Source organism: Somniosus microcephalus, chromosome 1, assembly GCF_052327205.1.
Source record: "Somniosus microcephalus isolate GS21.2 chromosome 1, FLI_Smic_1.0, whole genome shotgun sequence".
Taxonomy (NCBI): Eukaryota; Metazoa; Chordata; class Chondrichthyes; order Squaliformes; family Somniosidae; genus Somniosus; species Somniosus microcephalus.
The window spans coordinates 154,668,731-154,812,909 of NC_140987.1; positions in this window are offsets into that span (position 1 = coordinate 154,668,731).

Genomic DNA, 144,179 nt, shown 5'->3' on the forward strand with positions numbered 1-144,179 from the left:
ATCTGTTCAGGCAGCCCATTCCTGGCGAATATGGTTCGTAAAACTGCGATAGTTTTTTCCGTGGTGGTTGAGGACATTTTTATTACCTCTGGCCACTTTGAATGTGCATCCACCGCAATTAAAAACATCGAGTCCATGAAGGGACCAGCAAAATCAATGTGCACCCTTTGCCATGGAGATGAGGGCCACTCCCATGGATGCAGAGGAGCTTGTGGTGGGGCGTTTTGGGCCTTCTGGCATCCTGCACAGCTCTTGGTCATCTCTTCGATTTCTCTATCGATTCCCGGCCACCACACAAACGCTCTGGCTAAGCTCTTCATTTTTACCCCACCCAGATGACCCTCATGAAGCTCATTGAGCACTCTATCCGTCAACTTAGGTGGAATTACTACTCTGGATCCACACATCAAGGTTCCTCTGCACACTGACAGCTGTTCTCTTCTTGGCGAAAATGCTGGCAGCAGTGGTTCGCGTGGCCATCCCTTCACCGTTAAATCATAGACCCGTGATAGTGTCGGGTCATTCCGTGTTTCCTTTTCTATGTTTGCATTCGTCACAGGGAGACATTCGACTATGGTCGAGTGGAATAACTCCATTGGATCCACTGCAAGGTCTTCTTCTTCCACCGTCGGCAAAGGTAGACGTGACAATCCATCAGCATTTCCATGCTGTTTAGTTCCCCTGTACTCGATGTCATATTGGTGTGCCCCTAGGAAAAGGGACCATCTCTGCAGCCGTTGTGCTGTCATTATCGGTACGCCCTTCTGAGGGCTGAAAATGGAGACAAGAGGTTGATGATCGGTTAGTAGAGTAAATTTTTGACCGTGCAGATAGTGATTGAACTTCTTCACCCCCCACACTAGGCTGAGGGCCTCTCTGTCAATCTGGGCGTAGTTACGCTCGGCAGAAGTTAACGAGCGTGACGCAAAAGCTATCGGCTTCTCCAAACCATCAAGGAATTTATGTGACAGTACCGCCCCAATGCCGTAGGGAGACGCATCACACGCCAGCCTGATTGGCAGTGCTGGGTTGTAGTGAGCCAATACTTCCTTTGAAGTGATTAAGTCCTTACTCTTCTGAAAAGCACGTTTACAATCATCGCTCCATTTCCATGCTACCCCCGTTCGTAGCAGGGCGTTCAGTGGATGCAGAATTGTCGACAAATTCGGCAAAAACTTATGATAGTAATTCACCAACCCGAGGAATGACCTCAGTTGTGACACATTTTCAGGCGCTGGGGCCTTAACAACTGCTTCAATTTTGTCAGGGGACTTATGTAACCCCTCTTCACAATATGATAGCTGTTTCTTAAAAAATTCGCACTTGGGGCGGTTGGCTCGCAGCCCATGTTCCCGTAGTCTAGTGAGCACCTGTTCTAGGTTGTTAAGGTGTTCACTGTCATCTTCACCTGTTACAAGGATGTCATCCAAGTAACACTGAGTCCCCGGAATCCCTTGCAGGACTTGTTCCATCGCTCTTTGCCATATCGCCGGAGCCGATGCTACTCCGAATACCAATTGATGATACTGGTAAAGACTTTGTGAGTGTTTATCGTGAGATACTTCCTAGAGGACTCTTCAACCTCCATCTGCAAATATGCTTGTGCTAGGTCAATTTTTGTAATACGCTTCCCTCCAGACAGTGAGGCGAAGATGTCTTCTATCCTTGGAAGAGGATATTGTACTGTGTGAAGGACAGGGTTCACCGTCACCTTGAAATCCCCACAGATGCAAATCTTCCTTGGCTCTCCGGACTTATTGCTTAACGTTTTCTTCATGACAGGAACGATGGGTGTCGCCCACTTGCTCCAGTCGACCTTAGACAACACGCCTGCCTTCTCCAGATTCTCCAGCTCTGCCTCGACGGCTGGACGAATTCCATATGCTACCGGTCTCACTTTGAAAAACTTGGGAACTGCATTCTCTTCTATTTTTAACGAGGCGGTTACGCCTTTAAGCGTGCACAGTTCTTGTTGAAATACCTCTTTGGCGTTAGCTAAGATTGTTGACAATCGTCCAGGAGTGACGTCTTCATCTTTTTTACCGTCCACCGTCATTGCATGAATGGAATGCCAATCTAAGTTTATCTTCCTGATCCATTCCCGTCCCAATAACGGTGGTCCACCATTTGGCAGTATGTAGAGATACAATTTCCGTATTTTCTTGCCATTATATTCGACAGGCACCCTTATTTTTCCTCTGGGGTATACTTTTTGCCCCGTATACGTCGTCAAGACGGTGGATGTCTCTCTCAAGGGTATGTGTGAAAATAGCCGCTCATAGTCTCATCGATTCATGACGGTTAGCACTGATCCTGTATCCAATTCCATTTTAACTTGGGACCCTGCTATCGTGAGGGTGACCCAAATGGTTCGGTGATCCTCTTTTGCGATTACATTGTGAAGTTTGAGACAGCTTAATCTCCTGTTCTTGGATTTACTATCGCTCATCTGGTCTTCGGAACTGCTGTCCGTCATCTTTTGTACTTTCTTGTACGCTTCCTTAGTAGCCTTTTTGTTGTCGCTGGTCTTCTTCCCAGACCTACAAACTCGTGCAATGTGTCCAATCTTCCCGCATTGTCTGCATATTTTGTCTTTGGACCAGCAGTCCTTCTGGTCATGGTTAGTTCTGCCGCAGCGATAACATTTTGCAAATCCCCGTGTCATTTCGTGGGTGCCGTATTCCTGTGGTTTTTGTTGAATTTCTGCAGCTCCCCTGGCTGCTGCTTCATACGATACTGCCACGCTGAAAGCCTTATCTAGCGTCAGATCTTTTTCTGCGAGTAACTTCTTCTGTGTTCCTTCACTCAGGAGTCCACAGACAAATTTGTCCCGTAGGGTACCTGCCAGTCCTGCTCCAAACTGGCAGTGCTTTGATTGCTTGCGTAGTTCCGTAAGATACTCAGCATTGCTCTCATCTTTGTGCTGAGTTCTCCTGTGGAATTTAAATCTTTCTGCTATCAACAGCGTTGCAGGGTTTAAGTGCTCCTGTAGAACAGCAACAATTTCGTTAAAACTCTTCGCCTTCGGTTTGGCTGGAGTAATCAGATCCCGCAATAGGCCGTACGTTCTAGTGCCCATTACGTTTAGCAATATTGATGCCTTTTTCCCCTCTGCTATTTCATTTGCCTCGAAATATACCTCGACTCGTTCCACATACGTGGTCCAGTCCTCTAATGTATGATCAAAAGCAGTGATACAGCCAGTCTTCGGCATCTTGCAAATCTAAAATGGCGCCTCCCGCGCTTTGCCTTCTTCTCCGATTTAACAAAATGGCGCCTCCCGCGCTTTTCCTTCTTCCCCGCTGTTGTTAGCGCTGCTTTCCACGGTTTCTTGCGCGTATTCTTTTTCTTTTATTATTTTCCCGTCGTGGAGCGGACCCTCTGGAACACTTCCCTCCCGCTTCTGAGGTCCGAACGCTGCCCAGCTTTCAAACACCGGCCGCGCCCTGTATGCTCCACCCTCTCTCTCTCTCCTTGCTTCCCGACTCGCTGCCCGGCCCCGTTGCAGCCCAGGAAGGATCAGAGCACTACCTGTCACCAGCCCGATTAGCTGGGAAACCACGGACCGAGGAACCCAGCCTGGCTCTGGACAGTCTCTCCTGCAAGTTTTGAAATCGATGATTGACGGTCGACGCCCGTTTCTCGAGTTTCAATGGCCTATTTTTTTTTTTTTCTTTCTTCTCGCTCCGACCTTCAACACGTCGTCGGAGCTGCTGCTGAGTTGCAGGTAAGTTCATTTCTAACTCGTCGCCAGTGTTAAGTCCGTGAATGATTGAGACACGGACTAGCAGGAGAGAAACAAACAAGTCTTTACTGGTGAAAGGCATAAACGAAACTAACCAACAGAGGCTCTCTAGCGCCTTTTATACAGGGGTGGTCACTGCCGGTACTGCAGTCTGAGACCAGTTATTCTTTTAAAGGTACATACACAACATTTTGGAATTCCCTCTGCCACTCCACCTCCCTCTCCTTTAACAACCTCCTCAATTCCCACCTCTTTCACTAAGCTTTTGGTCACTCCTATTTCTTCCTTTTTTCCTCACACATCTTTGAAGCACCATAGAAAGCCTTTTCTATGCTAAATGTTGATGATATTGTTGTTGATTTGCTAGTCATGTGCCTTTGTAATTCAAAGGTCAGCAGTGCCTATGACACAGGTATGCATATTTTATGGCTAGCTAGTGGAACAGCACTTTAGTGAAATATAAACAGAAAACGGAATCAGAGGTCGGGGGCGGGAGATCGGAGGCTGGGGCGGGAGATCGGAGACCTCGTAGGGGAGATCGGAAGGGTCGGGGGGTCCGATTGCAGGGGTTTGGCGATGCAGGTACACTGGATCCAGCAGGTAAGTGGAAAGGCACTTACCTCCTGGATCCTGCAGTCATCGCCTTCCTTTAGCTTCTGGGTACCCCGAGGCCTGGGAAACCTGGCTGTCCAGAGATAAATTTAAAATGGTGCTTCAAAATGAGGCATGCACCTGCATTATAATATTTAAAGTGCTAACCTGCTTCCCCAGTCCACCTCCGTTAAAACTGGAAGGGGACGGGTTGGGGGTCAGGATTCAGATTTCTAACTCTTTAACTCTCACCCAACCCAAACCCACCCATTTTTGGGGGTTAAAGCTCCCTCTATTAAGGGTATTTTCTTTAGGATAACAATTGTCCACTATTTGATAGTAAAGTTGGTGATGTGACAGCGTGATTATTTATGGACACATCCCTTTTTATATACTTTAATCTCCGAGACACTATGGGCCGTATTTTCCGACCCCCACGGGTGTGTACGAGGTGTGTCTGCACCCGTAGGGGCTGCACAAGTGCCGGTTTCAGGCATGCAAAGTGCATGCGCTGAAACCCGGCACTTGCGATCTGTCAAGAATTCGCTGGGCAGATCATCCGCCTGCCCGGGAAAAGTGCCTGTGCGAGTGGAGAGTTGCGCTTTTTGCACAACATCCGCCCGCTGAATGACTGTCAAATTCTTGCACCTGGTAAAAGCATAAAGCCTGCTTTTACCAGCTTAAGAGTTTTAAAAAATAGAAAAATGAAATTTGATAACTCATTTATAAATTAAAAATACTCTTCAAAAGGGTAAGTTTATTTTTAGCTCTGTAAAAATGTAAGGGTTGGGGGCTTCTTTAAACTGGTTTAAAGTAATTTTCCTGGTCTTGCAGCCTTTGCCTGCACTCAGACCAATTTCAATAAAACCAATTTTAAAACAGCGGTACCAAATCGCTACCCCTCCTTTAGTTCTGAGTGGAGGAACTTATAATTAATGATATTAAAACGGAACAAGTGGTTTGGATGAGAGAAAAAAATCAAGTTTTATTACCTAAGTAAACTACAATCAAAAGAATAAACTATATCACACGAACACGGTAATTACAGTAAAACTATATAACAGGGGGTTGCAGACGGCGAAAACGAGGGATACAATGGCTACAATGTTATTTAAACAATCTTAGCAATACCCTTAAATCACCACCCCTTAACTCCTGCTAGGTTGCCTTGTTGAGGAGTCAGAACACCCTGCTCACCTGTGATCCAGCGAAGTGAGAGAGCGAGATAGCTTCTCAGCAGCTATCTTTATACCTGGTCAGGTCCTGCTGTTCTGCCCTGCAAGGGCTGTGTGCAAAATTCCCTGCCCAAAGGGTCCAATACACAAGAGAAAGCTGTGATTGGCTAACTCAAAGTGGTTAGACTGGGTTAATGTGTCTTCCGGAGCTCCCTGGGCTGAAACAAATGAATGCAACAGCCCTATTGTCCAGTGCTGGGTGATTTAAAACCCATTCAATTCTTAAACGTTTCCCATTCAAGGTACAAAAGTCTTTTCTGCAGTTTAGATGTATCCACTCGATATACAAACAAATGCTAATAGCATTCAATTTCTTTGTAAACAAAGCATTGTCCTTTGTCTTCGGCCATGTGGTGACAGCCATTTTAATCCCTGGAAATTTAAAAGCACAACGCCCAGGGATTCTTTAATCAAAAAAATTGATCTTCAGAACTGTAAATTATTGCGAATTCTTACAAAAACATAATTAAATTTTTGTTTAAAATATTTATTTAAATGGCATTTTAATTCATTTTAAATATGTAATAAAAAAATATATTTAATGTGTTGATGTATTTTATAGGTGATCCCCATTCATACTTTTGACAGTTCCATACGTACAGAACTGTCAAAAGTATGAATGGGGAATTCCCTTCTTCCATTGGTTGGGCCAGCCCACGTGATCCCAGGAGCGCCTACGAACCTTGGGGCTCTGCCCGCACGGACCTGGAGAGACCCAGAATCGCAAGCCGCCATTCTTCCCGGGCCACCAAGTAAATTCGTAGACATTTTGCTGATCAGAGGCGTCCACCCTCAGGAAGCCTCCGATCGCAAATGTTGGCCCAATATGTTATTAAACACATCCAAGCAAGCACCTGAAACTAAACCATTTCAAAGAATGATTGCTATAATCCATAGGGTGCTATATATACACTTACCTTCAGGAAACTGTCACACATCACCTCTAACTTACTGTAACAGCTTTGGGTTTGTTGGCTCTACAGGCTTCAGTTTGATGAGTGGCCTCGATCACAAGTTGTCACCTTTCCAATAAGTTGTTCAATCAACAACGCATTACTTGTCCATTTAATATGTTCACTCTGAAGAGAGGCATGTAAATCATAAAAATGTATCCAGTGTGGTGTGATCAAAGTGATACTCTTCATCATCTTTCAGTAGTTACAAATCATTGAGTAATGTGCAGTTTGGAGCTGTGTGTCAAATCTGCATTATAATCTCAAGAACATGGGCAGATATAAATAGTAGGAAATTAATTGACCTCGGTCAGATTTTGGAGATTAAAAGCTTGCACCTCATCTCCTCAGGTTTGTTTCCTGTTGTGAGCAGGACATTTGGATTAATCAAGAATAAATGCCAGATGTGAATTACCTGCATTCTTCATCATAGCTCCTGACAGATGTTAGCTTTCTTATAATATGGCAGATTTCTCCACTGCACAGGAATTCCAAAATGAGCAACCAAGAAGGCAGCCCACCACTACCTTCTCAGGGCAACTAGGGATGGGCAATAAATGCCGGCCTTGCCAGCAACGCCTATATCCTGAGAATGAATAAAAAATAAAGAAATAAATAAAGAATGACATTCAGCTATATTTTCACAAGTGCCTTGATTGAAACTTCAGTGGTTTGGATTTGATTTGAGCTTAAGCACTGTGAGTGCCTTGGGCCTTGATTATTTCAGTACAAAATAAACCAAACATACTGAGGGCCATTTTCATCTCAATACCACCTCATTGTTAGGCATAAATGGGCAATAGTGACACACAAATTGGGGAAACAAATGCTGACATACCGCTGGAAGACCGCCCATCTCTGATTTTTGGGCAGACTTCGAATAAGGTGAACAGCATTCTCAATGGACACAGGTGAGGGCTTCATGAATGTATATGTAAATAAAAGGGAGTGCTGCACTGTCGATGATGCCGTCTTTTGAATGAGCCATTAAACTGAGGTCCCATCTGCCCTCTCATGAGGTAAAAGATTCCATGGCACTATATCAAAGAAGAGCAGGAGAATTCGTCCTGGTATCCTGGTCAATAGGACAAGCAACATGACAAAAAAAAACCAGATTATCTGGCCATTGTCTCATTGCAGTTTGTGAGACCTTGCTGTGTGTAAATTGGCCACCGCAATTCATACTTTACAACAGTGATCCACTTCAAAAGTGCTTCATTGCCTGTAAAGCGCTTTGGGATGTCCTGAAGTTGTGAAAGTCGCTATATAAATGCAAATCTTTCTTTCTTTCAGAGTGTTGATTTCATGCACCGGAGCACCACACAAATTGGTAGCTGACTTCTCCATCACACCTGACATGGTGCAGTAGTTGCCTGGCAGGCAGTCCAATGCATTTGATAATTGTTAGTATACATGTTTCTTTTGAAGGCCGGGCCACTAAATTATGCACCTTCAGCAGAGCTAGGCGGCGGCGGACCTGTGAGGAGTGAGGAGCAGTGGCGGTGTTAAAAGCAGCGGCCAGGCTCAGGTAGGCCTCAGAGCGGTGGCGGCGGTGGACCTGTGAGGAGAGAGGAGCAGCGGCGGTGTTAAAAGCAGCAGCGAGGCTCAGGTAGGCCTCAGAGTGGCGGCGGACCTGTGAGGAGCGAGGAGCAGTGGTGGTGTTAAAAGCAGCGGCGAGGCTCAGGTAGACCTCAGAGCGGTGGTGGTGGCGGCGGACCTGTGAGGAGCGAGGAGCAGCAGCGGTGTTAAAAGCAGCGGCAAGGCTCAGGTAGGCTTACCAATCTCTAATCTCCGAGCTCAGAGGGAGGGAGTGAAGTAAAAAGTAATCGAAGTGTGATGTCACCAGAAAGCCAGTAAGTGATGGGTTGGTGAGTATTTCTCTCTTTATAAAAATTAAACTCTGTGGTTTATAGTTTCTAAGCTCTCTGTGGTGTAGTGGGGACTGTTGGTAAACCAGGGCCCTTAAGTATATCATTTAACTGTAATGTAATTGGTGGAATTGATTTGATTTAATTTAAATTGAATTAATTAAAGGGTAGGTCATGGCAGGAGAGCTCGGTCCCGTGGTATGCTCCTCCTGTGCTATGTGGGAACTCAGGGACACTTCCTGTGTCCCTGATGACCATGTGCGCAGGAAGTGTATCCAGCTGCAGCTACTGGCAGACCACATTGCGGCACTGGAGCTGCAATTGGATACATACTGGATCATTTGCGATGCTGAGGACGTCGTGGATATCACGTTTGAGCAGTTGGTCACACCGCAGGTAAAAGTTGCACAGGCAGAAAGGGAATGGATGACCAACAGGCAGAGTAGTAGGCGCAGGCAGGTAGTGCAGGAGTCCCCTGTGGACATCCCCTTCTCAAACAGATATACCACTTTGAATACTGTTGAGGGGGATGGCTTATCAGGGGAAAGCAGCAGCATCCAACTTCCTGGCACCAGGGGTAATTCTGCTGCACAGGGCGGGAGGAAAAAGAGGGATAGAGCTATATTAATAGGGGATTCTATTGTAAGGGGAATAGATAGGTCTTTCTGCGGCCGCAAATGAGACTCCAGGATGGTGTGTTGCCTCCCTGGTGCAAGGGTCAAGGATGTCTCAGAGCGGCTGCAGAACATTTTGGAAGGGGAGGGTAGAAAGAGAAGAATATTTCAGATGAATACGTGGCTAGAGGAATGGTGCCAGGAGGAGGGATTCAAGTTCCTGGGACATTGGAACCGGTTCTGGGGGAGGTGGGACCAGTTCAAACCGGACGGTTTACACCTGGGCAGGGCTGGAACTGATGTCCTGGGGGAGTGTTTGCTAGTGCTCTGGGGGAAGGTTTAAACTAAGATGGCAATGGGTTGGGAACCTGAGCAAGGGGACAGAGGAAAGGGAAACAAGGAAAAAAGCAAAAGAAAGGAAGGAGAAAAACAAAAGTGGCAGTCAGAGAAATCAACGGTTTAAATCAAACATGGCCACAGTAAATAATAATTCTAATATGTCTAAGGGCGTTAAAAAAATAAGCCTGAAGGCTTTGTGTCTTAATACGAGGAGCATTCGTAATAAGGTGGATGAATTGGCTGTGCAAATAGAGGTAAACGAATATGATTTGGTTGGGATTACGGAAACGTGTCTCAAGGATGGCCAAGGCTGGGAACACAACATCCAGGGGTATTCGATATTCAGGAAGGATAGGCAAAAAGGAAAGGGAGGTGGGGTAGCATTACTGGTTAAAGAAGGGGTTAACAAAATTGTAAGGCAGGATATTAGCTCTGATGATGTGGAATCTGTATGGGTAGAATTGAGAAATACCAAGGGGCAGAAAACGTTAGTGCGAGTGGTATATAGACCTCCAAACAGTAAGGCAGAGGTTGGGGATCGCATTAAAAGGGAAATTAAAGAAGCGTGCAGTAAGGGCACAGCAGTCATCATGGGTGACTTTAATCTACATATAGATTGGGCTAACCAAATTAGTAACAATACCGTGGAGGAGGAATTCCTGGAGTGTTTACGGGATGGTTTCCTGGACCAATATGTCGAGGAACCAATCGGAGATCAGGCCATCTTAGACTGGGTATTATGTAACGAGAAAGGATTAATTAGCAATCTTGTTGTACGAGGCCCCTTGGGTCAGAGCGATCATAATATGATCGAATTCTTCATTAAGATGGAGAATGAAGTAGTTGACTCAGAGACTAGGGTCCTGAATTTAAATAAAGGAAACTACAATGGTCTGAGGTGCGAGTTTGGTAGGATTGATTGGGGAATGTCACTCAAAGGGTTGACGGTGGATAGGCAATGGCAAACATTCAAAGACCGCATGGATGAAATACAGAATTTGTTCATCCCAGTATGGCATAAAAATAAAACAAAAAAGGTGACTCAACCGTGGCTAACAAGGGAAACTAGGGATAGCATAAGATCCAAGGAGAGGACATATAAATTGGCCAGAAAAAGCAATAATCCTGAGGATTGGGAGCAAATTAGGATTCAACAAAGGAGGACAAAGGGATTAATTAAGAAGGGGAAAATAGAATATGAGAGTAAGCTTGCAGGAAACATAAAAACTGACTGTAAAAGCTTTTATAGATATGTGAAGAGAAAAAGATTGGTGAAGTCAAGTGTAGGTCCCTTGAAGTCAGATTCAGGGGAATTTATAATGGGGAACAAAGAAATGGCAGACCAACTAAATACATATTTTGGTTCTGCCTTCACAAAGGAGGACACAAATAACCTTCCAGAGATATCGGGGAACATAGGGTCTGATGAAAGGGAGGAACTGAAAGAAATCAGTATTTGTAGGGAAATGGTGTTAGGGAAATTGATGGGATTGAAGGCCGATAAATCCCCAAGGCCTGATAATCTACATCCTAGGGTACTTAAGGAAGTGGCCGTAGAAATAGTAAATGCATTGTTGATCATCTTCCAACATTCGCTGGAATCTGGAACAGTAACCATGGATTGGAGGGTAGCTAATGTTACCCCACTATTCAAAAAAGGTGGTAGAGAGAAAATGGGGAATTACAGACCGGTAAGCCAGACATCGGTAGTGGGGAAAATGCTAGAGTCCATTGTAAAAGATGTAATAGCAGAGCACTTGGAAAACAGTGACAGGATCGGACAAAGTCAACATGGATTCACAAAAGGTAAATCGTGCTTGACTAGTCTACTGGAATTTGTTGAGGATGTTACTGGTAAAATAGATAAGGGAGAACGATTGGATGTGGTGTATCTGGACTTTCAGAAGGCCTTCGATAAGGTCCCGCATAGGAGATCAGCATGTAATGTTAAGGCACATGGGATTGGGGGCAAGGTATTGACTTGGATAGAGAACTGATTGGCAGACAGAAAGCAAAGAGTTGGAAGAAACGGGTCTTTTTCCGAGTGGCAGGCAGTGACTAGTGGGGTGCCGCATGGATCGGCCCTTGGACTCCAGCTATTCACAATATATATTAATGATCTAGGCAAGGGAACTAGATGTAACAGCTCCAAATTTGCAGACGACACAAAGCTGGGTGGGCGTTTGTGCTGTGAGGAGGATGTCGAGAAACTCCAGGATGATTTGGACATGTTGGGTGATTGGGCAGAAACATGGCAGATGCAATATAACATAGATAAATGCGAGGTTATCCACTTTGCTGTCAAAAACAGGAAGGCAGATTATTATCTGAACGGCAATAGATTGAGAGAAGTGGAAGTGCAACGAGACCTGGGTGTCCTTGTGCACCAGTTGCTGAAGGTAAGCATGCAGGTGCAGCAAGCGGTTAAGAAGACAAATGGTATGTTGGCCTTCGTTGAGAGAGGGTTTGAGTACAGGAACAAGGATGTCTTGCTGGAGTTGTACAGGGCCTTGGTGAGACCACATCTTGAGTATTGTTCGCAGTTTTGGTCACCTTATCTGAGGAAGGATGTTCTTGCCATGGCGGGAGTTCAGCGAAGATTCACCAGGCTGATACCTGGGATGTCAGGAATGACGTATGAGGAGAGATTGGGTCGATTGGGCTTATACTTGCTGGAGTTTAGAAGAATGAGAGGGGATCTCATAGATACTTATAAAATTCTGACAGGACTGGACAGTCTAGATGCAGGAAGGATGGTCCTGATGGTCGGGGAGTCCAGAACCAGGGGTCACAGTCTAAGGTTACGGGGTAAGCCATTTAGGACAGAAATGAGGAGGAATTTCTTCACCCAGAGAGTGGTGAACCTGTGGTGTTCTGTACCACAGAAGGCAGTAGAGGCCTATTCATTAAATATATTCAAGAAGGAGTTGGATATATTTCTTAAGGCTAAAGGGATCAAGGGATATGGGGAGAAAGCAGGGACAGGGTACTGAATTTGGATGATTAGCCATGATCCCATTGAATGGCGGAGCAGGCTCGAGGGGCCAAATGGCCTACTCCTGCTCCTATCTTCTATGTTTCTATGTTTCTATGACCTGAGCATGCACTTCGGTAAGCCATTTCCTGGGCCATCCTGTCCAATTGCACCTGCTCCTGCTTACTTGTGCTATATGTATCACACTGTGTAGATTTCTCTAACTCACTATCTACAGTATGTGGGCTACTGATTTCTATGCTGGTGCTTGGTAAAGTAAGTGCTGGTGCATCTTCAGGAGGGTTAACCCCCTCCATCTGTGTGGCTCCAAGGCCTGAGTTGTCTGACGGACTTAATAAAAGGGCAGAGGGACAAGTGTTAGAAAGGATAACCAATAGTAGAGCAGTGGCAATGTAATGCAGCCTCAGGTTGTCATGCTGTGTGTGTATCTGCGAGGTAGGGAGTTAAGTGGAAGGAGAAAAGGAAGGGGAAGTGCCCAAAAACCATACTGTGTGAGCTTCCAGCATCGCCACCTCCAACATTGCATGCCCTCCCTATTCCAATGACATTCATGACTGCGCCCTTCATTGGAGTGAGTTTTACGAAGTGCCTTGAAAGGAGGATAGGGAGGTGAAAAAGTGGAGGGGTTTAGGGAGGAAATTCCAGAGTGTGAGTCCTAGATGTCTGATGGCATGGCCACCAATGGTGGGGTAAAGGGAGGGGATGTAAAAAAAGGCCACAGTCAGAAGAATAGCGATTTCTATGGGAGCGGCGTTGTAGGGCTGGAGGACTGGAAGTGTATTTACAGAGATAGGGAAGGGTAAGTCCATGAAGGGATTTAAACATGAGGATGAAAATTTCAAATTTAAATTATTAAGGGACTGGGAGTCACCAGGAGCCAATGCAGATCAGCGAGGACAGGGAAGATGGATGAGCTCGTCACGTTACTCCACACCAACACCCTCATATCCCCTCCATAATACTCCAACACTCCCAGCTGCTACCTCTAATGCCACACCCACAACCCTCCTCCCAATATTCCCAAGTCTCTAAAGCCACTTTTACTATTTCCACTCCTTATCAATCCCAAATAACTATTCCATTACTACAACTTTACCCTCCCAAAACTCCCAAATCACACAACCTCCACTATCCATTACTATTACATACCTCCTATCTACTCCTAACTACCTACCACCTGAATATCTTGCGCTACCTTCCTCTCTTCCTTAGCTTCTGAACAATGTAATACAAAAATTTAACACAAAACTTAATGTCATCTAAAATAACACATCATCTAAACTGCTGTGAGCAGAAGCATGGGATATTTACAAGTAATATATTAGAATTTGTGTGTATACCGTGCATCAAACTCTAAATGTGTCCTTTATTGTTTCTCACATAGAAACATAGAAATATAGAAGATAGGAGCAGGAGTAGGCCATTCAGCCCCTTGAGCCTGCTCCGCCATTCAATCAGATCATGGCTGATCGTCCAAATTTAGTACCCTGTTCCTGCCTTCTCTCCATATCCCTTGATCCCCCTAGCCTTAAGAAATATATCCAACTCCTTCTTGAATATATTTAATGAATTGGCCTCTACTGCCTTCTGTGGTAGAGAATTCCACAGGTTCACCACTCTCTGGGTGAAGAAATTCCTCCTCATCTCTGTCCAAAATGGCTTACCCCTTATCCTTAGACTGTGACCCCTGGTTCTGGACTCCCCGACCATCGGGAACATCCTTCCAGCATCTAGTCTGTCCAGTCCTGTTAGAATTTTATACGTTTCGATGAGATCCCCTCTCATTCTTCTAAACTCCAGCGAGTATAAGCCCAATCGACCCAATCTTTCCTCATACGTCATTCCTGCCATCCCAGGTATCAGCCTGGTGAATCTTCGCTGCACTCCCTCCATGGCAAGAACATCCTTCCTCAGATAAGGCGACCAAAACTGCACACAATACCCCAGATGTGGTCTCACCAAGGCCCTGTACAACTGCAGCAAGACATCCTTGTTCTTGTACTCAAACCCTCTCGCTACGAAGGCCAACATACCATTTGCCTTCTTAACCGCCTGCTGGTGTCAAGGTAGAAGCGTTCACGTCGCGGCCCTGTTTCAACCAATTCTACCACCACCACGCACAGCTTGCCTGAAGACGGAAGTAGTCGTCGATGTCAGAAACATGGGCCTTTTTCAAGACCGGCATTGACTGTTATATCTGCTAACGTTGAAGGGTTCTCTGTAGCTAAACAAAACATCCTCGCTACATTATGCAATGAGTTGGAGTGTGATGTCCTCTGCCTGCAGGAGACACATCGAGGAAGTGAGAACAACCGCCCAAAAATACCAGGAATGGTCCTGGCTATTGAAAGACCTCATCGACAATATGGCAGTGCTGTATTTGTTAGAGCTGGTTCAGTTGTAGAAGCCACTTCTAAAACAGAGGAGGACAACATTGAAATTCTAACCGTAGAGCTGAGCAAAGTAGTAGTGACCTCAGTGTACAAGCCACCTGGCACAGATTTCAGCTTCTCTAACCCTGTACCCAACCTGCACAATAAACCACAGATGATCATTGGAGACTTTAATAGCCACAGCACCCAATGGGGGTACAAGGAGACTAACAACGATGGAGAAGCAGTCGAAGAATGGATGGACGCTAACCAGCTTAGTCTCATCCATGATCCTAAATTGCCAGCCTCCTTCCACAGTGCCCGCTGGAAGTGTAGATATAATCCAGATCTTGCCATTGCCAGCAATGACATTGCTGGCCTCTGCAAGAAGCTTGTCACAGACCCAATACCACAGACACTACACCGTCCTATTGGCATCCAGGTAAATGCAGCAGTGTTACCAACCGTCGTACCTTTCAAAAGGCGCTTCAAATTCAAGAAGGCCGATTGGAACGGTTTTACATGAGCAAGGTTAAACGCATTAAACTACTACCTGAGCACTACAACCTCTTTGCAAAAGCTGTCCAAAAAAACAGCTAGAAGGAAGATCTCCCGAGGTTGCAGAGTACACTACATCCCTGGTCTCACCAAGGAAGATGTTGAACTCTACTGGGAGTATGTCTCAATGTTTGAATCTGACCCCTTCTCAGACGAAACAATATCTACCGGTGAGAGGGTGATGTTAAGTATCTCTCAAGAACGTCAAAACAACTGGAACACCTTGATAGAGACAACAGATCTTACAAAAAACAGCAAGAAGGCATGGTCTCTCATACGCAAACTTGGAGGTGATCCCAAGAAAGCTGCCCAACATCCAAATATGTCTGCTCACCAAGTTGCACACCAGTTGCTCCTAAATGGAAAAATCAACAAGAAACAACCAAGAGCACAACTAGATAGGAAGAAGTACAGTGATGACCCTGGCTTCACTGGACCATTCACCATGGAAGAGCTGGAAACTGGTATATCTAGTCTAAAACACGGGAAAGCAATTGGTCTTGACAACATAGCAACGGAGCAGATAAAACATTTTGGACAGCAAGCAAAGAAATGGCTCCTACAATTGTTCAACCACATTCTGGCAACACACAAGCTACCTAATATCTGGCAGAAGGCACATGTAATAGCACTATTAAAGCCTGGAAAAGATCCCTCAGATCCTAAGAGTTTTCGGCCAACATCACTGCTTTGCCACACCTATAAGCTGTTTGAATGCCTGATACTCAATAGGATAGCACCAACTGTAGATGAGAAGATCATTCCAGAGCAAGCAGGTCTCCGCCCTGGCAAAATCAACAACAAGCCAACTGCTCAACCTCACACAACACATCGAAGATGGTTTTGAGCAAGGGATGGTAACAGGTGCTGTTTTTGTAGACCTGTCAGCAGCATACGATACAGTGAACCATAGACGTCTCCTCTGCAAGATTCTAGAGATGACAAAAGAGATTCACTTAACAGAGCTGTTAGAAAGCATGCTTCAGAATCGCCGGTTCTATGTTGAACTAGGTGGGAAGCGCAGCAGGTGGCGTATTCAGAAGAATGGTCTTCCTCAGGGAAGCGTGCTTGCACCGCTGCTGTACAACATCTACACGAATGACCAACCTATAGACGGTGTTACACACCATTTTATATATGCTGATGACTTATGTGTCACTGCCCAAAGCACTGATTTTAACACCATGGAGAAAAGGCTTTCTGAGGCCTTGGAGAGACTAAAATCCTACTATGAAGAAAACCACCTTCGCGCAAACCCATCAAAGACGCAAGTTTGTGCATTCCACCTCAGAAACCGTGAAGCCAAACGCCAGCTGAAAGTAACCTGGTGTGGAGCAACACTGACATATTATGAGCACCCTATCTACTTAGGAGTCACCCTTGACCGATGCCTCACCTTCAAGAACCACATCGAGAAGACAAAGGCAAAACAACATCCTGAATAAGCTCACTAACACAAGATGGGGAGCAAGCCCGAAAACATTGCGAACCAGTGCACTTGCTCTTTGCTATTCCACTGCCGAATACGCCTGCCCTGCATGGGAAAGGCCTACTCATGCCAAGAAGATGGATGCCGTTCTGAATGCAAGCTGCCGATTTATCACAGGTTGCTTAAAACCAACAAACACCAACAGCCTATATATCCTGGCGGGTATCGCTCCCCCTGATATAAGAAGAACGGTAGCCAGCAAGAAAGAGCAACTCCATCAAACATCAGATGAGAGGCACCCTCTGCATTGTCACACACCTACACCCAGCCGCCTAAAGCCAAGGAAGAGCTTCATGAACAGTGTTGTTCCATTACAATCAACCTCATCTGAAGCCTGCATCGCCTTGTGGAAAGACCGGCTCGCCAGTCTTGAACAACCCCCAGCGATGGCAATTTTACCTGATGAAAGCCTTCCCCCAGGAGCTAATTGCAACTGGGCAACCTGGAAGTGCCTTAACAGACTTAGGAGCGATGTAGGTTGCTCAAAGGTGTCACTAAGCAAATGGGGATATTCAACCAGCCCGACAACTTGTGAATGTGGAACTGAGGCACAGACTATGCAACATCTCCTGCAATGCCCATCGTTAGAGGAACCCTACACTGTTGCAGGTCTTGTCGAATTGAACAACAAGGCGCAAAAATGTGTCCAGTTCTGGCTGGGCTATGTATAGACTGTCCGTGGACACGATAAGAAGAAGAAGAACCGCCTGCTGCACCTGCATGCTTACTTTCAGTGACTGGTGCACAAGGACACCCAGGTCTCGTTGCACTTCCCCTTCTCCCAATCTATTGCCATTCAGATAATAATCTGCCTTCCTGTTTTTGACACCAATGTGGATAACCTCGCATTTATCCATGTTATATTGCATCTGCCATGCTTCTGCCCAATCACCCAACCTGTCCAAATCATACTGGAGTTTCTCGGTATCCTCCTCACAGCACATACGCCCACCAAGCTTTATGTCGTCTGCATACATGGAGATATTACATCTAGTTCCCTCATCCAGTTCATTAATATATATTGTGAGTAGCTGGGGTTCAAGGACCGATCCCTGCGGTACCCCACTAGTCACTGCCTGCCACTCGGAAAAAGACCCGTTTATTCCAACTCTTTGCTTTCTGTCTGTCAACCAGTTCTCTATCCAAGTCAATACCTTGCCCCCAATTCCATGTGCCCTAATTTTGCACGCTAATCTCTTATGCGGGACCTTATCGAATGCCTTTTAAAAATCCAAATACACCACATCCACTGGTTCTCCCTTATCTATTTTACCAGTTACATCCTCAAAAAATTCCAGTAGATTAGTCAAGCACGATTTACCTTTTGTAAATCCATGTTGACTTTGTCCGATCCGGTCACTTTTTCCAAGTGCTCTGCTATTACATCCTTTTATAATGGACTCTAGCATTTCCCCCACTACCGATGTCAGGCTTACCGGTCTGTAATTCCCCGTTTTCTCTCTACCACCCTTTTTGAATAGTGGGGTAACATTAGCTACCCACCAATCCATGGGTACTGTTCCAGAGTCTATCGAATTTTGGAAGATGACCAGCAATGCATCTACTATTTCTAGGGCCACTTCCTTAAGTACCCTAGGATGTATATTATCAGGCCCTGGGGATTTATCAGTCCTCAATCCCATCAATTTCCCTAACACCATTTCCCTACAAATACAGATTTCTATCAGTTCCTCCCTGTCATTACAACCTATGTGCCCCGACATCTTTGGGAGGGTATTTGTGTCCTCCTTTGTGAAGACAGAACCAAAGTATGTATTTAATTGGTCGGCCATTTCTTTGTTCCGCATTATAAATTCCCCAGATTCTGACTGCAAGGGACCTACGCTTGACTTCACCAATCTTTTTCTCTTCACATATCTATAAAAGCTTTTACAGTCAGTTTTTATGTTCCCTGAAAGCTTACTCTCATACTCTATTTTACCCCTTTTAATTAATCCCTTTGTCCTCCTTTGTTGAATCCTAAACTGCTCCCAATCCTCAGGTTTACTGCTTTTTCTGGCCAATTTATATGTCCTCTCCTTGAATCTTATGCTATCCCTAATTTCCCTTGTTAGCCACGGTTGAGTCACCTTTTTTGTTTTATTTTTATGCCAAATTGGGATGAACAAATTTTGTAGTTCAGCCATGCGATCTCTGAATGTTTGCCATTGCCCATCCACCGTCAACCCTTTGAGTGTCATTCCCCAATCAATCCTACCCAACTCGCACCTCATACCATCGTAGTCTCCTTTATTTAAATTCAGGACCCTATTTTCCGAGTCATCTATTTCACTCTCCATCTTAATGAAGAATTCTATCATATTATGATCGCTCTGACACAAGGGGCCTCGCACAACAAGATTGCTAATTAATCCTTTCTCATTACATAATACTCAGTCTAAGATGGCCTGATCTCTGGTTGGTTCCTCGACATATTGGTCCAGGAAACCATCCCGTAGACACTCCAGGAATTCCTACTCCACAGTATTGTTACTAAGTTGGATAGCCCGATCTATATGTAGATTAAAGTCACCCATGATAACTGCTGTGCCCTTATTGCACGCTTCTCTAATTTCCCGTTTGATGCCATCCCCGACCTCCGCATTACTGTTTGGAGGTCTATATACCACTCCCACTAACGTTTTCTGCCCCTTGGTATTTTTCAGTTCTACCCATACAGATTCCACATCATCAGAGCTAATATCCTTCCTTTCAATTGCATTAATCCCCTCTTTAACTGAGGCTCTCACAAATTTCTACCAAATCCACTGTCACTGTGAGTAATTCCACTTAGACTCCAGTATATTTTCAATATGTTCAGTTTAATTCAATAAAGTGTGCCAATTTTTTTTTTAGAAAGAACTAAAATCTTTGTAGTGGTAGGGGATAGTATCGTTAGGGGGATAGATAGAGTTCTTTGCAGCCGAGAGCGAGAGTCCCGAAGGCTGTGTTGCCTGCCCGGTGCCAGGGTTAAGGACATCTCCTCTGGACTGGAGAGAAACTTGGAGTGGGAGGGGGAGGATCCAGTTGTCGTGGTCCATGTTGGTACCAACGACATAGATAGGACAAGGAAGGAGGTTCTGCTGAGGGAGTTTGAGCAGCTAGGGGCCAAATTAAAAAGCAGAACCACAAGGGTAATAATCTCTGGATTATTACCTGAGCCACGAGCGAATTTGGCTAGGACAAATAAAATTAGAGAGTTAAATGCGTGGCTCAAAGACTGGTGTGGGAGAAATGGGTTTTGCTTCCTGGGACACTGGCACCAGTACTGGGGCAGGAGGGAGCTGTTCCATTGGGACGGGCTTCACTTGGCCAGTGCTGGGACTAGAGTCCTGACGGATCATATAACTAGGGCTGTAGAGAGGGCTTTAAACTAACTAGTGGGGGGGAGATTCCTAGAGAGCAAATAATAAAAATGACAACAGAGAAGGTCATAGACTTAGGTAGCAGTGGGGAAATTGAAAACCAGAGTGTGTCAGGAAGGGGCAGAAGGTATGGAGTAAAAGGTAAAGTAATAAAAAGGGCAAAAGCAGAAACTAAGTGTCACAAAACATCTTTGAAAGTTCTCTATCTGAATGCACGTAGCATTCATAACAAAATAGACAAGTTAATGGCACAAATAACTACATATGGGTATGATCTTGTGGCCATTACAGAAACATGGCTGCAGGGTGACAATGCCTGGGAATTAAACATACCAGGTTATTTAATGATCAGGAAGGACAGGCAGGAAGGAAGGGGAGGTGGGGTGGCTATGTTAATAAAGGAAGGAATCACTATAATACAGAGAAATGATATTGGGTCAAAAGATCAGGATAATGAAACAGTTTGGGTGGAGATAAGTGTAGTGTATGTGCCTTTAAGAGCCCCAGGTGTGCTGTAATGCCAGTAATTGCCACTCGGGCTATATAAGCCTGTATATTGTGTATATCCATTAGAACCCCACCCAGACTTTGCTTAGTAAACACCTATGAACCAACTCCTGTCTTCAGTGTCTTTATCAACACACGGACACTACAGTGGCGACGGAGTGGAAACGGACTTACCTGCAATTCGGCAGCACCTCAAGGACATCGATTCCTCGGGCATCCAGAAGACTCAAGAAAGTGAGAGAAGCTGTGGTTTCACCAGCTGGCCAAGTTGGTGGCAGGTACTGCGCTAATCCTTCCTGGGCATCAGGCTGGGGCTCCAGCGGCTGGCTCTACAGCTGAGACAGGCAGCGAAATCGGAGGCAAGCAATAACGGACTGGAGGGAGCACTCGGGAGACGGCCAGCACGGCAAGCAGGTCAGCGTTCGGACCTGGAGAGAAAGTCCGGCGGGAACGAGTCTCCAACTGTAAATAATTTTTTTTTAAAAGAACGGAGACCGCGGGAAACAGCGTTGTCATCGGCAGCAGTGGCGGGAAAGCGTGGGAAGCACCATATCTTTGCTGCAGAAAAGAAAGAAAAGCGCGGGAAGCGCCATATCTTTTCTGAAATGCCTAAGTCTGGCAAAATTGATGCTTTTGATAGCAAAATAGAGGATTGGACCACATACGTGGAAAGAATAGAGGTATATTGCACTGCAAATGGAATAGAAGATGAAAAAAAGCTTCAGTACTGCTGAACCTAATGGGCGCAAAGGCATACGGGCTGTTATGAAATTTAATCAATTGTATGTACCTTTAAGAGCCCCAGGTGTGCTGTAATGCCAGTAATTGCCACTCGGGCTATATAAGCCTGTATATTGTGTATATCCGTTAGCACCCCACCCAGACTTTGCTCAGTAAACACCTATGAACCAACTCCTGTCTTCAGTGTCTTTATCAACACACGGACACTACAGTAAGGAATAATAAGGGGAAAAAAACACTAGTGGGCGTAGTCTATAGGCCTCCGAACAGTGGCAACTCTGTTGGATGGAGTATCAATCAGGAAATAGTTGAGGCTTGTAATAAGGGAACATCTATAATTATGGGGGATTTTAGCTATCATATTAATTGGACAAATCAAATTGGGCAGGGCTGCCTTGAGGATGAGTTCATTGAGTGTATTAGGGATGGGTTTCTTGAGCAGTATGTAACTGAACTGACCAGGGGGCAAGCAACCTTAGATCTGGTCCTGTGCAACGAGACAGGATTAATTAAAAATGTCCTAGTAAAGGATCCGCTTGGAATGAGTGACCATAACATGGTTGAATTCCATATTCAATTAGAGGGTGAGAAGGTTGGATCTCAAACAAGCATGCTAAGCTTGAATAAAGGAGACTATGAAGGTATGAGAGCGGAATTGAGTAGAGTGGATTGGGAAAATATATTAAAAGGTAAGACGATACATGATCAGTGGTGTACATTTAAGGAGTTATTTTACAACTTCCAAGAAATATATATTCCACTGAGAAGAAAAGGGTGTAAAAGAAAAGACAGCCATCCATGGCTAAGTAAAGAATTAAGGATAGTATTCGACTAAAAACAAGGCCATATAAGGTAGCCAAATCTAGTGGGAGGATAGAGGATTGGGAAAACTTTAAAAGACAGCAAAAAATAACAAAAAGATTGATTAAGAAAGGGAAGATAGATTATGAAAGTAAATTAGCAAAAAATATAAAAACAGATAGTAAGAGTTTTTATAGTTATATAAAAAGAAAAAGGGTGGCTAAAGTAAATGTTGGTCCCTTAGAGGATGAGACCGGGAAATTAATGGTGGGAAATATGGAGATGGCAAAAACACTGAATGAATATTTTGTATCAGTCTTTACAGTAGAAGACACTAAGAATATCCCAACACTGGACAAACAGGGGGCTAAAGGGGGGGAGGAGCTAAACATGATCAAAATCATTAAGGAAGTGGAGTCGGTAAAATAATGGGACTCAAGGCGGATAAATCACCTGGACCTGATGGCTTACATCCTAGGGTCTTGAGGGAAGTGGCGGTAGGGATTGTGGATGCATTGGTAATAATTTTCCAAAACTCCTTGGACTCGGCAAAGGTCCCGGCAGACTGGAAAACTGCTAATGTAACAACCTTATTTAAAAAGGGCAGTAGACAGAAGGCTGGAAACTATAGACCGGTTAGCCTAACATCTGTGGTAGGTAAAATTTTGGAGTCCATTATTAAGGAGACAGTAACAGGACATTTGGATAATCATAATTTAATAGGACAAAGTCAGCATGGTTTTATGAAGGGGAAGTCATGTTTGACAAATTTGCTGGAGTTCTTTGAGGAAGTAACATATAGGGTGGATAAAGGGGAACCAGTGGACGTATTGTATTTAGACTTCCAAAAGGCATTTGACAAGGTGCCACACAGAAGATTATTGCTTAAGATAAAAAATCATGGGATTGGGGGTAATATTCTGGCATGGATAGAGGATTGGCTCTCTAACAGAAGGCAGAGAGTTGGGATAAATGGTTCATTCTCAGACTGGCAATCAGTAACTAGTGGTGTTCCGCAGGGGTCAGTGCTGGGTCCCGAACTCTTTACAATCTATATTAACGATTTGGAGGAGGGGACCGAGTGTAACATATCAAAGTTTGCAGATGATACTAAGATGGGAGGGAAAGTAGTGAGTGAGGAGGACATAAAAAACCCGCAAGGGGACATAGACAGGCTAAGTAAGTGGGCAGAGATTTGGCAGATGGAATACAATACGGGAAAGTGTGAGGTTATGCACTTTGGCAGGAAAAATCATAGAGCAAGTTATTATCTTAATGGCAAGAAACTGGAAAGTACTGAAGTACAAAGGGATCTGGGGGTCCTGGTGCACGAAACTCAAAAGGTTAGTATGCAGGTGCAGCAAGTGATTAAGAAGGCCAATGGAATGTTGGCTTTCATTGCTAGGGGGATAGAATATAAAAATAGGGAGGTATTGCTTCAGCTGTACAAGGTATTGGTGAGACCGCACCTGGAATACTGCGTACATTTTTGGTGTCCATACTTAAGAAAGGACATACTTGCTCTTGAGTCAGTACAAAGAAGGTTCACTTGGTTAATCCCGGGGATGAGGGGATGGACATATGAGGAGAGGTTGAGTAGATTGGGACTCTACTCATTGGAGTTCAGAAGAATAAGAGGCGATCTTATTGAAACATATAAGATTGTGAAGGGGTTGGATCGGGTGGATGCGGGGAGGATGTTCCCGATGATGGGTGAAACTAGAACTAGGGGGCATAGTCTTAGAATAAGGGGCTGCTCTTTCAAAACTGAGATGAGGAGGAACTACTTCACTCAGAGGGTGGTAGGTCCATAGAATATGCTGCCCCAAAAAGCTGTAGAAGCTACATCATTACATAAATTTAAAACAGAAATAGAGAGTTTCCTGGAAGTAAAGGGAATTAAGGGTTACGGGGAGCGGGCAGGAATTTGGACATGAGTCTAGGTTCGGCTCGGTCATGGCCCTGTGGGTAGCGGAGCGGGCCCAGGGGCCGTGTAGCCTGATCCTGCTCCTATTTCGTGTGTCTAATTCTGTTAGATTCAGGAGATGGTTCTGTGATAGTAGATTGGCGGTTAGGATCAGATAAGCCATGATCTTATTGAATGGCGGAGCAGGCTCGAGGGGCCGATTGGCCTACTCCTGCTCCTATTTCTTATGTTCTTATGTTATTATGTAAGTTACACTTCAAATTATGTGTGCAATTATTGAGAAAAGTAGTATTTACATGTTTTATCAAAATGGGCACCAATTACCTTCTACCATATAATGATGACATTTAATGTTAGATGATCAGTTACAGTTGCTGAGTGAAATGGCCTTCTAGGAGAAATTATCCAAAATATAGAAATCTAATTTTTATTTACAACATATTTTTCCATTACACCAAAATATAATTTCAATTCCATTTTCAATGGAAATGAGAATCAAGAGAGATGTATAACAAGCGGCTGAATCAATATTGGCTATTTTACATTATCACCCAAAGTCAAAATTACTCAGTGTGTCTAGTCCAGGAGTATCAGGCAGCATGGCTGAGGACAGCAGCCCACCCCATGGTAAGTACAGGTCACATCAGTCCTATAAGAATCTCTCCATTCAGCTGTTCATCTGACGGCTCCAAAGGTGCCACTTCATCACAACTGCTCTGTCCTTGGCAATTTAAAAAAAAATGTTTTATTCGTTTATGGGATGTGGGCATCACTGGCAAGGCCAGCATTTATTGCCCATCCCTAGTTGCCCTTGAGAAGGTGGTGGTGAGCCACCTTCTTGAACCGCTGCAGTCTGTGTGGTTAAGGTACTCCCACAGTGTTGTTAGGTAGGGAGTTCCAGGATTTTGACTCAGCGACAATGAAGGATCGACGATATACTTCTAAGTCAGGATGGTGTGTGACTTGGAGGGGAACTTGGAGGTGATGGTGTTCCCATGTGTCTGCTGTCCTTGTCCTTCTAGGTGGAAGAGGTCGAGGGTTTGGGAGGTGCTGCCGAAGAAGCCTTGGTAAGTTGCTGCAGTGCATCTTGTAGATGGTACACACTGCAGCCACGGTACACTGGTGGTGGAGGGAGTGAATGTTTAAGGTGGTGGATGGGATGCCAATCAAGCGGGCTGCTTTGTCCTGGATGGTGTCGAGCTTCTTGAGTGTTGTTGGAGTTGCACTCATCCAGGCAAGTGGAGAGTATTCCATCACACTCCTTACTTGTGCCTTGTAGATGGTGGAAAGGCTTTGGGGAGTCAGGAGGTGAGACACTCGCCGCAGAATACCTAGCCTCTGACCTACTCTTGTTGCCACAGTATTTATGTGGCTGGTCCAATTCAGTTTCTGGTCAATGGTGACCCCCAGGATGTTGATGGTGGGGGATTAGCCCTGTTCCTGGGACTAGGGACAGGGTCAGTGGCAAGGCTTGGAAGCTAAGCAGAGCCAGGCCTGGTTAGTACCTGGAGGGGTGACCATCAGGGAAGACCAGGTGCAGAAGGTCACGGAAGGAGCCCCGAGGAGGGGCAGTTGGTGAGAAGGTCACGGAAGGAGCCCCGGGAGGGGCGGCTGGTGAGCAGGCCCGGGCGTTGGGCTGAAGATTGTCGGACAGGAGGAATGGTGGAAATGGAATGGCGGCGCGCACAGACGCAGCGGCTTTGCTTCTCCCAGGATGGTGCTATTTACGTTTAATGTTAATGTTATTTGTACTGGACTCATGGGAGCTTGCAAGATCACATTTCGTTGTTCATGTACTTGTGCAATGACAATAAAAGTTGAATTATTATTATTTGGCAATGGTAATGCCGTTGAATGTCATGGGGAGGTGGTTAGACTCTCGCTTGTTGGAGATAGTCATTGCCTGGTGACGTAATAAAACTCACTACGCACTTGGTTTGAGCATAAAGCAAGGCTTTAATCAACTTGTTTCAGAACATGGAGGTCTAGTTGTACTTCACTAATTCCTTGTCTTACAAAATGTCCCTGGCAAGCTGGGGCCGATGCCCGAGTATTTATACTCCTTGGACAGCACCACCAGCTGGCCATCCAGCATTATTTCACGAGTAGTTTCTTGATGAATGATGAGATTTATAACATTCTTCCTGCCTAAAAGATTTGTAAGTCCGACGACTTCCTCTTAGCGGATCAGGCGGACCACGAATAGCCGCAGTCTCTTAGATTTTTGTTTATGGCTAGAAGGCACATCTCCCCGGACCGTGTCTTGGTCCCTGGGCCGCTTGATCCGTACCGGTGGATCGACAGTGCCCGTGTTGCTCTGATCGACCCGAGGAAGGCTGGGGAGATCGTGACTCCGGTTGCAGGTCCCCACAGGTGCAGAACTGGCTTCATCCTGTTGGATAGCCGGGGATTGACCGGCGTGCCGGCCTCGGGTAGCCATCCCACGGGGAGCGCTCGGCTCCCTGAGTGGATCCAGTGGGGCAGCTGGCAGATCTCTCGATGCCCCAGGTAGGGCATCATCTTCGGGGGAGCGCAGAGTGTCAGCATCATCCCCATGGGTCGCTCTATCGGTTGGGCCCGTGGAACCGGCTGGACAGGGAGCCAGGTCCCGGAGCGAAACGGTGGACTCTCGGCCATCCGGGTACCGCACGTGTACGTACGTGGGGTTGATGTCCATGAGTTCTACCTCGTCGATGAGAGGATCGGTTTTAGATGATCGGACGAATCTTCGGAGCAGCACGGGGCCTGGAGCTGCCAATCATGATGGTAGAGACATCCCATGGGTGGAGCGACGCTAGAAGCTGAAGAATCGCTCGTGAGGTGTGACATTGGTAGATGTAGAAAGGAGCGACCTGATGGAATGCAATGCGTCAGGGAGCATAGTTTCCCACTGCTGGTCTGGTAGGTTGCGTGCCCTCAGCGCAAGATGAACAGCATTCCAAATGATAGCGTTGTATCTCTCAACCTGTCCGTTACCGGTGGGTTGGTACGGTGTCGTTTTACTTGTGGCGATTCCCTGTTGGGACAGATAACTTTTGAGTTCGCTTGACATGAAGGAGGGACCCCGATCAGAGTGAATGAAATTGGCCGTACTGCAAAGGGAAAAGACTTGATCAAGGCATTTGATCACTGTGGAAGTAAGCATATTGGGACAGGGGAAAGCAAAGGGAAAGCGTGAATATTCGTCCACCATAGTCATTAAGTAGGTGTTTCGCGTTGAGGAGGGCAATGGCCCTTTAAATTCAATACTGAGTCGCTGCATAGGCTGTATTCGTGTATGAGCACGCTATCCAATGGACGGAAGAATTGCGGTTTTAATTCCGCACAAATTCTACAGGAGGAGCACGTTCTTTTCACATCTTCTGTAGAAAATGGGAGATTTTTAGATCGCACAAAGTGCAACATTGGCTAACGCCAGGATGGCATAAGTCAGTATGAAGATCCGCCAGAGTCGAAGTTGACATAGAAGAGCAGAATGCCCGTGTGAGGGTATCTGGGGCCACATTCACTTTGCAGGGTCGATAATGTATGGTGTATCCAAAGGCGGCCAATTCCATCCTCCAGAGTTGTATTTTGTTATTCTTGATCATAGTGCGTTTCCGGTTATCCAGCATAAAGGCCACGGAGTGCTGATTGGTTATAAGTGTGAAATGGTGACGAGCGAGAAAATGACTCCATTTACGTACCGCTTCGATGATGGCCATAGCCTCCTTCTCGACAGGAGGATAATGGAGCTCGCTACCCTGCAAAGTTCTGGACAGAAATGCAACGGGTCGACCACCTTGATTCAAGGTAGCAGAGATTGTCACATCCGATGCATTGCATTCGACCACGAAAGGAAGATTTTCATCAATGGAATGAAGGCTTTTTCCAGTTGTCGCTTGAGGAGGTTGAAAGCTGAAATAGCTGTTGCCTCTAATGGAAATGACTTTGCGTGAAGCAGGGGCTGGATCTTGTCGGAGAAGTTGGGTATCCATTTTGCATAATAGGCGAACATGCCGAGTGCCCGACGAAGAGAGCCGAGATTCGTAGGGGGAGGGAGCTCCTGAAGCAGACAAAGTCGCTCCGGATCCGGTTTGATGACACCATTGCCCAACCAGTAGCCAAGGATGTTGACTGATGGTACTGATTTCACAGATTTGGACTCATTTAAGGTTAAGTTGCGACAACGGAGAACGTCAAAAAATTTCTGGAGGTTGGCATCATGCTCCTTCTGGTCATGGCCAGCAATGGTGATATTATCCAGGTATGGGAAAGTGTCCGTTAAATTCTCTTGTTTGACTAGGCTACCCATTGCCCGTTGAAAGACAGCCACCCCATTGGTGACCCCAAGTGGAAGACGACAAAACTGGTAAAGCCGACCATTGGCCTCAAAGGCCATATACATCTTGTCAGAGTCCTTTAACGGCACTTGATGACCTGCGCTCTTTAAATCAAAAGTTGAAAATACCTTGTAGTTGGCAAGGTTATTGACCATGTCATCGATGCGTGGTAGTGGGTAGGCATCCAGGTCGGTATACTGGTTAATAGTTTGCGAGTAATCGATGCAAAGACATTTCTTGTGTTGCTTCAGAGGATTTTTAACAACGACGACTTGAGCCCGCCAGGAAGATGAACATGGTTCAATGATACCGTCAGCTAGAAGGCGAGAGATTTCTGTCTCGATAAAGGATCGATCATCTTGGCTGAAACGTTGTGATTTAGTGACTATGGGCTTACATTGTGGGGAAAGTTTGGCAAACAAGGAGGGCTCGTCGAGCGAAGCCGCCGAAAGCACACAAAACAGTACTTTGGAAATAGTAAGCTCCGGCTTTGACCCTCCAAACTCGAAAGTGAGTCTTTTGTGTTGTTTCTGGAAATCCTGTCCCAGGAGCACATCACTGCATAGGTTCTTGAGCACCCCGAGCCGGGTGAAGAAATAAGTGTGGCCATTGAGAATAAGGTCGACAAGAAAAAAGCTGGAAGAATTGGTGGTCAGTGTCGTCAGAGCCATTGCAATTTCCCTGTCCGAGGGGTAAATATGCAGTTTTAACTTACTGACAGCCTGCTCACTAATGAAGCTGTCAGAGCTGCATGGGTCGATTAGTGCACTCAAAATGTGTCCATTTACCAAAACCTTCATGGCTGCATGGGACAGACTTTGGGGAAAAACAGCTGTGATGGGAGGGGAGGAAGGAAAGTTTTACCCTTGACAGCTGTACCCTTAGTAGTGGTTCTTGGGGGGGGAGCAGTTTTATAGATTGCAGCTGTAACCTTGGTAGTGGCTCTTGGGGGAGGAGCAGTTTTATAGATAGTAGCTGCAAAACTAACAAAAGCTCTCGACCGGTATACCTTAGAAATGTGGCCTTTCTTACTAACAGCAGCTCTTGACTGGCATACCTTAGAAATGTGACTTTTCTTGCTGCAATGATTGCAGGTCACGTTACGAGCAGGACAAAATTTCCTATAATGGAATGCACCTCCACAGAAGAAACACTTCCTTCCAGATTGCCAAGATGCCGCTAGGGCGGGGTCATCATCAGTGTAGGTTTCTAGGGTAGGGTTGTCATCAGCCGGGTTGGAATCATCATCTGTGAGGGCTTCCTCCCGAGGCCTATCGAAAGAGTCACTGAAAGTGATAGCTGCAGCCCGTGCACGTGGTGAAAGATAGGTGTCTGCATTCCTCTTTGCTAAGTCCAGAGAACATGCCTGGCCATAGGCAGCCTGTAACTTGAGGGTTTTATTCTCCAACAGACGCTGACGTATGAAGGGAGACACCATCCCAATAATAAAGGAATCACGAATTAACTCTTCCTGGTACTGCTCAGCTGTAACAGCTTTAAGATTACAATCCTTGCTGAGCCTGCGAAGTTTCTGAAGGAATTCATCAAGTGATTCCCTGGGTTGTGGTCGAGTTGTGACCAGTAGATGCTGAGCAAAAATTTCATTTGGGGACTTGACATATAGCTGCTGTAGTATTTGGATAGTGGCGTCATAGTCTACACAGTCTTCGATATATTCAAACACATGAGGGGATACATAATTAGCAAGTATCTCTAATTTATCAGGAACATTTTTACCACACACCCTGAGGAAGTTGCTGAAAGTGCAATACCAGTGCAGCTGTAAGTGAATTCGGGTCCAGGTCGAGACGGGCGGGTCGGAGTAGTTTCTCCATGATGGATCGATTACTTGTCTGAGTCCCCTTCTATGGTTTGAGTCGTAGCTGGCTGTTCCCGAAATCACCCAAAGCATGGTGTTCTGGACCAATGAACATTTTATGTGTGCAGATAGTACCCTCTGGTGTTGGTTATTGTGTTAACAGTTTGTATGCTGGAAAGGTCATCTGATCTTTCTTCCTGTGTGAGGTCATTTGACCTTTGTTCCTTTCTTCCTGTGAGAGGTCATTTGACCTTCCTACCTTTCTTCCTGTTGACCCCAGGAAGCAGTTTTGCTAGGAAGAACTTGACTTGAGTAATGGAGAATCTGCCATGAAAGGTTCCATTCACAATCCAATGTAATCTGATTTCATATGTTAGGCCAAGTGCAATATCTGTGAGTATCTTTGTTCCTTAGCATGGTGGCAACGTTGTCAGAGTAGCATTTTGATAATACTATGTTTATGAAGGGTTGGTGTTTGATGGTTATAGAGGTTAGTCCAAATGTTGGTTGGTTGTACAATTAGTCCGTTCTACTGTTGTAAATATGTTTATATCTAATGTAATATCGAATGTATAGTACTCAGTTTATGTACAAAACATACTTTGTCTTTGTTTACAGTTTCACAAATTTGTTCAAGTAAAGCTTCAAAACAGCAACCGGCTTCAGAAGAATTATTTTGAATGAGTGTTTAACTTGCTGGATAACTAGATAGGAACACGTCTAGCACGGCCAGTACAGTGAAAAGATATCAGTGAAAAGATATCAGTGAAAAGATAGCAATACGGCTAGCTGTGAAGAGCGGAGCAGGAGGAACCCAGAGTAAGCCTTAACCTCGTAGAGCACATCTACCTCACATCAACATGTCAGAAGATAATAACGAAAATGCTTTGCAGCAAGTAGAAGACCTTAAATGGGCAGACGAAACAGTAGAACGTGACAATTGGTCTATAAGCTCCAGTTACTACAGATCGCAAGTTGGTTCACGGTCATCGGGTGGTTCTAGAGTAAGCATAGCCATCGCCAAAGCACGGGCTAAGCTAGTAGCAGCTCAAGCCAGAGCTGCGCATACGGACAGTGAAATAGAAATAAAAGTAAGACAGGCCCGTCTCCAAGCTGAACCCCAAGCAGAACAGGCCCGGCTCCAAGCGGAACAGGCCCATCACCAAGTGGAACGCCAGGCTGAACAGGCCCGTCTCCAAGCCACATTAGACGCTCTGCAGCAACAAAAAGAGATAGATGCTGCATTAGCCGAGACACAAGTATTCGAGGCAATTTTGGAGGGAGCTGATCCTGAGACAGCTTACAAACCTTTAGTTCCCGTTCCGTGACAGAGTCCACGACAGCGCACCATAGATTACGTGAGCGACCATGCGGACATACAGTTTATAGGAGAAAGGGATGGAGGCCCGCACATCTCTACAGACGCAAGCACTTCGTATAACATGCCACAAGTTGCCAACCAAGGTCAAAGCAGACGGCGTGCCTCAAGCCGCAGAGTCTCCACCAGCAGAACGGAAGACATGGTGCAAAGGAATAGGACGCCGAATAGAGAAAGACAGAGGCAAATCCCCTCTCGGTTCCTTGAGACCCCCAACAGAGCCCCCAGCCAAGGCAACCCTGGCACAGGTCCCAGCACCTACGACCTCGCCAAATACCTTGCACGCACCCAGCTGGTGACTTCGGGGTTAATCAAGTTTGATGACAGGCCGGAGAATTATCGGGCTTGGAAGTCCTGCTTCCACGATGCCATATCGAGCTTAGACCTGTCGGCAGGAGAAGAGCTCGGCCTCCTTATCAAATGGCTCGGCCCAGAGTCCGCCGGACAGGCCTGCAGGATAAAAGTGGCCAATGTGGGACAGCTGCCAGAGCGGTTGAAGAAGGCTTGGGTGAGGCTGGAAGAAAGTTATGGCTCGCCCGAAGCCATTGAAAGGGCTCTCTTTGACAGGTTGGAGAACTTTCCGAAGTTGACGAGTAAGGAGCCCCAGAAGCTCCGCAACCTTGGAGATCTGCTGTCGGAACTCGAAGCCACAAAGCAGGACGGCTACCTACCTGGCCTATCGTACTTAGACACTTCCAGAGGGGTAAGTCCCATCATTGAGAAGCTTCCATTTAGCCTGCAGGAGAAGTGGATAACGTTTGGATCAAAGTTCAAGCTAAAGCACAACGTGGCGTTCCCACCATTCTCTGCGTTCGTTAAATTCATCCGTAAAGAAGCCAAAGCCAGGAACGACCCCAGCTTCAACTTCTTCTCCTCCCACCCAGTACTTGCCAGAAGAGACAAGTTTGACAGACATGGAAAGACACCAATATCTGTCCACAAAATGCAAGTGTCCTCAATTGAGCACACAAAGCTTCAGAAGAAACCTGAGGATATGAGCAAACAATGCCCTATCCACAACAAGCCCCATCCTTTAAAGAAGTGCAGAGGCTTCAGGGAGATGTCCCTGGAAGATTGGAAACAATATCTTAAAGAGAACTCTATATGTTTCAGGTGCTGCTCGTCCACGAGCCATCTCGCCAAGAACTGCAAGGTGGATGCAAAATGCATTGAATGTGAAAGTGATCGGCACGTTTCAGCACAACGCCCAGGCTCAGCTCCTTGGAAGTCAGAGACGCCTCCTCCCGCATCAGAGCACGGCGGGGAGAGAGAGGGAGCTGCTGGTACGGAGATTACATCCAGGTGCACCGAGGTGTGTGGAGAAGGAGTGAGCGCAAGAGCATGCTCCAAGATATGCCTCATTAATGTGTACCCTGTAGGACGTCGCACACTAGAGAACAAGCCATTTCAGGTGAGCACACTCAAGACTTCCATCTTGGAGAATGGTCGTCCAAGCTACCTTACCCCATGCAGTAGACAGGTCCGCGTGGTGTTTGACTCCAGTGCACCATATCAGGGCATCCCTCTCAACGACGTACTCCTCACAGGGCCCGATCTTAACAACAGCCTCTTGGGAGTGCTCATGAGATTCAGGAAAGTGCCCGTCGCCACCACTGCCGATATCCAGCACATGTTTCATTGCTTCGTGGTGAGAGAAGACCACAGAGACTTCCTCCGCTTCCTGTGGTATCGGGACAATAACCCTAATAGAGACATTGTGGACTACAGAATGCGTGTCCATGTCTTTGGGAATAGCCCATCCCCTGCTGTCGCCATATACGGACTAAGGAGGGCTGCCAAGGAAGAAGACAACAACTTTGGCAGTGATGTGAGAGGGTTCATCGAACGAGAGTTCTACGTCGACGACGCACTGAAGTCATTCTCGACCGAAGCAGAGGCCATCAGTACCCTCGGACGAACCCAGGAACTACTTGCACTATCCAACCTCAGGCTGCATAAGATAGCCTCTAACAGACCAGCAGTGATGGAGGCATTCCCCCCTGAAGATCGTGCTAAGGACGTCAAGGACCTAGACCTCTTCACTGATGACCTCCCCCTACAGCGCAGCTTAGGGGTGTCGTGGAACATAGCAACAGACACGTTCACGTTCCAAGTCCTAGACGCCAAGAAACCCTTCACACATAGAGGAGTGCTCTCTACAGTCAACAGCCTATATGACCCTCTCGGCTTCTTAGCCCCTGTCACCATACAAGGCAGGCTGCTCCTCAGGGAACTCTCCACATGCGCTGAAGAGTGGGATTCACCTCTCCCTTAAGAGATGGAAGCAGAGTGGGACAGATGGAGAGAATCACTCCAAGACTTACAGGAGATCCGAATACCTCGCTGCTATTCGTCTTTCTCTCCCTTAAATGCCCAATTCAAAGAGCTTTGTGTCTTTGCAGACGCATCCGCTAAGGCCATTGCAAGTGTGGCTTATCTGAACGTCACCACTCAAGAAGGACAAAGCAAAATCGGCTTCGTCTTTGATAGAGGCAAGTTGGTGCCCCAGCCAGACCTCACCATACCCAGGTTGGAACTGTGCGTAGCAGAACGCAACCTACCCCCTCACAGCAGTCTACGGAAGCTGCATCCTATCATCGACACCGACGGACCGTCTCCGAGGTGGTTCTTCTTTTGTCGCCAGAGGACTCCAGTGACAAGTAGAGTTCAGACTATGCGGAGTCGTTAACGACCCCAGACGGGGAGTGTTCTGGACCAATGAACATTTTATGTGTGCAGATAGCACCCTCTGGTGGTGGTTATTGTGTTAACAGTTTGTATGCTGGAAAGGTCATCTGATCTTTCTTCCTGTGAGAGGTCATTTGACCTCCCTACCTTTCTTCCTGTTGACCCCAGGAAGCAGTTTTGCTAGGAAGAACCTGACTTGAGTAATGGAGAATCTGCCATGAGAGGTTCCATTCACAATCCAATGCAATCTGATTTCATATGTTAGGCCAAGCGCAATATCTGTGAGTATCTTTGTTCCTTAGCATGGTGGCAACATTGTCAGAGTAGTATTTTGATAATACTATGTTTATGAAGGGTTGGCGTTTGATGGTTATAGAGGTTAGTCCAAATGTTGGTTGGTTGTACAATTAGTCCATTCTACTGTTGTAAATATGTTTATATCTTATGTAATATCGAATGTATAGTACTCAGTTTATGTACAAAACATACTTTGTCTTTGTTTACAGTTTCACAAATTTGTTCAAGTAAAGCTTCAAAACAGCAACCGGCTTCAGAAGAATTATTTTGAATGAGTGTTTAACTTGCTGGATAACTAGATAGGAACACGTCTAGCGCGGCCAGTACACGTGGAGTCGATATCAAGTTGATTAAATTGATGTAATAAAACTCACTACGCACTTGGTTTGAGCATAAAGTAAGGCTTTAATCAACTTGTTTCAGAACATGGATGTCTAGTTGTACTTCACTAGTTCCTTGTCTTACAAAATGTCCCTGGCAAGCTGGGGCCGACGACCGAGTATTTATACTCCTTGGACGGCACCACCAGCTGGCCATCCAGCATTATTTCACGAGTAGTTCCTTGATGAATGATGAGATTCATAACACCTGGCACTTGTGTGGCACGAATGTTACCTGCCACTTATCAGCCCAAGCCTGAACGTCGTCCAGGTCTTGTTGCATGCGGGCATGGACTGCTTCATTATCTGGGGAGTTGTGAATGGTGCTGAACACTGTGCAGTCATCAGTGAACATCCCCATTTCTGACCTTATGTTGGAGGGAAGGTCACTGATGAAGCAGCTGAGGATGGTTGGGCCGAGGACAGTGCTCTGAGGAACTCCTGCAGCAATGTCCTGGGGCTGTGATGATTGACCTTCAACCACTACAACCATCTTCCTTTGTGCTAGGTATGACTCCAGCCGGTGAAGCATTTTCCCCCCAATTCCCATTGACTTCGGTTTTATTAGGGCTCCTTGATGCCACACTCGGTCAAATGTTTCCTTGATGTCAAGGGCAGTCACTCTCACCTCACCTCTGGAATTCAGCTATTTTGTCCTTGTTTGGACCAAGGCTGTAGTGAGGTCGGGAGCCAATTGGTCTTGACGGAACCCAAGCTGGACATCAGTGATCAGGTTTTTGGTGAGTAAGTGCCACTTGATAGCACTGTCGATGACACCTTCCATCACTTTGCTGATGATTGAGAGTAGACTAATGGGGCGGGTTGGATTTGCCCTGCTTTTTGTGGACAGGACACACCTGGGCAGTTTTCCACATTGTCGGATAGATGCCAGTGTTGTAGCTGTACTGGAACAGCTTGGCTAGAGGCGCAGCTAGTTCTGGAGCACAAGTGACAGCAGTCCTCAATGTTTACGGCTTTGTATTCTTTTAAGCTGCCACAGGGCATCTGTGCAGCATTCGCCAGGAGGCTGTCAGGGCATGTATCATAAAGGTGACGGATGCCCTCTTTCATAGAGCAGCCAAATTCCTCCACTTGGGCATCACCCCTCAGGCAGCAGAAGTACAGAGCCAAGGGACTTCCACAGGATAGCTTGATTCCTCAGAGTGCAGTGTTCCATGATGACACATACATGACACTAAAGGCATCAACTGAGCAGCAGCTGACATGTGAATAGGCAGGGTTTCCATTGTGTGAACGTACAACTCATCTGTGATGCAAACCAGGCCATGCCCTTACTTGTCACTGCAATGTCTATCAGAGGGCAGATTCTGCAGAATGTCATCATTGACCAATCAGCTGCAGTGGCAGCACCTCAGCCTTATCTTCTTCTACTCACCCTACCAGATGACACCAAAACATATTTTGTTGGCCCAGCAGGACTTTGCCAAGATTCCTCACCTGTGTCCAATGAAGTCCAAACCTATTGAATGGTTTCTTTCCTGACTTTCTATAATGTTCATAAATAACAAATCATGAGGCAAGTACCGAGTGTATTTCAAAGAAAACATTTATTTTATTGCAAGATAAATGGGTGTGTATGAGGATAAGGCTGTCAGTTAAGGAGTGTGTGACAATTGTGATGGGAGACATGAAGTGAGAGATGTGGGGGTATCAGGATGATAGAGTGAAGGAAGGCATTTTGTGGTTGTGTAATGCAATTGGTGTGTGTTGGAGGAGTTGTAGACCCAGTGTGCAGTGTGAAGGGTTAGTAGCGTGTGTGTGTTGCTGTAAGAGGGTGAACAATGTAGTCATGCCCTGGGTGGAAAGGGAAAGTGTGCTAACGTGCTACTGTTACCTGCCCTTGTGAAGTCTTTTCACTTCTTTCTGCACTGTTGATCAGTCCTGGGTATGAGGAAGTTGCAAGTCATTGCCAATGCTAGCTCCTGGCAGGCAGCATGACGGATGTTGGTGTCCTGCTTTGTGAAAGAAAGACCCAGGCCTGTGAGGTTCCTGTTTTGTAGCTCTTGGAGGAGGGGTTGGAGTTCTTCATCAGAGAAACTGGAATGTAGTTCTGCCTGCAGCCCTGGCGTTGTGCCCTGTGGGCACAGCTGCCACGTAAGTGGGCATGATGATGCCAACCTGGACTGATGCTGTGGGTGAGGGATGCTGTCAAATGATTTGGTGTATATTACCAGTCAAACCACTTGTTGGCTGCTTACCTTGCAGCGTTCTACTGCTGCTGGGCGTATTTAGAGTGTGTTTATTGTATGACGGAGTTTTGCACAGAAGTTTTGTGTGTTTGTCAGTAACTTACACATTTTCAGTGCCATTTTCAGTGCCTATACTCAGGTTACACCAAAGCTGCACAAAGACTATTTAAATCAACTTAGCACAAGAAACATGCATGTAACTCCTGCTGGTGAATAGCATAACTTTTCAACCCAACTATGCTGCAACAATTGCATAACTGATATTGAGGAAATTTAGGGCCAAATAGCATAAAGGTAATAATAGAAATGACAAAGGCTGTACATTGACTTCAGGCTTTGAAGACTGAAAAATCAGGATATTTATGAAAATCAATGCTCAAAACTAGGTCAATAAGGGGATCTTAATAGGTCAGCAGGTCACCACCTCATTATGTAGATCGCCATGGAGCACATGTTGATACACATTTTATCCCCCACTTCCAGATTAGGTTCTTAGAAGGCCTCCATTGCTGGAAAAAATGACATAACCATGCCAAGGTAAAAGACTCCCTTGCAGCAGATGTCCAGCTGAACACTAAGGCTCGGAGTACGCCTACTACTGCTTCTGCAGAATGCTAAAAGTAGATTCAAACCTATAATTAGACCAATGAGGGAATGGATGCCTGACATAGATTCAAGCCACACTGCTGGAACACCAGAGAATATAGCTGCACCTGTTTATCCATGAGACTGCTCAGATTTATTAACTATAAAGCCACAAGGCTTTAAAAACCTCTTAAAAAGGATTTCCATTTCACTCCTACCAAAGAAAATGCCTGTAACAGATTTTTAAATAAATAATGCCTTAACTGTAATTCTAAATACAATTGGAACTACTTAAAAAAACTGTTTACAAAAATAAATTGTCATCAGAAGCCATATGCGATCTCTGTGCAAGGAATACATGATGTTGTACAAATCAGCTTACTCCCAAAGAGATAGAAGAATACTCACTGAAATACAGGTTGCGGCATCTGCAATCTTTTCTAAATAATGAAAAGCCTTACGCCTACCACAGTGTTGCACCTCTCAAATGCCGCAGACCTCAAGGACATCACACATCCATATGGCAAAACATTGTTGCAAAAGCAAAATACTGCAGATGCTGGAAATCTGAAGTAGAAACAGAAAATGCTGGAAATACTCAGCAGGTCAGGCAGCATCTGTGGAGAGAGAAATTGAGTTAATGTTTCAGGTCGATGACCTTTCGTCAGAACTGGAAAATGTTAAAGATGTAACAGATTTTAAGCTGGTGCAGAGGCAGGGAAAGGGGTGAGGGGAGGAAAGAACAAAAGGGAAGGTCTGTGATAGGGAGTGTAGGAATTAACACAGCGGGGTTGGGGTTATTGGCTCTGGCCAGTCAAAAGCCTCTGAGCTGCTCCAGGGACCCCCGTGCGGTTTCGAAGCACTCCCCTATTCCTGGTTCTGACCGCCGGACTTATTCGGTAGCGATGTAGACAGAAAACGTGACTCGTGGTTTGGGTGCAAAACAGACCAGCATTTATTGAAACAAAAAGAAAGAAACAACTTAAAAATAAACAATACAACACTCCTATGCTCAATACAGCACTTTTACTCAACACAGTACACTTAGTGTCCACTGGAGCGTTCTTTGCTCAGTGCAACACTCCTTTATTTAAATACAGCACTTTTAAATATAGAAACACCTTGCTCACTACAGCACCTTTGCTTAGTGGCTTTCACTTAAAAACAGCACTTTAATACAGAAACTTAGTGTCCACTGAAGCATTTCTCTGCTTAGTGCAACACCCTTTTTAATAGCACTTTTTAATATAGAAACACCTTGCTCACTACAACACCTTTGCTTAGTGGCTTTTACTTAAAAACAGCACTTTAATACAGCTACTCTCAGTGTTTACTACAGCCTTATCTGCTAGTGCAACACTGTTACTTTAATAGGGGAGGAGAGAACGGACACAACGAGGGAAAATCGACTAAAATCACAGTTCTAACAAAATTCCCACTTAATTCCCACCCCTATACATATTCTAAGTTGCCTTGTAATGGGCCAGAAAAATATATGCTCACCAATGAAAACCGCCTGCTCTGTGCCTTGTGATCTTTGATCTTCACTGCCCCGAAGTAAAAACACCCCAGTATTTTAAAAGTAAACTGCTGGTGTTCCACTCCTTTAGGCAGGCTCCCACGTTGTAGAGAGCATGGAGGTGAGGTCACAGAGAGAGAGAGAGAGAGAGAGAGAAAGAGAGAGAGAGAGGCGGCTTCTGAGAAGCTATCTTTTATACCCCATTCGGGGCCTGCCCAAATCCGGATGTATCTGGGCTAAACAAAAAGGGATCCAAACTGCCCCATTGTCTATAATGGGTTCGGATGAATTACCCATTCGTTTAAACTGGGTTTTTTTCAGTTTAAATGTGTCCTCATTGTGATGGGCTTTTGAATAAAGCTGCAGTTTAAATTTGTCCTCATTGTCTGTGATGGCATTGAATAAAGTTGCAGTTTAAATGTGTCCTTTGAATAAAGCTGCCGTGGTTTGAACTATTTCCTTGATTGCTTGAGTAAACAGAGTCATTGTCCTTGTGGTCAGACTGAAACTGTAGTAAATCCTTTGTGTACACAAAGTAGCAGTTTCTGTAAACACCTCAATTGTCTACTGCAGGGAGGGGAACTCCCCTTTGATTTGCAGATTGACTGCCCAATTGAACCTTTTCACAGACACATCGAAGCTGCCTTTTCAAGTCCTTTATCTTCTGCCATGCGGTCCGACAGCCATTTTGGTCCCTGGATTTTTAAAGGTATATCACCCAGGTATTCTTTAATCAAAATTAATCTTCAGAACTGTATGAAATCTCAAAATTATTGCGAAATCCCTACAGGTGGAAGGCAGAAGAGATTAAGTGACAAAATATATGATAGTACAAAACAAAAGGAGATGGTAATGGGACAAGTAAAGAAACAAAAGATGTGTCAAGAAGAGGTGTAAATGGGAATGGCAGAAATATCAATAACTGTCATTTGATAAAATAGGGGCAGAGGTTACGGTCTGAAATTGTTGAACTCGATGTTGAGTCCAGAAGGCTGTAAAGTGCCTAATCAAAAGATGAGGTGCTGTTCCTCAAACTTACATTGAGCTTCATTGGAACAGTGTAAGAGAACATAACATAAGAACATAAGAAATAGGAGCAGGAGTAGGCCAATCGGCCCCTCGAGCCTGCTCCACCATTCAATAAGATCATGACTGATCTGATCCTAACCTCAAATCTTCTAACCCTCTCCATCCACCCGAACCCATGTGATCTCCCGGGGGAGGCGTAAAACCAGATAAAAAACCCAATGGCCAATTTGGGAGGAAAAATCTGGGAAATTCCTCTCCGACCCATCTAGGCGATCAAAACTCGTCCAGGAGATCACTCTGTCCCTATATTTTCTACAGTACTTACCTTCTGTAAAGGCGATCTCCACCCAGCCAGGAACAGGAATAAAACCATCTCCTGAAATCTAACACAGAATTAGAACACAAGAAGTAGGAGCAGAACCAGGCTACACAGTCCCTGGGCCCACTCCACTCCCCACAGGGCCATGACCATTCCAAACCTAGACTCATGTCCAATTTCCTGCCCACTCCCCATAACCCTTAATTCCCTTTACTTCTAGGAAACTATCTATTTCTGTTTTAAATTTATTTAATGATGTAGCTTCCACAGCTTTCTGAGGCAGCAAATTCCACAAACCTACCACCCTCTGAGTGAAGAAGTTTCTCCTCATCTCAGTTTTGAAAGAGCGGCCCCTTATTCTAAGATTATGCCCCCTAGTTCTAGTTTCACCCATCATTGGGAACATCCTCACCGCATCCACCCGATCAAGCCCCTTCACAATCATATATGTTTCAATAAGATCACCTCTCATTCTTCTGAACTCCAATGAGTCGAGTCCCAATCTACTCAACCTCTCCTCATATGACCACCCCCTCATCCCCGGGATTAACCGAGTGAACCTTCTTTGTACTGACTCGAGAGCAAGTATGTCTTTTCTTAAGTATGGACACCAAAACTGTATGCAGTATTCCAGGTGCGGTCTCACCAATACCTTGTACAACTGCAGCAATACCTCCCTGTTTTTATATTCTATCCCCCTAGCAAGGCCGAGGACAGAGTGGTCAGAGTGGGAGTGGAGCGGAGAATTAAAGTGACAGGCGACCGAAAGCTCAGGGCCACACTTACGGACTGAACGGTGGTGTTCCGCAAAGCGGTGACCCAATCTGCGTTTAGTCTCCCCAATGTAGAGGTGACTGCATCGTGAGCAACGAATACAGTATACTAAATTGCAAGAAGTACAAGTGTTTCACCTAGAAGGAGTGTTTGGGGCCCTGGACAGTGGGAAGGGAGGAGGTAAAAGGGCAGGTGTTGCATCTCCTGCGCTTGCATGGGAAGGTGTCATGGGAAGGGGAGGGGTTGTTGGGGGTGATTGAGAAGTGGACCACGGTGTCTCAGAGAGAATGGTCCCTTTGGAATGCTGAATGGGGAGCGGAGGGGAAGATGTGTTTGGTGGTGGGATCACACTGGAGGTGGCGGAAATGGCGGAGGATGAGCCGTTGAATGTGGAGGCTGGTGGGGTGAAAGGTGAGGACAAGGGGAACCCTATCGTGGCAAAACATTGTGATTTGTTCAAATATCCACTACTTCACAATCTATTAAGTTAATCATGCTAATTGGCACAAATATCCAATTGACTAAATATGAACCTATTAAAAACCATTTCCAGTCATGATACAGGTGGGCAACATTATAATTAACAAGCACCAGCCATCACAAAACCAATCAATAAAATCTCTTTTTTTTTGCAAAACTGCCACTCTGTAGCCACAAGTAGTAAAACACTATCTAATTATAACACTCAAAGAATTTTCTTCAAGTCCTAGTACAGATGCGTAAAAATTAATTTATATTAAAATAAATTAATTGATTAAGAAGTTACATAACCCTTAAAAAAAACATTAAACATACTCATGAATTAACATAATTTGGTAGAAATGCTTCCAAGAAGTTTTCACTGGCACTGACCTGCCCCTCTCTCTGAGGTCTGGGGCCTGAGACCTGTTGTTTCTCACAGCTTCAACTGGGAGGGCTATACTTCCTGCTGACAAATTCTGTTTGTGATATAGAAATATATCATCAGAATTGTAGTTTTGAATCATCTCCTGTGGAATTACAATACCCAATATGAATAACAACTGTGAGGCATGAGTGGCAAAACCTCCTCCTAAAAATAAGAATATTTCATTTTGCCAGTGTTTTATACAGTTCAAGATGTCAACTAAAATTTCTAAGCTAAAGGCATTGTTCGGGATTATTTTTTTTTGTGGGGTCTGATATTTTCTGTGGAGCCAGAGGGCATGCTTTGATGTTAAGCTCAGATGTTGCAGTCAGTCACAGTTAGTCAATTATGGCAACCATGGTAAATGACCTCATGTTCAAAGCCTGAGTCACTGGAGACTCGGCAGTAGTAAAAACCTCTGTGGTGAGAATATATTTTATCATCATATAAAAAGTTTTGTAGAGAGAGTAAGGAAGATAAAACAAATAAATAAATGCACTTACATCCTAAGCAAATGGTTTAAATCCACGCTGGAAGATACAGCAAGAAGTATATATAACAGGTTATTCATAGTATTGTGGTGCGTCAGAGGTTATACTATTGCAAGTCTTGCCTATTGCATACACTTGCTGTCCACATTAACCTTATTTTCCTCTGTCATAATTTTATAACCATACTTTTTGTGTCAACGTTTCTAATGGAAAAGGCTATGACAACATCGACTGGTCATGCTGTAATTTTTGGCTTCCTGGCACTAGGTGGTGCTATTGTGCCATCACCCCCCACCCACCCCGCATCGTACCTCCCCGGTCCTCTGCCACTATTTTCTTTCTAATTTACAATGGGCCCAAAGTAGCAAACATTTTTAAAGGCCGCAAATCTTTTTATGAATTGATGCCTTTTTTAATCAATTGTTGCCTGCTTTTCCCTGCCCCCTGTAAGGCCCAAAAAACCCTGCTCTAGTCAGCCTACTGGCCAACTGGCTTTGTTTGCTACTTCACAGAAGGCCTGCTTCTCTCTATGGCAATCGACTGACTCTCCCCCTGCCAGAACCTAAATAGTCCTATTTTTTGTCCCATTCTCACTCATCCTATCCTTTCAGGTCTGGCCTATATGTGACTCCAGTCTCACACCAGCATGCTTAACTCTCAACTATTCCCTGAAGTAACCCAAAAATCCACTCCATTGTATCAAACAACTACCAGCAGTTCAAGAAGAAGGCCCACCACCACCTTTTCAGGGCAACTAGAGATAGGCAATAAATGCCAGCCTTGTCAGCCATGACCACATCCCAAGAATGAATTTGAAAAATAATGTTATCTTTTGTGTTATGACCCAGCATAGTGTCAGATGCTAGTCCATATACTGCCAGGATGGAGTGAAATAGTGTAGTAGGTTACAGCAGAGATATTTTAGCCTTTTTGTTTTTATGCTTTGGAGAATTATGTCAGAAATATATAGAGAGCCATTGATGTAAAGGAACAGGCAATTCTGGAATGGAACAAACTTGAGTCAAAATTGGATCTTCACAAATAAGCATAAAATGACCAGATTTTACTCACTTCAATCAGAGGTTGTGTGGAACTTATTCCTTTATATGAATCAAAAGTCTGAAATAATGAGTAATACGCTTCAAATTTCTTTATGTAAGCTGGTATGATGCAGAGATTTTCCGAGAACCTATGTCAGTAAGTTTTTCAGAACACTTACCTCATTGTTCATGTCAATTTGAAACAATCTTGTTAAACTGGGCAAGTATCCTTGAAACATTCAGCTGGGTCACTAACTATACATTTGTAGAACATAATTATATTATGTTGACAACTGTAACAAGCTGGACTAGTGCCAGTTCACAGTGTAGCCTATCTCTGCAGATCCTGTTTTTCCCAGGCCCTCTCTTCCTCTCCGTAATGAATTTTACATGCACTATGCCTTGCTAATGGGTTCTATTATTGCTTAATTGCTTTGTCCTTGGTGTCTATTCTTAAAATCTGTTATTCTAACTCTGATTTTATTATTTGCATCTTTGTTCCAGTTATTTGCTGGATCTGTCATAGAATCATAGAAATTGCACCACAGAAGGGGCTGTTTGGCCCATTGTACCTGGGCTGGTGTTAGGTCTTCAACTGGAGCCGTTTCTTGCCCATTTCCCAAGTAATGTTATGTTCTTCTTTTTGAAATGCCTATCCAATTCCATTTAAAATGATGGTAATTCTCTGCCTTAATTCCATATCCTAATAGCATTCTGTGTGAAAAAAATTCTAATTATCTACTTTGTTCTTCTAATGATATTTCGCAGGATGTGCCCCCCAGTAACCTATTCATCAGCCTACCTCACCAACACATTTGTTATTGTTAGACTACAACAGCACTTTCTGCTGCTCCCACTGCTACTGAGGTATTTTTGTCTGTATATTTAAAAATTGTCTCTTTATTCATTGCATCAGGAGTAACTGGGGACCACAAATATCATTACCAACACATTATTTGGCATGAGTTTCATTGAGGAATTTTTTTTACTTAATGCAAAAATAATCAGAAAGTGGCCCAGATACAATAATATATGGGCAGCTAGACTCCACTGCTTGAATCCTGCCCTGCAGTAAGATCCATCACCCTTGTCCTCAGTGACCTCAACAGGTCCCATCCCCAATACATTAAATCCTTATCCTCATTTACAAATCCATCCACGGTCTTGCCTCACCCCACCTCATCAACATCTTCCTTTTCTATGTCCTAGTCAATGCTCTACATCTTTTGGCCTCCTCCCTCTTTTCCACCATCAGTGGTACGGCTTTCTGCCACTTCAGCACCAGCTCTGGTATTTTCTTTCTTAACTCCTCTCTCTTGCTATTTCTCTACCCACTTATTCTCCTTGAAGCCAAGTTTATCGGCCATACCGACAGTCTTTTCCCTTAACTTTTCTTCTACCACTCAGCATCAGTTTCTTCTCTATGAACTGCCTTGAGGTGTTCACTATGTTATAGGCACTACATAAATGCAAATTGTTGTTGTTCAGGGAAGATTCAAGTCTCTATAAAATATTACCATCATCAGAGTTGTCAACATTGGGGAATGTAAGGAGTGAGACTGATACAGATCAGTAACCTATTTAAACACGTAAGTGTTTATTTTTAAGAGATATCAAAATAAGCCACATTTTTAAACCAAACTGACTGAGTGTCAGTCTAATATAATTGATGGGTTTGGTACTGAGGAACCATTTTGATTATTGTAAAGGACATTCTTGTGATAATGTATTAAACATTTTACGATAACTATAAGTATTACTATTGCACCACTATAGAAAGAGGAAAGAAAGAACTTGCATTTATATAGTACCTTTCATGACCTCAGGACATCCCAAATTGTTTTACAGCCAATGAAGTTTTTATGACGTGTAGTTACTGTTATAATGAAGGGAATTGCAGCAATCAATTTGCAAACAGCAAGGTTCCACACAATGAGATACTCTGTTTTAGTGTTGCTGATTGAGGGATAAATATTGGCCAGGACAGTTCCCCTGCTCTTCTTTGAATATTTACCTCCAGCTGAGAAGCAAAGCCCTATAGCCTTTTTGGTGAGATGCAATCTTCTTATACACATCTTCACGACAAGGTCCTCGTATGATCTGTGCTTCTATATATTGTATGGGGGGGGGCAGGAGGGGTAATATCAGGTGGCCTTCTTCAATGTTACCTAACTCTTCCTTTGCTCCATCCTATATTGCTCCTCTTCCTCCTCCATGATAATGGCATACAAGGGTATGCCATTAGGGAATGGTATACCTATTCCTGGGAAGTTATGACTATGGATTGGGGTGAAAATTTGCCATGGCTCTGAATCTATCAGAAACAGAGAGATGCAAGTCCAGGTCTGTGCAAGTAGAATTGCAAAAAAAATCCCTGAAAAAGTGGTTCCCAGCTGCAAAAATTGCGAATGATATTCTCCACACTCTTCAGGCTCTGCATTCCCGCCTGTCTCTGCTGATCCTGGCAGCAGCTGTCCCTTGTGATTCTCAGCCTAAGTTACCCTGAGTTCATTGTGAATATAAAAGGAGGAAACCTGGAGTTGCAGTGCCACTGACCCTCATTATTATACTATATGTGAATGAGAGTACTTAGAACTTGGCAGGTAGATTGCAGGAAGCACCAAGAAGTGAACTCGGGAGAGTGATTTTATGGTGGATAATGTGCAGAAGTGCCTTCTACCTAATTTTCTTGCTCCAAAATGAAGCACCAGAAATCTGCCAAAAATGGCGAGTAGCTTCACCCTGCTGATTTTTGACTTACTCTGTCATGATGAATCAGTGGCCCTGCCATTACCCACTGCATGGCAAAAATGTGCAATATGTTATAAAACAGCATATCCTCTGACAGATTGAGCAACCCATTGGCAGATCTGTGAGTGATAAAACGTTTTGTACTATTTGGAGATTTTGTGCCCAAGAGAACGCTGTGATGTTCCGTGACATAGGCCTGGTAAGGTGGGCAACTGGAATCTGGGGTTTCATTCATTGGAACTGGAGTCTGATGAGGCGCTGACGGACAGCCCATCCGGAACAGGGATTTGCTGCCTGCCTCTTCCCTTCCTCCTCCTCCTCCTCCTCCTCCACCACCACCTCCTCCTGAGGTGGCCATGGATCCCATGGTGGTAAGGACTGCGCCCTCATGATGGCCAAGTTATGAAGGATGCAACAAACCACCATGAAATGGGACACCAGCGTGTACTGAAGGACTCCTCCCGAGCGGTCAAGGCAGCGGAACCGTTGCTTCAGCACCCTGATGGTCTGCTTGGTGAGGTTCCCCGTGGCAGCATGGCTGCCATTGTATGATTGCTGGCCACAAGTGGTGGGTTTGCGGAGGGGAGTCATCAGCCAGGTGTAGAGCGGATAGCCCTTGTCTCGGAGCATCCACCCTCAGGATCAACGTGGTGGCTGGAAGATTGCTGGCACAGCGGACTGGCACAAGATGAAGGCACCATGACTGCTGCCAGGATATTGAGCATTCACCACCATGATGTACTGGGCGTGGTCGCACACCAACTGTACATTAAGTGAGTGGCAGCCTTTGCGGTTGCGGTACATCTCAGCATTGATATGCGGCACCCGCAAAGCCACCTGTGTGCAGTCGATGGGGAAGCCCGATAGCCATGCGTGCTCCTCCTGCTTCTCACTGTTCCGAATACACTACTCCTGCTTTAAGTACAGACAGGAGAAGTGCTCTCGGAAGACCCTAGGTGGGTAAAGCCTCCTGCTGAGAGCTTTCCTGCCCCTCCTCCTCCTCCTCCTCCTCCCTCTGCGAGCAGCTTGTCCTCTCCTTTGCTGCCTTTGCTCCATCTCCCTGTCATGCTGCGAGGACTGCAAGTAGAGACCCCATGACTGGGAGCATGTGGCCTGAGCAAAACCCTTCTCCACTTGCAGCAACACTCCCTGTGACCTCACCAACTTTAACTAACTTTAGAAAACTCCAAACAGTTCCACAAACTTACACAGAGCCAGTAGAAATCAAAAAGCGAGTTACCTGAAAGTCATTGTTGGTGGTGGGTCCCTCGTGCAGCTGAATGCACATTCAATCATGCATGCTTTGGAGAGGGTGTACAGTCGAGCGTTGACGTTCAAAATAGCATGTCGTGCATCAAATCCCATAAACACATTTAAAAAAAAATCAGCGTTGCACACTGATTGACTTCACGATCTGCCCTATTTGCATTCTTCTGCTGAACGCTGGCAATAGCCCCGCTACCGACCTGTCCAAAATGGCGATCACCACGACCCGTGCCGGAAGTGGCCGGAAGCGGCCGGAAGCGAGGCGTACACCACTTTTCTGCCGAAACCGGCCTTAAATGCTGATGCTAAGAGGGGAAATTGCGCAGTCACCTTGTCTTTAATCTTAAGGCCATAGTGAGCTGGCAAAGGTTTTGTGGTCTTTTTATGACAACAAATGTGTCCATATAACTGAGGTAGTACTGAGGTAGTAATTTTCTAGAAAGAGTGGCAAATTCCTTGTGTATTTTCATTGGCAGTTACTTATGTTTCATCTGAAAAGGTATACCAGCTTTGAGCAGTATTAGGACAAACCATGTGGTATTGTAAATCTGCACAATCTATTGGGACCATTTCTGTGCTGATCCAAAAACAGCATCTTCATCCATACTGCAGACCTACTAAGTATTTCTCATTAAGAATGACATTTTGGTACAAAAATGTGACCGGTTTTCCTGGGGAGATGTATGTTGGCCAAGGGTTAACAGTTTAACTTCAGTTCGCTCATGTGAATTAACATTGCTTCATATACTTAAATAGATTTATAATCTGCATCATTACAATCACAAACAACACTCCTAATATTTCCCCAATAACAGAAAAATGTTTTGAAATAAATTATATGTAACAAGGTTTACTTGTTAGGTATGTGAGAGGATGCTTAAAAATCAGATGATTTTGTATAGTTGTTTTTTACGTAGCTGTGATGCTTGATGGAGAAATATAAGCTCCTTCATTACCAAGCTCTGCTCTCTGATCTTATCAAAGCAGAAAATTAACTTTCAGCTTATAGCAAACAAGCTGAGCCAGAAATGTAAGACTTCAAACTAAGATACATTTTAACCAGACACTATACAAAATAAACCATAGAAGAAGTCACAGTAAAGAAGCTTTATCTTGTATGAAAGACATGGTTAAAAATTGATTTTAAACTTAATGTTCGCTACAAGGAGCATTTAAGTTGAAATGAATTGTGCCCTGGATTCCAATAATCTCCTTTCACTGTTTTCACTTTTCTTTTACCTCAATCAATATACCATATAATAACTGGCCATGAACTCTGAAGCATATTTTGTATGTGAGTCCAAATGGTAGTTCATCTTTCTCATGCTCCTTACTATAAGTGAAACTGTTCCATAAGGACGAGCTGTAGCTTCATCATGCTGACTCTAGGTTTGTTTGACCCCCCATAAAAACATCATAAATAATGATCCAGTTTGTTTTAATTATCAATATAAACATGGAAGATTTACAAGAGGTTATGGCGGAACCATTGCAAAAACATAATTGATTTTGGACATGATTGACATCTTTATGTCTTTGAGCCCTCCTCCAAAGTTTCAGGAGAATCTCAGGTCAGTGAACACATGTAATTTTACTTCAGTAAATAAAAAGGTTAAGCTAATGTTTAGCAGCTGAATCAGATTACTGGAAAATGTAGCGAATATCTACAACTTGAGGTTGTCACCAACAGTCACAGCTGATTATTTCCCTTGATGCTTCTCATGAAAGGACATCGCAACATAACTTTGTTTCTCCATTCTGCAGTCTTCCTAGCAAAATATATATCTTTGAATATCTTTGTATCTAAATGCCATTTAGTAAAAAGCAATAGTTTGCTCCTCAAACACAGTTAGGTTTATGTCATATCTGGTCTCCCATCATTCACCCTCCACAAACTCCAACTTGATCAAAATGCAGCTGCCCACACCCTAAGTCCCAGTCACCCCATCACCCATCCCTGTCCTTGCTGACCTTTACTGGGTTCCCACCCCCAATCCCCCAAAGCATCCAATTTAATATCATTGCCTTCAGTTTCAAATCTCCTGCAAACTTGCACTCTGAAACCTCCTCCAGTCAAACATCCCCATCTGCACCCTTCAGTCACCCAACTCTGCCTTCCCTTCACCCAAACATTGGTGACTGAGCTTCCAGATGCCTCACCACTACCTTCTGTACCTCTCTCCCTAAATATTTCTGTTTTTCTACTTCTCAGCTTGCTCCAAAAACCTAATCAAAACCCTTGCCTTATATCACAACCCCCAACCTTTCTCGCACTGTTTGACATCTGTTCTTCTTATTCCTTTGTAAAGCACCTTGGGCCACCAGTTATGTTAAAGGTGCTATATAAATGCAGGTTGTTATAGTTGTTTTACCATTCTTTGTGTGTAACCCGAGATAATGAGTGTTGACAAATTATTTGACAACTGTAATCTAAAAAACATTTGAGGCACGGGTATTGCATTGGGTTAAAGGCAAAAAGGATTCCTAAGTTTCTGTAATTTTTATACATTTCTTAGCAAAACCCTGAGTACAAAACTCATTGCACTACATTGGCCATACATAGCACACAAATTTAAATTTGACATGTTATAGTAGAGCAGACAAATTTCACCACTTCCATGAAATAAGTGGCTTTGCAGCAACAGAGTAATGTTTGGACAGAAGCTTATAGTTGCCTCAGCCCCACTTTCTGGAACTCTCTCCCTAAATATTTTTGCTTCTCTGCTTGTCAGCTTGCACTGAGAGATCACTGCACTTTTGGAGGTGGTGTCTTTCAGATGAGATGTTAAACCGAGGCCCTGTCTGCTCTCACAGGTGGATGTAAAAGATCCGATGATGCTATTTCGAAAATAGCCCTGTGTCCTGGCCAATATTTATCCCTCAATCAATATTACTAAAACAGATTATCTGGTCATTATTACATTGCTGTTTGTTGGACCTTGCTGTGCGCAAATTGGCTGCTGCATTTCTTGCATTCCAACAGTGACTGCAGTTCAAAATTACTGAATTGGCTGTAAATCGCTTTGGGACATCCTGAGGTTGTGAAAGGGGCTATAGAAATGCAAGTTTTTCTTTTGTTTCTTTATGTGACTAGAAGTTCTCAAATTCTTGACTTAATTTTTAGTGCTGGCCCTGCAGCTGTATAACAACGCCATGTGGGAAACACCTTAGCAGCACTGATCATAACATAATTCGATTTAATCAAGCAAAGGCTATAAACAATTTAATGTTGGCTCCTGACTTCAGGAGCGCTAATTTCAAGAAATTGGCTGAAGACTTGGCTAAGTTGATTGGACAACCATATTGGCTAGAGAAATAGATGCTGAAAATAGTTTAAAAAAATATTTTCAAGTAAAAGGAAGCTATGCAACTCCCAAGGGTTACTAAAAGGACACATGGCAAAACAAAACCAAAATGGCTAACAAAAAATATACAAGCACAAATTAGGCTAAAGCAAAAATTGTACAGGTTATGGGCCAGAATTTGCTGTCAAAATAATAGGGGAACCAAGGGATATGGGCATCAGGCAGGAAAGTGGAGTTGAGGTCGAAGATCAGCCATGATTTTATTGAATGGTGGAGTAGGCTGAAAGGGCCGTATGGCCTACTCCTGCTCCTAATTCTTATGTTCTTATGAATGTTGCTTGCCACTTATCAGCCCAAGCCTGAATGTTGTCCAGGTCTTGCTACATGTGGGCACGGACTGCTTCATTATCAGAATAGTTGTGAATGGAACTGAACACTATGCCATCATCAGCGAACATCCCCACTTCTGTCCTTATGATGGAGGGTAGGTCATTGATGATGCAGCTGAAGATGTTTGGGCCTAGGACACTGCCTGAGGAACTTTTGCAGCGATCTCCTGGGACTGAGACGATTGGCCTCCAACAATCACAACCATCTTCCTTTGTGCTAGGTATACCTTCAGCCAGTGGAGAGAATTCCCCCTGATTCCCATTGACTTCAATTTTACTAGGGCTCCTTGATGCCACACTCAATCAAATGTTGCCTTGATGTCAAGGACAGTCACTCTCACCTCACCTCTGGAATTCAGCTCTTTTGTCCATGTTTGGACAAAAGCTGTAATGAGGTCTGGAGCCAAGTGGTCCTTGCAGAACCCAAACTGAGCATCAGTGAGCAGGTTATTGGTGAGTATGTGCCACTTGATAGCACTGTCAATGACCCCTTCCATCAATTTGCTGATGATTGAGAATAGGCTGATGGGGCAGTAATTGGCCAGTTTGGATTTGTCCTGTTTTTGTGGACAGGACATACCGGGCAATTTTTCACTTTGTCGGGCAGAAGCCAGTGATGTAGCTGTTCTGGAACAGCTAGGCTAGAGGCACGGCTAGTTCTGGAGCACAAGTTTTCATCACCACAGCCAGGATGTTGTAGGGCCCATTGCCTTTGCTGTATCCAGTGCGCTCAGCCGATTCTTGATATTATGCGGAGTGAATTGAATTGGCTGAAGACTGGCATCTGCGAGTCCTGGGATGGCAGGAATGACGTATGAGGAGAGATTGTGTCGATTGGGCTCATACTCACTGGAGTTTAGAAGATTGAGAGGGGATCTCATCGAAACCTATAAAATTCTGTCAGACTAGATGCAGGAAGGATGTTTCTGATGGCCGGGGAGTCCAGAACCAGGGGTCATAGTCTAAGGATAAGGGGTAAGCCATTTAGGACTGAAATGAGGAGGAATTTCTTCACCCAGAGAGTGGTGAACCTGTGGAATTCTCTGCCACAGAGGGCGGTGGAGGCCAGTTCATTAAGTATATTCAAGAAAGAGTTGGATATATTTCTTAAGGCTAAAGGGATATGGGGAGAAGGCAGGGACCGGGTACTGAATTTGGATGATCAGCCATGATCTCATTGAATGGTGGAGCAGGCTCGAAGGGCCGAATGGCCTACTCCTCCTCCTATCTTCTATGTATCTATGTATCTATGCGATGGTGGGGACCTCAGGAGGTGGCCGAGATGGATCTTCCACTCAGCACCTCTGGCTGAGTAGAGTGAGGGATATGCCGGGCCATGAGGTTACAAATGGTGGTGGAATAAAATTCTGCTGCTGCTGATGTCCCACAGCGCCTCATGAATGCCTAGTTTTGAGCTGCTAGATTTGTTCCGAATCTGTCCAATTTAGCACAATGGTAGTGCCACACAACATGGTGGAGGGTGTCCTCAGTGTGAAGATGGGACTTCGTCTCTACAAGGATCCGTACCAATGCTGTCATGGAAAGATGCATCTGCGACAGGTAGATTGGTGAGGACAAGGTCAAATAGGTTTTCCCCTCATGTTGGTTCTCTCATCGCTTGCCACAAGCACAGTCTGGCAGCTATGCATTTCAGGACTCGGCCAGCTCAGTCAGTTGTGGTGCTACTGAGCCACTCTTGGTGATGGACATTGATAGGCAGTGGAAGCATTGCTTGAGCATGTCGACTGTCTGTGCAATGATGTTCCGGAGTCAGCATGGCTCTCACTTTAGACCAATACTCTGCAGCTGTACCCGGGTTCCTGACAGGAGACATAAGCCATGTCTGAAGGGATTATCCCTTATTCCCCAGTAGGCAGTCTGTGACCTGACAGCCTGGTTGGAACAGAGGCGGCACGAAGTACTGGCAGAGGATGAATGAGTCATAACTGCTGTCAGGAAACCTTGCACAGACCTGCATTGTGTATTGCCTGTGGTTGTAAACAAGTAGAACGATGAGTGAGTGGAATTCGTTTCTACTGACAAAGATGCCAGGATGGTGATGGGGAGCATGCAAGGCAATATGGGTGCAGTTTATGGCACTTTGCACCCTGGACATCCTGCAATGTAGGCGAAGCCTTGTGCTCTCTCTCCCTGCTGCACTCTGTCCATTGGGAAGGTGATGTAGGAGTTCCTCCTGTTGCGGAGTGCCTCAGTGACCTCCTTTATACACTGATGCACGGCAAACTTTGATATTTCGCTGATGTCACCTGCTGCAGCCTGGAAGGAGCCTGTTGCACAAAAGTTAAGGACGACGGTGACCTTAGCAAGTGCTGTCCATGCCTTGGTTCGAGGCTTGATTTGTTGCTGCAGCAAGTGACATAGCTTGGTGACAGCCTCTATTGTGAAGCTTATGGAGGAGTTCAATCCAACGAACCTCCGGCAAGGGACAGGCGTTCATTTCACCTGCTATTTTGAATGCTTTGTACCAACAAATTTCTAGGCCAATATCATTTAAGAACAGTCATTAAGTAAGCAATATTATAAATTAAATATTCACATTAGTTTCTTTACAATAATTGTTGCAAAATGTAATAACAAATTGAAGTATTCTCAAATGAATTACTTCTCATTAAATGTGACACACAGGTTCACATTAATTATTTTTAGTATTGTTTTTCCAGCACAGTTGCTGTCAGCCACAGTTTAATTAAATAATAATAGTGCTCCAAAGCATTGTACCATGGAATAGCAGAAGAGACTGATGCTTCTGAATTCCGCAAACTGTATTGCAATGTTGGCAGTGTCCTCTTCAGTCAGGCATTTGTCAAGTTTCCTTTTAAAGCCTACAGTGGTCCCATACTCATCAGCTGTCAGGGAAGGTTGTTCCACAGGGCAGTGGCTCCCTGCCAAAAGAAATATTTCCTGGTTTGTAACAAATTTTATAGACATGACCTCTAGTCCTATCATCCCTCTCCATTTCAAGTCGTCTATCTAACCAGATTATGTCCAATCCTCTCATCATTTAAAAAATCTAAATCACATCCCTTCTAAGCGTGTTCTTCCCCATAATATGTAGCCCTAATTTCTAGACCTTATCCTCATAACTAACAGCTCTAAGATTTGATATCTCCCTGCTCACCCGCTGCTGCACCCTCTATAAAGCCTCAACATCCTTCACTACGTGTAAGGATATGAAGAGCTCATAGTTTGAGGAGTTCATGGTGCTCTTGGATAAAAAACAGTTGAAAGAACTATTGGTTTAAAGGATTAGCAGTGGTAATAGTTGGAGAATTGACAGTGCAGTGATTTGAAGATCTGACAGTATTCATGGTATCGGGAATCGATGCCGCTCATTACTTGAAGCACTGATGCTTTGTAGAGATTTGAATAGATAGTGGTATTTAAACATAATGGCCTGAATTTTAATACTTTGGCAGGTTGGAAACGGGGTGGGGGGGGGGGATGCTTGGAAGCGGTTGGGAAACTCAGGAGAACAATTTCCCGCAGGAATTGCCAAATTTAACAGCAAGGCCTGATTTGCGTTTGAAACTTCTCTTTCCCACCCACAGCTAACCAGATGGAGAGGCTGGCTGGCTGCAGGTGGGTAGGCCTGCGGCACTAGGCCACAGAGAGGATGGAAGGAGGGATCGCGTAGGCACCGAAGGAGTTCTTCGGGGGGGCCGGAGGAGCTCATAGTGGGGCCTCGTGTGGAGTGGTCCCCGATCGTGGGGGGTGGGTTAGGCAGGGACACTGGATCCAGGAGGTAAGTGTAGGGGGGCCGGAGGAGCATGGGGGGTGGGGAGGAGGCAGACAACATTGGGGCGCCAGAGGAGGGGGAGAGGCCGGGAAGGAGATCGAAGGCCGGAGCGGGGGGGAATGCAATCATGGGGGGTGGGTTAGGCAGGGATGCTGGATTCAGGAGATAAGTGTAAAGGCAGTTACCTCCTGGATCCAGCAGTCCTCACCTTCCATTAGCTGACGGGTTTCACAAGGCCATCAAAACCCAACTAGCCGCTGTTAAATTTAAAATAATAGTTAAATCTGAGGCACGCCAGCCTCATTACAATATTTAACTGGATGATCCACCTCCTGGAACGGATTGGCTGCCCACTCCTTCCATCCTGCCTCCGCTAACACCCAAAGTGGACAGGTTGGAGGCGACTTCTGGTCAGAATTCAGATTTTTAACACTTTAAATTCCCACCAACCCGAACCCACCCATTTTATTGTGTTAAAATTCCTCCCAATGTTTTGAATTGTTCATATGTTTTGAAGAAAAAGTGGGGCCAGTGCTTTGAAGAGTTAACAGCTTAGGTTTTGAGAAAATCATTGCTGATGCTGATTGTTTGACAAGTTGATTGCGTTGATGGAGTGGATAAAAATTAATCAATACTCCCATGGAGAGTTGTTGCTGTTGTATCATGCTAGGTTTAAATTGTAAATACGTGGAAAACATTTGTAGACTTTTATGTCTATTAAATAAGAATGAAATTGCTTGATTATTAAATTTAATCAGAAAAAATAATTTCCTTATTTAAAATAAAAGGGGGGAAAATTCGTTGGTGACCATTTTGGGTCGCTAACATCGCCTGGGTGCTAAATTTAGCGTCCGGCGAAAAATAGGGCCGGCAATCGCTAACTTCAGTTATAGCATCCCAAGAGTGAGGTGGAGTGCTAATTCAAGCTCTCCACTTACTTTTAGAGCACTAAACCCGAATATCGGGGCGGTGTGTTCTGCAGCGCTACGCACTGGGCCACGTAGTGCTGCCGCATGGAGCATGGAAGGGTTTTTCCCCTCATTTAATGGGAAGGCCCAAGCCCACAACTCTGCAGGGCCCTGCCTGGACCACCGGGGAGCAGGGTGCCATGTCAGCAGCCCAGCACACAAGAGGTGTGCCGGGCTGCCAGGCCCAGCGTTCAAAGACTCAACGGGCCGCAACAAGTAAGTCGGCCGATTTTTTTTCCATGTCCGCCACCTCCCCTTTAGTTAGCGCCCTGTGAGCCTCCTGCCGCTCTGTTCCTGCCCCTTGAATCAGTTGCTGTCATGGCCCGGCGCAGATTCAGGGGGCGCGGGCCAATTTTGCAGGCGGGGCAAAACGGGGCGCTGCGCACAGTGATGGCACCTGCGCAGCGGAGTGTGGCGCTACTAGTTAACCTCGCCACTAAACTCTCACTGAATTTAGCGGGATTCATTAGCGGCACCACACCCGGGTGAAAAGTCGTTTGCACCCCGTTAGTGTCCCAGGGGGCACTAACGAGAGGCGCAAATGCACCGAATTTCTAGCCCCAGATGTTTTAACTGAGCCACAGTTCAGAAAATGCAACCAGAAACATGTCACCTTCTCCATCTACAGTGGAGAACGATAAAAATTCAAGACCACATTCTGAACATCTTATAATATCTACACTTCGTTGATGAATCAATGTAGAAAACGAGCAAAAGCTGTCTGGTTCAGAGAAGCACACACAGCTGACAAAAATACTGACAGCTCAAAAATGGTCCTAATTATAGGACCGGTGACATTTGAAATGCTTTGGGCACGTGTGTGTTCTGGGTGGAAAATTGGGGACAGACCCTGTAGAAATGTGCCATCAGTGCTTTCTGGTACTTTCTGACCAGGCAACTTTTGAGGCAGAGAATCATATGGGCTAGAAATTCGTCTCAGGTGGTGGCGAAAAGCGGGAGTATCGGATTGACCGCCCATTATACGCTGTGCCTCATATTCCGTTCCATTCATTGCAATAGAACTGAATATCAGGCACTGGGTATAACGGCGGCCGATCCGATACTGCCCGTTTTTCAGCACCGCCTGAGACGAATTTCTAGGCCATAGAATCTTACAGCACAGAAGGAGACCATTCAGCCCATCAAGCCTGTGCTAAGTCTTCAAAAGAGCTATCCAATTAATCCCACTCTCCTGCTCTTTTCCAATAGCCCTGCAATTTAGTGCCCAATGAAGCAAAGGCAGATGGCTAGTATGTTACCTTGACCTAGTCAGGTCATTGAAATTTTACCAGAACTGGTCTACCGTTCTGGCGGTAAGAGACATGGCACTCAGTGCCACTGCCACCTACCTGCTCATGGCACATGAGATACTTTTTTGTGCCTTCCTCCCATGAATATACAGCAGTCTTTCTCTACTTCATTTCATTTCATCCAGGAGAGTTTGTCGGTTAACTTTATAAATTTGAGTGTGCCATAGACACTTTCTTAGTTACAGTGGTGACAGTCACTCCTTAAATGATCTGAGCATCTTACTCTTATTGTCGTTAACTCACACTACCATATATCTACTTGTGTAATAGCATAACCCAGGGGCATCACAGTAACGTCCTATTGTGACCTGGACCAGATATTTCTGTCTTGTGCCAGTTCCCTCAAAGTAGCACAAATTAATTTTCTGGGTGGTTTGGTGGCACTCACACCCAGGACATTGTGCCTCCTGCCTTCAATTTCCTCGAGGAGAGCTTGGAGGTCTGAATCAGTGATGTTCTGCGTCCTTCTCTCTGTGCCATGCACTACTGCTTTCTGGGTCCAGATGGTATCCACATAGTCAATGGAAAGTAAAATCAGTCGGCTGCAAAACGGGCAGCCGATCTGTTCCCGTCAGTTTTCCACCAGGCGAGTTGGGTTAAAATAGCCTTCATAGGTTTGTTCTAAACCTTTTCTGCCTCAAATTCATTTGCAACCAACAGTGGAAGAATGTAACATCTAATTGATTGATTCTGATGGCCGTCAGTCAATCTAGCAGCAGAACTAGCATCCTTCAGTCCTGCATTTCAACTGATCTGATTGGTACTAATATTAATGTGATGAAATAACTCTGTGTTCTGGATTGTCTGTTGTTGTACTTGTTAATTACTGTAAATGTTTTACAGGTGTAACCACTAATGTTCCTCCCTAGCTCCGCCTTTATGGATCCTCCTGATTGGTGTGAGTCTTATTTATAAGAGCTGGGTTTTACTCATAAGGGCTGAGTCGGTGATGAATTATGGTTGCCCTGTGTTAACTTGATGCCAAGATTCTTACTTAATAAAAACCTTTAGTTTTAAGTTGTATCCTCATGGATTCAGGCAGTTATTTGGCACATCAATTTTATTAAGTAACAACTTTGGAAGATGGATCAATTTTTGAAACCAGAGCGTCTGGATATTGTTCCCCATTCGGCAGATGCATTGAAGAAATTTACGCATTGGCTTCGATGTTTTGAATACTTCATCGCATCGATCGATCCGACGGTTAACAAATTGGGTCTTTTAACCAACTTGGTAAGTCATCAAACTTGCTCTATATTTGAAGATATTACTATGTATGAAGAGGCCCTTGCAGCTCTTAAGGCCTAGTACCTTAAGTTGGTTAATGAAGTATACGCCAGGTATCTTTTGTCTACTCGCAGGCAATTACCCGAGGAATCCCTTGATGATTTTCTGCAGGATCTTAAGGCTTTGGCTAAGGATTGCAACTACAAGGCTGTCTCTGCCATATTGTATCAGGAAGAAGCCATCCGTGATTCTTTCATATCTGGCCTTCGATCTAATTATATTAGACAGAGACTCCTCGAGAATGACTCGTTAGTTTAAAAACAGTTGTTGTTACGGCTCGATTGTTAGATGTAGCCCAGAAGAATTTAGAAGTGTATGCATCAGCCCATGCGTCTCTCTCAGCCTCGTGTGTTCCGAGTATGGAGGCATCCATAACGTCAATGGAGCCTCCACTTAATCCTACTGTTGTGGCTGTACCCCATGGGTCTAAGTGTTATTTTTGTGGCCAACCTAAACACTCCAGGCAAAGATGCCCAGCCAGAGAGGCTACTTGTTTTAAATGTAAGAAATGGGGACATTTTAGTAAAGTGTGTAAGGGTAATCCTGTACCTGATGTCTTCTCTGCTGCTGCCTATCGTTTTACTCTAGCCATGGTTATGGTTGACCAGACCATACCATGTTCCTTGTCGAAATCTATGATGGACATTAAGATTAATGGTCATCCTACTGGGTGTTTGATAGACTGTGGCAGTACTGGAAATTTTATACATCCCAACCCTGTTAACTCCTGTTCATTGAAGGTGTATCCTACTCGAAGTGAAATTGTGATGGCGTCCAAGTCCCTTACTTCGGAGGTAACTGGATATTGTAAAGTCACATTGACCATTAAGGATACGGAGTATAAGGACTTTAAACTCATTATATTACCTCAGTTGTGTGTGAACTTAATTTTAGGTTTGGACTTCCAGTGTCAGCATGAGAGCGTTACCCTTAAGTATGGTGGGTCTCAGCCTCCACTCAGTCTGCGGCCTTTCTACTTTAAAAGTAAGTCCACCTTCTTTGTTCGTGAACCTTGCTCCTAATTGTAGACCTATAGTGACTAAGAGTCGACGGTATAGTTCAGAAGATAAAACATTTATAAAAGAGGAAGTGGAAAGGCTTCAACGGGAGGGAATCATCGAACATAGTAATAGCCCATGGCGTGCCCAGGTGGTGGTGGTTAAAACTAATGAAAAGAAAAGACTTGTGGTCGATTATAGCCAGACTATAAACTTGTATACCCAATTGGACGCCTATCCTTTGCCTTATTTCTGAGATGGTGAACCAGATAGCTCAGTATCGCGTGTTCTCCACCATTGATTTAAAGTCTGCCTACCATCAACTCCCCATCAAAATAGAAGGCTGACCTTATACAGCCTTCGAAGCTAATGGGCGCCTGTATCAATTTCTTAGGGTGCCCTTTGGAGTGACGAATGGGGTATCCGTCTTCCAACGGGAGATGGATTGTATGGTGGATGAATACGCATTAGAAGCAACATTCCCGTACCTGGACAATGTTACTATCTGTGGGCGTGACCAATGGGAGCATGATCAAAATCTCGCAAAGTTCCTAGAGCCACAGAGGTTAAACCTGACCTACAACAAAAACAAGTGTACCTTCAATACTACACGTTTATGTATTCTTGGTTGCATTGTGGAGAATGGGGTAATTGGGCCGGATCCTGAAAGATTACACCCACTTAAGGAATTACCTTTACCTCACACTGTAAAAGCTTTAAGAAGGTGTCTGGGATTCTATTCGTACTATGCCCAGTGGGTGGCTAGCTACTCAGATAAAGTCCGACCTCTTATTAAGTTGACGTCTTTTCCGCTATCGGCGGAAGCTCAGGAGGCTTTCTGTAATATCAAACGGGACATTGAGAAGGCAGTGGTATGTGCCATGGATGAGAAGATCCCTTTTCAAGTGGAAAGTGATGCATCTGATTTTGCGTTGGCAGCAACTCTTAACCAAGCTGGTAGACCAGTAGCTTTCTTCTCTCGTACATTGCAAGGACTAGAAGTTCGACATTCTTCAGTGGAAAAGGAGGCGCAGGCGATTATCGAAGCAGTTAGGTATTGGAGACATTATCTTGCTGGCCAACGTTTTACGCTTATTACTGACCAGCGATCTGTGGCCTTTATGTTCAATACTAAGCAGAGAGGCAAGATCAAAAATGATAAGATTTTAAGATGGTGAATAGAACTGTCAACATATGACTATGATTCAGTACAGACCTGGAGTATTTAATGAGCCATCGGATGCTTTGTCACGAGGAGTATGTGCTAGTCTAGGTATAGATAAGCTTCAAAGTTTCCACGACGCACTCTGCCACCCTGGGGTTACCAGAATGAACCACTTCATTAAGTCCCACAATCTACCCTACTCTATTGAGGAGGTCTGGACAATGACCAGACCCTGTCGTGTATGTGCTGAATGCAAACCCCGCTTCTAAAAGCCGTCCGAGCCAGCTCATCTTATTAAAGCAACTCGACCATTTGAGTGTTTGAGTCTTGATTTTAAAGGTCCCCTTCCATCGAGCGACCGTAATGTCTACTTTCTTAATATTCTAGACGAGTACTCTCGGTTCCCTTTTGTTATCGCCTGTCCAGATGTGACTAGTGCTGTTGTAATTAAATGCCTCTGCCAACTGTTTTCTTTGTTTGGCATGCCTAACTATATACATAGTGATAGGGTTTCTTCCTTTTATGAGCAATGAATTGCGACAGTTTTTGCTATCGGAAGGAATTGCAACGAGTAGAACTACCAGCTATAACCCTCGTGGTAATGGGCAGGTCGAGAAAGAAAATGCGACAGTGTGGAAGGCTATCGTATTGTCTCTGAAGTCGCGAGGCCTGCCGACCTCTCACTGGCAGGATGTCCTGCCAGACATGCTGCATTTCATAAGGTCTCTTTTGTGTACAGCGACGAATGCCACCCCTCATGAAAGGATGTTTAGCTTTCCAAGAAAAGCTACTAATGGAGTATAATTACCCGCATGGTTGACGACCACGGGCCCTGTGCTGTTGCGCAGACATGTGAGCGGCCACTAGACTGATCCACTGGTGGAGGAAGTACAACTCCTTCATGCTAATCCCCAGTATGCGTACATTCAATATCCAGATAGGTGAGAGGATACGGTCTCTATTAAAGATCTTGCACCTGCTGGAGCTTGAAAAGAGTTCGACTCAGTAGAGTTTTTAATCGTGGTATTGGACCTTCAGAGACACAAACCCTCAGTGTGGAAAACACTGATGATTCTGGGAATTCGGATGAACCGGAGTTGGTACTCCGGGAGGAGCCTTGGCAAGAGTTATGTCGTTCCCAGAGGACTATCAGACCTACTGACAGATTGAATCTATAGCAGGGGTGAATGTGATGAAATAACTGTGTTCTGGATTGTCTGTTGTTGTACTTGTTAATGTCTGTAAATGTTTTACAGGTGTAACCACTAATGTTCCTCCCTAGCTCCGCCTTTTTGGATCTTCCTGATTGGTGTGAGTCTTAGTTATAAGAGCTGGGTTTTACTCATAAGGGCTGGGTCGGTGATGAATGATGGCTGCCCTGTGTTAACTTGATGCCAAGATTCTTACTTAATAAAAGCCTTTAGTTTTAAGTTGTAACCTCATGGATTCAGCCAGTTATTTGGCACATCAATTATGCATGACTCCTTTCAAATGATCTAATTTGCTGTTACTGACTATCTTCAATTCCTGTGGAAAAAGCTGAATTTTCTTATGAAAGCTGACAAGTTGATACCTGGGTTAAAATGCTGCCAGCATGAAATCCGGAAAGCTGGCAGTTGTGCGACTGCTGATTGCAACTTTTGAGGAACTTGTAAAATGCAGGAGTGCCAACGTTTACTGATGCAGCTCACCCCAAGAGCTAGTCATTGATAATTCAATGATCAAGACAAAATGTTCATCCCTCAATGTGGTAGATTTTGACATTGTGCGATATTGTAAAACAGGTGATAATGAATTAGCAGCCCATTTTACATCTTTCACGACTATTTTTTCTACAATTCACTATCATCCATTTTACACTAATGGACAAAGTCCAAATTACCCCAAATGTCAAAACTTTGGGCAGCAGGACTACATATTGGTATTTCACAAATGAATTAAGATGAATAAAAATTTACCCTTGTGATAAAAATGTTGCTATATTCAGACTTTGGAAACAGATTCCATTTTGAATGTCTGAAGTTCAAACCCTCCAATATTTTAAGAACAAAAGATGAAATAGGAGCAGGAGTGGGCCATACGGCCTCTAGAGCCTGACCTGCCATTCAGTAAGATCATGGCTGATTTTCGACCTCAACTTCACTTGCCTGCCTGAACCTCATATCCCTTGATTCCCCTAGAGTCCAAAAATCTATCAATCTCAGCCATGAATATACACAATGACTGAGCAGCCACAGCCGTCTGGGGTAGAGAATTACAAAGATTCACAAACCTCTGAGTAAAGAAATTTCTCCTCATCTCATTCCTAAATGGCCAACCCCTTATCCAGAGACTACGCACCCTATTTCTAGACTCTCCAGCCAGGGGAAACAACCTCTCAGTATAGAAACATAGAAGATAGGAGCAGGAGTAGGCCATTCGGCCCCTCGAGCCTGCTCCACCATTCAATGCGATCATGGCTGATCATCCAAATTCAGTACCCTGTCCCTGCTTTCTCCCCATATCCCTTGATCCCCTGAGCCTTAAGAAATATATCTAACTCCTTCTTGAATATATTTAATGAATTGGCCTCAACTGTCTTCTGTGGTAGAGAATTCCATAGGTTCACCACTCTCTGGTGTAGGGTTCTCAAAATTCACACATTCCCCAAAAGTCATGGATAAAGGGACCCTATATGGACAAGTTGGTAAAAAGGGTACCCAAAATGGCTTCTGCAACCTCGTGACCAAAAGTACAGGATTTTAAGAGGAAGGCCCTGCAAAAAGGCAGGCACTTTTCAAAACCTGAAACGAAATCTAAAATGCATGAATCTGTGAAAAGACTTTGTGGAGCCAGACAGCTAAGCAAACACAGAATATGCATTCATTCACGTTGGAACAGATCAGGTCAGAATGGGCCTAATTGAGGCCATTAGGTTTTCTGCATATATAATCGGTAACAGCTCACAGTAGCCATCAAGCCAGGATGAGGACAATTAAATTTCATAAATAACAAGCAGCCAGGACATCGAAGCCATTAAGCATGGAGACAACCACCCCAGCAGTCATTAAAGTAAATGGCTGTAATCATTTTAAACAAGCCCGCCAAAAGTTAGACAAAGGACTGATCTGATTTAGCACGCAGATAAGGAGTGAAGAACCGGGTATAATTGTAGGCCCATCGGTAGTGATCGCGCTCTTGCTCTTGCCCTCATCTCTTGGCCTTTGTCTCCTGCCTCTCGTTCTCACTTCGTGCCTCGTGGCGGACTCTCTTCTCGCTCCCCGCGCCGCTCAACATCAAGGACGCCCATTATTACACCGAGGGCCACACACGGGAGGAGAATGAGACCCAAATTGTAAACACACAGGGTACACGGGGCCATGAACAGACGAGACGAGATGACGAAAACGGTAAACTGGTAAAGGCAGAGAAGGGCAGCGGAAAGACGTGTTGGGCGGGAAAAACGCCTAGTTATAAGCTGGCGTTTTGATGAATAAGTTGACGTTTGAAGCATGGATAGCAGCGTCCATGACAAATAAACTGGCGTTCGAAGAATGGGTAGAAAAATCAGTTTGACAGTATAAACCGCCAACTGAGCCCCAACCGTTTTAAAAAAACACGTCAGCGACTAAACCGCCCGAGGAAGAAGAAGAAGACCCATGCGACTCAATGAAGACGCAACTCGACGACGACGTTAGCTGCCAAAAAGGAGGGTGATCTGCATAAACAACTCCACCACCGCGCCCTGTGACCATGTGGCGACGAAGGACCCCAAAGGACAGCAAGAGCGGACCCCAAACTCACAACTGTTAAAAGTCAACAGGTTTCAAATTGGTGAGCATGAATCCCTGGCCCCTCATAGTTTAATCTAGTATAGGGGGTGGGATAAGGATAAGGGGATTTTAATGTGTTTGTTCCCTCGACGTGCCGCGTGTTCCCCATTCCCAAATAAGTGTATTATTTTTATATGCCTGTAATCATCTTAGTAATTCTCAGTATTGTGATCTTGTTTTGCCTTTAATAAAAATTACGGTTTTCTTGCACCGAACCACTTGTCTACTCGTTTTTTCTGTATCGCCGCCTGTACCTAAGTCCGGTGTCTAGAACCCAGGGGGTGTGGAGCAATTCGAACCGCTCAGACAGTCAGGGGCAGAGCTGACTGGGCACACGCCAAAACCCCCTACAGAAATGGCGATCGCGGCAGGACACCGGCAACAGGGGTGCGATACAGTAGACAATGGTTTGGAAGAGCAAACCATGATGGAGGAAAGGATTTCTGATTACGTGTTTAGTATGGTGAATATCACAAAAAAGTGGATCAGCACTCTGTTAAAGGCTGGGCGTCTGGTAGATGCCGCAGCCAAGTGGACAGAAGGAAAGGAGCAAAAGAAATCCCTAGAGAAGGCATTCTGGCTGATGTGCTTCAAAAGGCAGGTCTAGCTTTTGGACAGGGTCATTGCAGCACAGGCAACTGAGATCAAGGAGTCAGCCCTGGAAATCCAGGACAAGGCTCTAGCGGGGGAGAAGTTACTGGTAGCATTGCAGGCCCTGAATCAGGAAAGGGTACATTTAATGGGAGAACATAAGGCCAGGTTGGAATACCTACAGTGCCAAGTCACCGAAGCCAAGGGTAATGAGTTGAGGTTACGGGAAAAGAACGCCCGCCTAGTGAGACAAGTAAGGGAGCAGGAGGAGAAAGTAAAGGAAGTGAAAGCAGCTTATAAGTTAGCGAGTGAACAGGGGTTTGAAGACGCAGATCATGGCCCCTGCAAGGAACAGATAGAAAATCTGAGCCTGGCCCTAAGGAAGGCAAAGGGCATGGTGTGCCTCATAAGCCCGAAGGCAGGCCAGGCAGATTTCACAGGGAACGAGGGGAGACCGGTTCAAACACCACAGGTAGTGCAAAGGGGCGACCCGGTTGAGGAACAGGAGGTCCCGCGACCATCACCCGTAGCGCCAGGTTTTAGCGAGGTCTGGCAGCAAGGGGGGTCGCAGTCAGGTGTCGAAGCGGAGATGGAACAACCCCCACGGGAGAGGCTAGAACCAGGGCCGATGTGCCCAGCCCGGCATCGGAGGTTCGGCCCAGCCGTAGATGGCGAGGAAGAGGGACCCCTCCAAAACCAGTTCGTATTACCCTATAGCACCCAACAGCCTAGGGCTATGGTGAGCCATATCCCAAGGCTCGCCGAGAAAGGAGACCCCTCGGTCCACTTCAGGGAAGTGGAACAGGCAGCCAGCATCAACGATTGCGATGATGCTGAGCGGGCTATAATGCTGCTGCTCTCTTTGGAGAGTAAGTGCCTCCAATCCCCCTCTGACGAGTGTAAGAGGGGGCAGGGCGGGTATGAGGAGCTCAGGGATGAAGTTCTGGAGGCCATGGGGATGAATGAGGGAAGTCCTTTCTCCCGTGTGCAGAAGACGGTGCAGCTCGCAGGAGAAACCCCGCAAGCTTTCGCAGACAGGTTATGGCCGGTGTACCGGAATGCCTGTCCGAGCACACCTAACCGAGCGTTCCTGAACAGGGATCAACTGGCCCACTGGCTCCGTTGCCTGGTGCAAACATCTTGCCACAGGTCCGGGCCACGGCGGAAGCCTGGTTCGACCCTAAGAATCCCCTGACCACTGAACTTACGGTGATCAGACAGTTGACCCAAGCCTATAAGAACGGTAGGGGACCGATGCACACCCACCTAAAGAGAAGGTGCATGAGTTAAAATCCGGACAGGGTAGGAAGGAGTGGCATCAGGAAGGGAACAACCCTTCGAGCAATAAGCTCAATTGTTACAGGTGTGAGAAGGATGGCCATTGGAGGAAGGAGTGCAAAAACCCTTGGAAAGATAGCAAGGGAAAGAACTCCACAGCCCCAGCCCAGAAGGGAGAGGCAGGGATCCCTCCCGCCGCGGTTGAGTCATTTTTGGACACCATGAGGTCCTTATTGACTGGCCAGGGGAGAGTAGCCGTCGCTACCGGTGCTCTGACCCCTCCAACCCACAGCCATGACTAGAGCCAGCGCAGCCTGTTTACCTGTGTTCCCTGCGGTACGATGTATGGAAAAGACCCCTCGTGGAGATGGAGGTAAAAAAGATGAAGGGGACCTACCTGTTGGATACGGGGGCATCATGCACTGTGGTCCATTCAGCTAACCCCACCACCTCGCCTCTCTCTCTAGTGGGGTCCCATACAGCCTGTCGGGATTCACAGGCAGAGAACAGGCCAGCTCGTTTTCCATCCCGCTCTCCATTCATTTGGGTACACTCTGCTCTAAGTGGACCTGTATCCTAATGAAGTTGGAACAGGGGGGTGGAAAGGGGATCCTGGGAGCCGACTTTATTGTGGGCCACGGGATCCTGGTGGATTTAAGAAACCATTGCCTATGGGGGGCAAGTACAGGAAAGGACGGCGAGGTAGTAGTCATCACAGGGAAAGAAGGGAAGGGGACCCTGTGTACCATGAAGCCCAAAGAGGGTTATAACCTCGGGCTCATGGTCAGTAATACCCCAAGAGAGTTCCAGGCATTTGTGCGCACCCGCCTAGCCACATTTGCCACACACAAACATAACTGCGGGAGGGTCAATGGGTTTGAGGTCAGCATAGACGGGGACCCCATGGCCCAACCACAGAAACAGTACAACTTCCACAGGGAAGCGGAGCCAGACATGGAAGCAGCCATGTCCTCCTTAGTGCAGCAGGGAGTCCTGAGACCGATACCCACCTACGTAAACTCTCCACTGTGGCCGGATAGAAAGCCAGACAATTCCTGAAGGGCCACGGTGGACTATCGGGTCCTCAATAGCAACATCACAGCCTGTGCACCCACGGTAGCAGCAGTTGCCGACCTGATAGGAAGTACCCCAGCATCCGCAACCACGTTAACGGTGCTGGATATTTCCAACGGGTTTTGGTCCATCACTTTAAGGAGGGAGGATCAGTACAAGTTTGCCTTTATGTTTGAAGGGCAACAGTACACCTGGAACTGTTTGCCTCAGAGCTTCCACAACAGCCCCAGCATTTTCCACCAGTGCATGGCGAATAGATTTTTTTTTTTAATTCATTGATGGGATGTGGGTGTCACTGGCTAGGCCTGCATTTAGTGCCCATCCCTAATTGCCCTTGACAAGATGGTGGTGAGCCGCCTTCTTGAACCGCTGCAGTCCATATGGTGTAGGTACGCCCACAATGCTGTTAGGAAGGGAGTTCCAGGATTTTGGCCCAGCGACAGTGAAGGAACGGCGATACAGGTCCAAGTCAGGATGGTGTGTGGTTTGGAGGGGAACTTGTAGGTGGTGATGTTCCCATTCGTCTGCTGCTCTTGTCCTTCTAAGTGGTAGAGGTCGCGGGTTTGGAAGGTTCTGTGGAAGGAGCTTTGGCGAGTTGCTGCAGTGCATCTTGTAGATGGTACACACTGCAGCCACAGTGCGCCGGTGGTGGCGGGAGTGAATGTTGAAGGTGGTGGATGGAGTGCCAATCAAGCGGGCTGCTTTATCCTGAATGGTGTCGAGCTTCTTGAGTGTTGTTGGAGCTGCATTCATCCAGGCAAGTGGAGAGTATTCCATCACACTCCTGACTTGTGCCTTGTAGATGGTGGAAAGGCTTTGGGGAGTCAGGAGGTGAGACACTCGCCGCATAATTCCCAGCCTTTGGCCTGCTCTTGTAGCCACCGTATTTATATGGCTGGTCCAGTTCAGTTTCTGATCAATGGTAACCCCCAGGATGTTGATAGTGGGGGATTCAGCGATGGTAATGCCATTGAATGTCAAGGGGAGATGGTTAGAGTCTCACTTGTTGGAGATGGTCATTGCCTGGCACTTGTGTGGTGCGAATGTTACTTGCCGCTTGTCAGCCCAAGTCTGAATGTTGTCCAGGTCTTGCTGCATATGGACACGGACTGCGTCAGTATCTGACGAGTCTCGAATGGTGCTGAACAGTGTGCAATCATCAGCGAACATCCCCACTTCTGACCTTATGATGGAGGGAAGGTCATTGATGAAACAGCTGAAGATTTAAAGGGCTTCAGCCAGCCCAGACAGTTGGTGCAGTATGTGGATGACCTGCTCCTCTTCACCGATTCGAGAGAGGAGCGTGGCCCACTACTGGCCAAACTGCTGGAGTTGCTCAGGCAGGAGGGTTTTAAAGTAAACCCAAAGAAAGCGCAGATCGGCCAGCAGGAGGTGAAATTCCTGGACCTGACCGTACGCGCTGGGGAAAGGGCCATAGATAAGGCTAGGAGGGAGGTGGTTCAGGAGTTACCCGTCCCCAACACAGTCACGGGTGTGAGGTCATTTTTAGGGCTAACCGGGTACTGCAGAGACTTCATTGAAGACTATGCAGCCACAGCAGCCCCTCTGCTCCGACTCCTACACAAGGGAGTGGAGTGGGTTTGGGATGAGGGTTGCCAGGCAGCATTTGTCAGGCTCAAGGAGGATCTGCACACCGCAGCAGCTCTAGGGGTCATAGATGGGGGGAAAGAGTTCTTCCTGGAGGTAGCAGCCAGCGGGGATAGCCTGAGTGCTGTGCTGCTCCAAGAGCGGCATGGCTGGCTGAGGCCGGTGGTCTACTCCTCCAGGATAATCACGGATGTGGAGAGGAGCTACTCCAACTGTGAGCGGCACCTCTTGGCCACACATTGCGCTGTGAAAAGATCGCTGATCTTCACAGGCACCTCTCCCATCACCCTCCTCACCCATCACACACCCACCCAGATGCTCCTGGATGGGAGGATCAAGGATGGGACGGTGAGCAGTGCCCGGAATTGCTCGCTGGACCCTGTATTGATTTCTTTGTGGGTTCAATGATGAGACATTTATGAAAGAGAATGTCTTTTAATCTAAAGCTTGTTCAACTCTTTTATACAGCATTTACAGGAGACATCATGCTAGTGATGCATCTAGAACAAAACTGAAACTAAACTGAACTGCCTTGCATGTCTCTGTCACATGCCCTCTGGTCAGGCACAAGCAATCAATACATGCAATCATGCTGGTAAGGCATCATAATCGAACAGGCAAATACCATCTCTATTTGCTGATATCATTACATCTCCTTTTCTTAAAACAAAAGTATTTTACTTTTAACTAACAACATGTTTTCTTTGTATTAATCTGCATTTTAACTGTAACACTTAATGAACTTACATTATCATTATCATGATCAAGGTTTTTTAACCTTGCTTTGTGTGTTCACATGAAATATGTAAATACACTAGAACTTGAAGAAAGAATAAGATAACATTACTTCCTTCTATAACAATAGTCCTTAAATTTGCTCAATGAGTCTCTCAGGAGGCTTCTCGTGTCTTGAGGATTTTCTGATTGATTGTCCTTGAATCTGAGTTGTTGCCTCAGATGATTGGTTCTCAGCTGTGTGATCAGGTTGTTCAACAGTATCAGTCTCTTGACCTGCTGTGGCTGGTCCCATGAGAAGATCTTGACGATTTCTTCTCAGAACAGCACCCTCATCTGTCTGAATGGTGTATGATCTTGGTGACAGTTCCCTTCTGAGTCCATATGTTTGTTTTGTCTTTGAAACTTACTTGGTCACCAGTGTGGAGTTCAGGTAGGTTGTGTTCCTCTGTCATAGTAGTACTTTTGCTTTTCTTTCTGTTGCTCTTTGAACTTCCTCACTTTCTCCCCCTCTTTTGTTTTCAGGAGGTTCTCCGGGATGGGTAGGTTTAACCTTAGCATACGTCCCATAAGGAGTTGGGCTGGTGACATACCACACTCGAGCGGCGTTGTGCGGTATACAAGCATGCTCTGGTAGAAGTCAGTTCCACTGTCTTTTGCCTTGTACATCAGTCTTTTCACTGTGTTTGCGGGCTCTCCTGGGTCAACAGCTCTGGACAACGTGTCTGCTGTATACATCAGCTTACCCGGTGTGTACGCAACATTCAGTTCATCATAGACTGTCTCTCCTTCGCTTTCCACAACGAGGACTCTCTTTACCAGGTTCAGTCTCTCACAGGCTTTTAAACCTAGTATGGTTTGCACCTCCTTTGGCACCACGATTAATGCTAGCGTGTGCTCTCTGTCCTTGTGTGTTACTTTGACAATGCATCTTCCTTTCACTGGTATATCAGTACCTGAGTATCCTGTCACTTTCACTTTTATTCCATGTATCTTTGGTCTGGGTCTAATTTTCTTAAAATCAGTCTCTGATATCACATTAACTTGTGCTCCAGTATCCAATTTTAATGGAATGTGTATGTCATTCACTTTTAGTGTCAACATCCAGTCTCTTTCTTCTTTTTTGTTTTCAGACACAACATCTACACAGAACTCCTCTGTGTCGCTTTCATCTACTGCATGGACCTTGCTTTGTTGCACTTGGTTCTTGCAGCAACGGGCATAATGGTTGTTTTTGTTGCAACTATTGCATTTTTTACCATATGCTGGACACTTTTTTGGTGGATGCTGTGTACCGCATCGACTACATGACTTTCAATTGCCCCTTTCATTTTCGTTTGCTGGCCACGCCTCTTTTTTCACATTGGCGCTCTTTTTGTTAAACGGTTTGTATCCGTTCTTTCTCACTGCATCCACGTTGCAGCTATTGTCACTGAACAGCTCCTTTGCCTGCAGCTTCACAGTCTCTGTAGCCCTACACAGTGCTATGGCTTTTCCCAGGTCTAGATCTTGCTCTCTTAGCAGCCTTTCCCTTAGACCATTATCTGGAATACCACACACCAGTCTGTCTTTTATCAGCGAGTCTGTCAGTCCCCCAAATTCACACGATTTGCTTCTGTTTCTCAGTTCAGTCACATACTGATCAATAGTCTCTCCCGTTTTCTGTACACATGTGAAAAATCTGTGCCTCTCAAACATCACGTTACGTTTAGGTATGCAATAGGCCTCAAACTGTTCCATTATTTTATCTAGTTTCATTTTGTCTCCATCAACAGCGAATGTGAAGTTATTATACACCTCCAGTGCTTCATCACCCACGACATGTAAGAACAGTGACGATTTCTTTTTATTACTTTTCTCGTCAGCTCCGATTGCCGCTAAATCCAACCCCACACGTTGTTTGAATCTCCTCCAACTTTCAGCCACATTACCTGTCAACTGAAGCGTCGCCGATGGGTGTAAACCTTCCATTTTTTCACTTCGTTAGCTATTCTCCAATGGCAAGCAACGATGTTCTCTTTTGGCTTGCTAATTTGTGGAGAGCTGATTTAACTTCAGATTTTTTCTCTTCATCTCTTTCAATCACTTCTGACACCATGTCATAGAGTCAATGGCCTAGAAATTGGGTTCTGGTCTTGCCAGGGCTGTAGCGCCAGAAAGTTTGCGCCAGCGGTAATCCGGCAGCGCCCGACGAAAATTCGGGTGCGCCGGGCCCAGACGGCAGCGGGTGCTAAAACCCTCCTTTAGTGCCTCAAAACGGGCGTGAACTTGGGTTTCCCGGCGCTAATCCCCCGCTGCGGCACCCAATGCGGTGCGGCAGGCGGGGGAACTGCAGGCCTCCTCCTCCTGTTAAGGAGGAGCTGCCTGCAGCCGACAACTGTCCGGCGGATTGACCCGACATCTGAGCCCGGCACCTCGGGGAAGTGCCGGGCTCGCATGAGACACTGATCAGGGCCGCGGGGGGGGAATGCAGGAGTCCGGGAAGGGAGGTGCGGGCAGGCGGCCGCCGGGAACGCGGCCGGCCGCCGCTCCACCTTTATGCGCCGGCACACACTGGGGGAAGACTCTGTTGCCAGAGTCTTAGTTGCGCCTGCCACGGGCGAGGCGGGCGCAACTGAATTTCGGCTTGGGGCCGGGTTACCACGGCAACCGGGACGCTGCGCACACCGATGACGTCATTGGTGCCGGCGCAGCGCTACCGGTCTACCGCCGCGGAAGGGCCCCAGGCAATTTAGGAACCGGCGCCAATTGCAGCGCTAGGCCCTCTAGCGCCGCAAAATCGGTGCTAAGGGCACTGAATTTCTAGGCCATAGAGTTTTACAGCACAGAAAGAGGCCCTTCGGCCCATCGTGTCTGCGCCGCCCATCCATCCCTGTCCAGTCTAATCCCATTTTCCAGCATTTGGTCCATAGCCTTGTATGCAATGGCATTTCAAGTGCTCATCCAAATGCTTCTTGAATGTTGTGAGGGTTCCTGCCTCCACCACCCTTTCAGGCATTGAGTTCCACATTCCAACCACCCTCTGGGTGAAAAAGTTCCTCCTCAAATCCCCTCTAAATCTCCTGCCCCTTACCCTGAATCTATGCCCCCTTGTTATTGACCCCCCCACTAAGGGGAAAAGTTCCTCTTTATCTACCCTATCTATGCCCCTCATTATTTTGTACACCTCAATCAGGTCCCCCCTCAGCCTTCTCTGCTCCAAGGAAAACAACTCCAGCCTGTCCAGCCTCTCTTCATAGCTGAGGCGCTCCATCCCAGGTAACATCCTGGTGAATCTTCTCTGCACCCTCTCCAAAGCAATCACATCCTTCCTATAGTGAGGCGACCAGAACTGCACACAGTACTCCAGCTGTGGCCTCACCAGCGTTTTGTACAGCTCCATCATAACCTCCCTGCTCTTATATTCTATGCCTCGGCTAATGAAGGCAAGTATCCCATATGCCTTTTTAACCACCTTATCTACCTGCTCCGCTGCCTTCAGGGATCTATGTACATGTACACCAAGGTCCCTCTGACCCTCTGTACTTCCTAGGGTCCTACCACTCATTGTGTATTCCCTTGCCTTATTTGTCCGTCCAAAATGCATCACCTCGCACTTTTCAGGGTTAAATTCCATTTGCCACTTTTCCGCCCATCTGACCAACCCATTTATATCGTCCTGTAGCCGGAGGCTTTCCTCCTCGCAATTTACCACCCCACCAATTTTCGTGTCATCTGCGAACTTACTGATCATACCTTTTACATTTTCATCCAAATCATTTATGTAGATCACAAACAATAAGGGACCCAGCACCGATCCCTGAGGTACCCCACTGGACACAGGCTTCCAGTCACAAAAGCAACCTTCGACCATCACCCTCTGCCTCCTGCCACTCAGCCAGTTTAGGATCCAACGCGCCAAGGCACCCTGGATCCCATGGGCTCTTACCTTCTTGACCAGTCTCCTATGCGGGACTTTGTCAAAAGCTTTACTGAAGTCCATGTAAACCACATCCACAGCATTTCCCTCATCCACCCCACTAGTCACCCCCTCGAAAAATTCAATCAGATTTGTTAGACATGATTTACCCTTGACAAAGCCATGCTGACTATCCCCGATTAATCCTTACCTCTCCAAGTGGAGATTAATTTTGTCCCTCAGAATTTTTTCCAATAATTTCCCCACCACAGATGTTAGACTCACTGGCCTGTAATTCCCTGGTTTATCCCTGCTACCCTTCTTGAATAATGGTACTACGTTAGCTGTTCTCCAGTCCTCTGGTACATCCCCTGTGGCCAGAGAGGTTCTGAAAATTAGTGTCAGAGCCCCTGCAATCTCCTCCCTTGCCTCCCACAGCAGCCTGGGATACATCTCGTCCGGGCCTGGGGATTTATCCACTTTGGCCCGCTAAAACCGCTAGCACCTCCTCCCTCTCGATGCTAATATGTTCAAGTATGTCACAGTCCCCTTGCCCGATTTCTATGTCTGCATCGTCTTTCTCCATAGTGAACACAGATGCAAAAAATTCATTTAAAACCCCGCCTACATCCTCTGGCTCTACACACAGATTGCCACTTTGGTCCCTAATGGGCCCTACCCTTTCCCTGGTTATCCTCTTGCCCTTAATATACTTATAAAACATCTTAGGATTTTCCTTTATTTTGCTCGCCAGTGTTATTTCATGGCCCCTCCTCGCCCTCCTAATTTCTTTTTTAAGTATGCCCCTGCACTTTTTATACTCCTCTAGGGCTTCTTCTGTCTTTAGTCTTTTGTAACTGCCAAAAGCCTCCCTTTTATTTCTAATGCATTTTTGTATATCCCTTGTCATCCAAGGTTCCCTTTGCTTGTTGGTCCCACCCTTGACCTTTACAGGAACATGTTGGCGTTGTACTCTCTCTATTTCCCTTCTGAAAGTCTCCCACTGTTTTGATGTGGATTTTCCTATAAGCAGCTGCTCCCAGTCCACTTTGGCCAGATCCTGCCTTATCATATTAAAATCGGCCTTCACCCAATTTAGAACCCTTATTTCCGGGCCGTCTTTGTCTTTTTCCATGACCACCTTAAATCTCACCGAATTATGGTCACTGTCGCCAAAATGCTCTCCTACTGACACTTCCACCACTTGCCCGGCTACATTCCCCAGAATTAGGTCCAGTACCGCCCCCTCTCTTGTCGGACTTTCTACATGTTGGCTCAAAAAGCTCTCCTGGATGCACTTTAAGAATTCTGCACCCTCTAAGCCTTTCACACTCTGACTGTCCCAATTTATATTGGGGAAGTTGAAATCCCCCACTATTATTACCCTATTATTTTCGCACTTCTCTGAGATTTGCCTACATATCTGTTCCTCTATCTCCCCCTGACTGTTTGGGGGCCTATAGTACACTCCCAGCAAAGTGTATTGATTTCTTTGTGGGTTCAATGATGAGACATTTATGAAAGAGAATGTCTTTTAATCTAAAGCTTGTTCAACTCTTTTATACAGCATTTACAGGAGACATCATGCTAGTGATGCATCTAGAACAAAACTGAAACTAAACTGAACTGCCTTGCTTGTCTCTGTCACATGCCCTCTGCTGGTCAGGCACAAGCAATCAATACATGCAATCATGCTGGTAAGGCATCATAATCGAACAGGCAAATACCATCTCTATTTGCTGATATCATTACAGACCCTGCTCCTCTCACAAATGGACCCTAAGGTGAAGGGTCTCTGCGAGCCAAAGCTCACAGCCAACCTGGTATATCCTGGAACAGCCCACCGGTGTTCCATAGAAGGGGTTTGGTAAGTGGACATAGGTTTACGAGGCGGAATACATCCCATGGGCCGTGAGATCTATGTGGTTGGCTCCAGCATGGTATCTGCCGGTGAGCGACTCACGGGGTGCAGAGTTTATGATCCAGCAGCAAACATTGCCCTGGCAGTTAAGTTCCCCAGCACCATGAGCGCCCAGCAGGCTGAACTGTCCGCGGTAGTGTACGTCGTTACACACCCCGAAATCTTCCCCACCCCATACATGATTTGCTCGGACAGTATGTTTACGTGCAATTCGTGTACGGAGTACCTGGTCATCTGGTCCTGCCGTGGATACACCTCCGCCGACGGGAGACCTCTCACAGTAAAACCCCTGCTGGAGAAAATCCTAGCAGCAGTGGAGGAGGAAGGGGAGGTCTTCATTCACAAGGTGAAGGCCCATTCCTCCACAGAACCCCGTAGTCAGGGTAACCAGCAGGCTAACATGCTGGCTACGGAGGGTGCCTGCACAGGCACTTTCTGGGACCCATATGGATCCAGACCCACAGCAGCAGTCAGGGGTAGGGATGGGACACAAGGGAGTGCAGGGGTAGCTTTAGCCCCGGACATCAAGACGGTCCAAACCCAAGACCCCGTCCTTAAGGCACTCCTCAGCGCTGTGACTGAGGGAAAAAGGGTAGAGGGCCCTTATGGCACAGCAGCCCTCTCCGTAAAAGAAGGCATGCTGTTCAGGCGGGAACAGTGGGTTGTGCCGCAGCAGCACCAGAGGGAATTCCTTCCACTGGCCCATGAGGGTCCAGGAGCGGGGCACCCCGGGCCTGAGACCACCTGGCAGAGGGTGGAACAGGCGGGATGGTGGCCAGGACTCAGGGAAGATGTCCGCGAGTTCTGCGCCGGCTGTCTGGTGTGCGCTGCTAATAACCCTGACCCCCACAAAAGGAAGGTACCTATGGGACACATCAGGAGGGTAGAGGGACCATGGCAGTCAATACAGGTTGACTACATCGGGCCCCTACCCACCGCCCAGCGAGGTTATAAGTACTGCCTAGTCCTGGTAGATGTGTTCACCAAATGGGTAGAAGCCTTCCCCTGCAGAACAGCCACAGCTCTGGGTACAGCCAGGATCCTGGTCCGGGAAGGGTTCTCGCGATGGGGGCTAATGCAGTATGTGGAGTCTGACCAAGGGAGTCACTTTACTGGGCAGGTAATGCAGAATACCCTTATGCTGCTTGGCATCGAGGGGAAGTGGCACATTGCACACAACCCACAGTCATCAGGGATTGTGGAAAGGATGAATAGGACCTTAAAGGAGAGGTTAAGGAAGGAGACGGTGGACTCGCCTCGAAAATGGGCCGAGGTCCTACCGCTGGTCCTGATGGGGATCCGGGCCAACCAGTCGAAAAGCACGGGGTACTCCCCGCATGAGCTGAAGACTGGCAGGGTTATGCGGACCCCCACCCATGTACTAGCCCCGGTGCTCACCGAAGGTCAGTTCAGAGAGGTAAACCAGGACAGGTTCGCCCGAAACCTCTTCGAGCACTTTAAGCAGGTCCACGGGCAGGCAGCTGGGAACATGGGAAAGCAGCATCGGAGCAACCGATTGCTGCTAGAACCCCGAAAACACCACGAGTGGGAGGTAGAAGATCAGGTCATGGTGAAGAACTATGCTCGGGTAGGAAGTCTAGAACCGCTATACATGGGGCCCTACAACATTGTAGACAAGGCCAGCCCCCTGGTATACGCCATTAAGATGCCTCAGCGTACCAAATGCTTCCATATTAATCAGTGCAAACTGTTTAAACTCGAAGAGAGAACAGCCAGTTGGGGTAAGGTCTGAGGATAGAAATCCTCAGCCTGCAGCGGGAACAAGTTCACAGACTGCACAGGCAGGTGCTGTGGCTTGTTTAAGGGGAGGGGCCATCCTGCCCACCAATTGGGACACTCCCCTACTCTTCTGGGATCCAGATGAGGAGGGATCCGAGAGCGAAGACCCCGCCCCTGACCCAGGTTTAGTGGAGGAGGGACCCGAGGGCGAAGACCCCGCCCCTGACCCAGGTTTGGGACCTGGGAGCGGAGACTCTCAGCCTGCAGCAACAGGCTGCGAAGAGTTACCTGCCCCTAGCCCAGGTTCGGGAGAGGTAAAGCCTGAGGAAGAAGATCCCCAGCCAGCGGTAGTGGTGAGTCCACAGATCGCACCGGAGGAGGCAGTGGCTCGGGTTAAAGGCCCACCAGTCAGAAAACTCCCACCCGCCAAGGTCCCTAGAAGGTCCTCACGGACGCCCCAGCCAAAGAAACCGTGGTCACCGGCTCCCCAGTTAAAAGGGGCAGCCTCCCGAGTCTGGGGTAAGTCCAAAGACAGAGGTCCCCAGCCAGCAGCCACAGGCTGTGAGGGACCGAAAGTGCAGGACAGTGCGGCCACACCGAAGGGAGCGGTCTGCCACAGCCCTAACAGGAATTAGGCTGGCCGCCCAGAGACAGGTGGCGGATGTATATAGTTTAGGTAATTTAAGTTTAGGTATTTTTAAGTTTGGGTGTTTGGTTTAAGTTACACAAGGTGATGGGTAGTTTTAAATAAGTAGTGATCTGTTAAGAGTGTGTGTATTTGAGTCAAGGTCGCAAGACCGGACCATGCTTTACCCAGGCCAGAGAATCTCCTCGGGACCTGGCTGTATGTTCTTGTATCTCTTTGCAGAAAGGTTTTCAGGATGAAGGGGTGCGTAATCCTACTCGCCCTGATAGGATTGAGCATTGGAAAGCAAGGTGACGTGGAGGAATCCCACATCCCTGGGTGCTCAGGAGAAAGAGCACCTATAGTAACCGATGGAGGTGGCGAACGGGACGTGGAGGAGATCACCATCTACGTCCACGAGGGAAGGTGGCCAGGGTGGCTGGGGTCCAATTCGTCTCAGTACTCCAACCAAACCAGGTTCACGTATGGGGAGGCCTCCCTCCTGTGCCCCAGGGCACAGGTCATTAACACAAGTGTTAGCGTCACCGTAGGGAAATGTGTATGTTTAACGTACAAGGGACCCATTCCTTTGGATAGGGGGTGGTGGCTCAGAAAGCTGAGCAAAGATATGAGAAATCCCGCAGTCAAGTGGGAACGGTTGGGGAACAATACCCACCAGCCGATTACAGGGACTCATGGGGGATTAAGTGTGTGCTGGGATAAGTGGTGGGAACCGGATCAGGGGATTTATGTCTGTATGTGGTGGTCAGAGAGGGTCTGCCCCACAGGCATATCCATCATTTTCCACCGGCAGTGGCAAGACGCTGGGGAGGGGATGAAGTGGGATACCAGCCTGAAGGTGTGTGTGGTCCCATACTCCCTGATCCCAGTCAATGCCACTGAGCTCGTGACCCGCCCCCGAAAGCCCCTGCCCATGACCCAAGCAGCAAGGACACACAGGGAGGGGTGCCCCGCCACCACCAAGGGACCAGGGAATGGGCTGGTACTAGTGCCTACAGATCAGGTGCTGTACCAGGGGGTACACTATGCGGTAGCCTCCGTGATTTTAAATCTCACCGAGGTACACTTACTGGAGTGGTGCCCCAAAGAGACAGAGCAGCTATACCAGGCCCTATTAAAGGAGATGTTTGGAAATTTTTACAAGTTTAATTTCGCCAATGTCAACAAAACCGAACTGTACACCACACACCATGAGTTTTTGGGTAATACAGGGAGACAAAGAAGGGGAATGATGTTTTTACTGCGTTTAACACAGGGTCCTCTGTCATCAACAGCTTGGATGACATAGAATTACCACACAGATTAACTGTTTTTAAACCGTTTAAGAAAATCTTGATGGATGAGAACAAGGTAGTGGGCTCAGAGTTACATGAGGACCAGGCCATGACGGTCCATTTAAAGGAAATTATAGCTGAACTGGAGAAGCATGCAAAGACCGTAAACGCCCTCATAAGGGAGGACAGAAATGCTTCGGATCAGGCTGTGCAGGACGGGGTGTGCGTGCTGTATGGGGCGTGGTTGCTGTGCGAGGGCTGCAGTAATCTGGAGGATTTAAAACAGGGTTTAGTCCCCTCCTGGATCAGCAACAAGCACCTCGCAGCCCTCCATCCATTTGAGAATGCATTAAGCCCGTGCCAACTCCGGCTAGCTTCTGAGGCCTACCCAGTCCCAGTAGATTGTGGACGGTCAAACCATATGATCATGGGTATAGTAGTTAGGATGCCGGCCATGGGTAGGAACATTGGAATCATTCAAGAGGGTGCACACATCCGTTTCACAGCGTCCTACCTTATGTCATAAAGTGGGAGCACACTATGACAGGTACTGACCTCTCGGGGTGCCGGAGCTGGGGAGCACACATAATCCTGTGTCCCCAGCACTTGAACGCCTATTCAAAACCACAGTGCGGGTTCAGAGCTGCTGGCGCAAAACCTATAAATTGTACCATGGAGGCAATGGCACTGTTGTGTATGTAATATGTGTGCTACTTTGAACCTATGGACAGGACTGCACTACTTGTAGGGCGTAGTGATACGCAGTACCACTCCTGGCCATAGGGGTATAAACAGTACTGTGGGTACTGATCTCCCCTCAGTTCCCGCCTGTGGGCATGAAGTAAAGACCTACGTATAGTCCCTACCTCCAACCAGTAAAGACCTGTTTGAGTTATACGTTTAAGTCTTTGTGTTAATTGTTCAATACAATACACATACTTAACACTGGCGACGAGTCAGGTTCTTACCCTGCGGCAGTTGAAGAGAGGTTTCAAACATCACCACCCCACCAGAAGCGACAGGCTTTAGGACTCTGAAGCCTCCATCAGCGACTGAGCACTGGAGTGCAGCAGCCATCCTGACAGCTTCCAGCGACTGACAGAAGTCTTTCTGCAGCTTCCTTGTTCAACCTAGGTGGTGGGGTAAGCCGTGCAGCGTTGGCTGCAAAGACAGGGCTGGGGAAGTTGGAGAAGATAAGGGCGATCGCAATCCCTGATAAGAGCCGCGGTGAAACGCGCGAGCGGGTAAGCCAGAGCCCGGGAGCCGCTTCAAGTGCGAGGCGCAGCGCGGGCCAGCGATCGGGACCAAAGATAAGGGCCGCACTCGGACTGAAAGGCACGGTGGCTGCAGAAGCTCAAGGTGCGAGAGCCGCGGTGCACAGCGTGGGCTATCGATCGCGGCGAAGATAAGGGCCGCACTCGGGGGCTGAAGGGAGACGGCGTCGGGGGACGGGTGAAGACCGCCAAGCGCGGGAAAACCGCCATTTTGTGGGCGGAGGACGATGGCAAGAGCGGGAAGCCGCCATCTTTGATAACAAGTAAAGAAAATAAAATCTGAGAAATTGCAAATCTACAATGCCTAAACACGGGAATATTAGCACCTTTGATAGTGACCTCGAAGATTGGGCCATATATGTTGAAAGAGTAAAAAATTATTGTAAGGCCAATAAAATTCGTGACCAAGATAAAGCTCTAACATTATTAAATTTAATGGGTGCGAAGACATACGGGCAATTGAAACACCTGTTATCACCAGATGAACCGGCGGATAAGACGTTCGATGAGATTGTTACTGTCCTGAAAGATCATCTAAACCCCACGCCGCTGATGCTAGCGGAACGATTTAAATTTTACGACAGAAGGCAGCTACAGCATGAAAGCAATGCTGAATATTTGCTGGAATTGCGTAAATTAGCGAAATATTGCCAGTTTGGAACGGGACTGACAGATGCACTACGAGACAAATTTGTGTGTGGTTTATTTAAACAGGATACACAAAAGCGACTGCTCGAGGAGAATGAGCTGACGCTTGAGAAGGCGGTCACTATGGCAGCAGCACACGAAGCCGCAGTGAGAGGCACGGCAGTAATGCAGCTACGGTCACCGGAGCTCAGTGCACACAAATTGGGTGTGAGTTCTGGCAAATGTTATCGTTGTGGAAAGACAACGCATGATCAGAACCAGTGTTGGTTTAAAAACCAAGAATGTAGAACTTGTGGTAGGCTTGGACATATAGCTAGAGTATGCAGGTCAGGGAAGAAGACCAGCAACAAGAAGTCACCGCAAGGAAAATACGCAAAGGTACACAAGGTGACCGGACAGGAGTCCGATTCAGACGCTAGCAGTAATGAACTGGCTAGCTTAAGCTGTAATGAACTGGCTAGCTTAAGCGTACTCAACGCTGGTAAGGGTGCAGACCTCCAGACAATTTGGGTCACTCTTCAGATAGAAGGAGTCCAAGTAAAACTGGAATTGGACACTGGATCGGCATTGACGGTCATAAATAAGAAAGATTACGGAAAGTTATTCCAACATATTCCCCTACAGGATACGGGGATTATATTGAAAACATACACGGGGCAAAGAGTGTACCCCATCGGGAAAATAGAGGTTGCAGTGGTCCACAAGGGCGAAGACAGTCAAATAATGGACTTATATGTGATATCTGAAGGAGGTCCTCCACTACCAGGACGGGAGTGGATTAGGAAAATGAATATGGACTGGCATTTCCTACAAACAATAACGAGTGAGAACTCGGTGAAGATAGTCGGCCCAGACTCTGGAACGGATGATGGTAAGCCCAACTCAGGTGCAAAAGACAAAGTTTCAGCACAGAATTCCACTGAGCAACAACAACATAGTTTAACTGTGGATTCTGAGTCTGGCAAGTCTACTGATGTGCCCATTTCTGAGGGACACCGGGCTCGAACTCAACTCCATTTCAAACTACAACAGCACTTAGAACAAATGCTTCACCGTTTTGAGCAAGAGTTGAATGCAACGAAAGAGTTCTTTGATATAGAGTTGGAGAATCTGGAAAGACAACAGAAGCAGCTGATGGAGAAAATGGAGCAGGAGCACACAAAACGTCTGATGTCAGAGGAGTTAACGGTCAGCCAACTCCTGCATATGCTGAAGGACAGGACTCTGAAATGGGAAAAACTTGAACACGAACTTCAATATTCAAACGAAAGGGGTTCGGAGCTCTCAAAGGTTATTGGAAGAGCTGAGGTGGCAACACAGACTGAGATGACTGCAACAGAGCAGCCCTTGGATGCCAAAAGTACGCTGACTCACGTCAACGTAGAACAACAGACCGCTGAAACAGCTGCTCCGGTAGAGGGATTGAATAGTCCGATCAATCAATCTCCAAAAGAAGTTGAAGTAGTAAAATCTCAAATGAGGTCATTAGTAAACGACTTGCTGAAAGCCCAGAAAAAGCTGGATGCAGAGGTACACATGAAGTCTCTTCAGGAAAGATGTCTGGATTTGGAACAAGAGCTGGCTAACGTCCAGCTGGGTATGGAGGAAATAGACGACCCTCTCACTGGTCTGGCTCAGGACGACACCGAATATTACCATGACCTGGTGGACGACACCGAATATTACGATGTCCTGTCCTGCCCAGCTTGTAACTTCGACTCCCAAAGTGCAGAAATCATGGAGGAGCACCAAAAGTCTACGGAACATCGGGAGAAGCTGGCTCTATGACGGAAACAGGAGGAAGAGAAGGAGGAACTGCGCATGCAGCTGGCAGCTGTGGCAGCTGACAATGGAGCCCAGAGAGTCTCCAAGAAGCAGAAAAGGAAAAGTCGAAACAGAAGATGACCCATCTGAACCATTATTCCCTCGACCAGATCACACACATGGTCCCTCCGAACGGAGCCAATTCAGTTCGGAAGTTCAAACTGTTAAATCCATGGAAGGACTATTGAATGAGTCACTCCAGCAACGTGAACCGACTACACCACAGAGATTGAATCTGTGAACTGTTTTCCGCAGAGACTGAATCTGTGATCTGTTTTGACATGAAGTTATCTATGTATCTATGTTATTCTGTTATGTAAACCTGAAATTATATATGTATATATGTTATTACGTTATGTTAAATGGGGAGATGACTGTAAAGCTAAGAAGGGAGGAATGTTGTGTATGTAATATGTGTGCTACTTTGAACCTATGGACAGGACTGCACTACTTGTAGGGCGTAGTGATACGCAGTACCACTCCTGGCCATAGGGGTATAAACAGTACTGTGGGTACTGATCTCCCCTCAGTTCCCGCCTGTGGGCATGAAGTAAAGACCTACGTATAGTCCCTACCTCCAACCAGTAAAGACCTGTTTGAGTTATACGTTTAAGTCTTTGTGTTAATTGTTCAATACAATACACATACTTAACAGGCACAAGGCCATGTTCCCCCACAGGTAGCATATATAGGAGGCGGGACATATTGTGTCACCGCAGGTGCGCCCCACTACCAGCATGGACAGCATAGCTGGTGTCTGGTAAGTGACAGTAGTTTCTGCTTTAAACCCGAGGCAGAAGTTCAAGTGGCCCAGGAACGAATTGTTCCCATTCCTGAACCCTCCACTGTTCACCTCACTGTAAAGGAGAATTTCACCAATCTACAAAAGTAGGTAGCGCATTTCGGCTGTGAAATCCCCCCTCTCCCAGAACATCTTACCAAAATACTCAAAGCAGTAATAATCTCCCAGAAACATTTCTACACTCTGGAGTAGAAAACAGTAGAGATAAGGGCCAAGATATTGGATATTGTAGTTCCACCCTGGTTGGACATTTTTGAGAATATAGAGGTCCCTTCGTGGATTAGACTGGCTTCCCACATCCTCGTGGTTTGCCAGCTGGGAATATTATTGTACCTAGTATGCACTCAGTGCAAGGGAAAAGGCCAAATACTAGAATTCCGAAACCAAAAGACCTGGAAGGATCATTATGTTAAGGTGGAGGGAGATACTCCTGTTGTGAATTTTTTCTGTTTGTGTTTTGAATAAAGATTGTTGGTTTTTTTTATGTTCTTTTGTTATTTTTAATAAAGATTTTTTGATTTGTTGCTTTTAATAAAGATGATGTGTACCAAGTGGTGCAGGGGTGTTGGATCCCCTCCATGCTTGGATGTGTGTAAACGCCTGTAATCTGTCTATGTATGCTTATGTACACTACATTTTACAGAATGGGAAATGCATGTGTCGTGGGATCATAGGTAGGTAATTACAGGGGAAGATTGACTATGGAGGGTCAGGAATTTTGCTCACCTTGTCAGGATGATACTTAAAGCGAGTTTAGTATCAACAGGGGGGAATGTAGGGTTCTCAAAATTCCCACATTCCCCAAAAGTTATGGATAAAGGGACCCTGTATGGACAAGTTGGTAAAAAGAGTAACCAAAATGGCTTCTGCAACCTCGTGACCAAAAGTATAGGATTTTAAAAGCAAGGCCCTGCAAAAAGGCAGGCACTTTTCAAAACCTGAAACGAAACCTAAAATGCATGAATCTGTGAAAAGACTTTGTGGAGCCAGACAGCTAAGCAAACACAGAATGTACATTCATTCACCTTGGAACAGATCAGGTCAGAATGGGCCTAATCAAGGCCATTAGGTTTTCTGCATATATAATCGGTAACAGCTCACAGTAGCTATCAAGCCAGGATGAGGACAATTAAATTTCATAAATAACAAACAGCCAGGACATCGAAGCCATTAAGCACGGAGACAACCACCCCAGAACTCGTTAAAGTAAATGGCTGTAATCATTTTAAACGAGCCCGCCGAAAGTTAGACAAAGGACTGACCTGATTTGGCGTGCAGATAAGGAATGAAGAACCGTGTATAATTGTAGAAATGGCAGACCAATTAAATACATACTTTGGTTCTGTCTACACAAAGGAGGACACAAATAACCTCCCAAAGATGTCGGGGAACATAGGGTCTAATGAAAGGGAGGAACTGATAGAAATCAGTATTTGTAGGGAAATAGTGCTAGGGAAATTGATGGGATTGTGGGCTGACAAATCCCCAAGGCCTGATAATCTACATCCTAGGGTACTTAAGGAAGTGGCCCTAGAAATAGTAGATGCATTGCTGATCATCTTCCAAAATTCAATAGAATCTGGATCATTACCCATGGATTGGCAGGTAGCTAATGTTACCCCACTGTTCAAAAAGGGTGGTAGAGAAAAAATGGGGAATTACAGACCGGTAAGCCTGACATTGGTAGTGGGGAAAATGCTAGAGTCCATTATAAAGGATGTAATAGCAGAGCACTTGGAAAAAAGTGACCGGATCGGACAAAGTCAGCGTAGCTTTACAAAAGGTAAATCGTGCTTGACTACTGGAATTTTTTCAGGATGTAACTGGTAAAATAGATAAGGAAGAACCAGTGGATGTGGTGTATTTGGATTTTCAAAAGGCTTTCGATAAGGTCCCGCATAAGAGATTAGCATGTAAAATTAAGGCACATGGGATTGGGGGCAAGGTATAGACTTGGATAGAGAACTGGTTGGCAGACAGAAAGCAAAGAGTTGAAATAAACGGCTCTTTTTCCGAGTGGCAGGCAGTGACTAGTGGGGTACTGCAGGGATCGGTCCTTGGACCCCAGCTATTCACAATATATATTAATGATCTGGACGAGGGAACTAGTTGTAATATCTCCAAGTTTGCAGACAACACAAAGCTGGGTGGGCATGTATGCTGTGAGGAGGATGCCGAGAAACTCCAGTATGATTTGGACAGGTTGGCTGATTGGGCAGAAGCATGGCAGGTGCAATATAACGTGGATAAATGCGAGGTTATCCACTTTGGTGTCAAAAACAGGAAGGCAGTTTATTATCTGAATGGCAATAGATTGGGAGAAGGGGAAGTGCAATGAGACCTGGGCGTCCTTGTGCACCAGTCGCTGAAAGTAAGCATGCAGGTGCAGCAGGCGGCGGCGGGAGGAATCTCGAAGCGGCAGAGCGACGACAAAAGGCCCCAGAGGCTCAGGTAGTCCTCAGTGCGGCATCGGCGGCGGCGGGAGGAATCTTGGAGCAGCAGAGCGACTACAAAAGGCCCCAGAGGCTCAGGTAGGCCTCAGTGCGTCATCGGCGGTGGCGGGAGGAATCTCGGAGTGGCAGAGCGACTACAAGAGGCCCCAGAGGCTCAGGTAGGCCTCAGTGCGGCATCAGCGGCAGTGGGAGTAATCTCGGAGCGGCAGAGCGACTACAAGAGGCCCCAGAGGCTCAGGTAGGCGTACCAATCTCCAATCTCAGGGAAGGAGAGAGGTAAAAAGTATTCGAGGTGTGACGTCACCACAAAACAGGTAGGTGATTGGTTGGAGTATTTCTCTCTCTTTTAAAACTTTAAGTCTGTCATTAATAGTTTTTAAGGTCTCTGTGGTGTAGCGGGGACAGTTTGTAAACCAGGGCCCTTAAATATATCATTTAACTGTAGTGAAATTAGTGGGATTCATTTAATTTTAATTAATTAGTTAAAGGGTAAGTCATGGCAGGACAGCCCAGCCCCGTAGTGTGCTCCTCCTGCTCTATGTGGGAAATCAGGGCCCTGACGACCATGTGTGTGGGAAGTGTGTCCAGCTGCAGCTACTGACAGACCGCATTGCAGCACTGGAGCTGCGGATGGATTCATTTTGGAGCATTCGCGATGCTGAGGACGTCATGAATATCACATTTAGCGAGTTGGTCACACCGCAGGTAAAGGGTGTACAGGCAGGAAGGGAATGGGTGATGAGCAGGCAGAGTAAGAGGCGCAGGCAGGTAGTGCAGGAATCCCCTGCGGGCATCCCCCTCTCCAACAGATATACCACTTTAAATACTGTTGGGGGGGATGACTCATCAGGGGAAGTCAGCAGCAGCCACCTTCCTGGCACCATGGGTGGCTCTGCTGCACAGTCTGGGAGGAAAAAGAGAGGAAGAGCTATAGTGATAGGGGACGCAATTGTAAGGGGAATAGATAGGCGTTTTTGCGGCCGCAATCGAGACTCCAGGATGGTGTGTTGCCTCCCTGGTGCAAGGGTCAAGGATGTCTCAGAGCGGCTGCAGAACATTTTGGAGGGGGAGGGCGACCAGCCAGTTGTCGTGGTGCACATAGGCATCAACAATACAGGTAAAAAACGGGTTGAGGTCCTAAAAGCAGAATATAGGGAGTTAGGAGGTAAATTAAAAAATAGGACCTCAAACGTAGTAATCTCAGGATTGCTACCATTGCCACGTGCTAGTCAGAGTAGAAATAGGAGGATATTTCAAATGAATACGTGGCTAGAGGAATGGTGCAAGGAGGAGGGATTCAAAGTCCTTGGATATTGGAACCGGTTCTGGGAGAGGTGGGACCAGTACAAACGGGACGGTTTGCACCTGAGCAGGGCCGGGACAGATGTCCTAGGGGGAGTGTTTGCTAGTGCTGTTGGGGAGGGTTTAAACTAAAGTGGCAGGAGGTTGGGAACCTGAGCAGGGAGACAGAGGAAAGGGAAAGAAGGAAAAAGCAAAAGACAGGAAGGAGAAAAACAAAATTAGAAGGCAAAGAACTCAATGGTTTAAATCAAACATGGTCACAGTAAATAATAATTCATATAGGTCTGAGAGCATTAAAAAAACAAGCCTGAAGGCTTTGTGTCTTAATGCAAGGAGCATTCGGAACTGTTGTATCTGTGTGTTAATGGAGACACGGAATGCAGGAGTTGGTTTAACAGGTGTTTACTGAACAAATTCTGGAGGTGAACTAAAAGATACAAGACGCTATACAGGCTTATATACCCGAGTGGTCACTACTGGTATTACAGTACACAGGGGCTCTTAAAGGTACATACACTACAATTCCTCCCCTTTTAGATAATTAGTACATTACATTTTAAGTCATTATTAATTAACATGTTTACAAGAACAATAATCTACACATTTGCTGCAGTTAATCAATTATAAGTCAGTCTCTCTGGAGGCTTCCTGACTCGGTCCGGATAACGCCTCGGTGGCGTAGTAGTTTTCGGTGGTGTAGTAGGTTCTTTTGGCAAGGTTGATTCGGCTTGAATGCCAGTGTCGGGTTCATCTGGTTCCAGTATCACCGGATCGGAGGTAGATACTATGGGTATCTCTGCTTCATCATTAGGCGTATAGAGTTGTGGTGTAGGTTGTCCCTTTTTGGATGACTCTATGATCTGGTCAGCATGGCGCCTTATTATGATTTCTCCAATGTCCACGGTACTCCATCAGCGGTCCTAGTCATGTGCAAATAGTTCCAGGCTGCCATTTCTCGGTATGGTAGTCCCGGGCCAAAACTTCTTGACCTATCTGGAAGGTTCTAGTTGGCCTTTCATTCATGCCTTGAAATTGCCGGTTCTCTACGTCCCTTCTGATGTTTGGCTTGATCAAATCCAGCCGGCATCTTAATCTTCTATTGAAAAACATCATGGCGGGAGTTTGGTTTGTAACCACATGTGTTGCATTCCTGTACGCAAACAAGAAGTTATCTACCTTATGTTGTAGATTTATGTCTTCATTACCCATGGCCTTTATGGCCTTCTTGAAGGTCTGGACAAACCTTTCAGCTAATCCATTGGTGGCGGGATGGTATGGGGCGGACTTGTAGTGCTTAACCCTATTGTTTTATAAGAACTTCCTGAATTCTTCGGACACAAATCGCGGTCCATTATCAGAACAGATCTGTTCAGGCAGCCCATTCCTGGCAAATATGGTCCTTAATACTGTGATGGTTTTTTCCGTGGTGGTGGAGGACATCTTTATTACCTCCGGCCACTTGGAGTGTGCATCAACCACGATTAAGAACATTGAGTCCATAAATGGACCAGCAAAGTTGATATGTACCCTTTGCCATGCAGATGAGGGCCACTCCCATGGATGTAGAGGGGCTTGTGGTGGGGCGTTTTGGACATCCTGGCATCCTAGACAGCTCTTGGTCATTTCTTCAATGTCTCCATCGATACCTGGCCACCACACAAACGCTCTGGCTAGGTTCTTCATTTTCACTCCACCCAGATGCCCCTCGTGAAGCTCTTTTTGCACATTATCCTGGAGTTTGGGTGGAATCACCACTCTGGATCCACACATCAAGGTTCCTCGGCACACTGACAGCTGTTCTCTTCTTTGCGAGAATGCTGGCAACAGTGGTTCGCCATGTGCTGGCCATCCCTTCACCGTTAAATCGTAGACTCGTGAGAGAGTCGGGTCATTTCTCGTTTCCTTTTCAATGGTAGAATTTGTTACTGGTAGACATTCTACTATGGTTGAGTGGAACATCTCCACTGGGTCCACTGTAGGTGCCTCTTCTACCGTTGGCAACGGTAGGCGTGATAAACCATCAGCATTCCCATGCTGTTTTGATCCTTTGTATTCTATGTCATATTGGTGTGCCCCTAGGAAAAGGGACCACCTCTGTAGCCTTTGTACTGTCATAATGGGAACACCCTTTTTAGGGGTGAATATGGAGACGAAGGGTTGATAGTCAGTCAACAAGGTAAATTTTTGTCCGTGTAGGTAATGGTTGAATTTCTTCACTCCCCACACCAGGCTGAGTGCTTCCCTGTCGATCTGGGCATAGTTACGCTCAGCATTCCCATGCTGTTTTGATCCTTTGTATTCTATGTCATATTGGTGTGCCCCTAGGAAAAGGGACCACCTCTGTAGCCTTTGTGCTGTCATAATGGGAACGCCCTTTTTAGGGTTGAATATGGAGACGAAGGGTTGATAGTCAGTCAACAAGGTAAATTTTTGTCCGTGTACGTAATGGTTGAATTTCTTCACCCCCCACACCAGGCTGAGTGCTTCCCTGTCGACCTGGGCATAGTTATGCTCAGCTGAGTTCAATGAGCGTGATGCAAAAGCTATCGGCCGCTCCGAGCCATCAGGGAATCTATGCGATAATACCGCTCCTACGCTGTAAGGGGATGCATCGCACGCCAGTCTGATTGGCAGTGATGGGTTGTAATGAGCCAACACTTCCTTGGACGTGATCAAGCCTTTGCATTTATGGAAGGCACGTTTACAGTCTTCGCTCCATTTCCAAATTACTCCCGTTTGTAGCAGTGCATTAAGAGGGTGCAGAACAGTTGACAATTTCGGTAAAAATTTATGACAGTAATTTATCAATCCCAGGAACGACCTTAATTGTGAGACATTTTCAGGTGCTGGGGCTTTTATGACTGCTTCAATTTTTTCAGGTGACTTATGCAACCCTTCTTTGTTAATTATATGGCCACAATATGATATTTGTTTCTGGAAAAATTTGCACTTCGGGCAATTTGCTCATAGGCCCCGTTCTCTCAGCCTAGTGAGCACCTGCTCCAAATTGGCAAGGTGCTCGTTGTTGTTTTCTCCTGTTACAAGGATGTTGTCTAGGTAGCATTGAGTCCCCGGAATCCCTTGCAGGACTTGCTCCATAGCCCTTTGCCAGATAGCTGGAGCTGATGCTACTCTGAAAACCATTCGATTGTACTGGTACAGGTCTTTGTGTGTGTTTATCGTGAGATACTTTTTAGAGGCCTCCTCAACCTCCATCTGTAGATATGCCTGTGCCAAGTCAATTTTGGTGAAACGTTTCCCTCCGGATAGTGAGGCGAAAATATCTTCTAACCTCAGAAGAGGATACTGTACCATGTAAAGGACCGGGCTTACAGTCAACTTGAAGTCCCCACAGATGCGAATTTTTCTCTGTCCTTCAGATTTATCATTATTCAATGTTTTCTTCATGACCGGGACGATGGGTGTTGCCCACTCGCTCCAATCTACCTTGGATAACACACCTGCCTTTTCCAAATTCTCCAGCTCTGCCTCGACTGCTGGACGAATTGCGTATGGCACCGGCCTTGCCTTAAAAAACTTGGGAATTGCCGCATCTTCTACTTTTATTGAGGCGGTGACGCCTTTAAAGGTTCCTAGTTCCTGTTGAAACACTTCTTTGGCGTTGGCCAAGATGTCTTTTAATCGTTCAGGTATGACGTCATCATCATTTTTTTTCTTACTGGTCACCGTCAGTGCCTGAATGGAGTGCCAGTCTAAACGTATCTTCCTGATTGATTCACGTCCCAACAGCGGTGGACCACCATCTTGCAGAATGTATAAATACAACTTCTGTATTTCCTTGCCGTTGTATACAACAGGCACCCTTATTTTCCCTCTGGGGTATACATTCTGCCCCGTATATGTCTTCAAGATAATGGATGTGTCTTTCAAAGGTATATGCGGAAATAGCCGCTCGTAATCCCGTCGACTTATGACGGTCAGAGCTGATCCTGTATCTAGCTCCATTTTAACTGGGGACCCCGCTATCGTGAGGGTAACCCAAATGGTCTGGTAATCTTCTTTGGCAATTACATTATGTAATTTGAGACAGCTTAGTCTCTTGTTTCCGGAGTCGCTATCGCTCTTCTGGTCTTCGGAGCTACTGTCCGTCATCATTTGTACCTTTCTGTACTTTTCCTTCTTGATTTTTTTTCTGTCAGTGGATTTTTTGTTTCCAGATCGGCATACACGTGCAATGTGTCCCATCTTTCCGCATTGCCTGCATGCTTTGTCCTTGAACCAGCAGTCCCTCTCATCATGGGTGGATCTGCCGCAGCGATAACATCTCTCGAAACCCCGTGTCATTTCATGGGTGCCGAAGTCCTGTGGCTTTTGCTGTATCTCTGCAGCTCCTCTTGCTGCTGCTTCGTATGATACAGCCACACTGAAAGCCTTGTCCAGTGTCAAATCTTTCTCAGAAAGTAGCCTTTTCTGTGTTCCTTCACTTAGGAGACCGCATACGAATTTGTCTCGTAGAGAATCTGCCAGTCCTGCCCCGAATTGGCAGTGCTTTGACAGCTTTCTTAATTCGGTGAGGTAATCAGTGTTACTTTCATTCTTGTGCTGATACCTCCTGAAGAATTTGAATCGTTCCGCTATCAGCAGCGGTGTTCGGTTTAAGTGCTCCTGTAGGGTATCAACAATCTCCTTAAAATTCTTGTCCATCGGTTTGGCTGGAGTGATTAAGTTTTGTAACAGCCCGTATGTCCTTGCACCCATCAGATTTAGAAGTACCGATGCCTTTTTATCATCTTCTACTTCATTCGCTGTGCAATATACCTCCACTCTTTCCACATATGTGGTCCAATCCTCTATATTACTATCGAAAGCAGTAATATTGCCAGTCTTAGGCATCCTGAAAATCAAAAATGGTGCCTCCCGCGCTTTCCTTTCTTCCCTACCGAGAAAGAATGGCGCCTCCCGCGCTTTCCCGTCGCTGCCGCTGCTGACAACGCTGTTCTCTGCGGTTTTTATGTACACAGATATTTTTAATAGTTGGAGAGTCGTTCCCGCCGGACTCTCTGGGACTTTTCCCTCCCTCTGCTTGGTCCGAACGCCAACCTGCTTTGCAGCACCGGCCGTCTCCCGAGTGCTCCACCCTCCGTCTCTGTTTGCCTCCGCCTTCCGACTCGCTGCTCGGCCCCGCTGCAGAGCCACCCGATCGAGCCCCAGCCCGCCGCCCAGGAAGGATTAGTGCAGTACCTGCCACCAGCCCAGCTAGCTGGTGAACTCACAGTTTTTTTTTTCTTCGACCTTCGCCTGAGGAATCGATCTCCTTGAGGTGCTGCCGAATTGCAGGTAAGTCTGTTTCCAATTCGTCGCCACTGTTGTATCCGTGTGTTAATGGAGACACGGAATGCAGGAGTTGGTTTAACAGGTGTTTACTGAACAAAGTCTGGAGGTGAACTAAAAGATACAAGACGCTATACAGGCTTATATACCCGAGTGGTCACTACCGGTATTACAGTACACAGGGGCTCTTAAAGGTACATACACTACAGGAACAAGGTGGATGAATTAGCTGTGCAAATAGAGGTAAACGAATATGATTTGATTGGGATTACAGAAACATGGCTCCAGGGTGGCCTAGGCTGGGAACTCAACATTCAGGGGTATTCAATATTTAGGAAGGATAGGCAAAAAAGAAAGGGAGGTGGGGTAGCATTGCTAGTTAAAGAGGGGATTAACACAATTGAAAGGAAGGATATTAACTCTGATGATGCGGAATCTGTATGGGTAGAGCTGAGAAATATCAAGGGACAGAAAACGTTAGTGGGAGTGGTATATAGACCTCCAAACAGTAATATGGAGGTTGGGGATGGCATTAAACGGGAAATTAGTGATGCGTACAATAAGGGCACAGCAGTCATCATGGGTGATTTTAATTTACATATAGATTGGGCTAACCAAATTAGTAAAAATACTGTGGAGGAGGAATTCCTAGAATGTTTACGGGATGGTTTTCTGGAACAATATGCCGAGGAACCAGCCAGAGATCAGGCCATCTTAGACTGGGTATTATGTAATGAGAGAGGATTAATTAGCAATCTTGTTGTACGAGGCCCCTTGGGTCAGAGCGATAATAATATGATAGAATTCTTCATTAGGATGGAGAGTGAAGTAGTTGACTCAGAGACTAGGGTCCTGAATTTAAATAAAGGAAACTACGATGGTATGAGGCGCGAATTGGGTAGGATTGATTGGGGAATGTCACTCAAAGGGTTGACGGTGGATAGGCAATGGCAAACATTCAAAGACCACATGGATGAACAACAGAAGTTGTTCATCCCAGTTTGGGATAAGAATAAAACAAAAAGGGTGACTCAACCGTGGCTAACAAGGGAAATTAGGGATAGCATAAGATCCAAGGAGAGGGCATATAAATTGGCCAGAAAAAGCGGTAACGCTGAGGATTGGGAGCAGTTTAGGATTCAAAAAAGGAGGACAAAGGGGAAAATAGAATATGAAAGTAAGCTTGCAGGGAACATAAAAACTGACTGTAAGAGCTTTTATAGATATGTGAAGAGAAAAAGATTAGTGAAATCAAGTGTAGGTCCCTTGCAGTCAGAAGCAGGGGAAGTTACAATGGGGAATAAAGAAATGGCAGACCAATTAAATGCATATTTTGGTTCTGTCTTCACAAAGGAGGACACAAATAACCTCCCAGAGATGTTGGAGAACATAGGGTCTGATGAGAGGGAGGAACTGAATGAAGTCAGTATTTGTAGGGAAATGGTGTTGGGGAAATTGACGGGATTAAAGGCCGATAAATCCCCAGGGCCTGATAATCTACACCCTAGGGTACTTAAGGAAGTGGCCCTAGAAATAGTAGATGCATTGCTGATAATCTTCCAAAATTCGCTGGAATCTGGAACTGTACCCATGGATTGGAGGGTAGCTAATGTTACCCCACTATTCAAAAAGGGTGGTAGAGAGAAAGCGGAGAATTACAGACCGGTAAGCCTGACATCGGTAGTGGGGAAAATGCTAGAGTCCATTATAAAGGATGTAATAGCTGTGCACTTGGAAAACAGTGACAGGATCGGACAAAGTCAACATGGATTTACAAAAGGTAAATCGTGCTTGACTAATCCACTGGAATTTTTTGAGGATGTAACTGGGAAAATAGATAAGGGAGAACCAGTAGATGTGGTGTATTTGGACTTTCAAAAGGCTTTCGGTAAGGTCCCGCATAAGAGATTAGCGTGTAAAGTTAAGGCACATGGGATTGGGGGCAAGGTATTGACTTGGACAGAGAACTGGTTGGCGGACAGAAAGCAGAGAGTAGGAATTAACGGGTCTTTTTCCGAGTGGCAGGCAGTGACTAGTGGGGTACTGCAGTGATCGGTCCTTGGACCCCAGCTATTCACAATATACATTAATGATCTAGATAAGGGAACTAGATCTAATATCTCCAAGTTTGCAGACGACACAAAGCTGGGTGGGCGTGTGTGCTGCGAGGAGGATACCGAGAAACTCCAGGATGATTTGGACAGGTTGGGTGATTGGGCAGAAGCGTGGCAGATGCAATATAACATGGATGAATGCGAGGTTATCCGCTTTTGTGTCAAAAACAGAAAGGCAGACTATTATCTGAATGGCAATAGATTGGGAGAAGGGGAAGTGCAACGAGACCTGGGTGTCCTTGTGCACCAGTCGCTGAAGGTAAGCATGCAGGTGCAGCAGGCGGTGAAGAAGGCAAATGGTACGTTGGCCTTCATAGCAAAAGGGTTTGAGTACAGGAGCAAGGATGTCCTGCTGCAGTTGTACAGAGCATTGGTGAGACCACACCTTGAGTACTGTGTGCAGTTTTGGTCGCCTTATCTGAGGAAGGGTATTCTTGCCATGGAAGGAGTGCAGTGAAGATTCACAAGGCTGATCCCTGGGATGGCAGGAATGACATATGAGGAGAGATTGGGTCAATTGGGCTTATACTCGCTGGAGTTTAGAAGAATGAGAGGGGATCTCATCGAAACTTATAAAATTCTGACAGGTCTGGACAAACTAGATGCAGGTTGAATGTTCCTGATGGTTGGAGAGTCCAGAACCAGGGGTCATAGTCTAAGGATAAGGAGTAAGCCATTTAGGACAGAGATGAGGAAGAATTTCTTCACCCAGAGAGTGGTGAACCTGTGGAATTCTCTACCACAGAAGGCGGTTGAGGCCAAGTCTTTAAATATATTCAAGAAGGAGTTAGATATATTTCTTAGAACTAAAGGTATCAAGGGATATGGGGAGAAGGCAGGTACCGGGTACTGACTTTGGATGATGAGCCATGATCTCATCGAATGGCGGAGCAGGCTCGAGGGGCCGAATGGCCTACTCCTGCTCCTATCTTCTATGTTTCTATGTTAAGAAGGCAAATGGTATGTTGGCCTTTGTAGCGAGAGGGTTTGAGTACAGGAACAAGGATGTCTTGCTGCAGTTGTACAGGGCCTTGGTGAGACCACATCTTGAGTATTGTGTGCAGTTTTGGTCACCTTATCAGAGGAAGGATATTCTTGCCATGGAGGGAGTGCAGTGAAGATTCACCAGGCTGATACCTGGGATGGCAGGAATGACGTATGGAGAGAGATTGGGTCGATTGGGCTTGTACTCGCTGGAGTTTAGAAGAATGAGAGGGGGTCTCATCGAAACTTATAAAATTCTAACAGGACTAGACAGACTAGATGCTGGAAGGATGTTGTCGATGGTCAGGGAGTCCAGAACCAGGGGTCACAGTCTAAGGATAAGGGGTAAGCAATTTAGTACAGAGATGAGGAGGAATTTCTTCACCCAGGGAATGGTAAACCGGGTATAATTGTAGGCCCATCGGTAGTGATCGCTCTCTTGCTCTTGCCCTTATCTCTTGGCCTTTGTCTCCTGCCTCTCGTTCTCGCTTCGTGCCTCGTGGCGGGCACTCTTCTCACTCCCCGCGCCGCTCAACATCAAGGACGCCCATTATTACACCAAGGGCCACACGCGGGAGGAGAAGGAGACCCGAATCGTAAACACATAGGACACACGGGGCCATGAACAGACGAGACGAGACGAGATGAGACGACGAAAACGGTAAACCGGTAAAGGCAGAGAAGGGCAGCGGAAAGACGCGTTGGGCGGGAAAAACGCCTAGTTATAAGCTGGCGTTTTGATGAATAAGTTGACGTTTGAAGCATGGATAGCAGCGTCCATGACGAATAAACTGGCGTTCGAAGAATGGGTAGAAAAATCAGTTTGACAGTATAAACCGCCAACCGAGCCCCAACCGTTTTTAAAAACCCATCAGCGACTAAACCGCCCGAGGAAGAAGAAGAAGACCCATCGCGATTCGATGAAGACGCGACTTGACGATGACGTTAGCCGAGGAAAAGGAGGGTGATCCGCATAAACAACTCCACCGCCGCACCCTGTGACCAGGTGGCGACGAAGGACCCCAAAGGACAGCAAGAGCGGACCCCAAACTCACAACCGTTAAAAGTCAACAGGTTTTGAATTGGTGAGCATGAATCCCTGGCCCCTCATAGTTTAATCTAGTTAGGTATAGGGGGTGGGATAAGGATAAGGGGATTTTAATGTATTTGTTCCCTCGACGTGCCGTGTGTTCCCCATTCCCAAATATGTGTATTATTTTTATATGCCTGTAATCATCTTAGTAATTAAACACAGAAAGATAGAAGATAGGAGCAGGAGTAGGCCATTCGGCCCCTCGAGCCTGCTCCGCCATTCAATGCGATCATGGCTGATCATCCAAGTTCAGTACCTGGTACCTGCTTTCTCCCCATACCCCTTGATCCCTTTAGCCTTAAGAAATATATCCAACTCCTTCTTGAATATATTTAATGAATTGGCCTCTACTGCCTTCTGTGTTAGAGAATTCCACAGGTTCACCACTCTCTGGGTGAAGAAATTCCTCCTCATTTCTGTCCTAAAAGGCCTACCCCTTATCCTTAGACTGTTCTGGATTCCCCGACCATCGGGAACATCCTCCCTGCATCTAGTCTGTCTAGTCCTGTCAGAATTTTATAAGTTTCGATGAGATCCCCTCTTATTCTTCTAAACTCCAGCGAGTACAAGCCCAATCGACCCAATCTCTCCTCATACGTCATTCCTGCCATCCCAGGTATCAGCCTGGTGAATCTTCGCTGAACTCCTTCCATGGCAAGAATATCCTTCCTCAGATAAGGCGACCAAAACTGCACACAATACTCAAGATGTGGTCTCACCAAGGCCCTGTACAACTGTAGCAAGACATCCTTGTTCCTGTACTCAAACCCTCTCGCTATGAAGGCCAACATACCATTTGCCTTCTTAACCGCCTGCTGCACCTGCATGCTTACCTTCAGTGACTGGTGCACGAGGACACCCAGGTCTCGTTGCACTTCCCCTTCTCCCAATCTATTGCCATTCAGATAATAATCTGCCTTCCTGTTTTGGACACCAAAGTGGATAACCTCACATTTATCCACGTTATATTGCATCTGCCATACTTCTGCCCAATCACCCAACCTGTCCAAATCATCCTGTAGTTTTTTGGCATCCTCCTCACAGCACACACGTCCACCCAGCTTTGTGTCATCTGCAAATTTTGAGATATTACATCTAGTTCCCTTGTCTAGATCATTGATATATATTGTGAATAATTCTCAGTATTTTGATCTTGTTTTGCCTTTAATAAAAATTACGGTTTTCTTGCACCGAACCACTTGTCGACTCGTTTTTTCTGTATCGCCGCCTGTACCTAAGTCCGGTGTCTAGAACCCAGAGGGTGTGGGAGCGATTCGAACCACTCAGAGACAGTCAGGGGCAGAGCTGACTGGGCACACGCCAAAACCCCCAACACTGGGTGAAGAAATTCCTCCTCATCTCAGTCCAAAATGGCTTACCCCTTATCCTTAGACTGTGACACTTGGTTCTAGACTCCTCCACCATCAGGAACAGCCTTCCTGCATCTAAACTGTCTAGTGCTGTTAGAATCTTTAAGTTTCAATGAGATCCCCTCTCATTCTTCTAAACTCTAGTGAATATAAGCCTAATCGACCCAATTTCTCTTCATACATCATTCCTGCAATCCCAGGTATCAGTCTGGTGAATCGTCGCTGCACTCCCTCCATGGGAAGAACATCCTTCCTCAGATAAGGCGACCAAAACTGCACACAGTACTCAAGTTGTGGTCTCACCAAGGCCCTGTACAATTGCAGCAAGACACCCTTGCTCCTTTACTCGAATCCTCTCGCTATGAAGGCCAGCATACCATTTGCCTTCTTAACCGCCTGCAGCACCTGCAGCGACTGGTGCACAAGGACACCCAGGTCTCTTTGCACTTCCCCTTTTCCCAATCTTTTGCCGTTCAGATAATAATTTGCCTTCCTGTTTTTGCCAGCAAAGTGGATAACCTTGCATTTATCCACATTATACTGCATCTGCCATGCATCTGCCCAATCGCCCAACCTGTCCAAATCGTACTGGAGTTTCTCTGCATCCTTCTCACAGCACACACGCCCACCCAGCTTTGTGTCGTCTGCAAACTTGGAGATATTACATCTAGTTCCCTCGTCTAGATCATTAATATATATTGTAAATAGCTGGGGTCCTAGCACCGATCCTTGCGGTACCCCACTAGTCACTGCCTTCCACTCAGAAAAAGACCCGTTTATTCCAACTCTGCTTTCTGTCTGCCAAACAGTTCTCTATCCAAGTCAGTACCTTACCCCCAATCCCATGTGCTTTAACTTTGCACGCTAGTCTCTTATGTGGGACCTTATCGAATGCCTTCTGAAAGTCCAAATACACCACATCCACTGGTTCTTCCTTATCTATTCTACCAGTTACATCCTCAAAAAATTGCAGTAGATTAGTCAAGCATGATTTACCTTTTGTAAATCCATGTTGACGTTGTCCGATCCTGTCACTGTTTTCCAAGTGGTCTGCTGTTACATTTTTTATAATTGTAAGAAGTCACACAACACCAGGTTATAGTCCAACAGCTTTATTTGAAATCACAAGCTTTCGGAGCGCTGCTCCTTCGTCAGGTGATAATGGACTCTAGCATTTTCCCCAATACTGATGTCAGGCTTACTGGTCTATAATTCCCCATTTTTTCTCTACCACCTTTTTTATATAGCGGGGTTACATTAGCTACCCTCCAATCTATGGAAACTGTTCCAGAGTCTGTAGAATTTTGGAAGATGACCAACAATGCATCTAGCATTTCTAGGGCCACTTCCTTAAATACCCTAGGATGTAGATTATCAGGCCATGGGGATTTATCGGCCTTCAATCCCATCAATTTCCCTAACACCATTTCCCTACAAATACTGATTTCATTCAGTTCCTCAATCTCATTAGACCCTATTGGGGAATAATTCGGTATCGCCCCATTTGGGACGCCATTGTCAGCCGTGCGCAAAGTTCAGTGCCTGGCGCTAATTATCGCCTCCGACAGCAAACTTGGTTTTTATCGCCCCTGGAGGTGATTGGGGTGCTAAATCAGGCGCTTCACACCTGTCTTAAGGCGCAAACGCCAAGGAGTGAGGCGCTACCTCAGAGTGCTGGCGAAGCAAGGAAGGGCAAATCAAAATGAACCTGCAAAGTGCTGCGCAGTACTCAAAACTCCTTCACACAGCATTGAATCTCTCCAGAAGACTCTCTCTCTCTCTCTCAGACTGCGTGGTGCGAAAATGTCACCGACAAAAAAAGGCAGGAAGCCTCGTCTCTTTCTGACAGCATAACGCTCCCCTCAACCTATCATTGCTAGCGGCAGGCGGTAAGGCAGGCGGTGCCACTCAATATCCGGTCTGGGGCGCTAACAGGACGTTGCGCACTCGAATGACGTCACAATCTGCCAGCGCAAGAGATCGTGGCGGAATTTTTAGCACCACCGCAAAATGTCTAGTTAATTTTGCGAGCGGCACAAACATCGCCACGCCTGGCCTCTAGTTGCTTTGCGCCCAAATTGGTACCCTCTTAAGGCACTAACAGGAGGCGCGAACAACTGAATTATTCCCCCCTATGTTCCCCGACATCTCTGCGAGTTTATTTGTGTCCTCCTTTGTGAAGACAGAACCAAATTATGTATTTTATTGGTCTACCATGTCGTTGTTCCCCATTATAAATTGCACAGATTCTGACTGCAAGGGACCTACGCTTGACTTCACCAATCATTTTCTCTTCACATATCGATAGAAGCTTTTACAGTCAGTTTTTATGTTCCCTGAAAGCTTACTCTCATACTCTATTTTTCCACTCTTAATTAATCCCTTTGTCCTCCGTTGCTGAATCCTAAACTGCTCCCAATCCTCAGGTTTGCTGCTTATTCTGGCCAATTTATTTGTCCTCTCTTTGAATCTTATGCTCCCTAATTTCCCTTGTTAGCCAATGTTGAGTCACCTTTTTTGTTTTATTTTTATGCCAAACAGGGATGAACAAATTCTGTAGTTCATCCATGCAATCTTTAAATGTTTGCCATTGCCTATTCACCGTCAACCCTTCAAGTAACATTCCCCAATCCATCCTAGCCAACTCATGCCTCATACCATCATAGTTTCCTTTATTTAAATTCAGTACCCAAATCCCTGAATCAATTACTTCACTCTCCATCTTATTGAAGAATTCTAGCATATTATGATCGCTCCTCCCTGTTAGATCCGTGTGTTAATGGAGACACGGAATGCAGGAGTTGATTTAACAAGTGTTTACTGAACAAAGTCTGGAGGTGAACTAACAACACAAGACACTACACAGGCTTATATACCTGAGTGGTCACTACTGGTACTACAGTATACAGGGGCTTCAAAAACATAGTTCCTCTTAAAGGTACACACACTACAATTCCTCCCCTTTTAGATAAATAGTACATAACATTTTAAGTAATCATTAAATAACATTTTTGCAAAACAATAATATAAACATTTGCTGAAGTTAATCAATTACAAATTCAATCTCTCTGGAGGCTTCCTGACTCGGTCCGGTTAATGCTATGGTGGTGTAGTAGATTCTTTTGGCAAGGTCGATTCGGCTTCAATGCTAGTGTCGGGTTTATCTGGTTCCAGTATCACCGGATCGGAGGTAGATACTATGGGTATCTCTGCTTCATCACTAGGCGCATAGAGTTGTGGTGTAGGTTGTCTTTTTTCGGATGACTCTATGATCTGGTCAGTATGGCGCCTTATTATGCTTTCTCCAATGTCCACGGTATACATCAGCGGTCCTAGTCCTGTGCAAATAGTTCCAGGCTGCCATTTCTCGGTACGGTAGTCCCGGGCCAAAACTGGTTGACCTATCTGGAAGGTTCTAGTTGGCCTTTCATTCATGCTTTGAAATTGCCGGTTCTCTACATCCCTTCTGACATTTGGCTTGACCAAATCCAGCCGGCATCTTAGTCTTCTATTGAAAAACATCATGGCGGGGGTTTGGTTTGTAACCACATGTGTTGCATTCCTGTACGCAAACAAGAAGTTATCTACCTTATGTTGTAGATTTATGTCTTCATTACCCATGGCCTTTATGGCCTTCTTGAAGGCCTGGACAAACCTTTCAGCCAATCCATTGGTGGCGGGATGGTATGGGACGGACGTGTAGTGCTTAACCCCATTGTTTTTTAAGAACTTCCTGAATTCTTCGGATACAAATTGCGGTCCATTATCAGAACAGATCTGTTCAGGCAGCCCATTCCTGGCGAATATGGTCCTTAATACTGTGATGGTTTTTTCCGTGGTGGTGGAGGACATCTTTATTACCTCCGGCCACTTGGAGTGTGCATCCACCGTGATTAAGAACATTGAGTCCATAAATGGATCAGCAAAGTCGATGTGTACCCTTTGCCATGGAGATGAGGGCCACTCCCATGGATGTAGGGGGGCTTTTGGTGGGGCGTTTTGGGCCTTCTGGCATCCTAGACAGCTCTTGGTCATTTCTTCGATGTCTCCATCGATACCTGGCCACCACACAAACGCTCTGGCTAAGTTCTTCATTTTCACTCCACCCAGATGCCCCTCGTGAAGCTTCTTTAGCACTCTATCCCTGAGTTTGGGTGGAATCACCACTCTGGATCCACACATCAAGGTTCCTCGGCACACTGACAGCTGTTCTCTTCTTTGCGAGAATGCTGGCAACAGTGGTTCGCCATGTGCTGGCCATCCCTTCACCGTTAAATCATAGACTCGTGAGAGAGTCGGGTCATTTCGCGTTTCCTTTTCAATGGTAGAATTTGTCACCGGTAGACATTCCACTATGGTCGAGTGGAATATCTCCACTGGGCCCACTGTAGGCGCCTCTTCCACCGTTGGCAACGGTAGGCGCGATAACCCGTCAGCATTCCCATGCTGTTTTGTTCCTTTGTACTCTATGTCATATTGGTGTGCCCCTAGGAAAAGGGACCACCTCTGTAGCCTTTGCGCTGTCATAATGGGAACGCCCTTTTTGGGTTGAATATGGAGACGAGGGGTTGATGGTCAGTCAACAAGGTAAACTTTTGTCCGTGTAGGTAATGGTTGAATTTCTTCACCCCCCACACCAGGCTGAGTGCCTCCCTGTCGATCTGGGCATAGTTACGCTCAGCTGAGTTCAATGAGCGTGACGCAAAAGCTATCGGCTGCTCCGAGCCATCAGGGAATCAATGCGATAATACCACTCCCACGCCGTAAGGGGATGCATCGCACACCAGTCTGATTGGCAGTGATGGGTTGTAATGAGCCAACACTTCCCTGGACGTGATCAAGCCTTTGCATTTATGGAAGGCACGTTTACAGTCTTCGCTCCATTTCCAAACTACTCCCGTTTGTAGCAGTGTTTTAAGCGGGTGCAGAACCGTCGACAAGTTTGGTAAAAATTTATGATAGTAATTTACTAATCCCAGGAACGACCTTAATTGTGAGACATTTTCAGGTGCTGGGGCCTTTACGACCGTTTCAATTTTTTCAGGTGACATATGCATCCCTTCTTCGTTAATGACATGGCCACAATATGATATTTGTTTCTGGAAAAATTCGCATTTGGGGCGATTTGCTCGTAGGCCCCGTTCTCTCAGCCTCGTGAGCACCTGCTCCAAGTTGGCAAGGTGCTCGTTGTCATTTTCTCCTGTTACAAGGATGTCGTCTAGGTAGCATTGAGTCCCCGGAATCCCTTGCAGGACTTGCTCCATAGCTCTTTGCCAGATAGCCGGAGCTGATGCCACTCCGAAAACCAGTCGATTGTACTGGTACAGGCCTTTGTGTGTGTTTATCGTGAGATACTTTTTAGAGGCCTCCTCAACCTCCATCTGTAGATATGCCTGTGCTAAGTCAATTTTGGTGAAACGTTTCCCTCCAGATAGTGAGGCAAAAATATCTTCTATCGTCGGAAGAGGATACTGTACCATGTGAAGAACCGGGTTTACAGTCACCTTGAAGTCCCCACAGATGCGAACTTTTCTCTGTTCTTCAGATTTATCATTATTCAATGTTTTCTTCATGACCGGAATGATGGGTGTTGCCCACTCGCTCCAATCTACCTTGGATAACACGCCTGCTTTTTCAAAATTCTCCAGCTCTGCCTCGACGGCTGGACGAATTGCGTATGGCACCGGCCTTGCCTTAAAAAACTTGGGAATAGCCGCATCTTCCACTTTTATTGAGGCGGTGGCGCCTTTCAGGGTTCCTAGTTCCTGTTGAAACACTTCTTTGGCGTTAGCCAAGATTTCTTTTAATCGTCCAGGTATGACGTCATCATCGTTTTTTTTCTTACTGGTCACCGTCAGTGCCTGAATGGAGTGCCAGTCTAAACGTATCTTTCTGATCCATTCACATCCCAACAACGGTGGACCACCATCTTGCAGAACGTATAAATACAACTTCTGTATTTCCTTGCCGTTGTATACAACAGGCACCCTTATTTTCCCTCTGGGGTATACTTTCTGCCCCGTATATGTCTGCAAGACAATGGATGTGTCTTTCAAAGGTATATGCGGAAATAGCCTCTCGTAATCCCGTCGACTCATGACGGTCAGAGCTGATCCTGTATCTAGCTCCATTTTGACTGGGGACCCCGTTATCGTGAGGGTAACCCAAATGGTCTGGTAATCTTCTTTGGCAATTACATTATGTAATTTGAGACAGCTTAGTCTCTTGTTCCCGGCGTCGCTATTGCTCTTCTGGTCTTCGGAGCTACTGTCCGTCATCATTTGTACCTTTCTGCACTTTTCCTTATTGACCTTTTTACTGTCAGCGGATTTCTTTCCAGATCTGCATACACGTGCAATGTGTCCCATCTTTCCGCATTGCCTGCATGCTTTGTCCTTGAACCAGCAGTCCTTTTGGTCATGGGTGGATCTGCCGCAGCGATAACATCTCTCGAAACCCCGTGTCATTTCATGGGTGCCGAAGTCCTGTGGCTTTTGCTGTATCTCTGCAGCTCCTCTTGCTGCTGCTTCGTATGATACAGCCACACTGAAAGCCTTGTCCAGTGTCAAATCTTTCTCAGAAAGTAGTCATTTCTGTGTTCCTTCGCTTAGGAGACCACAGACAAATTTGTCTCGTAGAGAATCTGCCAGTCCTGCCCCGAATTGGCAGTGCTTTGACAGCTTTCGTAATTTGGTGAGGCAATCAGCGTTACTTTCATTCTTGTGCTGATTCCTCCTGAAGAATTTGAATCGTTCCGTTATCAGCAGCGGTGTTGGGTTTAAGTGCTCCTGTAAGGTATCAACAATCTCCTTAAAATTCTTGTCCATCGGTTTTGCTGGAGTGATCAAGTTTCGTAACAGCCCGTATGTCCTTGCGCCCATCAGATTTAGAAGTGCCAATGCCTTTTTATCATCCGCTACTTCATTCGCCTTGCAATATACCTCCACTCTTTCCACATATGTGGTCCAATCTTCTATATCACTATCGAAAGCAGTAATATTGCCAGTCTTCGGCATCTTGAAAATCTAAAATGGCACTTATCGCGCATTTCTTTCTTCCCCGCCGAGTTAAGATGGCGCCTCCCGCGCTTTCCCGCCGCTGCCGCTGCTGCCAATGCTGTTCTCCGCGTTTCCTGTTGCGACCTGCAGCTTTTCGCGGTATTTCTATTTTTTTTATTATATCGCTTCAATAGTTTCTCCGTTACTTGGAGAACCGTTCCCGTCGTGGAGCGGACCCTATGGGACTTTCCCCTCCCTCTGCTCGGTCCAAACGCCAACCTGCTTTGCAGCACCGGCCGCGCCCTGAGTGCTCCACCCTCTCTCTCTCTCTTTGATTCTGCTTCCCGACTCGCTGCCCGGCCCCGTTGCAGAGCCACCCGATCGAGCTCTAGCCCGCCGCAGCCCAGGAAGGATCAGTGCACTACCTGCTACCAGCCCATTTAGCTGGGGAAACCAGAGACTGGAGACCAAGCCTGGCCCTCGTTTTCGAGTTTTTTTTTTCCTTGCTCCTGGCTTCGACCTTCGTCTGAGGAATCGATCCCCTTGAGGTGCTGCCGAATTGCAGGTATGTTTGTTTCTAACTCGTCGCCGCTGTTAGATCCGTGTGTTAATGGAAACACAGAAGGCATGAGTTGATTTAACAAGTGTTTACTAAACAAAGTCTGGAGGTGAACTAACAACACAAGACGCTACACAGGCTTATATACCCAAGTGGTCATTACTGGTACTACAGTATACAGGGGCTTCAAAAACATAGTTCCTCTTAAAGGTACATACACTACACTCCCCAAGGGGCCTCGTACAACAAGATTGCTAATTAATCCTTTCTCATTACATAATACCCAGTCTAAGATGGCCTGATCTCTAGTTGGTTCCTCGACATATTGGTCCAGGAAACCATCCCGTGTACACTCTAGGAATTTTTCTTCCACAGTATTGTTACTAATTTGGTTAGACCAAACTATATGTAGATTAAAGTCACCCATGATAACTGCTGTGCCCTTATTGAATGCATCTCTAATTTCCCATTTAATGCCATCCCCAACCTCAGCATTATTGTTTGGGGGTCTGTATACAACTCCCACTAACATTGTCTGCCCCTTGGTATTTCTCAGCTCTACCCATACAGATTCTACATCGTCAGAGCTAATTTCCTTCCTTACTATTGTGTTAATCTCCTCTTTAACCAGCAATGCTACCCCACCGCCATTTACTTTTTGCCTGTCCTTCCTGAATATTGAATACCCCTGGATGTTGAATTCCCAGCCTTGGTCACCCTGGAGCCATGTCTCTGTAATCCCAATTATATCGTATCCATTTACATCTATTTACACAGCTAATTCATCCACCTTAATACCAATGCTCCTCACATTAAGACACAAAGCCTTCAGGCTTGTTTTATTAAAACTCTTAGACCTTTTAGAATTATTGCTTACTGCGGCCATGTTTGATTTACACTCTTGATTTCTCTGACTTCCACTTTTGCTTTTCTCCTTCCTGTCTGTTGCTTCTATCCTTGCTTCACTTTCCTCTGTCTCCCTGCACAGGTTCCCAACCCCCTGCCATTTTAGTTTAAACCCTCCCCAACAGCACTAGCAAACACTCCCCCTAGGACATCAGTCCCGGTCCTGCCCAGGTGTCCTGTCCAGTTTGTACTGGTCCCACCTCCCCCAGAACCGGTTCCAATGTCCCAGGAATTTGAATCCCTCCCCCTTGCACCATTCTTCTAGCCACGTTTTCATCTGAAATATCCTTCTATTTCTACTCTGACTAGCACGTGGCACTGGTAGCTATCCTGAGATTACTACCTTTGAGGTCCTATTTTTTAATTTACCTCCTAACTCCCTATATTCAGCTTTTAGGACCTCATCCCATTTTTTTACCTATATCGTTAGTACCTATATGTACCACGACAACTGGCTGTTCACTCTACCCCTCCAGAATGCCCCGCAGCCGCCCCGAGACATCCTTGACCCTTGCACCAGGGAGGCAACATACCATCCTGGAGTCACGTTTGCTGTCGCAGAAACGCCTATCTATTCCCCTTACAATAGATTCCCCTATCACTATAGCTCTCCTGCTCTTTTTTCTCCCGTCCCGTGCAGCAGAACCACCTATGGTGCCAGGAAGTTGGTTGTTGCTGCCTTCCCCCAATAAGCCATCCTCCCCAACAATATCCAAAGCGGTATAACTGTTTGAGAGGAGGATGGCCACCGGGGACCCCTGCACTACCTGCCTGCACCTACTACTCTGCCTGGCAGTCACCCATTCCCTTCCTGCCTGTGCAGCCTTTACCTGCAGTGTGACCAACTGATTAAATGTGATATCCACAAATTCCTCAGCATCGCGAATGCTCCAGTATGTATGCATTCGCAGCTCCAGCGCCGCAATGCAGTCTGCCAGTAGCTGCAGCTGGATGCACTTCACATGGTCATCAGGCATCTACCCTATCAAGCCCCCTCAGAATCTTATATGTTTCAATGAGATCACCTCCCATTCCTCCAAACTTCAGAGATTATAGACCCATTCTGCTCAACCTCTCCTCATAGGACAACCCTTTCATCCCAGGAATAAATCTAGTGAACCTTTGTTGCACCCCTTCTACGGCAAGTAGGTATGGAGACCAAAGCTGTACACAGTACACCAAGTGTGGTATCACCAAAGCCCTGTACAATTGCAGCAAGACTTCCTTACTCTTGTACTCCAACCCCCTTAAAATAAAGGCCAACATATCATTTGTTTTCCTAATTGCTTGTTGTACCTGCATTTAACTTTCTGGGGGAGAAATTCAGTATCGCCCCATTTGGGGCGCAATTATCAGCCGGGCACAAAGATTAGCACCTGGCGCTAATTATCGCCTCCGACTGCAAACTTGGCTTTTATCGCCCCTGGAGGTGATTGGAGCGCTAAATCAGGTGCTACACACCTGTCTTAAGGCGCAAAGGCCGAGGAGTGAGGCGTTACCTCAGAGTGCTGGCGAAGTTCATGTGATGTCAGTCAGCAATGGAACAGAGACACACTGATGCCAGCCAGTTCTTAAAGGGGAGGGGCAATCTTGCTCTCCATCCACACCCTGCTCATTGCAGCCTTGAATCTCGGCCTGGAGAGACCTGTACATCAAATCTGTTGGAAAGAACAAAGGAGAGGCCCAGGAAAGAGCTCAGAGTGCAGCCCCCATATGCTCTTTTAAATCGATGCAAGGAAGATCAAATCAGAAAGAACCTGCAAAGTGCTGCTCAGTACCCAAAACTCCTCAACACAGCTTTGAATATCTCTCTCACTCAGAATGCGTGTTGCAAAAATGTTGCCTACAAAAAAAGGCAGGAAGTGGTCGCCTTTAAATAGCACTCCCCTAGTCCCCTTCCCAACTGCAAAACGCTCCCCTCAACCTGTCGTTGCTAGTGGCAGGCAGTAAGACAGGGGGCGCCACTCAATATCCGGTCCGGGGCGCTACCGGGGCATTGCACACTCGACTAACGTCACGATCTGCCGGCGCAGGAGATCATGGCGGTAGTGTTTAGCGCTGCTGCAAAATGTCTAATTAATTTCGTGAGAGGCGCAAACATCACCACGCACGGGCGCTAGTTTCTTGGCACCCCATTAGCGCCCTCTTAAGGCACTAATGGGAGGCGCAAACCAACTGAATTTTTCCCCCTTTGCATTTTGTGTACAAGAACACCCAAATCCCTCTGAACACCAACATTTAATAGTTTTTCACCATTTAAAAAATATTCTTCTTACCAAAGTGAATAACCTCTCATTTCCCCACATTATACTCCATCTGCCACCTTATTGCCCACTCACTTAACCTGTCTCTATCGTTTTGCAGAATCTTTGGGCTGGATTTTCCCTGCGGAGCTGGGATGGTGGCGAGAAAGCTGGTTGGCAGGTTTGGGTCCCACTCCCGTCTGCAGCCGGTCTCTGAAAATGATTTTCCACAGATTGACCTTGTTAAGTCCGCCCTGCGGTGTTGCTGGTCAATTAATAGGAAATGGGACTGATGACGTCATTTGTAGATGCATCATGTGCCGGTTTCTTTAAAGGGACCACAGCAACATTGATTTTGACAGTTGTGCTGTCAGTGTCCTGCAGCATTGAGGTGCTTCAAACACTGACATCACTGCAAAAAGATGCAGGGATGCATCCAGGCTCACGCATTACTCTCTCCTTATGCTTATGGAGGGAGTCACAGCATGCAGGGAGGTTCTCTTCCCTTCCCATGGGTGGAAGAGACCTCCCCAGGACACCAAAGCAGGAATGTCATCAGGAGTCCTTGGCTGCAGTGGCGTTAACCTCTCAATGAGCTCAGTAGATCACGAAATGTTACGGCAAAGCCACACTCAACCTCATCCTGCTGTGCCACTCATCACATACCCATCACTCTGCCTTCCCTACCCTACACATCCTTACAGCAACTTACCTTGCACCTCCACCCATCCTCTCTATCTATATTATCACTTCCCCATCTCACTGGTCACCCCTCACACTCACCCTCATCCTAGTGCAATCATACCAACTAACAACACACAAGGGTAACCACTTGGGTGTTTTATGCAATGTTCATGTAAAGTTTCCGTTAATGTGGTGTCAAACATTGAAACTTTATTTTTGAACACTTTGCGTTCTTGGACAGATTTGCATGCACATTTGGAAGTGGCTTAGTGAGTTGCAGTGAATGGTGAGACAGAACGGTACCCCCACCCCCCCCCCCCGCAATGGTGATGAGTCCGAAAGGAATGGCTTGGGCATTGTAGGAATGCTTTATGGTGAGGTGTGGGGTGGTGCCAACCTGGCGCATCATGTGGCAGCCAGGGTGTACAGCATCAAGTGGAGTAAATCGGGCCACGGTGAGGCCGTCCTGTATGACATGCGGAATTACCCCTTGCCCCGTCCAGCAGGTTGTAAAGTTCGGACTTGAGACATATGAGAAATTACACCAGGCACATGGTTCTGCCTTTAACCTTTAATTTGTTCCTAAGACAGATTCAAAACCCCAACCACTATTCGAGCAGTTCACCAATAATGGTACAAGAAATCATACAACCACCCGCAGATGATCAGTCCAGCGTTGATTGTAGGCCACTTCCTTTTGACTGCAGCTCTTCCCCTTCCAACTGCAGCTCTTCACCTTTTGACTGCAGCTCATCGTCTTTCGACTGCAGCAGCTCTTGGAGTTGAGATGATCAGCCAGGCCCCTCCTTCCGACTGCAGTGCTGATATTTTTAGTCACTGTTTTTATACAGTTTTCTTTGCCTTTTTCAGTAAATCAATCATTCAGAGATTATGAGATCTTCCTTTAATGTTTGACCGAAGTTGTTTGAGCTGTCAAACTTTCACACTCTCACATCCTGTGTGGTTATCCATTAGCTGCCTTTATCAAAGCCCAAAATTGTTCATTTACTCATAAAAGTTTACAAAAGTGACAGTAAACCACTTGGTCACATTTCATGTATTATGTCGCATCCTGTATTTCAGAACTCCAAAGGTTTGACCCCTCCCTTTTAGCCACCAAAAGTCATTCTACAACCTTGTGGCCTGTTTTGTCAACACAAAGTCTGCAAATCTGAGGGGTTCTATTCATCTCTGTTGTCCATGACTACCCCCTGCAGTCATAACCCTTCAGTAAAGCACATTCCATGTCCACTTATCACTGAAAGACCGTCTGTTACAATTTTACTTCACTTCAAAAAAAACTTTTGACCTGGCAAAGAATTTTAATATATACCAAAATTAATAATTCAAGGTCTGTGTATACTTACAATCCCTGGCCTCCCAGGCAGCAATGTGGTTGGGTGCTGATGCCCTGTGCAGCATCAGTTGATTGCGCAGAAGGTAGGTGTTGTTGTTGGTGATGTTGGTGTGCCTGTTGATGTTGGTGTTGGGGCTGATCGTGGAGGGATTCAGAGGACCAAGCTGAGATTTTTTCAAGGGCACCGGTGTTGCTGGAATAGATGGTAGCTGAAGTTGAGATGGCAGAAGCGATCTATCAATGGTGAGAAAGCTTGCTCCAAGGAGGTGACAGTGCATATAAAGTTAATACCACACACTTACAGCATCCAGACAGATCAAATGTGTCATCCAAATCCTGAAATCAGAGACTTCTGACATTTGAAAGTGATCAGCTGTGAGTTTAACTTTTATACAGCAGTTGCAGCTCTTTGGTCTTCCTGACACACAAACCTGGTATGATCTCCAAGCATCCTGAAATCTGAATAAAATGTTGGAAATAGGAAAAGGTTGTCAAAATAGCAGTTAACAAGCATTTAACAAGGAGTTAAGTGCCTTAAATCCCTCACCCACCACTTGGTGTCGGGTCTGTGGTGAAATCGCAGACATGTCACTCTTGAAACTGACACGGAAGCGGGATCATGGCGGGTTCCCAACCCACCGTCAATAATTTGGAATTTAACCCGCCTCCGAACCCACCCTCTGAGCACCAGCTTCTTCTTAGGCAGTCCCTCGGAATCGAGGATGACTTGCTTCCACATTAAAAATGAGTTCTCAGGTGACTGATGAGTCCAATGCGGGACCTACAGTCTCTGTCACAGGTGGGGCAGACGGTGGTTGAAGGGGCGGGTGGGTGGGGTGCTTGGGTTGATGTGCGCCCCTTGCACCGCCTGTGCTTGGCTTCCGCTTGCTCCCAGCGAAGAGACTCGAGGTGTTCGGCGCCTTCCCGAATGCTTCTCTACCACTTTGTGCGGTCTTGGGCCAGGGATTCCCAGGTGTCGGTGGGGATGTTACACTTTTTCAAGGAGGCTTTGAGGGTGTCCTTGAAGCATTTCCTCTGCCCACCTGGGACTTTCTTGCCGTGCCGGAGCTCCGAGTAGAGCGTTTGCTTTGGGAGTCTCGTATCGGGCATGCGGACAATGTGGCCTGCCGATCGGAGCTGATCGAGCGTGGTCAAAGCTTCGATGCTGGGGATGTTGGCCTGAGCAAGAACACTGATGTTGGTGCACCTATCCTGCCAATGGATTTGCAGGATCTTGCGGAGGCAACGTTGGTGGTACCTCTCCAGTGCTTTGAGGTGCCTGCTGTACATGGTCCATATCTCTGAGGCATAAAGCAGGGCGGGTACCACTGCTGCTCTGTAGACCATGAGCTTGGTGCTGGGTTTGAGGTCCTGGTCTTCAAACACTCTCTTCCTCAGGTGACTGAAGGCTGCACTGGCACACTGAAGGCAGTGCTGGACTTCATCGTCGACGTCTGCCCTTGTTGACAGTAGGCTCCCAAGGTATGGAAAATGGTCCACGTTGTCCAAGGCCTTGGCGTGGATTTTGATATTCGGGGGGCAGTACTGTGTGGCGGGGGCAGGTTGGTAGAGGACCTTTGTCTTACGGATGTTTAGTGTAAGGCCCATGCTCTCGTACGCTTCGGTGAAGGTGTTGGTGATGGTTTGGAGTTCGACCTCCGAGTGAGTGCAGATGCAAGCATTGTCTGCATACTGTAATTCAACGACAGAGGATGGGACGACCTTGAATCTGGACTGGAGGCAACGAAGGTTGAACAGTTTCCCATTTGTTCTGTAAATTAGCTCCACTCCAGCGGGGAGCTTACTGAGGGTGAGATGGAGCATTGCAGCAAGGAAGATTGAGAAGAGCGTTGGTGCGATGACACAGCCTTGCTTGACCCCGGTTCATATGTGAATTGGGTCTGTGGTGGAACCATTGGTCAGGATCACGGCTTGCATGTCATCGTGAAGCAGGTGGAGGATAGTGACAACTTTTGAGGGCAGCCGAATTTGAGGAGGACACTCTGTAATCCCTCGCGGTTGACAGTTTCGAAGGCCTTTGTGAGGTCAAAGAAGGCCAAGTACAGTGGTTGGTGCTGTTCCCTGCATTTCTCTTGTAATTGATGTGCGGTGAAGATCATATCCATTGTGCCCCTTAGTGGGTGGAATCCGCATTGTGACTCTGGGAGGAGCTCTTTGGTCACTGGGAGAAGGCGATTGACGAAGATTCTTGCAATGACACAGCTTTTGTGTCCACCTCACAGCTTACTTTCCCACCTAGCTTTGTATCATCAGCAAACTTATACACATTACATTCGGTTCTTCATCCAAATCATTAAAACAGGCCCAAGCACTGATCCTTGTGGGACCCTACTCGTAACAGCCTGTCAACCCAAAAATGACCCGTTTATTACTACTCTCTGTTTTCTCTCCCAGGAGATCACATGGGTTCGGGAGGGATGTAGAGTGATAGTAGATTTGAGGTTAGGATCAGATCAGCCATGATCTTATTGAATGGTGGAGCAGGCTCGAGGGGCCGATTGGCCTACTCCTGCTCCTATTTCTTATGTTCTTATGTTCTTATGTTCTTAACCAATCATCTATCTAGCTAATATAATACCCCAAACCCATGAGCCCTTATCTTATGCAACAACCTTTCATGTGGCACCTTATCAAATGCCTTTTGAAAATCCCAATGTACTACATCCCTTTATCTATCCTGCTCGTTACATCCTCAGAAAACTCTAATAGAATAGTTAAACACAATTTCCAATTCATAAAACCATGTTGACTCTGCCTAAATGGGTCTTTTTTGGGGTGGCAGGCAGTGACTAGTGGGGTACTGCAGGGATCAGTGCTTGCGCCCCAGTTATTCACAATATATATCAATGATTTGGATGAGGGAACCAAATATAATATTTCCAAGTTTGCTGATGACATGAAACTAGGTGGGATTGTGAGTTGTGAGGAGGATGCAAAGAGGCTTCAAGGCAATTTAGACAAGTTGATTGAGTGGGCAAATACATGGCAGATGCAGTATAACGTGGAAAAATGTGAAGTTATCCACTTCGGTAGGAAAAACAGAAAGGCAGAGTATTATTTAAATGGTGATAGATTGGGAAATGTTGATAGACAAAGGGACCTGGGTATCCTTGTGCACCAGTCACTAAAAGCAAACATGCAGGCGCAGCAAGCAGTTAGGATGGTAAATGGTATGTTGGCCTCCATTGCAAGAGCATTTGAGTACATAAGAACATAAGAACATAAGAACATAAGAAATAGGAGCAGGAGTAGGCCAATCGGCCCCTCGAGCCTGCTCCGCCATTCAATAAGATCATGGCTGATCTGATCCTAACCGCCAATCTACTATCACAGAACCATCTCCTGAATCTAACAGAATTAGACACACGAAATAGGAGCCATATCAGGCTACACGGCCCCTGGGCCTGCTCCGCTACCCACAGGGCCATGTCCGATCCGAACCTAGACTCATGTCCAAATTCCTGCCCGCTCCCCGTAACCTTTAATTCCCTTTACTTCTAGGAAACTGTCTCTTTCTGTTTTAAATTTATGTAATGATGTAGCTTCTACAGCTTTTTGGGGCAGCATATTCCATGGACCTACCACCCTCTGAGTGAAGTAGTTCCTCCTCATCTCAGTTTTGAAAGAGCAGCCCCTTATTCTAAGACTATGCCCCCTAGTTCTAGTTTCACCCATCATCGGGAACATCCTCCCCGCATCCACCTGATCCAACCCCTTCACAATCCTATATGTTTCAAGATGGAATACAATACTGGAAAGTGTGAGGTTATGCACTTTGGCAGGAAAAATCGTAGAGCAAGTTATTATCTTAATGGCAAGAAACTGGAAAGCACTGAAGTACAAAGGGATCTGGGGGTCCAGGTGCACGAAACTCAAAAGGTTAGTATGCAGGTACAGCAAGTGATTAAGAAGACCAATGGAATGTTGGCTTTCATTGCTGGGGGGATAGAATATAAAAATAGGGAGGTATTGCTTCAGTTGTACAAGGTATTGGTGAGACCGCACCTGGAATACTGCGTACAGTTTTGGTGTCCATACTTAAGAAAAGACATACTTGCTCTCGAGTCAGTACAAAGAAGGTTCACTCAGTTAATCCCGGGGCGAGGGGATGGACATATGAGGAGAGGTTGAGTAGATTGGGACTCTACTCATTGGAGTTCAGAAGAATGAGAGGCGATCTTATTGAAACATATAAGATTGTGAAGGGGTTGGATCGGGTGGATGCGGGGAAGATGTTCCCGATGATGGGTGAAACTAGAACTAGGGGGCATAGTCTTAGAATAAGGGGCTGCTCTTTCAAAACTGAGATGAGGAGGAACTACTTCACTCAGAGGGTGGTAGGTCCATGGAATATGCTGCCCCAAAAAGCTGTAGAAGCTACATCATTACATAAATTTAAAACAGAAATAGACAGTTTCCTAGAAGTAAAGGGAATTAAGGGTTACGGGGAGCGGGCAGGAATTTGGACATGAGTCTAGGTTCGGATCGGTCATGGCCCTGTGGGTAGCGGAGCGGGCCCAGGGGCTGTGTAGCCTGATCCTGCTCCTATTTCGTGTGTCTAATTCTGTTAGATTCAGGAGATGGTTCTGTGATAGTGGATTGGCGGTTAGGATCAGATCAGCCATGATCTTATTGAATGGCGGAGCAGGCTCGAGGGGCCGATTGGCCTACTCCTGCTCCTATTTCTTATGTTCTTATGTTCTTAAGAAGATCGCCTCTCATTCTTCTGAACTCCAATGAGTAGAGTCCCAATCTACTCAACCTCTCCTCATATGTCCATCCCCTCATCCCCGGGATTAACCGAGTGAACCTTCTTTGTACTGACTCGAGAGCAAGTATGTCTTTTCTTAAGTATGGACACCAAAACTGTATGCCGTATTCCAGGTGCGGTCTCACCAATACCTTGGACAACTGAAGCAATACCTCCCTATTTTTATATTCTATCCCCCTAGCAATGAAAGCCAACATTCCATTGGCCTTCTTAATCACTTGCTGCACCTGCATACTAACCTTTTGAGTTTTGTGCACCAGGACCCCCAGATCCCTTTGTACTTCAGTACTTTCCAGTTTCTTGCCATTAAGATAATAACTTGCTCTACGATTTTTCCTGCCAAAGTGCATAACCTCACACTTTCCAGTATTGTATTCCATCTGCCAAATCTCTGCCCACTTACTTAGCCTGTCTATGTCCCCTTGCAGGTTTTTTATGTCCTCCTCACTCACTACTTTCCCTCCCATCTTAGTATCATCTGCAAACTTTGATATGTTACACTCGGTCCCCTCCTCCAAATCGTTAATATAGATTGTAAAGAGTTGGGGACCCAGCACTGACCCCTGCAGAACACCACTAGTTACTGATTGCCAGTCTGAGAATGAACCATTTATCCCAACTCTCTGCCTTCTGTTAGATAGCCAATCCTCTATCCATGCCAGAATATTACCCCCAATTCCGTGATTTTTTATCTTAAGCAATAATCTTTTGTGTGGCGCCTTGTCAAATGCCTTTTGGAAGTCTAAATACACTACGTCCACTGGTTCCCCTTTATCCACCCTATATGTTACTTCCTGAAAGAACTCCAGCAAATTTGTTAAACATGACTTCCCCTTCATAAAACCATGCTGACTTTGTCCTATTAAATTATGATTATCCAAATGTCCTGTTACTGTCTCCTTAATAATGGACTCCAAAATTTTACCTACCACAGATGTTAGGCTAACCGGTCTATAGTTTCCAGCCTTCTGTCTACTGCCCTTTTTAAATAAGGGTGTTACATTAGCAGTTTTCCAGTCTGCCGGGACCTTTGCTGAGTCCAGGTAGTTTTGGAAAATTATTACTAATGCATCCACAATCCCTACCGCCACTTCCCTCAAGACCCTAGGATGTAAGCCATCAGGTCCAGGTGATTTATCCGCCTTGAGTCCCATTATTTTACCGAGTACCACTTCCTTAGTGATTTTGATCATGTTTAGCTCCTCCCCCCCATAGCCCCCTGCTTGTCCAGTGTTGGGATATTCTTAGTGCCCTCTACTGTAAAGACTGAAACAAAATATTCATTCAGTGTTTTTGCCATCTCCATATTTCCCACCATTAATTTCTTGGTCTCATCCTCTAAGGGACCAACATTTACTTTAGCCACCCTTTTTCTTTTTATATAACTATAAAAACTCTTACTATCTCTTTTTATATTTTTTGCTAATTTACTTTCATAATCTATCTTCCCTTTCTTAATCAATCTTTTTGTTATTTTTTGCTGTCTTTTAAAGTTTTCCCAATCCTCTATCCTCCCACTAGATTTGGCTACCTTATATGCCCTTGCTTTTAGTTGAATACTATCCTTAATTTCTTTACTTAGCCATGGGTGGCTGTCTTTTCTTTTACACCCTTTTCTTCTCAGTGGAATATATATTTTTTGGAAGTTGTGAAATAACTCCTTAAATGTACACCACTGATCATGTATCGTCTTAGCCTTTAAACTATTTTCCCAATCCACGCTACTCAATTCCACTCTCATACCTTCATAGTCTCCTTTATTCAAGCTTAGCATGCTTGTTTGAGATCCAACCTTCTCACCCTCTAATTGAATATGGAATTCAACCATGTTATGGTCACTCATTCCAAGGGGATCCTTTACTAGGACATTTTTAATTAATCCTTTCTTGTTACACAGGACCAGATCTAAGGTTGCTTGCCCCCTGGTCAGTTCAGTTACATACTGCTCAAGAAACCCATCCCTAATACACTCAATGAACTCATCCTCAAGGCAGCCCTGTCCAATTTGATTTGTCCAATTAACATGATAGTTAAAATCCCCCATAATTATAGATGTTCCCTTATCACAAGCCTCAACTATTTCCTGATTGATACTCCATCCAACAGAGTTGCAACTGTTCGGAGACCTATAGACTATGCCCACTAGTGTTTTTTTCCCCTTATTATTCCTTATCTCCACCCAAACTGTTTCATTATCCTGATCTTTTGACCCAATATCATTTCTCTGTATTACAGTGATTCCTTCCTTTATTAACATAGCCACCCCACCTCCCCTTCCTTCCTGCCTGTCCTTCCTGATCATTAAATAACCTGGTATGTTTAATTCCCAGGCATTGTCACCCTGCAGCCATGTTTCTGTAATGGCCACAAGATCATACCCATATGTAGTTATTTGAGCAGTGTGTAACTGAACCGACCAGGGGGCAAGCAACCTTAGATCTGGTCCTGTGTAACGAAACAGGAGCAAGGATGTCTTACTGCAGTTATACAGGGCCTTGGTGAGACCGCACCTGGAGCACTGTGTGCAGTTTTGGTCTCCTTACCTAAGAAAGGATATACTTGCCACAGAGGAAGTGCAGCGAATGTTCACCAGACTGATTCCTGGGATGGCAGGACTGTCATATGAGGAGAGATTGAGTCGACTGGGCCTGTATTCACTAGAGTTTAGACGAATGAGAGGGGATATCATTGAAACGTATAAAATTCTGACAGGGCTAGCCAGACTGGATGCAGGGAGGATATTTCCCCTGGCTTGGGGGTCTAGAACGAGGGGTCATAGTCTCAGGATACGGGGTAGGACATTCAGGACTGAGATGAGGGGAAATTTCTTCACTCAGAGGGTGGTGAACCTATGGAATTCTCTACCGCAGAAGGCTGTGGAGGCCAAGTCACTGAATATATTTAAGAAGGAGATAGATAGATTTCTAGACACAAAAGGCATCAAGGGGTATGGGGAGAGAGTGTGAATATGGTATTGAGATAGAAGATCAGCTATGATTATATTGAATGGCAGAGCATGCTCGAAGGGCTGAAAGGCCTACTCCTGCTCCTATTGTTCTATGTTTCTATGTTTCTCTAATCCTATTATGATTTTCTAAGTGTCCTGTTACCAGTCCCTTAATGATGGATTCCAGCATTTTCCCGGTGACTGATGTCAGGCTAATTGGCCTGCAGTTCCCTATTTTCTCTCTCCCTCCTTTCTTGAATAGCAGTGTTACATTTGCTACCTTTCAATCGACTGGGAGTGTTCCAGAATCTAGGGAATTCTGGAAGATCACAACCAATCACAACTGATCACAACCAATCACAACACAACAGATCACTATCTCTGTAGCCAACTCTTTTAGAACCCTAGGATGTAGACCATTGTGTCCACGGGATTTGTTGATTTTTAGTCCCATTAATTTCTCCAGTACTTTTCTTTACTAATATTAATTACTTTAAGTTCCTCACTCGCATTAGACCCTTAACTCCGCATTATTTCTGGTATGTGTTATGTGTCTTCTACTGTGAAGACAGATACAAAATATTTGTTTAATGTGTCTGCCATTTCCTTATTCCCCATTATAATTTCTCCTGTCTTAGCCTCTAAGGGGCCTATGTTTAATTTCACTACTCTCTTCCTTTTTACATACTTTTAGAAGATGTTACAATCTGTTTTTATATTTCTTTCTAGTTTACACTCATTCTATTTTCTCCCTCTTTATCTTTTTTTGGTCACCCTTTGCTGGTTTCTAAAACTCTCGCAATCTACAGGCTTATTACTCTTCTTGGCTGTGCCAAAAGCCTCTTCTTTGAATCTAATACTATCCTTAACCTTTTTAATTAGCCACAGATGGATCACTTTTCCCATGGATTTTTTATTTCTCAATGGAATGTATATTTGTTACAAATTATGAAATGTTTCTTTAAATGTTCACCATTGCTTATCTACCATCATACCATTTAGTCTAATTTTCCAATCTACCTTAGCCAACTCACCCCTCATACCTATGTAATTGGCTTTATTTAAGTTTAAGACACTAGTTTCATATTTAAGTACGTCACTCTCGATCTCAACGTGAAATTCTACCATATTATGATCATTCTTCCCCAGAGGAGATTATTAATGAACCCTGTCTCATTATACAAGACAAGATCTAAAATAACCTCTTCCCTGGTTGGTTCCACAATATAATATTCCAGGAAACCGTCTCGAATGCATTCCATGAACTCATCCTCCACACTACTTTTGCCAATTTGATTTGTTCAGTCTTTGAAGATTAAAGTCCCTCATGATTACTGCATTACTTTTGTTATAAGCTCCTCTTATTTCTTGATTAATACACTGTCCAACAATATAGCTACTGTTAGGGGGCCTAAAAACTACTCCCAGCAATGCTTTCTGCCCCTTGTTATTTCTTATCTCCACCCATACTGATTCTACTTCTTGCTCTTCCAAGCTAAAATCCTTCCTCACTTCTGTCCTTCTGTCAAAGTAACTAAGTTAAATTCTTAACAATGATATTTGCATAGATGAAACCATTGTATATTATATCATGTGTAAATATTGCCATTATTGTAATTTCAAACTACATAAATAGAACTATTTTTAAAAAGTAAGAATTGGACAGATGTATACCGACCATAAGATGACACAATTCCAATCTACTAAAATACTAGGAAAATGAAGGACACATATATACCACTAGACTCCACACACTCTGTCTTCCCTCACTTAGGCTGTGGACATTGACAGATCCAAAATGTATAAATATGGTGCTGATGTTTTTCTCTATTGCTCCAAAAACAGGTATAGACGGGGCATAATAGAATATTCCTACAATGCCCAAGCCATTCCTTTCACACTCATGGATTTCCCTGCTGGGCCTTGGGTGGGTATTTGTCATCTGGAAGCAGGCAAGAGCTTCATTTTCATATTAACATAGACATGGGGCAAGAAATTTGCGCCTCTTGTTTTATGCGTCTGGAACCTTCCAGGTTTCTGCTGGAGATATAAGCAACATCTCGCAGTTTTCAGAGCATTGCTGCATAAGGAATGTCACTGAGGCTCTCTTTACACCAAGAAACAGTTTAATCTCATTCCCTCTTGCCAGAGACAAGCAGGCGGAGCAACCATGAGGGTTTGCAAGGATTGCAGGCTTCCCCATGGTGCAGGGTGCCATTGACAAAATGCATATTGTCTTGCCTCATGTGAACTCGGCACTTTTCATGAACCGAAAGGGATTTCACTCCCTCAACATGCAGCTGGTGTGCGACCACTGGCAGCGCATCATGCAGGTGACTGCCCATTATCCTGGCAGCAGTTACAATTTCATCATTCTGCAGAAATCCTCTGTGCCATCGGTATTTGACCACCATGGCAAGTCAATGGCTGGCTACTGGGCGACAAGTATTATCCACTCATGACATGGATCATGACTCCAGTCCAGAACCCACACATATGTACACAGCACACCTACAATGAGAGCCATGCTGCCACAGGGAACATTATAGAGCATATCATCAGCATCCTCAAGCAATGTTTCCACTGCCTGGACCACTCTGGAGGAACCCTGCAGTACTTAGCTGAGCGTGTATAAAGATTTCTAGTGGTATGCTGCACAACCTCATCATTAAGAGGGAAAAGCCCTTGCCACCACACACCAGGTGAGAAGCTGAGGAGCAGGATCATAAGGAGGAGAAGGAGGAGGAAGAGGAGGAGGAAGAAGTGTAACAGGAAGTGGAGGAACACAAAGAGGAAGGGAGGGAGCAAGGTAGAAGGCCCCTTTCTGGCCGGGCTCTACATCATCAAATAATTCATGAGCGATAACAGTAACCTCAACCACATCTCCCCATTCACCAACAGTCCCACACTCCTTACCTTTCCTTTATCACTGACCATCACATTGTCCTCTTTCTGACAACACAAAAATAAAAACCATCAGAAAATGCACATTCCAATTCCACTTTATAAATTCAATCATTACATAATGCAAAAGTAAACTGATAACCCTTGTGCATTCCCTTACTGCCTGTCTTCCGTGTGCCTTTGCCTGGCCTAGTGCACCTATGAGGTGCTTCCCCAGTGGCTGCGGCATGGTTGGTGGAAGGCAGCTGACCTTCAATTGAGAAGACTGCAGATGGCCTTGGAGGGTAACCTCAAGCAGCTCTGAGCCTAGAGGGTCCAGCTTCAGACGGCACTATCTTGGTATGGGCAGCAGCAGTCTGGGCTGGCTGGCTGACTCGCAACAGCTAGGCACTGGTCAAGTGGCATGGGTTGGAGCAGGAATGCTGTCATCCTGAGTGAGAACAGTAGGTTCGTGCTCCATGGAGCCACTGCCACTCTCCAGCAACCACTGGGGAAGCACCTCATAGGTGCACTAGGCCAGTTATCATGGGTGACGTTAATCTACATATACATTGGGCTAACCAAATTAGCAACAATACTGTGGAGGAGGAATTGCTACAGTGTATACGGGATGTTTTCCTGGACAAATATGTCGAGGAACCAACTAAAGATCAGGCCATCTTAGACTGGGTATTATGTAATGAGAAAGGATTGATTAGCAATCTTGTTGTGCGAGGCCCCTTGGGGAGGAGCGATCATAATATGATAGAATTCTTCATTAAGATGGAGAGTGAAGTAGTTGACTCAGAGGGCAGGATTTTAACTCAGGTGCGGGATGGTTTCGTGTTATCTGAATTTTGTGTTTACCACATGAAACTAAATGGATGTGGGAGATTGATGCACTTTTAACTTAAGAGGGCCAATTGATTTCCAATGTTTAGGAAGCCTTTGCAAATGGGTTTTTCATGACTGAAAGTCCCCTCCGATGACGTCATCATTGCTGCTGCATTTAAGGTCCACAGCAAGCTTTGCTTCTTCTGCAGGCTTCCAAGCTTTCTCCATTTGGTGTCAGAGGGACCTGCAGGAAACATGACAAGCAGGAGGCCCAGATCAGCTCCTCATTTCGACAAGGTGACACTGCAGGCATTGGTGAATGGGGCTAGGGCCAACAGGAAGGTGCTCTTCCCTTCTTTAGGGAGGAAGAGGCCTCCCAAGCAGACTAAGGCAGCGTGGATGCAGGTGGCTGAGGAGGTCAACTCCTTGGGAGCCACACGGCGAACCTGGATTCAGTGCCGGAAAAGATTTCATGACCTTCAGCGCACTGGAAAAGTGAGTATGCATTTCCCATCACCCTCAATCTGACCCCCGTTGCCTTTCCTCACCAGCACTCAGCTTTAACAATCTCTTCCTCCACATCCCACTTGACACTGACATCCATGCACCCTTACCCATTCCCTCTCTCTCTCTATGCTCACATTCACATAACTATTCGACTATGCAGCCCTACAATTCCTATTACTCTGATGCTATGTAAACAACTGACAACACACAGGGAGGGCCCTTGGTCTTGCCACCTCACTGCATCTTTGTCTCCTTCTAAGTATGTATGCTATGCAATCTCTACACTCACTCCTTCATTCTCACTCAACCTCCAGTCGTCTCCCTCACTGCAGGAAAAGAGAGCTCACAACAAAAGAGAGTGAGTGAGGACAGGAGGAGGGACAGCCTCAATAGTCCACCTGACCCCCTGGGAGCAGGCGACACTCAAAATAGTGGGACTGGAGGATGATGTGCATGTGGGGGACGGACAGACGGGTTCAACACAGCAAGCTGGTGACAGAAAAGTTTCCCATCTCTCTCTTTGACATTGCATGAGTCGCTGATAATGATTGTGAAGCTCTAACAGATGGATTTATGAGCATCTGCAAAAAGCAATGTGCATGTAGCCTTGGCATCACATCTCTGACCCTTTCCTTTACTCCCCCACAGGACCATCACAAGCATCCATCCCTCCTAGCCAAGAAGAAGAGGCTGAGCAGCCAGACTCCACTTAGGAAGCTACAACCTCTGAGGGCGTAGCGTCAGCAGTATTCAGCGCACCCAGCACCAGCGCAGACACTCACACCTCGGTGGGACCTTCGAGACATAGAGTAGTGTTGTCACCTGGTGTATCACAGCTCACAAGTGAGCATCAGCAGATTGTGCAGACAGGGACAGCAGTGGAGAGTCCTAGTTGGAGGGCGCAGGACTCTGCCAGCTCAGCTCAGCAGCATGTCGACCCTCTGCCTCTGGGTCCATCCATGAGATCATCGGTGATGGAACTCCAGGAACAGATGCAGGAGTCTCTGGCAGGTTTTGTCTCTAGGGTCGCTGCGAGTGTGGAGCGAATGGAGGAGTCCATAGCGACCATGACCAGAGCCTTTGTAGATTAATTGGTGCATGAATGCATCAACACGGAAAGGATGGCAACCTCCGTAGAAAGGATGGCAACGGTAGAGGAGAGGATGGCTACGGTAGAGGAGAGGATGGCTACGGCCATGGAGGTGCTTAGTCGCCAGGATATGGAAAACATGGTCATTGTTCAGAATAGAATGACATCTCTTGAGGAGCGATGGGCATCTATTGGACAGAGAAACCAGACCTTCATGGAAGACCTTCTGAGTAGGACTGCCATTGCAGATACGGGTCCCCATGGCCCCCCTGATGTGCAGCAAGGTGCTCTCCAGCCAATTGCAGGTACTGAGGGGGACCGGATGCATGAGAGGGAGGTTGGTGGCAGACCTCAAGGAAGTGGGGGCTTCTCTCCACTCGCATAAGAGGTTAACGTGCAAAGTTAGAGCACATGGGATTGGGGGTAAACTGACTTGGATAGAGAACTGATTGGCAGACAGGAAGCAAAGAGTTGGAATAAACGGGTCTTTTTCCGAGTGGCAGGCAGTGACTAGTGAGGTACTGTAAGGGGTGGTGTGTGTGGTCAGCTTTGCCTCAGACTCCCTGAGCGGTTCGAATCGCTCCAACTCCCTTGGTTCTAGACTTTGGACTTATTTGGGGGTTGTAATGAAATTGCAACAGACAACTGAGTTGGTCAAAAAGAATTTAGATTTTATTTTGAGACAGGAAAATATACAATACAATAATCTTATACTCTAAAAGGGGGAACACCGGAATATGCGAGGGAGAATGACAATAGACAAAATACCTTACCCCTCCCAATCCCACTATACTAACTAGGTTGGATTCCAGAGGACCAGGAAATTCTCACCAAACGACTTTCTTGACAGTTGTAGAGGTTCGCGATTTCGGGGTTCTCTTTAGTTGTGGCGGTTGGGGCCTGCCGTACCCCGGACGTGGTGAAAGACTGCACCTGCGTTGTGTTTTCAGTCTTCGCGTGTCCACTGATGCGGTCGGGTGCGTAGTTGGATTTATCGGGTAACTACCCAATTTCATTTGGTTAGGTATAGTTGTTAGAGTCTTTTGTATTAAATCTTACCCAGGGGTAAGTCAGGCTAGCTTGTAGAGTGGAAAGAAACTTGCGAATCTTCAGTTTCTTCCAGGTTGGTTTCTTGTTGGTCGTGGTGGTAATATTGTTAGTTGTTGTTTTCTTGAGGCCTTTGGTTGCCGCAATTCCTTTCTCCTTTCATTTCATTCTTCTTTCCTCGAGTCTCCGATTCTCCAATGATGATGATTAGTACCTTCTTCTCCCGTGTTGTTGTTCCGAGAGGCTGCTCGTATCTGGATGAACTGTGAGGTGAACTGTGCTTTTCTGAACTGTGTAACTGACAAAGCAGGCCTCAATTATACTGTATTGGGGCCTGGCTTATCTGACCGCCAAATCTCCTCTGGCCCATTGTTAATTTTGGCGGGCTCGTTAATTTTAATCGTTTTAAATTTCTTATCGAGTTTCCGGCTGGTCCCATCTATTTTTAATTGACCTTTAACTAGTTTCGTGATTGCTTTGAAATCAGTTTAAGTGTGCGAAGTGGTTTTGGATGTCTCTCTGAGTGGGTTTAAACTGTTGTTCGATTGTCTTCTCCTGCTGGGGCCAGGGTCTCTTTTGTTGATTATTGGCATGTATTGTATTATTCATGTTCTTGATGGCCCTTTAGGTTTTGGCAGGAACTGTCCTTCTCTAGGCCTATTGGGCTGGATTTTCCTAAGCCCCTGGAGTTGGGTTGGAGGCGTGCGGGCGATAAAAATCGGAGATCCGGGGGTCCCGACCCCATCCCGCCTCCAACCCGCCTCCATGTCAATTTCATAGGAGTCGGGTTGCCGACAAGTGCTGGAACCCGACTCCCAGAGGCGGGAAGGGATTAAAGGCAATTAAACTGCCTGTTAACAGGTAGTTAACAGGTAGTTTTTTGCCTAATCGCGATTTTTATTGCTGGTTTGTGGGCTTCCCGACAGCTCCAAACCACGAAAAGTTTTCGAGGCGGGACGTGGGTCTGAGGTCTTGGAGGGGTCGAGATGCCCAGTGTTCAGGTGAGTGAGGGGTGCAGGAGTGCAAAGGTAAGTGTTTTGCAAGTATTTAAAGTGTTTAAATAAGTTTAACTTACTTTTACTTACCTTTACAGGAGTCCTGCATTCCGGTGTCGGGAGTCAGCTGCAAGAACCACAGAAGATCCGATTTAAAAAAAAAAATCAGCTTCTTGGTTTCTGCAGCAAAATGATTTTAAAGTTATCCTGAGAAAGGACTGAGGCTGAATTAGCAGTTTTTCAGTGCTTGACAGCTTCAAACAGCTGTTAAACACTGATATTTCATCTGCCAAAAGCTTTTGACAGATGAAATGTCAATCTCTGACGTCACCTGTTGCCGGGTGGCCCTTAATTGGCCTGCTGAGCCCACAGGGCGGGCTCAACAAGGTCAATCAGAGGAAAATCCAGTGGGTTGGCCACATCTCCATGGAGGCGGGACAACAAGCCCGAATGTGGGTTTCCCACCTCCAACCCGCCCCCGTAGCAAAATCCAGCCCATTGTCTTTATGTGGAATGACTGGAATAGTCCAGAACATTCCCAGACAATCTGGCCTTTTCCAATACTCAAACTGTCTGTCCCACAGTGCCCAACCCAGTTCCTTTGTTGCAGCTTTCCACAGGCCTGGACATGCCTTTTAAAATAGCCAAATCTTCCTGTGGTTTTGATTTTATGTCCCTTTTGGCCCAATATTCTTTAAAACAGTCCAAAATCTCTCCTTTTCTTGGTTTGGGGGAATCTGTAGAATTTTGCGAACCTTACACCCACCCCCCTGTGATACTTTAAACAGTATAGTATCATGCTGAGTGAGCAAAATTTTCTGATCCCCGGGAGCCAACCTTCCTCTGTATTATCTAAACTAATACCCAAAACAAAAACACTCTCCCGTTCCCCTTTAGGTGTAGTGTTTAACAGATATATACAAGATACGAAAAATTCAATTACATTCACATCCAAGCACGGAGGGGGTCCAACACCCCTGCACCACGTGGAAAAATTACACACTGTAAGATTAGGATCACAGGCTCACACAGATTACCCAACAGGGCTTTAGAAGTTGTAAGGCTTTTATTAAAAAGGTACAGTTTTAAAGCATAATCAGATATTACATATGGTTTAATCTGAGTATAATAGCCATACAACCCGTGACAGTAGAAAGCGATCTACGACTCCCGAAGCAGAACGCCACGACCGGACGGGCGGTTGGTTGGATGCCTGATGAGGCAGCGTGGCGGTCTCGGGTCAGCAAGACTCTGCAGTCAGCGCATCAGTCTGTTGATTTGTTCCCCTGGCTGTTAGGGATGTTAGGCATAAGCCAGCATTGATCCACCTCAGAGGCTAAACTTAGTCAAGGTGTCAGGCCTGAGCCAGCATTGATTTCCACCTCGAAGAAGCCTTCGCACCTTGCTGTCTGATTCCCTCTCTCAGCCCTCTATTCTTATAGTTATTGCGGTGGGCTATGATCTATCTAGTGTCAATCATCTATAATCCAAGTTTGGTGCGGGAAGACATCTCTCACTGCCCCTTTCTGCTTGGCTGACGAGGCCTTTCTCTTATCTTTCTGAGGAATGTTTTGTTATGTTTCTTTAAGGACATTTTATGACTTTTCGGCTTCATTTTGTCTAGATATGGTACCACCACCCTGTGTTGTCTTGCATTTTACGATCCCCTTATCACTTTCAGGCCTTTCAGTGTTTGTTATTTGACCTTGCTGATACTTCCCCCATTTATTCCTAACTGCAGTTTTAATTTCTGTTCTAAGAGTAAAACTTCATCCATGAATCTAATAGCTGTTTCTTACAACACATAGGAAAAATAATGACTCACACACTCATCAAACTTTATTTTTAATAACGGTCAAGTATGGTTTTATACCTGGTCATAGACTTTATTTTTGTCCCATGCTCCCTCATGTTGAAAGCGGAGAATCCTGTCCCTTCCCTCGCACTTTGTGCACAACAAGTAGAAAACTATGCCGAGCTGGCAGACTACTAAAATGTGTGAAGCCATTCGAATCCAAGAAGGGACCTCTATATTTTCAAAAATATCCCTCCAGGGTGGAACTACAATATCCAAGATCTTGGCCCCTATCTCGTCTGTCTTCTGCTCTAATGTATAGAAATGTTTCTGTGAGATGACTGATGTAAGAAAAAGGAGGCTTACCATCAAGTAACTTTAAAGTAAGCTTTAAGTAACTTATAAACACACTATATACAAGAGAGGTCTTTACCATGCCTCTGGTAGAAGCCTCTTACAATACTGAACAGACCAGTATTTATACCAGTCCAACAGGAAGTGACACATGACAGGAAGTGAGGTATGTACACAGTTCATAGTTCACAGTTCACAGTTCACAGGAAGTGATGACATAACTTCCCGGAAGTTATTATTTTTATCACATTCTTCCCTCCTGCAGGTTTAGGAGGCTGTGGTCTACCTTTTGGTCCGCAGCCGCCGAACAAGGAAGAGTCGCACCCGTTTGGATTCCCGTCGTAGAGGGTCGCTGGTCCGCTTACATGCGGTTGGCCATTGGTCAGAGTCCGTGTGGCCTGGATTGCCCTGTGAAGGGTCGGGGAGATCATGGCTTCGAGTACGAGCCCCAATAGGTTCAAAGTCAGACTGCCTCTGTTCAGAGGGAGGTGCAGAGCTGGTCTGTGGCGGACCAGTACTTTCATGCGTGGTACTGGGAGGGTCGCAACCTTGAGCACGGGGTTCTACCGGCACCAAGCTAGTTGGTGTCCGATCAGGATCCTGGAGAGGGGTACCCGATAGGTCCCAAGAGTTTCCTGGTGAAATGCCATCACCCGATGTCCCACTAGATCCTGGTGGGCAGGGAGCCAGATCCCGTAATGATATGGTAGATTCTCGGCCGTCGGAATATCGTATGTTTGCATAGGTGGGGTTGGCATCGGTTAGTTCGACCTCGTCTACAAGAGGGTCATTTTTAGACGTCCGAACGTATCTTCGGAGTAATACAGGTCCAGGAGTAGTTAGCCATGACGGGAGTGATGTCCCATGAGATGAGCGACGCTGGAATCCAAAGAACCGCTCATGAGGTGTAGTATTTGTGGCTGTAGAAAACAGGGACCGTATAGAGTGCAATGCATCCGGAAGCACTGTTTCCCATTGCTGGTCTGGTAGGCCCCGAGATCTTAAAGCGAGACGTACGGAATTCCAGATGATACCGTTATACCTCTCTACCTGCCCATTTCCGATGGGATGGTATGGTGTTGTTTTGCTTGTAGCAATTCCCCGTTCTGAGAGGTAGTCCTTGAGTTCCCTCGACATAAAGGATGGACCCCGATCTGAGTGAATATAAGCCGGCATGCCACAGAGAGAAAATACCTGCTCAAGGCAGCAGATTACTGTGGACGCCAGCATATTGGAGCAGGGGAAGGCAAACGGAAAACGTGAATATTCGTCGATCATGGTGAGCAAATATGTGTTCCGAGTTGAAGAGGGCACTGGGCCCTTAAAATCGATGCTAAGTCGTTGCATCGGTTGGGTTGCATGTTTGAGTATACCATCTGAGGGGCGGAAGAACTGAGGTTTTAATTCCGCACAAAGCCGGCATTCTGAGCATATTTTCTTTACATCTCCAGTGGAAAAAGGGAGATTCCGTGATCGTACGAAATGTAGCATGCGCGTAACGCCAGGATGGCACAAACCATTGTGGACATCCATGAGGGTGGAGGATGACATAGTGGAGCAGAATGCCCGTGTGAGGGTGTCCGGGGCCACATTCTCCTTGCCAGGCCGATAGAGAATGGTATAACCAAAAGAGGCCAGTTCCATCCTCCAAAGTTGTATTTTATTATTCTTAATTTTGGTTCGTTTTCGATTATCGAGCATGAAGGCGACTGATCGTTGGTCCGTGATCAATGTAAAGTGCTGGCGAGCTAGAAAATGGTTCCACTTCCGTACTGCCTCTATGATGGCTGTGGCTTCTTTCTCAACCGGAGGATAATGTAGCTCGGCACCTTGTAAGGTCCTGGACATAAATGCTACAGGACGACCTTCCTGATTCAGAGTAGCCGAGATCGCCACCTCCGAGGCATCACATTCAACCACGAAAGGGAGATTCTCATCAATGGAGTGAAGAGCCGCTTTCTCCAACTGTTTTTTGAGAAGGTTAAAGGCTGCAACAGCCGCTGTTCCCAGTGGAAATGATCTAGCATGCAGCAAGGGTTGGATTTTGTCCGAAAAATGAGGAATCCATTTAGCGTAGTATGCAAACAGACTGAGAGCCTGACGTAAAGAAGTCGGATTCTTAGGTGACGGGAGCTCTTGGAGCGGGCGAAGTCTTTCTGGGTCTGGCTTAATGATACCATTGCCTACGCAGTAGCCAAGGATGTTGATGGTCGGTTGCGACTCAACAGATTTGGATTCATTCAGGGTCAAATTACGGCGATGGAGGGCATCCCGAAATTTTTGGAGGTTGGAATCGTGTTCCTGTTGATCGTGACCTGCAATGGTAATGTTATCAAGATAGGGAAAAGTGTCCCTTAGGTTTTCCTGCTTAACCAGGCCATCCATTGCCCGTTGAAAGACAGCCACTCCATTAGTAACCCCGAATGGGAGGCAACGAAATTGGTACAGCCGTCCATTAGCCTCAAAGGCTGTGTACTGCTTATCTGAGACCTTCAAGGGTAACTGATGATAGGCACTTTTTAAATCGTAAGTTGAGAACACTTTGTATTCGGCCAGTTTATTAACCATATCATCAATGCGTGGCAATGGGTAGGCGTCCAAGTCGGTATATTGATTGATGGTTTGCGAATAATCGATGCATAGTCGCTGTTTGTGAGGTTTTAGAGGGTTCTTGACAATGACGACTTGAGCCCGCCAGGGCGACGAACATGGTTCAATGATATCCTCTGCTAGAAGTCGAGAGATTTCAGCCGCAATAAAAGATTGGTCTTCCTGATTAAAGCGCCGCGATTTCGTTATTATCGGTTGGCATTGAGGCGGAATACTGGCAAATAATGAGGGTTCATCAAGTGAAGCTGCTGATAATGCACAAAATGGTAATTTAGACGGTATATTAGAAATAGTAAGTCCGGGTTTGGATCCACCAAACTCAATGGTGAGTTTCTTATGCTGTTTTTGGAAGTCCAGTCCTAAGAGGAGATCACTACATAAGTCCTTGAGCACCGAAAGTCGGGTGGAGGGATACATACGACCATGAAGTGTCATATCAACAACACAAAAGCCGGAGATTCTGGTATTAAGTGATGACTGGGCCATCGCAATTGCCTGGTCCGATGGGAAGACATGTAGTTTCAATTTCGCAACAATCTGTTCCTTAATGAAACTATCAGTACTTCCTGAGTCAATTAAGGCATCTAAGGTATGCCCTTTAATTGAAATTTTTGTGGCAGCATGAGACAGGTTCTGTGGGCAAGCAGCTGTAATTGGTGTCGTTGCACAGAGAGTGGCTAAAACTCTCGGTGTGCTTCTTCGGGAGAGAGCTCGAGAGGAAGCTTGATAGGTCCTAGCTGGAGCATCTTGATAGGCCCTAATTGGGGCAGTTCGGTAGGCCTTAGCTGGATTGGCCCTCGTAGAGGCCCTTGATAGGCAAACTTTAGCAAAGTGTCCTTTTTTCCCGCAATAACTGCAGATTGCATTGCGAGCAGGGCAGGTTTTCCTAGGGTGAAAAGCATCTCCACAAAAGAAGCATTCCTTCCTAGATTGCCAAGAGGCTGCTAAAGTGGGGTCGTCCTCCTCTTCTTCATCGGAATTATCAGAATTAGATTCCCCCATGATAGGGTTCACCTGAGACCGCTTGAATTGTCTGGTTGCAGCTACAGCAGCAGATCGAGATCTGGGCAGCTGATAGAGGTCTGCATTTCTCTTTGCCAAATCCAGTGAACAAGCTAGGTCAAAAGCTTTTTGTAGCTCAAGTGTTTTACTTTCTAGTAGACGCTGGCGTATAAATGGAGAGGCAATCCCGCAGATGAAAGCATCACGAATCATTTCTTGGCGGTACAGCTCAGCTGAGGCTGCCTGAAAGTTACAATCTACGCTGAGCCTGCGAAGTTCTTGCAGGAATTCGTCAATTGATTCCCCTGGCCCTTGTCGGGCTGTGGCCAGTAGATGTCTAGCATAGACCTCATTTGGGGTCTTGGCATACAGTTTCTTAAGTGCCCGAATCACCTCATCGTAATTATCCCATTCATCAACATATTCGAACACTTTTGGGGTCACATAATTGATAAGTATCTTCAATCTAGCAGGAGCATCCGCTTCACATTCATCCAGAAAATTCTCAAAAGTACGGTACCAATGCTTCCATACCCTGCCAGCTGCTGGTGCATTCGGGTCCAAGTCCAGACGAATAGGTCTAAGGATTTTCTCCATGATGGGTGGTTCCCTGGATCCTTAATTCCGAGTTTGTCCGAAGGTCTAGTATTCGTGAGTGTAAATACTAAGTTACTTAAATTGATGTAAGAAAAAGGAGGCTTACCATCAAGTAACTTTAAAGTAAGCTTTAAGTAACTTATAAACACACTATATACAAGAGAGGTCTTTACCATGCCTCTGGTAGAAGCCTCTTACAATACTGAACAGACCAGTATTTATACCAGTCCAACAGGAAGTGACACATGACAGGAAGTGAGGTATGTACACAGTTCATAGTTCACAGTTCACAGTTCACAGGAAGTGATGACATAACTTCCCGGAAGTTATTATTTTTATCACAATGACGACTGCTTTTAATAGGGCGGTAAGATGTTCTGGTAGAGGGGAAATTTCATAGCTGAAATGTGTTACGGAATTTTGCAGGTTGGTAATGTTTTCCCTGATAGTGAGGTTAACAGTTGAGGGTTCAGGGATGGGTACAATCCGTTCCTGGGCCACTTGAACTTCTGCCTCGGGTTTAAAACAGAAACTGCTGTCACTCACCAGACACCAGATGTGCTGTCCATGCCGGTAGTAGGGCGCACTTGTGGTGAAACAATATGACCCATCCCCTATGAATGCTACCTGTGGGGAAACATGGACTTGTGTCATTACCACCATGGTACAGTTCACAGGTTGTGCACCAGCAGCTTTATACCCGCACTGTGGTCTCAAATAGGCATTCAAGTGCTGGGGACACAGTATTATGTGTGCTCCCCGGCTCTGGCACCCAGAGAGGCCTGTACCTGTCATAACGTGCTCCCACTTTACGACATAAGGTGGGACCTCTGCGAAACGGACGTGTGCATGCCCTTGAATGATCCCAATGTTCTCCATCCTGTATACCAGTGCGGGTCAGGCTGTCCAACCCATGACCGGCATCCTCACTACTATCCCCATGATAGTGTGATTGGAACGTCCATAATCAACTGGGACAGGGTAGGTTTCAGAGGCTTGGCAGAGCTGACACGGGCTCAGCGAATTACTAAATGGGTGGAGGGCTGCAAGGTGCTTGTTGCTAATCCAGGAGGGGACTAAACCTTGTTTTAAGTTCTCCAGGTTGCTGCGGCCCTCACCCAGCAACCATGCCCCATATAGCACGCACATCTCATTCTGTGCAGCTTGATCCAAAGCATTCCTGTCCTCCCATATGAGTGCATTTACTGTTTAGGCGTGTCTCTTGTAGGAACTAATACAACACGAGGTTGGGGTTATGGTTATTGTCTCTGGCCAGTCAGAAGCCTTTGAGCTGCTCCAGGGACCCCCGTGCGGTTTTGAAGCGCTCCCCTATTCCTGGTTCTGACCGCCGGACTTATTCGGTAGCGATGTAGGCAGAAAAACGTGACTCGTGGTTCGGGCACAAAATAGACTAGTAATTATTGAAACAAAAGAAAAAAACAACTTAATAATAATCAATACAACACACCTATGCCTGGTACAGCACTTTTGCTTAACACACTTCACTTATCGTTTACTGCAGCACTCTTTTGCTTAGTGGCTTTACTTAAATACAGCACCTTTAACTAGTGCAACACAACTTCAATACAGTACACTTTACTCACTACAGCACCTCAGCTTAGTGGCTTTTACTTAAATATGGCACTTTACTACAGCTGCTTAGTGTCCACTGAAGCACCTTTCTGCTTAGCGCAACACTGTTACTCAAATACAGCACTTCTTCTTACAAATCACTTAATGTTCACTACAGCACTTCCCTGCTTAGTGCAACACTTTTATTTAAATACAGCACTTTTAATACAGAACTCAGTGTTCACTACAGCACTTCTCTGCTGGTGCAACACTGTTACTTAAATAGGGGAGGAGAGAACGGACACAACGAGGGAAAATCGACTAAAATTACAGTTCTAACAAAATTCCCCTTAATTCCCACCCCTATACCTATTCTAAGTTGCCTTGTAATGGGCCAGAAAATTATATGCTCACCAATGAATGCCTGCCCCATGCCCTTGCGCTTTTAGATTCTTCACCACCCTGAAGATGGAGACACCCCAGTGTTAAAAAATAACTGCTGGTGTTCCACTCCCTTGGGCGGGCTCCTGAGTTGTAGAGGGCATGGAGGTGAGGCTGCAGAGAGAGATGGCTTCTTGAGAAGCTATCTTATACCCCAATTGGGGCCGAAACCTTTCTGCCCAGATCCAGGTGCATTTGGGCTGAACAAAAGTGATCCAAACTGTCCCCATTGTCTGTGATGGGTTTGGATGAATTACCCATTTATCATGTTGGGTTTGTGAATGTATTCCCATTCATCATGCTGAGTTTGAATGGAGCTGTCTTGGTTTGAAAAAAAAGCATGTCTTTCTATAATTGCTGAGTAAACAGCTTTGGAAGTTAGTGTAAACAAAAGTCATTGTCCTGTGGTCAAACTAAAACCGCAGTCTCAAGTGGTTAATCCTTTGTGCAAACATAGTAGCAGTTTCTGTCAATTGTCTCTGCAGGGAGGGGAACTCCCTGAACTGCCTTTGATTGGCAGTTTAGTCAGCCATCTTTGATCTTCCCTTTTCATATGTCCACAGTCTGTGTCCTGACACGAGGTCGGGCAGCCATCTTTCATTACTCCTTTTACACAGACACACACAAGCTGCCTTTTCAATGTCTTTTGTCTTCTGCCACGAGGCCTGATGGCCATTTTGATCCCTGGATTTTAAAGGTATATTACCCAGGTATTCTGTAATCAAAGAATCAATCTTCGGAACTGTAGGAAATTTTGAAATTATTGCGAAATCCTTACACTCTCCAGCTCAGCAATAATCTCTTTTAAATGGACCGTCATAGCTTGGTCCTCATGTAGCTCTGAGCCTACCACTGTGTTCTCCTCTGTTAGGATTTTTCTTAACTGTGCCTTAAAACCATTTATCTGAGTTTGCAACTCTATATCATCTAGGATGCTTATTACTGAGGATCCTGTACTATAGGTTGTAAAAATATAATTCCAGCTCCCACTTCTTTGTTTCCCCGCGCCCATATTATGCTCAGGATAAAAACTGTACAGTTTCGCTTTGTCTACATTGGCAAAGTCGAGTTCATAAAATGTCTTAAACATTTCCTTCAGCAGGGCTTGTTACAACTGTTCTGTCTCCTTAGGGCACCACTCAGGTAAGTGTACCTCGGCCAGGTTCAGGATCACTGAGGTCACTGCATAGTGTACCCCCTGGTACAGCAACTTATCGGTTGGCTCTAGGACTAAACCATTCCCTGGTCCCTTGGTGGTGGTAGGACACCTCTCTACTATAGTCCATGATGTTGTGGTCGTGGGCAGGGGCTTTCGGGGGCAGGTTACGAGTTCGGTGGCATTGACTGAAATCAGGGAGTGTGGGATCGTGCACGCATGCAGGCTGGAATCCCCCTCCATCCCCACCCCGGCATCTTGCCATTGTCTGTGGAAGATGGTGGATATGCCTGTGGGGCAGACTTTCTCTGACCCCCACATACAAACATAAACTCCCTGATCCAGCTCCCACTACTTGTCCCAGCACACACTCACTCCCCCTCGGGTCCCTGTAATCGTCCGATGGAAATTGTTCCCCAATCATTCCCAATCGACTGCGAGGTTTCCTATATCCTTGCTCAGCTTTCTGAGCCACCACCACCTATCCAAAGGAATCTGTCCCTTACATGTCAAACACACACGTTTCCCCTCGGTGACACTGACCCTTGTAGCAATGACCTGTACGCTGGTGCATGGGATGGGGGCCTCCCTGTACTTGAACCGGGTCTGGCTGGAGTACTGAGTCGAGTTAGACCCCAGCCATCTTGGCCACCTTCACTCAAGGAAGTAGATGGCGAGCTCCACCACACCCCGTTCGCCACCCCCTGTGGTAACGATCGGTGCTCTCTCTCCTGAGCACCCATAGATGTGGGAGTTCTCCACGTCTCCTCGGTCACCGATGCTCACCCCTACCAGGGTGAGCAGGAGCAGAACCTTTCTCATGCCAATTTCCTTTCTGTAGGGACACACAAAACAGATAGCCATGTCCCAAGAAGGTTCTCTGGCCTGACAAAGTTACCGAAATTTCAAAATTTAACTTATCATACACTAAAATTAAACAATTAAAATTCCAAAACCTACCAACTGTAAAACACTCTTAAAACTAAAAGTTATATACATCTGCCGCCCGTCTCTCGACGGCCAGGCTAATCCCTGTTAGGCCTCTGCCTTTTATGGAATCTGGGCAGCTTGTACGCCTGGGCATAAGGTGCCCTGTGCCACCGGACCTGGAGCGTCCTCCTTAAAACACCTGGGAGTTTCCGTGAATCCCAGTTAATCGGGGGAGTGTGCCCTCCTGTGCTGCAGCACACTACCCCTTTCTGTGTGGCTGCCGAGTCCCTATCCTGTCCTGTGGGTTTCCCGCAGCCTGATGCCGCAGGCTGGGGACCCTTGTCTCTCTCTCTGCCCAGCGCTACCTCTCCTGTGAGTCCTTCACCTTTGGAGGCTGCAGGCTGGGGATCTGTATCCTTAGACTTGTCCCTGACCTTGGTTTTTGCTTTTTGGGTTGCGGCCCTTCTGGGGCTGGACTGTTTAAACTGGTCCACTGGTGACCATGGGAGTTTCTGCAGTGGTATGTAAGGAGACCTCCTTAGGGCTCTGGCTGCTGAGGGCGTGTCCCAGATAAGTGGTGGGAGGGCCCCTCCAGTCACACAAGCCACTGCGCCCAGCTTTGCAGTCTGTGAGTCTGCCACAGCTGCAGGCTGCTGCTCTCTAACTTTAACACGGTTCGCCCTTGCTGGCCGTTCTCCACTCTCAGTCTTGAACAGCTTGCATTGATTAACGTGGAACCACTTTGTGCGACGGGGCATCTTTATGGCATAGACCATGGGGCTTGCCTTGTCCACAATGCTGTACGGTCCCATGTACAATGGTTCGAAACTTCCCAACCGGGCAAAGTTCCTTACCATGACCTGATCCCCTATCTCCCACTCGTGCTGCCTGTTGGGCTCTAGCAGCAATCGATTGCTCCGATGCTGTTTTCCCATGTTGCTAGCAGCCTGCCAGTGAATCTGTTTAAGGTGTTCAAACAGATTCCTGACGAAGCTGTCCCGGTTCACCTCTCTGAGCTGACCTTCCGTGAGCACTGGGGCTAGCACATGGGTGGGGGTCTGCATAACCCTGCCAGTCATCAGCTCATGTGGGGAATACCCCGTGCTTTTTGACTGGCTGGCTCGGATCCCCATTAGGACTAACGGTAAGACTTCTACCCATTTCTTGGGTGAGTCTTCCATCTCCTAGCGCAGCCTTTCTTTTATAGTGCGATTTAAACGCTCTACAGGACCTGATGACTGTGGGTTGTAGGCAACGTTCCATTTCCCTTCGATGCCGAGAACCATGAGGGTCTCTTGCATGACCTGTCCGGTAAAGTGACTCCCTTGGTCAGACTCCACATACTGTGGTAGTCCCCATCGTGAGAACACTTCCCTGACCAGGATCTTAGCTGTACCCAATGCGGTAGCTGTACGGCAGGGAAAAGCTTCCGCCCACTTTGAAAACACATCCACCAGGACTAGGCAGTACTTGTAGCCTCCCTGGGCGGTGGGTAGGGGCACGATATAATCGATCTGGATCGACTGCCATGGTCCCTCTACCCTCCTGGTGTGTCCCACAGATACCTTCCTCTTCTGGGGGTCAGGGTTACTGGCAGCACACACCAGAAAGCTGGCACAGAACTCACGGGACTGTTCCCTCAGTCCTGGCCACCATCCTGCCTGCTCCACCCACTGCCAGGTGGCCTCAGGCCCGGGATGCCCCGCTCCTGGACCTTCATGGGCCAGTTGGAGGAATTCCCTTTGGTGCTGCTGCGGCACTACCCATTGCTCTCCCCTGAACAGCATGCCTTCCTTGACCCTGATGGCTGCTGTACCGTATGGGCCCTCAACTTTCTCCCCTTTTGTGAGCGCATTCAGGACGGCTCTGAGGATGGGATCCCGTACCTGGGCCTGCTTTAGGTCCGGGACCAAAGCTACCCACTTTGTACCTCCCTTGTCCTGGATTGCGGCTAACGAACTTGTTTGGTAGGGGTCCCAAAACTCTCCTTCCCCAGCTCCCTGCTTGACCAATTCATCTGCCTTTTGGTTGCCCTCCCTCATGGGTTCTGTCTTCGAATGGGCCTTAACCTTATGGATATAGCCCTTCCCTTCCTCCCCTACGGCTGTCATGTTTTTCTCCAGTAGAGGCTTAATTGCCAGGGGTCTCCCGTCAGCGGAGGTGTATCCCCGACGGGACCAGATGACCAGGTATTCCGTACAGAAATTGCACGTGAACATGCTGTCTGAGCAAATCGTGTACGGGGTAGGGAATTTCTCTGAGTGTGTAACCACGTACACTACTGCGGACAGTTCAGCCTGCTGAGCGCTCATGGTGCTGGGGAGTTTATTTGCCAGGGCAATATCCGCCCCGGGTCATAAACTCCACACCCTGTGAGTTGTTTCCCAGCAGATACTGTGCTGGAACTGTCCACATAGATTTCGCGGCCTGTGGGGTGTATCCCAGCCCGAAAACCTATGTTGACTTCACATACTCCTTCAATGGAACACCGGTGGGCCGTCCCTGGATAAATCATGTTGGCTGCGAGCTTGGGCTCGCAGAGACCTTTCACCATTAAGTCCATCTGGGACAGAAGCAGGGTCCAGCGAGCAATGCGGGCACTGCTCACTGTCCCAAAATTAATTCTCCCATCTAGGAGCATTTGGGTGGGCATGTGATGGGTGAGGAGGGTGATGGGCGAGGTGCCTGTGAAGATCAATGATCTTTTCACAGCCCAGTGAGCAGCGAGGAGGTGCCTCTCATAGTTGGAATAGCCCTTTTCCACATCCGTGAGTATTCTGGAGGAGTAAACCACCGGTCTCAGCTGACTGTGCTGCTCCTGGAGCAGCACTGCACTCAGACTGTCCCCGCTGGCTGCTACCTCCAAGAAAAACTCTTTCTCCCCATCAATGGCCCCTAGTGCTGGCGCAGTCTGCAGATGTTGTTTGAGTTTTACAAATGCTGCCTCACAACCCTCATCCCAAACCCACTGCATTCCCTTATGTAGGAGTTGGAGCAAAGGGGCTGCTATGGCTGCGTAATCCTCAATAAAATGCCTACAGTACCCTGTTAGCCCTAGAACATATCTCACTCCTGTCACTGTATTGGGGGCTGGTAACTCCTGCACTGCTTCCCTTCTGGCTTTATCTATGGCCCTAGGAACTTTACTTCCTGTCAGCCAATCTGTACCTTCTTGGGGTTTACTTTAAAACCTTCCTGCCTGAGCAACTCCAGCAGTTCAACCAGTCATGGACCATGTTCCTCTCCTTCATCCGTGAATAGGAGCAGGTCATCCACATACTGGACTAACTGTCGGGGTCGGCTTTAGCCTTTTAAGCAATCTGCCATACACTGGTGGAAAATGCTGGGGCTATTGTGGAACCTCTGTGGTAGGCAGTTCCAGGTGTACTGTTTGCATTTAAACGTGAAGGCAAACTTGTACTGGTCCTCTCTCCGTAGAGGGATGGACCAAAACCCGTTGGAAATATCCAGCACCGTGAAGGTGGCCGTGGAAGCTGGAATACTTCCAATGAGGTTGGCGACAGCTGCGACCATGGGTGCACAGGCGGGGGTGTTTCTATTGAGTACCCGATAGTCCACTGTGGCTTTCCAGGAGTTGTCCGGTTTCCTAACCGGCCATAGTGGAGAGTTTACGTGGGTGGCTATCGGTCTCAATACCCCCTGTTTGACCAGAGAGGTCATGGCCGTTTCCATGTCTGCCTTCGCCTCTTTGGGGAAATTATACTGCTTTTTTGTTGGGCTATGGGGTCCCCATCTACACTTCGATCCCATTCACCCTCCCACAATCATGCTTGTGAGTGGCAAATGCGCCGAGGTGTGCTCGCACAAATGCCTGGTACTCCACTGGAATGTTACTGACCATTTGCTCGAGGTCGTAACCCTCCTTGGGTTTTAGGGTACACAAGGTCCCCTTGCCCTGTTTCTCTGGGATAACTGCCACTTCACTTTCTTTGCCGGTGCATGCTCCCCACAGACAGTGGTTCCTGAGATCCACTAGAATCCTGTGGCCTATGATAAAATCAGCCTCCAGGATCCCTTTCCCTTCCTGCTCCCACTTCATTAAAACACAAGTCCACTTGATGTGGAGTGCTCCTAAATTAATGGACAGCGAGATAGAGAATGAGCCAACCTGCTCCTTACCTGTGAACCCCACTAAGCTGTACGAGACCCTATTAGACAGAGGTGAGGTGGCGGGGTTATCTGAATAGACTATGGTGCTCGATGCTCCCATGTCCAACAGATAGGTCCCTTTCAACTTTTCCACTTCTGTTGTGTATGTAATAAGTATGTTACTTTAAACCTATGGCCAGGGCAGCACTACTTTGTAGGGCATAGTGATACCATAGTACCACCCCTGGCCATAGGGGTATAAATAGTACTGTGGGTGCTGATCTCCCCTCAGTTCCCGCCTGTTGGTATTAAGTAAAGACCTACGTTGAATCTTCCAAGCTGTCTCTTCATTATTGGATTAAGTATAGACACATACTTTATACTGGCGACGAGTAAGGTTCGAACTCACCAGTACACGGTGCAACAAAGGAACGGCAGCAGTACGGAGAGAGAAGGAGAGAGGCTTCTTACCAGCCAGCCTGCAGAGTCCAGCGTAGACCAAAGGAAACCGCCCAGCACTCCGGGTTCGGGAGGAGCAGCAGCAACAGAGAGAGAGAGAGAGGGTTCCAACAGAAGCTGCAGCAGCTAAGAGAAGAGGCTGAACGGGCGCTCCAGCCACGGGGCAAAAGTCCACCCAGGGCCAGGTAAACTGAAATCCTTCCCGGGGAACGGGAGCTGCAAGGGCCAGAATGGGCAGGCAATCTGGGGAACAAACGGAGCCACGAGGACTAGCACGCCATCTAGTGGACAAAAGGGGAAAAGTCTTTTCTCTTCAGCAGTTTAAAAAAAAGCGATCTGGGGAACAAACGGAGCCACGAGGACTAGCACGCCATCTAGTGGACAAAAGGGGAAAAGCTCTTCAGCAGTTTAAAATGTCTAAAGAAGGTTGGTTGGCAGCATTTGTTGAGGACACAGAAGAGTGGGATGCCTATATCGAAAGGCATGAACTTTATTGCATAGTAAACAAGGTGGAAGATGACCAAAAGGTAGCAACCTTATTAAATTTTATGGGGGCAAAAACATACGGTCTGCTGAGGAATCTTCTTACTCCAGAAAAGCCAGCAGGCAAAACGTACGCCCAAATTGTTCATACGTTAAGGGAACATTTAAACCCTAAGCCACCATTTATAGCGGAAAGGTACCGCTTCTATAGACGCGACCAAAGGAATGATGAGTCGCAGGCAGCCTATTTAGCTGAGCTCAGAAGGTTGTCCAAACATTGCCAGTTTGGAGCCATATTGGCGGACGCGATCAGAGACAGATTTTTCTGTGGCATGTTAAATGAGAATACACGTAAACGGTTGCGAGCCAAGAAGCAGCTCAGCCTAGATCAGGCGATTGAAATAGCATCGGACCATGAAGCAGCAGCACAGGGTGCTGCTCAAATACGACAAAACACAACCGGCTATGACACCCATGAGGTGACATTTCACAAAGGTAAATGCTACCGTTGTGGCAAAACCACCCACGACCAAAGTAATTGTTGGTTTCGTGATAAAATATGCTGGCAGTGTGGGAAAAAGGGGCATATAGCGAAAGTTTGTCGGTCTGGTACGAAACCCAATCATGGGGGCAATCCGAGCAGTACCAAGGCAAGGACAAAAATACTTAAGATGTCTGACAGTAGCTCAGACGAGTCACAGGAAGGCACAAAAGCAGAGCCTAAAGGTCTGGGATGTCTCAAGTTATATGCTGTAGACAAAACGGAGGACCACAGCACAATGTGGGTTAAAATGACGGTAGCAGGCATCGAAGTTAATATGGAGCTGGACACGGGTTCAGCCCTATCAGTAATTAATGAACAAGATTATAACAGGCTGTTCAAACGCATTCCCTTAAGGGATACGGAAATTAAATTAAAAACATATACGGGACAAAAGGTTTACCCGAAGGGAAAAATGCAAGTAACAGTTAAATACAACGGCAGAAAAGTGCCAGGACTTTATTTATACATCCTACCAAACAGTGGACCACCACTTTTGGGTAGGGAATGGATAAGAAAAATCCACTTCGACTGGAAGTCGATACACGAGTTAAAAGTAGAGACCACCACGGATGATGCAACCATTACAAGCAGGCTGTCGAAACTATTGGCAAAAACGCCAGAGGTGTTCCAACAAGGGCTGGGGACCTTAAAGGACATTAGAGCAAAAATAACTATTGCTCAAGACGCAAACCCCAAGTTTTGTAAGGCCAGACCGGTGCCTTATGCCATTCGGCCAGCGGTGGAAGCAGAACTGGATGCCTTAGAGAGTGCAGGTGTCCTTACAAAGATTGAGTGGAGCGAGTGGGCCACGCCCATCGTCCCAGCTATAAAGAAATCTGCAAAGAATTCCGGGGGAACCAAAGAAGGTTCGCGTTTGCGGGGATTTTAAGATAACTATTAACCCAGTCCTGCACACGGTACAGTATCCGCTGCCGCGGATAGAGGACATATTCGCATCATTAGCTGGGGGTAGACACTTTACGAAGATTGACCTTTGTCAAGCTTATTTACAGATGGAGGTGGAGCAGGACTCGAAAAAGCTCCTAACGATTAACACACACAAGGGATTGTACCAGTACAATCGCCTGGTATTTGGTGTGGCGTCCGCCCTGGCAATATGGCAGAGGACCATGGAACAGGTCCTACAGGGCATTCCAGGAACGCAATGCTACCTGGATGACATCCTGGTGACAGGACAAACGGATAACGACCACCTCGCTAACCTGGAGCGAGTACTTCTGCGGTTACAACAATACGGACTCAGGGCGAACAAGCAGAAATGTGAGTTTTTCCAGGAACGTATCTCATACTGTGGTCACATTATAGATAAGGAAGGCCTGCATAAGTCTCCGGAAAAGATCGAGGCAGTAGTGAAGGCCCCGCCCCCTGAGAATGTATCTCAGTTACGATCATTCTTAGGCCTTATAAACTATTACCATAAGTTCCTCCCGAACTTATCGTCCATTTTACATCCACTAAATTCATTGCTGCAAAAGGGAGTCTTCTGGAATTGGGACG